The sequence below is a fragment of the Xyrauchen texanus genome, chromosome 30 (genome assembly GCF_025860055.1).
Source record: "Xyrauchen texanus isolate HMW12.3.18 chromosome 30, RBS_HiC_50CHRs, whole genome shotgun sequence".
NCBI lineage: Eukaryota > Metazoa > Chordata > Actinopteri > Cypriniformes > Catostomidae > Xyrauchen > Xyrauchen texanus.
The window spans coordinates 36,162,170-36,306,348 of NC_068305.1; the positions used below are offsets into that span (position 1 = coordinate 36,162,170).

At 38.1% G+C, this 144,179-nt stretch overlaps 4 protein-coding genes and 1 pseudogene across 5 annotated transcripts; 3 read left to right on the plus strand and 2 right to left on the minus strand.

The window, feature by feature from the left end:
* Nucleotides 1-30,223: 30,223 nt before the first annotated feature.
* On the plus strand, nt 30,224-49,341 carry LOC127623950 (fermitin family homolog 1-like; annotated as a pseudogene).
* On the plus strand, nt 45,143-51,497 carry LOC127624216 (tRNA (adenine(58)-N(1))-methyltransferase non-catalytic subunit TRM6-like). The gene is made up of 4 exons (XM_052098933.1): nt 45,143-45,240; nt 49,327-49,427; nt 49,552-49,638; nt 51,384-51,497. The coding sequence occupies exons 2-4, from the start codon at nt 49,365-49,367 to the stop codon at nt 51,495-51,497; spliced, it is 264 nt and encodes an 87-aa protein (XP_051954893.1). The 5' UTR covers nt 45,143-45,240; nt 49,327-49,364.
* Nucleotides 51,498-51,709: 212 nt separating this feature from the next.
* On the minus strand, nt 51,710-58,424 carry chgb (chromogranin B). The gene is given in 6 exon segments (XM_052098932.1): nt 51,710-52,686; nt 54,879-55,130; nt 55,132-56,564; nt 57,056-57,149; nt 57,985-58,031; nt 58,276-58,424. Coding segments are annotated over 6 exon segments (1,929 nt in total). The 5' UTR covers nt 58,322-58,424; the 3' UTR covers nt 51,710-52,629.
* A 22,168-nt stretch (nt 58,425-80,592) lies between these two features.
* LOC127624164 (beta-soluble NSF attachment protein) lies at nt 80,593-88,578 on the plus strand. 2 transcript variants are annotated; one of them, XM_052098854.1, is made up of 11 exons: nt 80,593-80,787; nt 83,039-83,118; nt 83,395-83,511; nt 83,966-84,012; nt 84,776-84,853; nt 85,642-85,697; nt 85,815-85,899; nt 85,989-86,093; nt 86,173-86,241; nt 87,181-87,231; nt 87,371-88,577. In XM_052098854.1, exons 1-11 carry the CDS (start codon nt 80,690-80,692, stop codon nt 87,470-87,472), a joined length of 888 nt encoding a protein of 295 aa, XP_051954814.1. In that variant the 5' UTR covers nt 80,593-80,689; the 3' UTR covers nt 87,473-88,577. The 2 variants fall into 2 exon arrangements, with proteins under 2 accessions (XP_051954814.1, XP_051954815.1); XM_052098855.1 differs by lacking the exons at nt 80,593-80,787; nt 83,039-83,118; nt 83,966-84,012 and having other exon boundaries at nt 83,404-83,511; nt 87,371-88,578.
* A 1,330-nt stretch (nt 88,579-89,908) lies between these two features.
* On the minus strand, nt 89,909-102,773 carry gzf1 (GDNF-inducible zinc finger protein 1). Its single transcript, XM_052098924.1, has 6 exons — nt 102,716-102,773; nt 99,784-101,072; nt 97,982-98,076; nt 97,730-97,897; nt 94,871-95,028; nt 89,909-91,076 (listed from the first exon to the last, which is right to left on the minus strand). Exons 2-6 carry the CDS (start codon nt 101,058-101,060, stop codon nt 90,390-90,392), a joined length of 2,385 nt encoding a protein of 794 aa, XP_051954884.1. The 5' UTR covers nt 101,061-101,072; nt 102,716-102,773; the 3' UTR covers nt 89,909-90,389.
* Nucleotides 102,774-144,179: the final 41,406 nt, after the last annotated feature.

Here is a 144,179-nt window from a genome sequence, read left to right on the forward strand (position 1 = left end):
TCTGCTTTATGTAAGAGTATCTATAATTCCAAATATTATGCACTTGCATGCTTTCTCAGTAAGGAGATCTCATGGGTTTTGAAAATGCTTTTACAGTAATAAAAGACCAAAATCCACATTATTAAAGGGATACTTCACCAAAAAATTAAAATTCTTTCATTATTTGCTCACCCTCTTGTCGCTCCAAAAACCTCACATTCATTATTTGTTTTTGCTGTGATCACAATGAATTATCATTGTATGGAAAAGACATTTCAAAAATGTTCCTTTTGTGTTCCACAGAAAGAATAGCAGCGTATGGGTTTGGAACAACATGAGGGTGAATAAATAATGACAATTTAAATTTCATAGTGCTTTAAAAGCAAAACAGCTGTAAGTGAATTTACACGTGTGTAAATATCTGTCCAAAGTACGTTATTACACAAAAGGCAAGTAAGCAAGTTTCCAGCCTTTTCAGGTCATGTGACTTAATTGCCTGTTTGCTCTTTTTATCTCTGTGAAACACTACTCTGGGTTCACAGAGTGTAGAGAATAATCAGCTGGATCAAACACTGCCTTAAATTACAGCAGAGAATCAAATGATGGCTGATGCAGCCTATTCATCCGCATGGGTAAACATTGGGCCTGTAATTCGCTGTTTCTCTTTCCCTAAATCTATCTCTTTCTCATCACACAATGCATTACCATGATGTGCCACTAAGACTGTCGTTAACAAACCCAAGATGAGAACACACCTGTTTGATGCAGGTTCGAAGGCCTCTCTGGATTTGCTGGTACCACCTGATTTCCAAGAGAGGACAGTGAAAACACAGGCTTTATGTTAGGAATGGAATACGTGTTTACTACGTACTGGATTCTGTGCAGTATACAGGACTCAACATTAAGTATTGTCATATGCTTGTCCTTCACAAAAAGCCAATTGTTCTGGGACAGAAAAAAGGACGAAAGCCTCCATCGCCATCATTTACATCTAGATGGGATCACATTAAGAACACAGTGTTGAAAGACTGTAAATCATTACTCACCCTAAAGCCTGTATGAATTACTCTCTTCTGGGGACAATTCTGGGGATTTTTGATAGAATGTTTGTCTCAGTTACTATTCACTGTCACTACATCTTTTTTACATACAGTAAAAGTGAATGGTGACTGAAAATAACATTCTCCCTAACATCTCCTTATTAGTTCCACAGCTGATAGAAAGTCATGAAGGTGAGTAATGATGACAGAATTTTCGGTAACACTATTCATTAACAGTACATAATGCATATCATGAACTAACAATGAACAATATATTTTTACAGAATGTATTAATCTTTGTTAATGTTAGTTACAAAAGTGTCCATTGTTAGTTTATGTTAGTTCATAGTGCATTAAATAATGTTTAGGGTACAACAGGGCTGAAGGCTCCGCAGGGTAAAAGGCTCTTTTGATTTTATTTATTTTCTCCCAAAACAATAAATAGCAACAAAAACTACCACGGTAATTTCAGAAACAGCTGTTTGTTACTATACACTGGAAAATGTTCCTCTTCTATGAGATCTTTGTGTGTTGTGTCTATAGGTTGATTTTGAGGCAATTTGATCCATTTTATATTGTTTTCTAAAATGTTGCAAATGTATGAAACTAGTGATCACAAGAACTACCCTGAAATTAACATTTCTTTTGAGACAAAATACTTATTTATCGTTTTCAGTTTTCTTTAAGTATTTTTTTCAATGACTGTCCAGTAAAGGCTAGTATTTGGGGTAAAAAGTCCCCTGTTGCAGGGGCTAAATGCCTCTATTAAACACATCCGTTTGTTTATAGAACATTTTAGATGTAATAAAATGCCAAATGTGTTTGATATTAACAGGAAATTGTTGACTTTTTTTTTAAGTAGTTATTTGGAATAATTATCATCTTAATTTGTTACTCAAAAAAGCATCTTGGTGTCTCAAAAGTATTTGCATTAGTTGACACATTGTGCCCTATAACTATTGCCCCGATATCTACATGATATCATTTTGAACCCCAGGTGTGAGGTAAAAGGATCCCTCACCACGTATTTCTTTTCATTTTTTTTAATTATTATAAAAAAAAAATTTTCTCCATCAATATTCAATAAAAATACATACATTCTTTGGACCTTGATATATTTTATGACCAGAAAAAAGCAAAAAAAAAAGTATAAAAAAAAAAAAAGAATATATGTTGGAATTAACAGATTAATAAATGATGTAAAAGTTATGTTTTATTTCTAGTTCATGTTAACTTATTGTGGCAGGGCGGAGGATGGGGCCGGGTCGTGATCATACACATCCGGTCCCGTATTAGGCTAATCAAGCCTCTGAGGTTTAAAGGTTGACTGCTGAGTATCGTGCAGGAGAGAGAGATCGTTTACGGACATGTCCGTCATGTGTGTGTTTGTGTCTTCTTTTAAGTTTATCATTAAACCTATTATTTATATTGAAAAGCCGGTTCTCGCCTCCTCCTTTCCATTGATCCCTTTACACTTATATAGTTAACTAATGTTAATAAATGGCACTTAATCTTAATGTTACCAAATTTAAATTTTTGTGTAAATTAAAAACAATTCTTGTCAGTTGCATTAAAAAAATGACTGTTAATATTGACAAATGTACTGAAAATGTTAATAAATAAAATCCTGAGAGAACCTTGCTGCTATTGCGCTGCCTACTATTTTTTCACAGTCAGTGAAGCCTGTGAAGTCATGTTAAATATCATCCCGTTCTAAAAAAAACTGTATCCCGGAAGTATTTTTCCCATTTTTTCACTTCATATAAAAGTTCTAAGCCATGAACTAAACCAACCATGAAGTGTGAGATGTATCACAACACTACAAACTTTTATTTGGGGCAAAAAAACTATTAAATGTTGTTAAAAATGTGACAAAAAAAGACAAAAAGTACAAGACTGTGTATACTTAAATGGATAGTTCAACCAAAAATTAAACTTGTCTTATTATTTACTCACCCTCATGCCATCCCAGATATGAATGACTTTCTTTCTACTCCAGAACACAAACAAAGAATATTAGAAGAATATCTCAGCTCTGTATGTCCAATGCAAGTGAATGGTGGCCAGAACTTTGAAGCTCTGTAAAGGAGGTAAAGTCAGCATAAAGGTAATCCATAAGACTCCAGTGGTTTAATTAATGTCTTCTGAAGTGATCCAGTTGGTTAAGAGTGAGAACAGACCAAAATATAACTCCTTTTTCACTGTACATCTTGCCATTGCAGTCTCTAGCCATAATCATGATTTCAAGCTCAATTACACTTCCTAGTGCGCAGAGCGCTAGAAAAGTCCAATTTTGGCCATCTCTGTAACGCTCCTGGGAGGCTATTTCCTGTCATGCCAATGCAGCTCCTATGTACTTGAATGGGGAACACCAAATCTAAGAAATGGTTGGTCAAGATTACGATCAAATAACATATTTCAAATCAGCAATAAAATGGGATAGTATTGGCATAAATTGTGCTTCTTTACATCAGATTACATTAAAACAAACAATTTTAATGGGTTGTATAGCTAATGCTCATGCGCATTCTCGAATTGACTGACAAAGGCGATTGGCTCTTTTACCTATAAGGCGGGACTTCCTTTCTACATCCTTTGACCGTTGGGTGCTAGAGCTTCTTGGTTGAGCATTCCAATTTCTCCCATTAATTTAAATAGAAGCCGCCCATCTCTGCACAATAGCCTCTGTCGCTAGATGGCACTACAGGAAGTGTAATCGAGCTTGAAATCATGACCGCCAAGGAGACTACTGTCAAGATGTACAGTGAAAAAGGAGTTACATTTTGGTCTGTTCTCACCCTTAACCAACTTAACCAAAAAAAAAGATTTTTTGTTAATTATTTAGTAAAAAGATAAATTATTTGAGCTGTAAAGATGTCTAAATCATCCTTTTGAGGTGGGACTATTTTTCTAGGTGAAGAAACATTTGGTTATACATTACTGACATAATTCTTGTGGGTAAAGTTTAAACACTGGCTGTGCTCGGAATGAATTTCAAGGGTACTGTCTGCTGCATACCATGCAGTATATACCACAAGTTGTCTACTATTTTTTTAAGTCCTTGCCAAGGCATACTTAGGTTTAGGAATTTGCTGTTGCTCACCTTAAGCACATAATTTGTCCTGCACCACTTATGGACCTACTGACATGAATGATGCAGAATCTCAAATCATATTGCGCAATTACTTTTCTAATTGATAAGACTTATGGCTCTCACCTGGTGGATGATAAATCAGACAAATATATCCCAAAGGTATTAAAGGAGAGATCTGAGCTATATCTAGAGACCAGAATATCATAGAGACATGGGGTCGGGCTCTGTTGACTTGGGCCAATATGCAACCATTCAAACTGTATTATGCAAAATTGAATTTAAATTGAATTCAGCGAATGGCGTTTGGGTATAATTTTGGAAAGACTTCAGTTATTCAAAATTTTGGCAACCTCTAGGGGTATAACGAGGTGTTAAAATGGTCGCAAATGTAAAAAATCACAATTGATATCAATTCCAGTTAATTCGTCACTCTGAGAATGGAAGGTCAAATTGAGTCCATTGCATTTGAGGCATACAAGTATTCATTGGTCATAGTGTGCTCTGTTTTATTCTGCACATTCTGGCATAGGTCATCCACATAGAGAATGCATACATTTGTTTTCTGTGGTATAAACAACAGCATGCCTTAGAAACTAACCTGGCATATTTCTACAAAATCTAAAACCAGCATATTCTACAAAACGAATTCAGTTGTAAACACACATTTATTTTAAAGTTGCAGAGGATAATCTACTCACAAGAATTGGCTCCCAATTGATCTGGATTGTAAGAACACTACTAATCAAATAAAATCCCCAAATGTATTATAGACCAAACTATATCAGGAATTAATTCATGATACTCCTGACTCAAAGTCAATGTACCCTATCTTAATTCAATATTTGAACAGACTAGAGCTGGTTAGATGTGCTGAATGTGAGCTGTACAGTGTTTTGAAGATAGAAATGAAACTTGATGTGAGGAGACATAGGTCCCCTTTAAAAGTACTTTCTGTTTTATTGTTATTTTTAAACAGAGACATAAACAGCACAGGTAATTCATTCATAGATCTCAGATCTCATTTACATTTATGCATTTGGCAGACGCTTTTATCCAAAGCGACTTACAGTGCATTTATTACAGGGACAATACCCCCGGAGCATCCTGGAGTTAAGTACCTTGCTCAAGGACACAATGGTGGTGGCTGTGGGGCTTGAACCAGCGACCTTCTGATTAACAGTTATGTGCTTTAGCCCACTACGCCACCACCACTCCATCTCATGGTCATCTTACATTAGAAAGTAATTCATCTTTGATTAATTGGTCTTTTCCGATCCTGTTGCTGAGAATGAGCAAAGGCCCCCTCACTCGGTTTGTGTGTGGATCATTTAGAAACACTGGGCCCCCTTGCCATTATGTCAAATTCTACGAAATATTCTATTTTCCTAACCTGGTTAAGTAATCATATTACCTCAGGCTCCATAAAGTGAAACAAACAGTAGCATAGAAGTTCAACTTCTTTTTATGTGCCTTGAGTGACAGATTGGCTTTCATCAAAGGAGACTGAATTGAACTTATGGAGTCATTTAGCTTTGCTAAGAATACTAAATTGATCCTCACATGCAGAACATCTGGTGAAAAGCAATTTCCACCCAAGTGTTTTAGTATTTCCTCATAATTAATTTCACATGTACATGACAAGAGCTACTGGCCTCCCAGAACAGGCACACAAAAGCCAGCTTTGTTCCCCTACGTCAAAAAGTATGCTGTGGTTTCTCGTTAAATCATGCTCGTTCTTTGACATTCGAATCGATGATGAAAGGTCTGCTTGGGAGAGGCAAGTCATATCTTCTGTCTCAGACTCTCCAAGAAGCCACAGTTTATGCTTACGTTTGCTTTGTTGGCCACCGATCTGGCAGTTTGATAAGTGAGCGAATGTTACTTTGAAGTCCATTTGAAGTGTTGCTCAAAGATGCAAACGGTGGAAAAACCATGGTATGAAATTTCTAAACACCTTATAGAATGTTCCAGTTTCAAGACAAGTTCAGCTCAATCGGCAGCATTCGTAGCATAATGTTGATTACCACAAAAAAGCAAAAAAAGAAAAAACTTATTCGACTCATCCTTCATTTATAAAACAGAGAAAAAGAAAAATCATGGTTACAGTAAGGCATTCACAATGGAAGTCAAAAATGTCAAAAAACACACTGTTTCAAAAATATAGTCACAAGATGAAACATTAGGCAACATGTGTTAACCTCGATTTTATTGTGACAAAATCACACCTTATCTGTGTAAAGTTATATCCCATATTACAACTTCATTACCAGTTACTGCTACATTACTGCTAAACCCTGTAGGAAATGTTATCATACATAAATCATGTTAACATGTATAATGTGAAACATCTTGAGGTTATACTTTTGAAACACTTTGCATTTGACGTTTATGGACTGGCCCCATTCACAGTCATTGTAAGTGCTTAACTGTACTGCGATAATTTGCATTTTTATTAATAAACGAGGAACGAGACGAAATAAGTTTCTGCGGTGATCAACGTTATGCTACAAATGATTTCGATTGACCTTTGCCTCTATTGAACCCAGAAAATTCCTATTAAGGTGTAATTTCTACACTAGTGTCACCAATTGAATTGCAAAAATTATTACTGTTTCTAAACAGACACATTTTTTTACATTTTAAACAGATAGTCCAACCCCACAAACTCATACCATTGGCTGACCCAATGTTGCTATGTCAAGCTGCTTAAGCAGAGCAAAGTTCTGATGTAACCACATCAACCAACGAATGGCTTACTTATTGTTGTCTGTAGGGATATCCCGATAATGATACTGGTAACGGAATCGGATCCGATACCACGCTCATGTACTTGTACTCATGCTTGTAAAAATCCTCTGATACCAAAAACCGATACCATTTGCCACATATGAATGTCACTGAACACACAAATTAAAATCACAATATGTCCTTATGAATGATTATTAAACTGCAAAGGCTGTGATTTAATGAGATACATATTTAGTTTGCACGTGCTTCACACTTCAAATATGAGCGCTTGTGAATGTGTGGAGACGGTGCTGTGCTGATGCCGGCTGCTCCTTGTAGAGCTCTGTGGCTCATTCACAGAAAACACCATCATGAGCTTTACACGCTCTTTTTGTAGCAGATGACAGTGAGCAGAGCACTAATCCACTTATTAGCGTGAGGCACATACAGACAACATATTTATTTAATTAAATAGCAGCCTTTTGCAGTTTAATAAATGCATTGGGTCACTTAGCGATTCGCTTTTCCGGAAGAAGCTACCATCAAAAACACACAGAAACTGAAAGGGCTTCACTCCAAAATAAAAGCTTCCGCCAAAATAAAAGCTCAATTTCAATGGAAAAAAGTTAGGCAGAAATATATCACTAATGTACTGTTATGCAATATCAACTGTGATACTACTACTATATTAATAATAATACATCTAAATCAATTGTAATTGTACATACAGGTGAAACTCGAAAAATTAGAATATCGTGCAAAAGTTCATTAATTTCAGTAATTCAACTTAAAAGGTGAAACTAATATATTATATAGACTCATTACAAGCAAAGTAAGATATTTCAAGCCTTTATTTGATATAATTTTGATGATTATGGCTTACAGCTTATGAAAACCCCAAATTCAGAATCTCAGAAAATTAGAATATTACATTAAATCAATAAAAAAAGGATTTTAAATACAGAAATGTCAGCCCTCTGAAAAGTATAATCATGCATATGTACTCAGTACTTGGTTTGGGCCCCTTTGCATTAATTACTGCCTCAATGCGGCGTGGCATGGATGCTATCAGCCTGTGGCACTGCTGAGGTGTTATGGAAGACCAAGATGCTTCAATAGCGGCCTTCAGCTCTTCTGCATTGTTTGGTCTCATGTCTCTCATCTTTCTCTTGGCAATGCCCCATAGATTCTCTATGGGGTTCAGGTCAAGCGAGTTTGCTGGCCAATCAAGCACAGTAATACCATGGTCATTGAACCAGGTTTTGGTACTTTTGGCAGTGTGGGCAGGTGCCAAGTCCTGCTGGAAAATGAAGTCAGCATCTCCATAAACTTGTCTGCTGAAGGAAGCATGAAGTGCTCTAAAATGTCCGGTAGGCGGCTGCGTTGACTCTGGACTTAATAAAGCACAGTGGACCAACACCAGCCAATGACATGGCTCCCCAAACCAACACAGACTGTGGAAACTTCACACTGGACTTCAAGCATCTTGGATTGTGTGCCTCTCCATTCTTCCTCCAGACTCTGGGACCTTGGTTTCCAAATGAGATGCAAAATTTGCTCTCATCAGAAAAGAGGACTTTGGACCACTGAGCAACAGACCAGTTCTTTTTTTCTTTAGCCCAGGTAAGACGTTTACATTTGAAGCCCATGTCCAGGACCCGTCTGTGTGTGGTGGCTCTTGATGCAGTAACTCCAGCCTCAGTCCACTCCTTGTGAAGCTCCCCACACATTTGAATGGCCTTTTCCTGACAATCCTCTCCAGGCTACGGTCATCCCTGCTGCTTGTGCACCTTTTTCTTCCACACTTTTCCCTTCCACTTAACTTTCTATTAATGTGCTTTGATACAGCACTTTGAGAACATCCAACTTCTTTTGCAATTACCTTTTGAGGCTTTCCCTCCTTGTGGAGGGTGTCAATGATGGTTTTCTGCACAACTGTCAGGTCAGCAGTCTTCCCCATGATTGTGAATTCAACTGAACCAGACTGAGAGACCATTTAAAGGCTCAGGAACCCTTTGCAGGTGTTTAGCTGATTAGAGTGTGACACTCTGAGCCTACAATACTGAACCTTTTCACAATATTCTAATTTTCTGAGATTCTGAATTTGGGGTTTTCATAAGCTGTAAGCCATAATCATCAAAATTATATCAAATAAAGGCTTGAAATATCTTACTTTGCTTGTTATGAGTCTATATAATATATTAGTTTCACCTTTTAAGTTGAATTACTGAAATTAATGAACTTTTGCACGATATTCTAATTTTTCGAGTTTCACCTGTATTTAAGCAATATCTCATGTGCTCTCTTATGCTGCACTTTGTTTGACAAAATAACTCCAATGTTGTAGTTTGGATTATGCTGTGATGTTCTCTATAGAAGCACTTCATCTGATTAAAATAATGCAATATTATGTATAATTGTTTTTTAATATAGTCACCATTTTGATAATACAATTTAAATAAATGTTTGATATGGAGTATAAAAATAAATAAATCAAGTATCGGTATTGGCAAGTGCCGAAAAGGAAGTAACGGTACTTGTAATCGTTGTGAAAGAAAATGGTATCGGGACATCCTTAGTTGTCTGCATGTTATACTGGGATAGTAGAAAGTATTTTGACATTGACAAACATTTCCAAATCACTGTTAAATAAAGATGAGGTTAAATAAATGTCGAAAAAAGCCTTTGAACTGAAAAGTACACTCAAGCGTGCAAGTGTGGTACTTATAAATTTGTGTTTATGCCATTATTCATTCTTTTCCGTACACAACCTTTTTATTTGTCAAAACATCTTCACTGACCCCTACAATATTCTACAATGCTCTCAAACTGGAGAGAACAGAGGCCTACGACTCGAGACATAACAGCACCTGTTCTTACTTGTCTCTAAGAGTGAGGTGTCTCTAGATAAAAGACAGTCCCCATCAGATTAATCACTAAAACCACCGGGCGAGCTGCTGGCCGATCAAACGCGTGTTTGTATAGCACGTCTGGGACCACCTGGATATACATATGTACTGTAATGCTTTCTTGGCAAAACCTGGTGCCATTTGTAAGCATCTTGTTTTTGAAAGCAGACTTCCCCCTCTTTGAGGTCAGCGTTTTAATACGTAATAGTTTTGCAGACGTTTCATGTTGCCGAGGTGAGACGTGAATGGGTTGATGTTGCCATACACAAGTGAACAAGAATGGAAAATATGTTGCTGTTCTGATACCAAGTCCAGATAAAAGCAGGTGTTTTGGATAACTGTTGTATTGATCTATGAAACACCCTGTTTGGCAAGCAGACTTTTAAAAGTTGTTCCTCTGAAAAATCAATGTGTCTCATTACTTTCTATCTTTATCATATATTCTTCTAACTTGCTTGTGTCGGCTAGCCATTTTTCTGTTTCTTATCCCTTCAACTCTTTAGCAAACACCATGACAGACATATTACTAGGGCTGGACTATGTAGCTAAAAAATTATACCTTGTTAAATATCTTGTATATACTATATGTTTCAGCCTTTTGAATATATTTAATGTCAATATTAATGTATTTATTGCTCTGAAATGTTTATAAGTTCTTTCTGCAGTGTGCGAATTCTCAGAGCCAGCAAAGCCTTCTCTATTTTTTCATCCTTTCATTCTCATTCATCTTTATCACTTTCCACTCCTAATTCATCTACAAATTAATACCAAAAAACAAAAGGTTTATTCAATCAATTTATTACAAGTGAAGCATGATGGCTATTTCACAAATCGAACTCCACCCCCTCAGGCCTTCAGAATTCCCACAGAATCCCTCAACAGTGCAAATAATTAGGCATCTAATGTCAGATTGAGTTATTTGTTCTTGGTGGGTGTGGTCTTTAGGATATGTCCCAGTTGAGGCCTTCTAGCTGGCCTTGAGTGACACAAACACGCTTTAAGTGATGTGTGTAATTTGACCGCAAAAAGTGCAAGATCTATAGCTAATGAGTCAGCTGTCACTGCCGCGATCGCCATTGAGAAAGAGATCCTTATGGATTTAAAAACCTGAGATGTAAACAGGAAAGGAGGGCTGATTTTCACTTCAAGCTAATTGGAAAGTGCTTTTAGCATTGTCATAGCAACATCAGGAGTTTTCTAAGTTTAAATTAGGCTGAGTGGAGCATTCAGTGTCAGTTCAAGTTTTTAAAAGTAACCGTGTACCTTTATGAAACAAAATGTATTGCAAGCAACATTTAAATAGCTAATATTATTAGATAGCTTTTTTCTGGTATTAGACCTGGTTTTGGCTTTTATGCATGGATGTGTTTTTAAAATATAAATTGGTATAATTGGTTGACTGCGATGTCCATAGACACAGGGTGTGTTATTAATTGTGAAACAGTATTTTCTTAATGGCATGGATTGCACTGAAGGCCTAAACTTAAAATTCACGGGCCGCCTCTGAAATTCTGTAAACATGTGTTAACCCTAATTTGTTCACTCTCACAAACAAAAATGGAGATATAGGCACAACAGTCACCATTCACGTTTATTGAGTTTTTTCTCCATACAATAAAATTGAATGGTGACTGGGGCTAATATTTGGCCTAAAATCTTATATTGCATCCCACGGAAGAAAGAAAGTCAAATTAATTTGGAACAATATGAGTACATGAGTGATTCAATTAGTACATTTTTGGATGGACTATTTCTTTAATTCTCTCATAATCATGTCACAAGACAACAAAACGAATGAAGCATTCTTTACGAAGCTTAATGGTCTAATAAAAAGTGCATACAAATAATAAAGATATTCATGATGTTGCTTAACTTTATATTGCAAACAAATTCATTGCGGACAACAAACCATCTTGACTCTTATGAAAAAGCCTAATCTAGTGCTAATAATTAACTTAGTCTGTTTTACTTCCACATTTTTAATCCCCCGAATGGCAAGTCTGCATCCATTGTTAAAGGCAGCAGAAATTGCATTGATCCTTTAACCCCGCTAAACCTGCCGATGACCTCCGGAAGGGTTAGCATGACTCCTAGGTGATGACTGGACAGAAAGAAAAGAAGCCTTACAGTCAGGGGGGAATCTCGTCGCTAAGAGGTCAAAGTCATGAGGGACCACTATTATCCTGATGAACCCTGTTGTTTGCGACTTCAAAAGCATTTAAATACAACAGTAGACTCACAGAGACTCTCCTTTTGTGAGCCGGGCTCTTTGTGCCGAGGTCTGGAGGGTGACTGCTTTCACTCAGAGCCGTGACAGGTCTGGTGCTCCGAGACGTTGAAGCGTCTAATGTTACCTGAGCAGCTCCGGTATTAGAGCCTGATGAAGAGCGTGGAAAACAGTGAGGCCGCTTCATTTACCTCTAACAAAAACACAAATAAGAAAAAGCAGAGTTAAACAGTCCTCAATCTGAACTCCTGTTATTGGAAAAATTATTGCTTTTCTAAAAAGAAAGTAATCTAGAGGACCTTAAATCAAGTTCTTCTAGATGAGCAATTGGGATGAAAGCTTTGGGATGGAGTCCCCAGCTCCAGACATTGTGGGCTTGTTGGCGTATAGGAAAAGATGGGCTTTAATTTGTCTTTTTCAGGGTGTCCAGACATCTTTAAAGGCTTAATTGTTACCATAGAATGCCTTGATGCCATGTGTTTGCGGAAATGGTTTCAAGGCCTACTGTGGTAAAATCACAGTCGGAGTGACCACTGACTTAATGATGAAGTACTGTATAGATTAAAGCCCATTCCAATGGCATTACACAGACATTTCATCAGGTTCCGCTCTCTGTGTAATATTACCCAGGCCTAAACGGCAAAAGAATAAAGAGCTTGTGACACTGTGGATCAATGTGTTTAATCGCTAACTTCAGCTTTGAACATTAGTGGTTCGTGACAACCGAAATGTACGTTTGTCATCATCTTGCTTTCTTTATTGAGTACAAGATACAATAATGCAGCAGCAATCATATCTGATTCATTCTTCCCCAAGGATGATCATCCGAAATCCTCTCTCGTTGCATCCGCAGCTAATGAAAGTCGAATAAGTCACATTGTGCATGATCCCGCAAGGTCCAGGGTCAGATAAACACACATTGTTTGGTGAGACATTTCTTTCTTGTGGTTATGATGTAAACTCCCATTGTGGGATTTGGGCTGAGGGAAACTCGGCCTGGGTTTTGTTCAGTGCAAAGTAGAGCAGTAATCCCTGCACCTGAGGCCATTTTCAGGGAGGTACTTGTAAGCCGAGAGCTATCTGTGATCTCAGAGGAGTTGCTACAATAAAGACCTGCCATCTTAAGATCTGTTACCAGAGCCAGCTTTAAACGGAATGTGAAGAATTCTGAAAAAGCAAAAAGCTGATAATTCCATTGTTACTTAAGTTTTATTTGCAATTCCTGTGGAAGCAACTTCAAATGTCTACAAATGTTTCTGATAAACTCGGCACGCGACAATTCAACCTAATAGAGAAGTAAGGCTTTGTTGTGAATAATGCAACATTTTTAAGTTAAAAGCAAATAATTCAATTGTAACTCTTTTTATTTGAATTTATTTGCAATTCCAGTGGTAGTAACCGCAAACGTCTACAAAGGATTCAGATGATCTGCAGTGTGGATAATTTAACGTAATTGTTGACGAATGCGTTGTGATAAATATTAAATGTATTTCAAGGACAAAGTGGATAATTGCATTGTTACCTTTTATTTGCCATTCCAGTCGCAGTAACTGCAAACATCTACAGTGCAAGTGTTTCAGACGAAACAATCATTAAAACATGATCATTTTATTGTTGCATATGTTTTATTTGTAATTCCAGTGACAGTAACTGCAAGCGCCTACATACAATCACCATAAGAATGATGCGATAATTCAATGTAATTAAAATATAATCTTCATCAAACCAATTTGAGTTAAAATGTCAGTATATTTCAAGAAGAAAGTGGATAATTGCATTGTTACGTTTTATTTGCAATTCCAGTGGCAGCAAACATCGACAAACATTTCTGACGAACACATTATGCGATGCGATAATTCACTGTCATTGAGAAGCAATCATTAGCAAATACTTTTTAGTGAATATTTCAACATAATTCTATTTAAAACATGATAACTCCACATATTCCGCTTATGTTTTATTTGCTATTCCAATGGCAGTAACTGCAAACATCTACAAATGTTTATGACAAACTCTATACTGTGATGCAGTAATTCCGGGTAGTTAAGAGATAATCTACAGCACGTACTGTGTTGTGAATATTTCAACATATTTCAAGTGAAAAGCTGGAAGTTCCATTGTTACATTTTATTTGCGATTCTAGCGCCAATAACGGCAAATGTCTACAAACATTTCTGACAAACTCTATAATGTGATGCGCTCATTTAGCCTAACTGAGAAGGAATGGTTAGCAAATGTTTTGTGGTGAATAATACATACATATTTTAGGTAAAAAATAAATAAATAAATAAATAAATAAATAATTCCAATGTGTCCAATGGTGGCAGTACCTCCAAACGTCTACAGATGTTTCCGAGGAACTCAATAATGCGATGAGATCATTGAACGTAATTGAGATATAATCATTAGTAAAAACTTTGTTGTATTTGAACATATATGGAAAGGGGGAAGATAAAATAATTTCCTTTCCACAAGCCATATATAACATCCCATCAACGGAATATACCGTAGCCGTATTTCTTCTTAAAAGGACATTCGAAAGGTACTTGAATAATGAAGTGAAATTGCGCCAAGTGGTGCTAAATTGTTTTTGATAGGTTCAAATAGAGGACAACTGTGAGTTTGGTTCCTCACAGCTATACTTCAAAGTTCTCTAGGCAGGATTTAGGTAGCCTAACTGTTTCTACCTGATGGACGTGCGTTCAAGGAACAGAGGAAAACAGTAGCTTCTCTGTGTTTTTGAGCAACATGTCATGATGATCCCTAATGCGACAGTAATTGCCCCTTGATGCCTGGCTTGCCAGCACAGAGCAAGACCTTTCTCCCATGAGTCAGGGAGAAAAGACTCTGAAATTGGAATGCCAATGGGATAATCCTCATGTTGCTGCTGATGGAACCTCTTGACCTTTGACTGCAAAAAATAAAAGGCAGAGTTAAGATTTTACAAACAACTTACGTTAACGATGCAAGTCTTAAATAAGAAATGAAACATTTTAAGATGTTTCAAGACCAAGAGGTGTTGCCGGGGGCGTTTTGTCCTTTTGAAGATGACCGCAGATGAGTTTGGCATGCCATCTGCCAGAAAAATATGGGGAGTCTTGCTATAGGGCAGCCTGAAGCATGTGGAGAACACTTGAATATATATATCTGAGTATTTAATCTCAAAACAATGTGGGTCATGGATCTTTCAATGGTCTGAATTCCTTTTCCATGTGTGAGAAAGCTGCCCTCCGAAACCTGCTGTTCTAAATTCTCGACTGTAACAAATTTCTGTGGATTAGTAGCCCGTAACCATGGACAGGAAGGAAAAAACTCAAAAACCAATAGAAATGACCAAACGTATAGGGCAAAGCAGAAATTCAACTGACACTTGATGAAGTGTGCAAAACATTGAAATACTTTGGAAATGATCTTACCACAGATGAGTAAATTACAATCCATAAATCTTATTTACTGTCACATCAATGGCTAAAGCATTTAAACGAATGTAAAACAGTTAAATTTTCTTTTCAACATTCAAAACTATGTTGCACGGTGCATCAAAAATAAATTGAGAGAAGGCAATGCATCTTCAAGAATGCAATTGAAATTGGTGTCTACAATTTAATTGACCAGAATAACTGGTAGTGTTTGCAAAGGCAAGTATTAGTGATCTGTGCTATTACTTGTCTAAGCAATCAGACTTACAATGTTTGCCTGGCGGATGATAACACGGATGAAAAATCCCATAGATTGAAATAACAGAAGTTACAAGAAATTTGCACTAAGTACTAACAATTGCAAAACTCTGACAGTGGTTTCATATCTATGATTGTACTTATCAGAAATACAAAGACTGACTAACTTAATTCTTAACTTAAAATGATAGTTCACCCCAAAATGTTAATTCTCTCATTATTTACTTGAAGCTCCAAAAATCACAGATAGTCAGCATAAACGTCATCCATACGACACCAGCTGTTCAATTAATGTCTTCTAAAGTGACACAATCCCTTTTGGTGAATATTTAAGGACCTTTTTTTACTCTAAATCACATTTCCATTCTGCAGTGTTAAGCATGTGTGTCGTAATCACACTGACATTTGAAACACGTGAGAACTGATGCCCGTGCGTCACAGTTGGAAGAGCAGCGCTGTTTACAAGTGAGAAGGAGGAACACTGTACAGTAGCTTGATTGGTCTTGGTTTAGATTTGTATTTATCTGTTTCTTTACTCTCAAAGGTGCATTTGTGTGCTTATCCTGGATGTATCAACTGAGAGGAGAACGTGAGATTACTTCCGTAACATGGCAACACAAATACGTCACACGAGAGACCGCTTGGACTCCACCCTCTCGTGAAGCCTAACGGAAGCAATGGTTTATAGTTAAACAGTACTAAAATATTGATCTTTTTATCGCACCAAAAGGGATTGTGTCGCTTTAGAAGACATTCATTTAACTGCTGGAGTCGTATTGATGACATTTATGCTGACTGTTGATTTTTGGAGCTTCAAAAGAGAAATCTCCATTAACTAGGATATACTGAGTTATTTTATAGAAAAAGTTATTTTCTATTTTTCTTCAAATGTGTTCTGGTGCAGATAGAAAGTCATACACACCTGGGATATCATGAGGGTAAGAAAATTGAGAGCATTTTCATTTTTGGGTGAACTATCCCTTTAAACTTAATTTAATGAATTCTGAATACATTATTTAAGAATTGTGTAATACAAGCTTTTTGTACTGCAATTATTTATTACCTCAGTTTAATTCATAATTCAGTTTAATAGCCCAGGTTATGGTTATGTACAGGCTATGTAGTTCTACATGGATAAAATGTACTGTATTTTAATACATGTTGGATGATTTAATAGCAAATACCTGTATATAATTTGAATAAACAAAAATATTATGGATGATTTGGGAGCTAGATTCATTTATGGTTATGACCTATCCATTCCAAGTTTAAAGCTTTTCTGTCTTTCCTCTGATGATAAACATTTATTTATAAGAGCATTTTAAAATTTCTCTGTTTAATTTGAAATTTTTTGTGTAATCTATAATATTGTCAGATGTTTATGGCAAATTAGCTCTTTTAAAAATTGTCCGGACAAGAATCCAGACTGCTGCAGATTGGTCAATTCACTTTCATTTGTTTACAGACAACTCTTAAACTTTCCAAGATGGCAGACACTCCATCATATCACAGCCCATAGGAACAGCTGATAATGGGGGACCACCGTATGTATACAGTATCTATGCCCTAGAACACAGTATAGCAACCACATAGCAATAGACTAATTCCAGGACATTAGGGCCAAAACAAGCCCAATTTTATAAAAAAAAACAACAACAAAAAACATGCATTTTTCATATGCATTTTTTTCATAAATAATGTTACTAATAAAATGTATTCTTGCCACAGCACACATAAGCAACTAATTGATACTGAAAAAATGTTTCATTTTGTTTTGTCACTATCCATTTTATCAATTGCATGTTGCAGCCCTGCATGGTATTCTATAAAAAAAGATCCAGTGTATTTCAGTGCTGAGAGGAGATTTATAAGTGATCTACATTTCAGCATGCATGAAGGGTTCTGGAAAGCCGTGCCAAAAAATGTCAGGGGCTTGTCAGCAATTCTTCTGATTTGTCATCAGCCTTATCAGATTTTGCAGTGCATCTCCTTCCTGAGTGTGAATGGAAAAATGGAATTCATTCATTCAGCTTTTGGAAACTGTATGGTCGTGCCACACATGTGTGTTTTTGACTGTGGATAAACAAAAATGGATTTTGAAAAATGCCAGATCTCTTCCAGATGGTTTCAAACAACACCTTACTCTGCTGTTTCAGTCCTGGATCTAAGATTGCGGATCAATGTGGAACTCTGTGCACGGCTTCCCATGAGACGCATACAATAACAAATCATTTTTTACTAAGATCCATTTTTTACAAAGACCTTTTGTTTAGCGCTAGCTTGCCGTTGATATATATGTGAACAGCTATGACAAACAATTAGAAGTCATCTGATCATCAACTCATTTATCAGCAAGTTTAAACAAACCCAGTGGCTTATTTACTAGGCCATTACAAGGGCCTTAAAAATCCCTTGAAATCACTCGATGGGTTCATTTTTCAGAAGTCATTTAGCAAATAGATTTTTTGAATGGTTAAAGAGATAGTTCATCCAAAAATAAAAATTCTCTCATCATTTACTCACCCTTATGCCATCCCAGATGTGTATGACTTTCTTTCTGGCCTTTTGGTCCATACAATGCAAGTAAATGTATGCCACAATTTTGAAGCTCCAAAAGTCACATAACACAGCATAAAAGTAATCCATATGACTTCAATGGTTAAATCCATATCTTCAGAAGCGATATGATAGGTGTGGGTGAGAAACAGATCAATATTTAAGTCCTTTTTTACTATAAATTCTCCTTCCTGCTCAGTCAATCTCAACTTTAACCTTCACATTCACATTCTTCATGCATATCGCCCCCTACTGGGCAGGGTGAAGAATTTCTAGCAAAAATATAATTAGTTGTTCAAAAAACCACATTGTTTTTCAAATTTTCTCATTCTTCATACTCTGGCTGAAACACTCCTGTCTCTTTAAAGCCCTCCTTTCTGAAAAGCCCAGTGTGCTCTGATTAGCCAGCTTGCCTAGTCTGTAGTGATTGGTCAACCGCATAGAGTGAGTGTCGGAAAGGTAATGCCCCTTACCATAACTGAGTTTCAGCTTCATGAGCAGCTGTAAACACTACTGTAACTATGGAAACAGTGGCGTCGAGATATGAATGGAGAACAGAGGCTGACTCCCGGTTAGTGATCAAGTTAGCCGTGGACAACCGTGGATAGCAGCCATAACATTACAGCTTGTAATTATATAAGACTCTTGAGATCGACAATTTTGTTACACAGTTTTAGGTAAAAGCTGGCCCACAGCTGAATAGTAAACCCTTACCCAAACACAAATTTTACAGAGCACTACCGTGGATTGCAGATGTAAAATTACCTTTTGTAAAAAATAAATCCATCTCCACAATTGATCACTATTCAATATAGTAAGAATGACAAGCAATTTGCATAATTCTACACAATTGTAGGTAAAAGTGGGCCCACAGCTGATTAGCAAAACCATTTCAATACAATAACATTAGCTAGCAGGTTAGCTGAGGCCTACAGCTGTGCACTGGGTGTACACCATAGTTACAACACAAAACTCTGTATTTGAAATCTCGGTAGCGGATAAATCTACTGGTATACTTGCATACTTACAAGTTGTGATTCTGAAGTGCCAGATTGTCCCAACAAAGTGGGAACTGCACCATCTTTCAGGAATAACCGACTTGAAAATCTGGCACTGGTTGTGGTTGTACTGCTAAATAATTAAAATATATTTTTACCACTGATACTTCAATTCGTCTTCACTCTAGGTTTTGCTTTTGTATTGAAGAAAACAGCGACATGGCGACAACACTAACCCAACTCATCCTGGCCTCGGCTATAACTACGTTTGTTTGAGGGCAGGCCAAAAGTAGCCCTTAAGCGAGCATTATGCAAATTTATTACATAGTGATGTTGATACTTTACGAAAGAAATGGCTGGACTACAATCCAGCTGTTTCATGTAGTTCATGAGCAGTGTTGTCTTTTGGAGAGAATAACTCCTTTTTGCGTGGACTTTGTAAATTTGCCGACCTTTTACATGTACAAAGAGCTATGTTAAAATCCCAAAAAGCATAATAGGGCCTCTTTAAATATTGATCTGTTTCTCACCCACACCTATCAAATCACTTCTGAAGTAATGGATTACTTTTATGCTGCCTTTATTTGTATTTTTTTGTAAGGACCTAAAGAGCAGAAATATTCTTCTAAAAATCATTATTTGTGTTCTGCTGAATAAATAAAGTCATTCACATCTAGGATGGAATGAGGGTGAGTAAATGATGAGATAATTTTCATTTTTGGGTAAACGATCCCCTTTCAATAAACAGTTAAAAAAAAACATTCATTGATGTATTTGAGTCCTCCACTTTACATTTTATAGCAATATATTTAGTTAAATGCTACTGTTCATCACTGTTTCAACTCAGATTTGTAAATTAAGTTTTTATGTTATTTGTTGTATTTAGTGTACATTTATCTGTTCAAGTGTAATACTGACACCCTAATTGAAATTCTCATTGACTTTATGTCAGATAAATACTGCTCTGAGTGTCAAAATAGTGACTTAATAATCTAATAGTCCTCTGTAAAAAGTAACCATGATTTGCTACTTGTTAATCAGTTGCAGGCTGTATTGGGGAGGCACATTCTCATTCTAGAGAACATTTGATTGGACAAAAACAATATGATTCAAGTCTGAATCAATATGATTCAAGTCATTAAAGTCATTAATATTTTCAGTGTATTTTCCTGGATGAGAAAACCGGCAATTTACAATTTGTATATCTGCTTTTTTTTTTTTTTTTAATTTTAACCAATTTTATAAGTACTCCACCGTATGGTTTATAAGCTAACAGGCATGGACTTAAAGTCACCGAAGTCCACAGACAAATATTGAATCCTTGTGGTTTAATCAACAAACATTTGAGTTTGGCGTACAGAAATAATCTTCACAAGTGGCTGGACACATCATTGGTTTAAAGTAAACTCTCTTACTTTCTGTGTCTGTGTAAAGTCTGAAATGTTTGTAGCAGTCACCACAGAGCTCTGCTAAAGCTGTGGTTTGAGCTCAACTGCTCTGGGACAGGAAATATCTAAGCATCATTGGATGAGGGTTTCAACCTGCTTGTGTAGCAGTCTAGAAGTATGGACTCTCTGAGAGAGAGAGAGAGAGAGAGAGAGAGAGAGAGAGAGAAAGAACAACAGGCTCCAGTTTTATGATTTATCACTCATAAGAATGTGCACATGTGTAAAAACTAGACTATTGTTGTTCAACTGTTGCTGTAAAATGATATGTGACTGGTATAAAAAGGCTTCAGATGTTCACATCTGTAAGTATGCCTCGATTACATAGCTATCGTGGTGTTTTTTCAAATTCCTGGTTACGCCCATGTCTGTAAGGTTAATGCTCTATCGAGTTTTAAATCAACAAAACCTACATCAAACCTTAAAGCTAACTGATAGTGTCATTAAAAATCAAACTTAAGGCTGGCCTGCAAGCCAATTTCTGAAATGCAGGTGATCAAAACGTCTCACTAACCAATTAGTTACTGCTTTCCTTGTGAATAATAATGAGACTTATTTATTAAACACATTTTGCTCATGTCAAAAGCAGAACAATTCAGTGCTACCTGGACCAATTGTCAGCACGACTCAGTGGATAGAATGGCACGAATACAGAGCAGATGCACTTAACTGGTCTTTACTGGACTGGATATTGCAAACCATTATAAACGGTGCTCATGAACCATTGAGAAGATCTCAAGAATATTCGATTCTGAGGTGGACTGGCCATCGGGAGAATCAGGAATTTTCGGGGGCTGCGATATGCCAAAGTGGGCTGCGATAAGCCGAAGAGGGCCACAATAAACTGAAGGGGGCCGCAAAACGGTGCCGCGGCATGCTGAAGGGGGCTGCAGTATGGGACAGTGGCCACATATGGCATACATAAATAAATGTATTTACTGTTTTTCACATACAATGATTGTTTTTTATATATAGAAACTATAGTTACAAACCTTGGCAATGAGGAGCTATGCATGTTACTATGGTCTTATCAAGTACCGTTGTTAGAACCAGGGGCGTTGCTAGGATCTTGATACATTGGGGGCTTAGCCCAGTCCCCCCCACCCACCCCCGCCCGCCCGCCTGCTCGCTTTTGGTAACTACTTCTTCTACTCATAGGCACATAATAATAAGCAATAATAATATAAATGGGGGGTCTGGGGGACCTCCCCCAGGAAATGTTGGCCATTAAACACTTCATTTCCTGCATTCAGGTGCATTTTTTTTTTTTAGCATTTTAAATGATAGGTAAAAAGATAGAATGCTTTATTTGTAGAACTGTAACAGCTATTCAAAGAAACACAAATAAATAATACATGAATACTAAATAATTAATAATGTATCCTGAATTTTACTTGTAACTTTGGATAATGGGAAAAGGTAGAGGTGACTTGTTGAGTCAGTGACATGAATCTAATTATCTATTAATCTAACCAAATTAACCTCAAAAACATGAAGATTAGTACTGTTTTCCGACCTCACTCACTTTGGGATTGTAGCCGAGGCCGTTTGCTGGCCTCAGGAGGTGGAGGACTGCCGTCTTGACGGCGCTTAAAAAATTGCCGGATATCCATTTTTACATTAGACGTTTGGGCTAGTGAGTGACGGATGAATCTTGATGCAGTCTGCTGCTTCCTGCTGATTGGTCAACAAGACAGCACGCTGTATATAGCTGGTAGTAGTCAATATCGATGCACGCAGCATGGAGCGCATTATGAAAGACTTCGTCTTAGGTTTAAACAACCTATGAAACTATTAATGAACAATATGAAACTAAAACGACATAAGCTTAATTTAAAATGGCTTAAGAACTATCTATTTAGAGGTGGATAAACGCAATTTAGAGGTGGATAAACCCACTTTGGAGGTGGGTAAACGCTATTTCGAATTTTGGGAGGTGCGTGAACGGCGTTTATGTGCATTTAGCCTCCACTACATCCCTGAATAACGTTAATTTACACATCGTGTTTCAATCACCAAATCAGATGTATAGGCTACTTCATCTACATTCCTCACGAGAAACGGATTATGGCTCACAAAATGGATTAGCTATAGGCTGAAATAGTAAGGTCCCACGTACTTTATATATACAGTACATGTTCTGCATTAATACCACAGTGAGTAACTTACAGGGCTAGTAAGTTAGACCAGGGTTTGCTTAAGAGCCTTCACCGACCTGAGCTTAATGATGAGGAACGAGCCAGTAGATAACTCTTCTTGCCTCCCTCGTATCGTTCATGACTCCTTATTTTACTTTTTAAAAGTGTCTAATGTCCATAATAGCTACCACCAGAAGCCACAAACAACAATGACAGTCAAGCCCTAAAGCTGTAAGTTAACCGATGACTCTTTCAGGCTCTCTCCTCTGGTGCGCACTCTAAATACAAGCATTCTGTAACCATAGTAACTTTGATCTGCTTGAACACATTTTAATCGTCTTTAATACATGATTCCGAAGGATAGATTAAAAGACCCGGTACATTTTTTTAAATAAATATAAAATTATTAAAAAATAATAATTATTATCAATAAATTCAATTTTTTGAGATCCGGGGATATAATAAAAACATCCTAGGCTGAAGTTTGTGAGCATTTCAGTTGTGTGTGTGAGAGCATTTCAGTTGTGTGTGTGTGAGCATTTCAGTTGTGTGTGTGAGCGTAATATTTTCAGTTGTAGGCTATGTATGAGAGCGTTTCAGTTGTGTTTGTAAAAGCATTTCACTTGTATGTGTGTGAGCATTTCACTATAGTATGTGAATGAATTTGGTTTCATATGTGTATGTGAGAGGAAAAGTACATGTATGTGCATGGTAATTCTGAATAATGTCCCTAGGGGCACCTCATAACCAAATCAGGTGCTGGCACAACACTTTAATTGAGTTTGACACCAGTGCATTACACCCTCAAACATAAAACTCCCATTTGCAAACCTTCAAAGTGAAAGATATATCTGTCATGCAAGCAAATGCTCATGGGACATAGGAACATGCGCCACTAGAGCTGCACTAACTTGCATACACAGCATTACATGAATTCCTTTCTAATTGTACTTTTGACATCTTTTAAAGTCAAAGAAGTGGCAGTCCAGAAACAAGGAATCTGGGTATAAGGCGATACGGACCACATCTGTCCTGTTTCACCCGTGAGCTATTTAAAAGTACAGTAGGCTGTATTTTCCGCTGCAAAGCCAAGCACCCACCCTTCCGTCTTTGCAGCATATTGGAAACAGATGCTGTTGGATGCAAGGCCCAGCTAATTTAAGTGGACAGGCCAGATGGGGGAGAATGTTTGCATACTACCCCCTGTTGGCTTTCATTTCGTAAGGTTTCAGAAACATGGCAGAGGTCTGCAGAGAGGCAGTGAAGAATTGTTTTACTGTTAAACATTTTAGCCTATATAGGATTGGATCCTGCGTAGGTAGACAGTTTCCAAAATAAGACTGTCACACATATGGGCTCCATTCTGAAGAGACTAGCATGCAAATATGGAGGGAAAGATTCCTGTTTTTCTATTCGAAAGACATCCAGCTAAATATAACCAGCACACCTAACAGTTGTGTGTTTCAGCCAGCCCATGAGCTTCATCAAACTTGAGTTTTACTGATATTTTTTAGTTTTTAGGTACTTATTTTTCAAAAAAACAGTGTTTGCCAAAAAAAAAAAGTTGCGACGATAATAATGTAACTACATTTTTAGTAACGTGACAGTAGCTCAAATGTTCTCAAACCAACATTGCTTTTCAAACAAGCTACTTTTATCCAATAATTAGCAGGATAGTGCAATAAAACGGTACTATGCTGTCACATTTTATTGTGCACGCAACTTATAGTCACGCAAGCAAGGGCAATAGTCTGCTTATTAAGCGTAATCGGTAAAAGATTGTGTCACTGAAACACCTTAAAATAGCAAACAAGAAGAGATTCCTCTAGAAACCTAAAAAATAATCTTGTCACTACAGTTTCAATCTTAACCTGAGCTTTATTTTCACTACAGGCCAGTAATATTTACTTAGCCAAGCCTGATCTGCACACACAAGCGATCTCAACTGTTTCCTAAGCCATGTTGACATGTTTGACTTGAATTAAATCTGTGGTTGTAAATAGGACATCTAGAGTGGTTCATCATCGCTAATGGAGAGCAGAGGCACGTAGTAAACCTGAAGTTATACACAAATAATGAGTGCACGAATGTCAGTACAGCATAAATCAGTTTTAACTAGAAAGTCCTGCACTGCTTAGAGTCTGTGAACCATCAGTCTTTGTGTCTACACTCAGACAATACACACACTAAATTGAAATGCAACATCGAATGTTCCTTGAAAAATGCTTGGCTGTGTTTTTTGCTAATAAAAGAACAAGTCAAGTTAGTCAAGTATGTTTTATTTGTACAGTGCTTTTTCCAATACACAAAGTTGTGGAAAATACTTGGACTTGTAGTTGACATGAAATACTTTTGAAAAGTTGTCCTGCGGTGGGCCATGTTATACATCAAAAACTATTTTAAAGAATTATTTTATAATTATTATGCATGAATTTTATGACCTATATAATGGAAATAATCGAGGGACTGTAAGGAATGTTTAAATAGTTAAAAATGTATACTTTTTAATTTTAATCACTTTAGGTAAGATATTTTTTTATTTGAAACAAATTTATTTTAAAATATGATTAATATTGGGGCCTGGGTAGCTCAGAGAGTAAAGACGCTGACTGTCACCCCTGGAGTCGCGAGTTCAAATCCAGGCCGTGTTTAGTGAATCCAGCCAGGTCTCCTAAGCAACCAAATTGGCCCGGTTGCTAGGGAGGTTAGAGTCACATGGGGTAACCTCCTCGTGGTCGCTATAATATGGTACTCGCTCTCGGTGGGGCGTGTGGTGAGTTGTGTGTGGATGTCACGGAGAGTAGCGTGAAGCCTATGTTTCTGTGGTAATGCGTTCCACGAGCCATGTGATAATATGCGCGCATTGATGGTCTCAGACGTGGAGGTAACTGAGATTCATTCATGAGGTGAGTCACTACACCACCACGAGGACTTAGTGCATTGGGAATTGGGCATTGGTGGGGAAAAAAATGTATATTTGAAAAAATTTATATTGAAAAAATGTATATTGATTTGTCCACCAAATCAAAGTCATGTACTGTAGGTAGTCATTTTTTTTTGTCATGTGACAAAAAAACAAACAGAGAGAACCCCTTCAGACCCTCATGACTGTGTGTGAAGTTTTTTATCATTATTTTGTCATATCATTAAATATCAATATTTTGAAATTTTTGTGAAAAGTTATTTGGTGAAGTCCTGAGACAAATTCTTGATCTTCTTGACTCAAAAATGTATATATATTTGTGTATTTTTTCACCTTGAAATCTATGTTTGAAAATATTTTACAAATTAATAATTAAGTTGCATACACTCATGTATTCAAGGTGCAAGAAAAGCATTTTAATACTTTTTACTTTATTGTTACTTCACATGACAGTTTTAAAGCAGGCTGATCTCACGGTGAAATGGGAAACAGTAGGTTGGCTTTACTTTAGCTATAAATCGGTCTGTGCTTACCAAAATTTGAAACACTGCCCCCAGTGGCCAAAAGCGTTGTCTGTAAGCTCCATTTTCCTGGCTGAATTGTCCACAGAGGGGTGACAAAAGCAAGTTGTGAAGTGAGTTGTTTTCAGTTGTTTTCCTAACCATCAGTAAATAAAAATGTTATGTTAGTGGAAAAAATGTCCACCTCTAAATCGCACTCATCACTGATTATTAAAATGTGATTAATTCCTGGTTTCAACGTGGTATCAGAACCTGGGTCTCCATGAATTTTTTTTGTAGGAAACGCTATAAATGTTTTAAAAGAAAATTGTAAAAACCAACATAGGCCTAAAGATAACATTTCTACGAAATTGATGTGTTTTAAACTAGATTTTTAAAAAGATTTCTCATCACTTCAGACAAACTTATCTCTCAGTGACCCTAATTTCGATTTAAATTTTAATCTAAAATCTTGATCTTCTTCATAACAACAAAAAGAGGGTTAATGGTCATGTTAAGCATCAACTAAGAAAAAACAACAAAAGATTCCACCAAGGTAACAAAAGAAAACCACAATAAATGTTTCCTGGAGAAACTCTCATGTTTGTGATTTGTTTAGATTCTATCTAAACTATTCGTTCACCATCCGCTTTGGCAAGAACAGAACAGCCCTATGTCTAAATAAGCATTCCAGTAACGTAACCAACAGGTTGAATGCAGTTCTTGTCCTGTGTATTTACTCGCTCCATTTCCTGTGGCTCTGCGTGTATCCTGCACCAAAAGCGACAGCATTGATTCATGCAGTTAAATGAAAACGTATTTGACCATCAGACCTCAAGTTCATACAAAACCACCCCTAGAGGCCCTCCTAGTGTTTGTAATTATTAAAATAACATTTTCAAAAGGATCATCTGCTGGTTCACAGGAAGAGAAGTGTCTTTAAAGGTGAGAAGAGAAAATTAAAAGGCTGATGTGCAGATGGAGGAGGCATCCATCACCCCCTGAACTTTCAGGTTAAGAAGTTGTTTTGTTATCTCCCGCTCGCCCTTTGGGTGTGATTAAACCTTGTTTTCCCTGTCCACCTCATGTACTTGTGCTTAAATGTCAAAACTAGGGCAGGAATGCTCGAGCGGAGAGGTCAAATGAGGTCACACGAAGGATGTAAACAACAACGTTTTCTTTTCATTTTTCTTAATGGACTGATCCACTTAGGGAAAGATCACACCGCAAGCTTAGCTTGATCCTAGAAGCCTCCGTGTGTGAATTCCGAGCAGGGATTTAGGTTTAAGATCGCAATCAGACCTGACCTGAGTTTTAACACTGGCTAGGGACAGACCAATTGTTCACACAATAGCCTCTCTATTTGACACAAGAAACCGCTCACTGGCTGACCAAACTATAACAAATGCTGTAATTGGTTAAAGGAATATTCCAGGTTCAATACAAGTTAAGCTCAATCCACAGAATTTGTGGCATTATGTTGATTACCACAAAAAATTATTTCGACATATCTTGTCTTCAATAAAATAAAAAAAGGCACTTACAATGGACCCCAACAGGGGTCTTGTATCACGCTGAGGGGGTTTATTTTGCGATAACAACTGGACGATTGTATATTATGCCGCTTATTACATGGCTACTAACCAAATAAGTACATCCACATAAAATATTGATTGTCTTAAAATTATGTCATTATGTGAGAAGAAAGAAATCGCTGAACAGCTGCATTCTATTGGTGTTTATTTTGTGAAAATGACTGTATGACTCCTCATTATCCAGCCTATCATAAGACCACTTCCTAAATAAACAAATAAATGGACATGAAACATTTATTTGTGTTGAAAATTTGTAATTATATGAGAATAAATTGCTGAACAGCTGAAATCCACCTTCAGTTTGCATCTGTGTTCTGTTGTCGTTTATTTAGTGATTAATAAACATCTGACTAAATAAATGCAAATGAGTAAATAAATGCAAATAAAACATTGATTTGAGTTGAAATTATTTGATTAGTTTACCTGTAGAGATCACACAGTGATATGGGAAGCAAGATGGCAGCACCCAGTTGAGGGGTTTGATACGTGGATGTGCGGTTGTTACTGAGAAATATTAGACCATTAGATGGCGCCATTGACCAATCAGAATCGAGTATTCCAGAGAGCCATGTTATAAAATGTCTAAAATTGTAGCCACAAGATGTAAACAAAATGGATGTTAACATGATTTTAGTGTGATGAAGTTCTTATTAACCTTTTCTGTATAAAAGTATATCCAATTTTACAACTTCGTTACCATGATGACGTAATGTCTTAAACCCTAAAACAACAATTTTAACAACTCTACAGCTCAAATAATACACAATTTTTAACAGAATAATTCAAATAAGTGCTTTTATAAAATTATAAGCTTTTCTGCCTTTAAACCCTCCAAAAAATGTCCCCATTCATTTCCATTTTAAGTGCCTCAGTGTAAATTCGATTTTTGCCTTTTCAAAATAAAAGAAAGGATCGAGTCAAAATAAATTTTTGTGGTAATCAACATTATGCCACAAATGATGTCGGTTGAGCTTAACTTGTATTGAACCTGGAATATTCCTGTATAGCTGGAGTATGTAATTTCTGCGACACTTGCACCACCGAACGGAATTGCAAAAATAAACGCTGTTTTTAAAACAGCTTCTGAATATGCCCCTTGCCTGCAGTTGTTCAAACAGTCAAATTGTCCCGACCCTAACTCACGCCATTGAGTTCACGGGCAAAGTGCGCGGAGCAGGGCTGGACTGGTAATCTGACATACCGGGTATTTTCCCGGTGGGCAGACACACTTTTGGGACGATCAGGGGCAGAATGGCCATCGGGAGAACTGAGCGGGCCGGTGGTTCCTCCGTGAAATGTGCCGAATGGGCCGCGATAAGCAAAGAGCTGCCACATTATGCAGACCGGACCACAAAACTGCACCACGATATGCAGAAAAGGACAGCGAACACCCCCCACCCCAACAATTGGGCCAGTTGCCATGTAAAATCCCAGGCCAATTTCTCTTCCCAGTCCAGCCCTGGCATGGAGGTAGGCAGCCACGTAGTTAGACAGGCAGGTAGGCCATTCAATCATTGCATTCTGGCCGAATGACATGATTGGACGGCCCTTTTACAGGCTTGTGACTGCCACAGATAATGTTTTTTAGTATCAGAGCACTTGATTAATTGATGGCTGCCAGGATGCAAAGAGACTTTCAACCAGTATAACAAAAAATGCTTCTGGTATAAACTGCATACTCTAGCTTTAAGTTCAGGAAAAGGGTTACCGATGTAATACTGTCTTTCTCTTTATGATGGCATTTCTCTCTGGTGTTGCTGTAAGAATCCAAACACAGGTGTTAAAGTTGTGCTTGTGCTATGTTTTATGTTTTCAAAGGAAAAACACAATATCATATACTATGGGTATGGTTTGGATTACAATAAATGTAAGATGCATATTTAGGGACTTTAGACTGAGCCTTGATATTTTGTATTTTGGTCAAGTCTTTAGCTGAAATTGTGGCTAAACTCTAACATAACACCAGCTGTACAGCACCACCTACTGTTTTAACTGGAGAAAAACAGCTTCTAAAAAGTCTTTGAAACGTTTCTGTGGGGATTTTTTTTATTGATTAGGGTTAACTTGTCATCGTATATATATATCTATATATCTATATAGATATATATATATATACATATATGTATATATATCTTTATAGCTTGAGCAACAATTACAACCTGGTGAGTTCTAGTTAATCATTTCCGTTACGGGGCCTACCTGACTGTACAGACTGTACGTGATTTTACGACAATTATGGCGAAGGCTCTGTTCTTAATGTTCATAACCCAAGCCCTCCTCATTGGAATGTAACAACGCAAAGTCATTAGCATCTAATTAATATTCACGACTCAAACATTCGCGATTGGAGAGTTAGAGAGAACTGTTATTCACGAGAAAACATTTCGTCATAGTAGGATTCGTAATTGTCGTAAAATGGGCGGGATTTCTTCCAGCTCCACACCTGGACAGAGGATCTGTTTCATTTTCCTAAGGAAAGACTTTGGGAACACTGTAAGGTGAGTTGAATAATTTATTTTAACAGTTATTTATTTGATTAAACGTTAATTGTTTAATGTTCATTTAGTTTCCTAATGGTAAATAATGTATTTACCCTGTTCAGTGCATTTCTTCCTTTAAAAGTAAGTCATCCAAGTGTTGTTTTATTGTATTTTCTACCTGATGTGAATCATACTTTCCTTAGGTTCAATAAAATACAGATAGTACAGCTAAATATTTATAGATATTATTCATTTATTTAGCTTATAATCATATCTGTTTTTGCTTATGCTCTGCATACAATGCAAAACAATGACTGGTGACATTATCTCGTGATTTGCCACTGTCTTGTGTAGATCTGAATTCAGTTAAAGTATCCGTTTCTTACATCAGGGATGTGTAAATAATTTTTTCTATGCCCTGCGGATATGTTAACCTGCTCACCTTGCAGGTTTGACCTGGGAATGTATAAACAGTTTGTCTTGTTAGTTCAGAGTGTCTGTTATCTCTAATCTAAAGCCAAACCTATCTCCCTCCCCCACACTTTTTACAAAAATTTGTGCAACATTATTTTTAAATGCTCATTTAGAGAATTCAGTGGCGAAAGTGTCATGCAAAGATTTGACCAGTTATGCATTGGAAGTAAGAGACTGTACGTACATCCAACAACACCTAAAGGTCCCAGATCAAAGCATGTCACAATAAAGTAACAAAATCTATTAGACCCAGACTTTCTTGTTTGATGATGTTCAAGCCAAACAGACAACAGCATGGTGGGTTTGTGTGAATCATACTGTTGTTTCTTCTGGTTTTTACTGCCTCTGGTCTTGCCTCTGCTTGTCAGGAATTTTAAGCTGATGTGTCTGTTGTTCTTTAATCATGTCCCTCCTCCACCCTGAACCTCTGTTTCTCTGTCTGTCACTCACTCTGGTGAGTGTGCTCTCAGGACATGTCATAATTAAAAACCATATTCACCAAATGGACACAAAGGGAGATTTTTTTCAGAATGTCCGAGCTGCTCTTTTCCATTCAATGAAAGTTAACAGTGATTCCAGTGTTCTGTAACGTTCTGTAACAAATCTAATGTGATGGCACTTAAAATAACTTTAAAAAGTTTAGTAAAATATACTTATTTTGTGTACTAGTGATATTTTCTCAAATTGTTGAATACAAATTTAAAGGTTTTCCACTTTAGAGATTGAGACTTGAGGACACATTAAGACAACAGACAATCATAAATAATATTTACTTACTAGCAAGAGCATTAGGTTCTACTTGTTTGAATTCATAGTAACCACAAAATTAAACATGGTTACTATATTATCACTATAAAACTGTAGTAACACCCTGGTTAATTGCATTAATTAATACATTTTTTTAAATAATTTTATTATCTTCCCCAAGGTCCACTGATAATTGCAGTGAAGTGTTTTGACCAAAACAGTCATTGTTTAATAATATATGTACATTTTCCACCCAGTCTCTGGCCCTCTGTCTGAAACACTCAGTTTTTGCCTCAGTGTCACCTTTAAACTTCAACATAGTTATGCTTAAGTAAGTTATGCTTAATTGACAGCATTTGTGGCATAACATTGATTAACTGAAAATGTATTTTGACTAAATCTTGGTTCCAGTGAGGCACTTACAATGGAAGTGAATGGGACCAATTTTTTAGTGTGATAAAATCACTTACAAACCCTTTCTTTGTAAAGTTATAGCCAATTTTACAACTTCGTTACCATGACGATGTAATGTCAACAAACCCTAAAATGATTTAAACAACTTTACAGCTCAAATAATACACAAGGTTTAGCAGAAGAATTAATTTAAGTGCTTTTATAAAAGTATAAGGTTTACATTTCTGCCTTCAAACCCTCCAAATATTGACCACATTCACCTTCATTGACTCCATTCACTTCCTTTTTAAGTGCCTCACTGTAACCTCGAATTTAGCTTTTTTTAAAGAAATGGACTAATGAGTCAGAATAAATTTTATGCCACAAATGTTTTCGATTGACGATGTATTATTATGGATGCCTTTTTCAGAATGAATCTTTTCCTGCATGCCGAAAATACCAATCACAACTGTATAGACTCGTGAATAAGTATGTTTAATGCAGACACAGTGTTTTGGTCCTCACAAGCTGTTTGTGTTTCTGATTTCAGGCATAATCATGGTCACTGCCAGAGACAACTGACACAAATCCTGGGATCTCTCCATCAGGTGGACCAACAGGAGGGAGATGAGGGTATGAGGTTTAAATTAAGGGGATCTCCACATTGGAGGACTCATGTTCAAACTCGTGGAGAAGATTAGTGAGTAATTTTCAAATCATATCATAAACACAAAGTAACCATTCCAAACAAGGATTGTGTTTTATTAAACATGCCCTCATAAAGGTATATCATTATAGTGACTTTTTGCCTGCACCCTCAACACATTGCTCATGGTCCGTATTTTAATAATCACTCTAATCCAGTGTTCAACTCGTTTTTGGAGAATTTCAATACTTTGCCCAAAGCTACATTTTAAAATGAAATGAATTGAATATTCTGTATTAATTTACTCGTTGCATGATAATTAAAATTTTTAGTTAAATTTTTATTTTGATTGCTGTGGGACACAAAGGAAGTTTTCAGAATGTCCAATCTGCTGCTCAAATAATGAGGAAAGCACCATAAAATGATCATAAAAGTTATCCTTTATTTGTTCGCTGTTTTTCAGATCTTCTGAGGCTGTGTTGTGACTTTGTGTGAGTAACAGATCTAAATTTAGTCTTCATCGGTCCCATCAACCATAACACGGAAATCCCGACCCGCACTCATTTAAGCATTAAAAATTGCCATCTCAAGAAGCGTTATGACAGCTTTGATGTCAGTGATTATGACCAGTGGAGTGGTGGTGGTGTAGTGGTCTAAAGCACATAACTGGTAATCTGGTAATCAGAAGGTTGCTGGTTCGATCCCCACAGCCACCACCATTGTGTCCTTGAGCAAGGCACTTAACTCCAGGTTGCTCCGGGGGGATTGTCCCTGTAATAAGTGCACTGTAAGTCGCTTTGGATAAAAGCATCTGCCAAATTTATAAATGTAAATGTAAATGTGACCAATGCCATTGGCTGAGGCTCTCACATGCAAGTCTTGTGAGCAATTGCAACTTTAAAAAGTTTTCTCTGGTTTTATAAGTTCAGGTGGGCAGAAAAATGTATACAGTTGTCCGAGGTTATGGGGAAACCCCTGTAAAGAACGAATAAAGAACAAAACAAAGCACAAAAAAAAGCTAAAAGTCCCACATTCTGTTCGTCCAGTGTGGTTCTGTGTAATGCAGCTCAGTGTTGACTCCTAAAATACACAGGTACACCCATGCTTGCCCTGCAGTGCAAAGCTTATGTATACCTTCGGGCTCTGTGCTATTGTTTTTTTGACTCAGGTTTTGTTTGCCAAAAGGGTCTGAAGTTCACTGTGTGACTGTGTCAGCCAGAGAGAAGAGAAATAGCAAAACATCCTGGTTTCCTCTATTTGACACATCAGTTAACCCACTTACTAATTATTACCCACTTTCAGAATTCAGTTGAGCACAATGTGTTTAGAAAAAAGTAAATAATAGGTGTGTTACAGTAGGGGCACCCCAGAATTTCTGAAGACAGTGATTACGGGATTAGTCGTATTAAAGTCAGATGTTGAAGGAAATGTGAGTAAAAATGGAATCATCAAGGTTTACATGGAGATGTTATGCTGTCATAAAAAATTCACTTATTTCCTCTGTCTTCTGTTTGTACTAGTCAACAGTGACTGGTTTGAACTGACTAAGCCTGGTGTAATAGTGTGGTTGCAGTTTAACTACACTTAAAAGCTCTCATCATAAACCTAAAAGTGTATTTATTAGATAAAAAGATCTATAAAATGTATGATATTCTACTAGATTTATTTTTATTATTATATTGGACCAGTGATTAAAGGATTAGTTCACCCAAAAATTGAAAGTCATCCTAAATATGTATGACTTTCTTTCTTCTGCTGAACACAAATTAAGATTTTTAGATGAATATTGCAGCTCTGTAGGTCCATACAGTGCAAGTGAATGGTGACCAGAAGTTCGAAGCTCCAAAAAGCACATAATGGCAGCATAACAATTTATCAATACGACTCCAGTAGTTAAAGTAATGTCTTTAGAAGCAATACAATAGGTGTGGGTGAGAAACAGATACATTTTTTAGTCATTTTTTCCTATAACCGCTTCTCCCTGCCCAGTAGGTGGTGATATGCATGAAGAATGCAAATCGACAAAAAAAAAAAAAAAGAAGAAGAAAGTGAAAGTGGAGATTTATTGTAAAAAACACTTTCTCACCCACACATATCATATCGCTTCTGAAGACATGGATTTAACCACTGGAGTGTTATGGATTACTTTTATGCCTTTATGTGCTTTTAGAGCTTCAAAATGTTGGTACCCATTCACTTGAATTATGAGTTATTACGGAGCTGAAATATGCGTTATTTATGTTTTGAAAAATCTTTTGTGTTCAGCAGAAAAAAGAAAGTTGTATACATCTGGGATGGCATGAGGGTGAGTAAATGATGAGAGAATTTTCGGATGAACTAACAAAGCTGTGTAAAAATGTGTAAATGTGATGTTAATGGATGTGTGATGTTATTAGTGAGATTGATGACATCAGAGCTCTGTCTCAGACTAATATATTCACCTTATGAAGTGTTGTGTGTCAGAGGCTCCTCAGGACTGGTCCTATCCCGCCATCTGGTGGGAGCAGAAAAGCTGCTGGCTTCTGAAGACTCACTGGACACTGGATACATATGGAGTTCAGGCAGACGCTAACCTGCGCTACACTCCACAACACAAACCCCTCTGTCTGCAGCTGCCCAACTTTAAGCCAATTGTGACAGGGCGGAGGGCGGGGCTGGGTCGTGATTTTACACATCCGGTCCCTTATCAGGCTAATCAAGCCTCAGAGAGGGATAAAGGCCGACTGCGGATGGTGGTGCGACAGAGAGAGAACATTTAAGGTCAGCTGTCTGTCCTATGTGCGTGTTTGTGTCTTTTGGTTTCCGTTTAACATAAAAATATTATTTATATTGTCAAGCCGGTTCTCGCCTCCTTTCCATTGTTCCCTTTACAACCATCAAACTCTGTTAGCTTCTCGGCTGTGGTCTTTAAAGCTGTGGCTGAGATCTGCAAAGCACTCAGTAAAAAAGCACAACACTGCTGAAAAGAAATCTATAATTTTTCTTATGTATTATATATAATTTTGTGTCTGCTCACTCTGCTGTTTATAACATTAAACACAAACATGCAAAATATATGACGAATATTGGAAACAATGTCTAAAATTATTAAATGCAATTCTGACACAGATTTCTTAGTTTGCTTGTAGATACTTTGATGCAAAATCCTTATTAAGAAATCAGATCCACTACTACAGGCACTCATAAAGAATAAAATCAAACTTTGAAACTTTTGAAAACTAACTAGAACTAGGTTTGTAAACTTTCAAAAAATGTAAATATGTAGCCATGAACCAAAATGTAAAGTGTAAAAAATCTATTACATTATTGCTAATGTTTTAAACAATGTCATTTTTTATTCCCATAATTTCTTTCGGCACATAATTAGATTTAGATTTGGGCAGCACTTAAGTACCTTTTTTACTTATCTATGTATCTTTTCCGATGAACCAAAGAAGAAAAAGAAAAAAGACAAGGGCACAGAATCAGCCATTGATAAGTGAGTAAACATGGACAGTGGCACGGCAGGAGGAATGTATACGTTGTTTGTTTTTTGCAGGTGATAGTGACGATACTGTTTATTTTTTCTAATAAAAATAATAATTACAATTTTTTTGTAGATTCTGTAGATTGCTACAAATTCAGAATTATTAATTGATTGATGTCTGAATAATTAGTTTTGTTTGAATAAACATGGAAGTATTAAATATTTATAAATTTTACAGGAGCCATTAGTCTGTACAGTAAAACCCTGACCCGACCTATGACCCATACGGCTTGTCACCAGCATCTGCCACCAGTCTGTGGTTTGGAGAGAATCCCCTGACGGCCAGCCAGCCAAACCTGCCACCAGAGGAACTGGCCAAACTATACAAACCTCTTACTTTCGAGGACAAAGCAGCCATTAATGCAGGGTGAGAGGAATACACAGCTTTTACCATCAGAGAGTCATTTACTGTAATGCACTGGGCAGTGAAGTCTACGAAGTTCTGAGAAACAGTAGATACATGTGGTAAAATCCACACAGATGTAAGTAAACAAAGCCAATGTATGAAATAAAACCTGCTCTAAAAATATACAGTAGATACATATATGGGTTTGTCATGCCATTATGGTTATGAAACGGTATCTATAGAAAAGTGTGGCTGATGGCCAATCTAATGTTTATATACAGTATAGGTGGTATAAGCTACTACAATTGAATTAAAGCAACTGAGATGTGTACATGTACATTTTAATTAAAGAAACATTTTTTATATTTTCTTGAAATTTGCTCAAATATAAAAAAATTGAAATTGTGCATTATCCATTGACAAGGATGTTGGTGGATTTTGGAACAGACACAATGGAGAGTTTCTATTAAATGGCCAAATTGTCCATTGGCAATAATGTAAAAATGCTGGAATATCAGTCTGTTTACTGGCCTGGCCGATATGTCGGCCTGTTTATTAGTCTGGCCAATGTATCGGTCTATTTATTGACCTGGCTGATATATCGGCCTGTTTATTGGCCATGGCAATATATTGGCCTGTTTATGGGCCATGCTGGTATATCGTTCTTATTACCGGCATGTATTGGTCTGTTTTCTGGCCTGGACGATTTATCGGTCTCTTTATTAGTCTGGCTGATATTTATCTGCCTTGCCAATGTCGGTATCAGTCTGTTTATTGGCGAGAGCATTCATGCTGAGTTTCCCAATTAGTGGGAGAAAGATAAAAGGAGGAGCCGGGGACACCAGAGAGAGAGACGCACACAGCAGTGTTTTGTGTGTGCGCTTTGTTTTGTTTCAGTCCAGGATTTTATGTTGAATTAAAGTCTTTTTGTTTGTTAATCCGGTTCCTGCTTCCTCCTTTCCCGATGAACGAGAGGCTTGTCTGCTACACTGGCACCGAAACCCGGGACTGTAGGAAGACGCACCATCAGAGAGCCCTCGCCGCTGATTGAGGATTGCTATGCCGAGGAGTGGAGTGGTTCGATGTACTGGAGTGGTCCGCCAGGAGACAAAGGAGAAGCTACCATCTGACAGGAAGCGGAGAAGCTGTTGCTGTCCGCCAGGGGATGGAGTTGCCGCTGCCAGGAGGTGGAGGAATGGCTGCCATCTGCCAGGAAGCAGAGGAGCTGTTGCCGTCTGCCAGGGGATGGAAGACCCACTGCTGACCACCGGGAGGCAGAGGAACCGCTGCCATCCGCCAGAGGATGGAGGAGCCATTGCCGGTCGCCAGGAGGCAGAAGCCAGTGCCATCGCCCGGCGTCGTGGAGGATCGCTGGACAGCTGGCTGAGGACCGAATGGCGACGTGGTTGGGAACCAGAGTTTTTGTTTTCTTTTCTGTCTCTCTCTCTCTCTGTCTCTCCCTCTCTCTCTGTCTCTCCCGCTCTCTTTCACTCTCACCTCCACATGTTCTATCCAGGAGGCAGGGAAGAGCAGCTGGCGACGGAATGGTCGAAGGGGCAACTTATCCCCTTCAGGAAGGGAGGGGTGGAGTAAGTCAGGCCAGAGTTTTCCTAGACTGAATTGGGCAGTGGGGGTATGTGTTGAGGAGGAGGGCATGGCCAGGCCGAGAGGATTCATGCCTGGCACTGAGTTTCCCAATCAGTGGGAGAGAGATAAAAGGAGGAGCTGGGGATGCCGGAGAGAGAGAGAGACGTGCATAGCAGTAGCTTTTGTTATGTTTCAGTTTAGTGTTTTATGTTGAATTAAAGTCTTTTTTTGTTGTTAATCCAGCTACTACTTCCTCTTTTCCCAATGAACAAAAGGATTGTCTGCCACAATTGGCCTTTTTATTGCCCTGGCCAATTTATCAGTCTGTTTATTAGCCTGGCTGATATATCGGTCTGTATATTGGCCTGGCCGATATAGCAGTCTGTTTATTGGCCTGGCCCTTGAGCACATGCACACTCTTCAAAAACTTATAAGATTGACATAAGCTGTGTTCCCCAATAAAACGTTTAAACAACCTTTAAACCCATAAACGGTGTAAGGAATGCTACATTTGTGATAAAAGACATTTCAGAACACCATTTTCTGGAAAACCCAGGAATAAGCGGTTTTCTTAAGTGCATGTTAACATGGTCAAAGTTTTGACAGAATGAAAGATATATAGAATGAAAGATATAGAAGCCTCAGTGGTCAAATGAGGTCCACACAGAAAACTAACAAGGGCTTTGTTTCTAACAGCTTGTGGAAAGCTGTAAGATGCTGTTTGCGAATGTTAATTGGAATTGTATTTTTAGAAAACACCAAATCGTTCAACTATAATGTAATGATGGAACTTGGGACCACAGTTGGCTAACGGTACTTTTGGGAAATGCATCCCTGGTCAAAAAATCGGCCTGTTTATTGGCCAGCCCGTTATATTGGTCTATCTTTAGTTATAACTGAAATGTTGTCTTTCAGGTGGCTGGACTTTTCTCAATCGATGATGGAACAAGGTGTACTGGAAAACGACAGACTTCTGCTGCGATTTAAATACCACTGCTTCTTTGACTTAAACCAAAGTTACAAATATTTGGATTTTAATTTGTAACTTATAATTGTTAAAGCTCTGTAAACATTGACTGGTTATGATGATTGATGGGCCTGTGTGTGTGTGTGTGTTGGGGGGGGTCTCTGTCGCACTTTTCTCGTAGTATGATGCAGTAAGAATCACTCAGTTGTATAAACAGGCTCGCTGGGATATTTTGCTGGAGGAAATAGACTACACTGAAGAAGAAATGCTCATGTTTGCTTCCCCGGGACAGAACAAATGCTGTACTCAACTGTAATTATTCCATGTTTTTCTGTTCATTAGTTTATTTCAGAGCTACAAATGTCAATAAAATGTATCCAGACATTCATTGCTTTAATGATTACTGTAGCGTTTAGTGTCATGATGTTTCTCAGATGGTTTTGAATTGCGGTGAATTCTAAGGTGCTGTAATTTTTGCCTGAAGCTATGAGATGTCACAATCCACACCTCACACAGAAGAGAGTTAAAATACACAGTTTAGTGCAGAAAGTTTGGATAAACACAATGCTAATAAAACCAAACTGAACCAAGTAAGAACCTGACACGAGTGTTTATGTACAAATTATACCTTATCAGATAATCATGACATAGACAGTAATTTGTCAGTAATATTTCTCTATAATCGGCATTGTGAGATAGGAAAGCTGATGTACAGTGCTGCTGTTCATTCAGCAGGGAAAACCTGTTTGATGTGCTGGATGAAGGGATACATGTCTGAACAAAAAGAGGGAAAAATCCATGGAGAGGGAGTAGACAAGATTAGGATTTCACAAACTGAGAGGACATAATTATGCATTATTTAGATTATGGGATTGTCCCCACAGTTGTTTTCTCATTAAATGTGCACATTATTTACTGCTACAATTATTAGGTGAAACTCCTGCATCGAGTTGTTTAACTACCAGACACTGAAACCTACAATGTGTTTTTTGAGGGTACTATAAAAGAATGTTTGTAATGTACTTAATTAATTATTCATTGATGACAATTTTCCAATAAAATCAATCTATTTTAAATAGTATTTGATATTTAAAGGAATAGTTCACGCAAAAATGATAATTCTTTTCATCATTTACTCAACCTCATGCTATCCCAGATGTTTATGACTTTCTTTCTTCTGCTGAACAAAAACTACGATTTTTAGAAGAATATCTCAGCTCTGTAGGTTCTCACAATATAAGTGAATGGGTACCAAAAATTTTGAAGCTCTAGAAGCACATATTAAAAGTAATCCGTACGACTCCAGTGGTTAAATTCATGTCTTCAGAAGCTGAATGAAAAGTGTGGGTAAGAAACAGATCAATATTAAAGTCCTTCTTACTATCAATCTCTACTTTCACATTCTTCTTCTTTTGTGTTTGCCAATTTGTATTTTTTGTGCATATCGCCACCTACTGGTCAGGGAGGAGAATTTTCATTTTTGGGTGAACTGTCCCTTAAAGTCAAGTGTTTATTTTTTATGTTAAAATATCATATTCCACTTTAATTTTTACAGACAACTATAACTAACCATTCGTATGCTGACTTTATGAGGAATATAAACTCAAATGTAGACTTCAACTTCTGGGTCATCCAGTGGCATGTGTTTGTGGGAGGGACTACATTTTTGTTTGACCAATGGCAGTGAGGTGCGGTAGGAATTATTGGGAAACCTGTTTAAAGATAACAATTATTTTAGCAGTTTCACTTGGTACTGATAGTGGTGCAGTAAAAACACAATTCTCCTTTAAGTGATACTGGCACTCTTTGAGACCCTTGTTTAAATGATTGAATTAAGACTTAAATTAGGATTCAAGTCTCATTAATCATTCAAATATTAATTAACCAAATGAGTCACTGTTCCTATTTTGTTGGAATGCATCTAAATTGCCGCTTCTAAGGTAAAATACTTTTTTCTCTTTCAGTATCACATCTGTAAATTGACTTTGACAATGGAGCCACTGACTGATTCCAATGAGCCAGAGATTGATGAAGTAGAGGCTGCGCTCTCAAATGTAAAATCCACTCTGGAAGGATGGACTGCCGATAAGATCCTGGTGTCTATGATTTTTATGATATGATGACTTAATTTTCGATTGATATTCATCCTAAAGATGTCGGCTTTACAATGGTACATGAATTCAATTAAAATCCATCCTGTTTGGGCTCAGCTGACATCTGGATATCTTGTAGCTTCCATTTTATTATAACTGGAATCAGTCAGCCTGAGAATTACAGGATGCAAGTTGATATATTTTCAGTGTAGGTCTTTTATATAAACCTGGAAGATACACTTACATTTTTTCGGTGCGTTTAAATGTTGTTTAAAACTCATAAACAGGCTTGTGTATGTCTCTCTACAGATCAAACCAACGACTTTTAAAGGAATAGTTCACCCAAAAATGAAGCACCAAGATTCACTCATCATTTATTCACCCTCATACCATCCCAAATGTGTATGACGTTCTTTCATCTAAAGAACAGAAATTTTAATTATAAATTAAGTATATCTCAGCTCTGATGAGATATACTTGAGATGTTGGACCATACAATGCAAATTAATGGTGACTTAAACTTTTAAGATCAAAAAAGCAAATAAAGGCAGTGTAAAAGTGATCTATACAACTCCAGTGGTTAAATCCATGTCTTCTGAAGCAATATGATAGGTGTGGGTGAGAAACAGATAAAAATGTAAGTCCTTTTTTTACCATAAATTCTCCAAAAATGAAAGAAATCTTTGAAGAGACGAGCGCTTAGGAGGGCTTTTTAAATATGGATGTTTATGGTAAAAAAGGACTTAAATATTGATCTGTTTCTCATCGGTATCTAAATCTGCATTAAGACAAATTATCCAATGCAGTAATTACTGTACATATCATTTCACATATGTGTGTACAACTGACGTTATAGCCATATAAGGCGTTCTGGTTTGTTTTTAGGGATACCACCATTTTATATTACAAAAACAAAGAGTCTGCCAATAAGGAACCAATTGAGCAACTTCATCTAAGAGGTGAGCAGCCAGTCAGAGAGAAGTTCATTAATTTCATTAAAACTAATCATTAATAGTGTTAATGTATATCAGTAATTGTACAGGATGTGAGGTCATCTCAGATTTCAATGTGACCGAGAGGAAGTTTGGCCTGAAACTGTTACTGCCAGTGGGATGATCGAGGTTTATGCTCTGAAAATGTGAGTTTGTTGGTTTGAACCTCTTAAGTTGGAAGCACAAAGAGTTCTGTCTGCTCTGCATATCCAAAATACGTTTTTTGAATTACAGGATCATTTAACTAAGCATTTTTTGTCTTTTTAAACACACAAAGTCTGATTTTTAAAAACCTGATCCAAACCACAGAATTGGATCTTTAGAAACGTGTACAACATTGCTGTAGCAACCACAGTCAATATATTGGACACTGACAACACATCTGAACAAATGGATCAGATTTAATTTACTTCAAAAAAATGACAGATCAGATTTAAAAAAGAAAGTGTGAACAAAGCCTTTCATTTTTCCACTTACACCTAAATGTCACCTCAAACAGGAAACACAGTATGCTAAATGGAAAGCTGCCTGCATTTTGGCATCTAAAGGGAAGACGATTGCCTATAGTTCATACTGCACAGAGGTAAAAAACATCCAGTCAATCCTGTAGATGAAGAGTCTGGCACCCCCTCCTGGCCAGGAAACACCTGACGTGGAGTCCATGGAGATGAACGCTGAGTGCTTTGTTTCTTCATGATCCTCAAAGTAGTACAAGACCAAACAGGTGAAATTACAGATTTGGAGCACCACTCTTGTGTATGCTGCCACACAGAATGGACAAGCTGTGGCTGGAAATATTCATTATCTTTGTGCCATGATGACATCGTTGGTTATATTAGAGCTGTGCTGGCACCATACATCGATTTACACCACTAGTCCAAAATGTGGATGCACTTGGCTGAATTTATGTTTCTCATAATTTTAAAACCTCATATCTAAAGGTTAATGCTCAATTTTTGCTTGAAAAAGTTTTGTAGACAATGTGTGATTATTTTTTATGAATATTTGAAATGGATGAGTCTGACCAGATAGTGACAGAAAAGCAGAAAACAATCGTCCAGCATACATGGGTGTTACAGTTCATGGAATGGAGGATGCTGGGGCCGGCTTGACAAAACATTTATTGCTGCACATTTCAGTCGCACACAATAAGGCCGCTTTTCAGCAGTACACAAACGGTTTGCTCTTCAGCTTCACTACACATAGACTCTGTTGGCTTTTCAGCTCAACTCTACACATAAACTCTGTTGGCTTTTCAGCTCAACTCTACACATAAACTCTGTTGGCTTTTCAGCTCAACACTACACATAAACTCTGTTGGCTTTTCAGCTCAACACTACACATAAACTCTGTTGGATTTCCAGCACAACACAAAGAGCTTAATTGAGTCTCTCTCTCTCTCTCTCTCTCTCTCTCTCTCCCTGTGTATCTCCCCAAATGCAGCTTTTGTCGTGGCTTTATCTCTCACCCGTTAATGCTGTAATCAGCCACAGCTGGGTGAGATAATCCACTGCAGGTGTCCAACCTGGCCTTACTCCACACAATCACCGCTCAGCCCACCCCGCTCTCCACAATGGGATCTCCATCAATTCTGTTTAAATGGCGTAATGAATAGGACTGGGTAAAAATATTGATTTACCAATGCATTGCAATCTTTGTTTGCATGATCTCGATATTGATTCTTAAATTTCAAGATCAATCTTTTGATCTAGGCGCAACCCTCTACTAAAGTGAGCATTAAAATACTCAGTTTCATAAGTATAGCCACAAGACATACTAAACAATATGCATGTAAACACAATTTTAGTGTGATAAAATCGCTTACTAACCTTTTCTGTGTAAAGTTATAGTCAATTTTACAACTTCGTTGCCATGATGATGTAATGTCAACAACCCCTAAATTGACTGTAAAAATGACAATTTAAACATCTTTACAGCTCAAATAATACATTAGTTTTAACAAAGAATGAATTTAAGTTCTTTTATAAATTTATAAGCTTCACATTTCTGCCTTAAAACCCTCCACATTCACTTCCATTGTAAGTGTCTCACTGTATCCTTGATGTTTGATTTTTTTATTTAAAAAAAAAAAAAAAGGAGAGACAAGACAAAATAAAATGTTCTATTAATCAATAATATGTCACAAATTCTGTCGATTGAGCTTAACTTATATTGAACCTGGAATATTCCTTTAACAGCATTACCTGGGAGAGAATTTCTTTAGAACTGAAATGAATCGATATCGAATCGTAATCTAATCAAAAGCTTGTGAATCGAAATCTAATCGGGAAATATGCATCAATACCTAGCCCTACTCATGAAGTTGAGAGAGAATGCCCTGAGTTTGCAGAGCTGGAATCTAGACATAGAGTGTCTACTTTGAAGAAGCTATAATATTAGATTGTTCGGATTTGTTTAACATTTTTTGGTCTCTATGTTGTTCCCACACTTTCATTTGAGTCCTTTCACAGTTTTCATGACTTTTAAAATGTAAAAAAAAATTATAATAAAGAATGAGTGGTTGTGTCCAAACTATTGAACCTTCTCTTCTCATTTCAGCTGACCACACGAATCTGGGAGGCCCATCACAACATTTCCCAGCTTTCTCTCATGGAGGCCAAAATGCTTTTCTTCCAAGCGTGGCAGTCCCTGTCAGAATTCGGCATGAAGTATTACATTGTCAGGTAATTTTGCTGAACGTCACTATGACTTTTGTCAATTTGCATTTCTTTGCAGTTATGAGTCCTGGAATTGACAAATATTAAATCGTAGTTTTGTGTGCCACAGATTCAGAGGAAGCAAGAAAGATGACATCCTTAGAATTTCCTACAACAGGCTGATCCGCACTGTCATGCCAACTGGTCTACCAGTCACCACCTGGTGGTTCTCAAAAACATAAAACAATGGAACGTCAACTGGGAGATTAGACAGGTAATCAGAAACAGAAAGATTATACTCTTTTTTCTAAAACTACATGTTCCACTAATGGTTGATAACCAGAAATTGTCCTAATACATTTTACATTTACATTTATGCATTTGGCAGATGCTTTTATCCAAAGCGACTTACAGTGCACTTATTACAGGGACAATCCCCCCGGAACAACCTGGAGTTAAGTGCCTTGCTCAAGGACACAATGGTGGTGGCTGTGGGGATCGAACCAGTGACCTTCTGATTAACAGTTATGTAGGGTTTCTTGGTTCAGGTTTGGGGAATGTACAATTAATATTAATGATTGTAATCAATGATTAATCATACGGTTTGAACTAGATAACAATACATTCTAAATTGCCCCAAAACAGGGGTTATATAGCCCAAAAGTCTGCTTCAGATATATATAGATAATTAAACACAACGAATTATAATTAATTAGGAATATACATCATATGCAGACAGGCTGTATTAGTTTTCAGAACACCTTAATGGAATTAAACCGTACCGCAACCAACCAGTTCGTCCAGCAAACCACTTTGCTCGATACTCTTGATCAATTCTCCAGAAGGTTTATTCTTAGTATAAGCTAACTTAATCAAAGCACGTTAACTTACTTTGATAATATCAGCTTGTAGCTTTAGATCGCACATTAAAGAGGCTTTGCTCTATGACCAACAAACACAGACAATCAAGCGTATAATTGGGTTTAATACAAGGAACTAGGATATATCACAAACTTAACAAACGTAGAACACATTTAACAACAAACATTTAACATAGAACAAACAAAGTAAAACAGTAAGGAAAATAAAGAGATTACAGGGATAGCAAACTTGTTACAACAGTTAAACCTTAAGAGCCAGCAAGGGAATTACACACTTTAACGCATTTGAATTTAGATGGAATAATACTTGCAAAATGGACCTTTGTGTCGCTGAACAAGACTGCATGTGTGCGTGAATGTCCTCGTTGCGTCCGTGAGCTGGAGGATTTCTGTTGGTGCTTCCGGAGCGTGGATCGCTCGCGGGAAGTTCAAAGCATCTTAGGAGTAACGGTTGAAACTGAGAGAGAGTCCTTTCACCCGGAGGATATCGGACTGCTCCAAAAACGTAGAGTGTTGAGCTTTGCCCGAAGACAAGAAAAAGACTGAGATAAACGCCAAATAAAACAAAAGACATGTCTGACGAGAGTTTGAAGAGAAGTTGAAGAAAACTTGAAGAGGTTCAGAAGAGAAAGCAAGAGAGAAGTGTAAGAGAGAGATGTAAGGACAAGAGACAAGAGAGCAAGAGAACAAGAGAACAAAAAGAGAAATTCCACACCAGATCCTGACTTTTACGGTAGGGAGGTCACGCCTCCTTTGGGAGGAATGACCCAATGAGGCTCCTCAGTTTTGGCGCGAGATGGTTCCCTTTGTCTTGTCAAGGCTCGTCATTTGCCTAATTTACAACAGGGTCCGGATGTGGTTTGAATCACTCAAAAGATGGTAAAACATAGCAGAATACATTTGTAATGTAACCATATACACTCACCTAAAGGATTATTAGGAACACCATACTAATACTGTGTTTGACCCCCTTTCGCCTTCAGAACTACCTTAATTCTACGTGGCATTGATTCAACAAGGTGCTGAAAGCAGTCTTTAGAAATGTTGGCCCATATTGATAGGATAGCATCTTGCAGTTGATGGAGATTTGTGGGATGCACATCCAGGGCACGAAGCTCCCGTTCCACCACATCCCAAAGATGCTCTATTGGGTTGAGATCTGGTGACTGTGGGGGCCATTTTAGTACAGTGAACTCATTGTCATGTTCAAGAAACCAATTTGAAATGATTCGAGCTTTGTGACATGGTGCATTATCCTGCTGGAAGTAGCCATCAGAGGATGGGTACATGGTGGCCATAAAGGGATGGACATGGTCAGAAACAATGCTCAGGTAGGCCGTGGCATTTAAACGATGCCCAATTGGCACTAAGGGGCCTAAAGTGTGCCAAGAAAACATCCCCCACACCATTACACCACCACCACCAGCCTGCACAGTGGTAACAAGGCATGATGGATCCATGTTCTCATTCTGTTTAAGCCAAATTCTGACTCTACCATCTGAATGTGTCAACAGAAATCGAGACTCATCAGACCAGGCAACATTTTTCCAGTCTTCAACTGTCCAATTTTGGTGAGCTCTTGCAAATTGTAGCCTCTTTTTCCTATTTGTAGTGGAGATGAGTGGTACCCGGTGGGGTCTTCTGCTGTTGTAGCCCATCCACCTCAAGGTTGTGCGTGTTGTGGCTTCACAAATGCTTTGCTGCATACCTCGGTTGTAACGAGTGGTTATTTCAGGCAAAGTTGCTCTTCTATCAGCTTGAATCAGTCGGCCCATTCTCCTCTGACCTCTAGCATCAACAAGGCATTTTCAGCCCACAGGACTGCCGCATACTGGATGTTTTTCCTTTTCACACCATTCTTTGCAAACCCTAGAAATGGTTGTGCGTGAAAATCCCAGTAACTGAACAGATTGTGAAATACTCAGACCGGCCTGTCTGGCACCAACAACCATGCCACGCTCAAAATTGCTTAAATCACCTTTCTTTCCCATTCTGACATTCAGTTTGGAGTTCAGGAGATTGTCTTGACCAGGACCACACCCCTAAATGCATTGAAGAAACTGCCATGTGATTGGTTGATTAGATAATTGCATTAATGAGAAATTGAACAGGTGTTCCTAATAATCCTTTAGGTGAGTGTATATATATTCAGCAAGGGCGAGTCGAAAGGTTTAATTTGATACCAAGAAATTTGTATTTGGTACACTTAAAAATGAATATATACTCTTAGACTCTTTATATAAGCCCTCAGAGTTTAACTACACACTAACAATCTTAATTAGTTTGATACCACAGCAGAAATACCCAAGCATACAGGAATAAGTCTTCATTTATTCCTAATATCAACCATTTCTGGGTTTAAATGGTAGGAACGTGTCGGTGTATAGATTTCATCATCTGGCATTCCTTTCTCATCTAAGGGGGGGGGAGAGTAACAGTGTGTGGGGGTTTTAGGACCCTTCGCAAGAATGTGTGCATTGCATTCAGAATTAATGAGTTAATGATTTTCCGTTCATACTCTACAGTTATGTGCTTTAGCCCACAACACCACCACCACTCCTAATACTAAATATATTTATTTTATAATTTGAAGCCAAACAAACTACATTTTGCTTGAAATTTGTGCTTGTGTTATCTTGTGTGTTATGTGTTTTTTAATAAATGCCACTTGGTTTGATATTTAGTAGGGCTGTCAATCGATAATTTTTTTTAATCAAATTAATTATATGGTGTCCCGATTAATTAATCGTGATTAATCGCATATACAAATATTTGCTGAGAAAGCCCCTCATATAACAACTCAATATATAATGATCATACATATTTATATCAATATATAATTATACATAGTTATCTTTAAATATTTTAGAAATTATATATATATAAATATTCAGATAATTAAAATGCATTACATTCTTGTAGCAGAAGAGTTAATCATTGATAAGACAATACAAAAAGTGGCTTTAGAATACAATGTATTGTTTACTACCATATTATTGATCATAAGTCAATCATTGGCGCACAGTTCACAGCAATCCATTTCACAAGTGAATTTGTCAATCAGTTGGAGATTTATTATGAGGGCTTGTTTAAGGACCCATCAATTTACACTTGCGTCAGACATGCTTGTGTAGCGTCTCGTGTGCGTTGCGTCATAAACATAAAATTTGTAGGTCACTGTGTCAAGTTAAATATAGTTTAATCCTTAGAACACATCTTGAGATCCCTTAGTTCGGATTTGCGCTCCATCAAGTGTTTTGAACTCAAGAACGTAACACATCTCTGTGTTGTTCTGTTGCTCAAGGGTGTTTTTCTTCACTGTATAAACTGCGCATTGCCACACAGCTGAAGTTTCACTTACTGCCCTCTGGAGTAAACAGGTGGTACTACAAACTTGCATTTCTCAGGAATCTTCCATATCATTGCGGGCATTGCGATTAATTGGGTTAATTTTTTTAACAGGTTATTTTAGTCAAATTAATCGCACTGAATTAACGCGTTAAATCGACAGCCCTAATATATATATATATAGCTCCCTCTTTGTCAGGAGAACATGTTGCTGAATTTGCCTTATGGTAAATGGTGATATATGCTGAAACTGACAAGGCTTGTCATGTCATATATTTCATATTGATCTTGAAGCTGTTTTGCATGCAGCTCTCCAGAGATTCACCGGAAACCCCTGGTGCTGGTTAATGTTGTGAATGCTGTTTGGTATGTTTGTTTCAGGTTGGTGATTGCTAGTCGATTCCACCCCTGCCCTGTTAATGGGTCTGCTGAAGTTTGTAGCTCCTTCACGACCATTTGTAGTGCACTCGCAGTACAGAGAGGTAAAACTGGTTGCTTTGTCAGGGGTTGCTTAAAAATGTGTTTGTTCCATTTCAATCAATTGAAGCTTGTTCAGTCATTTATAACCTGCTTTCTACAATATTTAGTGTCTTATCTCTTTTGCAGCCTCTGATTGAGAGCTATACCAAGCTTAGGGAACAAGGAGGAGCAATCTGTCTCATATTGATAGACTCCTGGCTCAGGCATTACCAGGTGAATCTTTATTTTCATCCTACACACAACTGGGTCTGCTTCAGGAACCGATTTTACATTATCAAGTGGTGAACCAACACAGATCTAAATTCATCATCGCACAAAAGTTAACACAAATTTGCTTACAAACTATATTGACCTTTAGTACAATATTTTAACGATTTATGATGTGATCCCATTGTTATCTTTTGCAAAAACTCAATTCGGTTTGTAAACGTCTCTTGAATTTCAATGGTTTCAGGTTCTCGGCAGCCAACAATTCACAGAAAACGAATGATGGTCAGCACTTAACTGTATTTAATTTACTCTGAATCATATTTCTTTTTTCATTGTATTTGAGGATAATGTAGGTGCGCAGAAGTAGACCTATATATCCATTTTTCTGATTAATTGGTTGCTTTAGTTGCTTTTTGGAACTTTTGGTTATCAGCCAAAATCTATGCAGATGGTTGCTGATAGATGTTTTTTCTCTTCTGTGTTTGTCTGTGGCTGGCGCTGGAGGATTATACAGACAGTAAAAACAGCAGCCTCTAGAGGTGCGACTATGTGGAAATGTGCTCCGTCAGCACATACATTGTCTCCTACTTTATATCTTGTGAATAATAAACATTATTCCTGTTAAACTATACACATGTAAAGCATATACAAAACCCTTCATCTGGTGAATATGCTATAAAAATCTTGATTTGGTAAATAGTCTACTTAAAGGAATAGCTCACCCAAAAATAAAAATTCCTTACCCTTATGCCATCCCAGGTGTGTATGACTTTCTTTCTTCTGCAGAACACAAATGAAGATTTATGAAGAATATTTCAGCTCTGTAAGTTCATACAAAGCAAATTAATGGATGCCAAAATTTTAAAGCTCCAAAAATCACACAAGTCAGCATAAAAGTAATCCATATGACTCCAGTAGTTCAATTAATGTCTCCAGAAGCTATTTGATAGGTGTGGGTGAGAAACAGATCAATATTTAAGTCCAGTTTTAATATAAATTCTCCTCCCTGATCAATCAGCCTCCACTTTAACTTTCACTTTCGCAATCTTTTTCTTGTGCTTTTGGTGATTTGCGTTCTTCATGCACATTCCGCCTACTGGACAGGAAGAAAAATTTATATAAAAAATTGTCATAAATTTGGATCTTTTTCTCACCTACTCCTTTCATATTGCTTCACAAAATATGGATTTAACCACTGGAGTCATAAAAAATACTTTTATGCTGCCTTTATGTGATTTTTGGAACTTCAACATTTTGGCATCCATTAATTTGCTTTGTATGAACCTACAGAGCTGACATATTCTCTGACATTCTGGGATGGAATAAGGGTGAGTAAATGAGAATTTTTAATTTTGTGTGAACTATTCCTTTAAGTATAGAGGGTTGTAATGGAGCTGTATTTTGCATCTGCTTAGTTTTGGGATTTTGGTTGAACAGCAAACTGCATCTGAGATTTTGTTAATTTTTCACTCTTGTAGGACCTATGTCTGTGCTTGTCACTAAGAAAGTTTACACAAAACATTCTATAGATCGATTAATCGGTTATCTGCCACCGATTGTTATTGGTTATCGGTTGATTTTCTAATATCAACAAAAAAAAATATGGGAAGCTTTTCTCTCTTTTCAAATTGATGAGCCTATTTATTTAGCCTTTAGATTTAAGATTATTAACATGTGTTTGGGTTGTGTATCATCTAACTGATTTTAGAATTGTGGATAACTTGCGCATATTTGTTTGAATGTTGCAGGTGCTGCCCAGTAGGACTCATCCAGTGTTACTCATGAGTGGAGGTGGAGGTTATCTCCTCTCAGGGATGACGGTTGCTGCAGGCACTGCCAAATCTGGAAATAAACAGAAATAAGAGGAGCCACCTGCCAAGAGACTGAAACTGGAGGAGATTAACCCATCATGTGATAGCTCGACCTAGGCAATCAGTTCAGTTGAATTTAAGTCGAAGAAACTATTCAGGCAGTGCTTTATTCTGTGTATGAGTTGCAAGACTTTATTATTCAAAGTCTCTTATCCAGAATGTTTTCTTTTCTTTTTTTGCCAAGATTTGCATTATCACAACATAAAATTTGTATATAAATTGTTCCCATCTTGTATGTGGAAAAGGAAGTATGCTTTTAAGTTTTCAGCATCCTTTTCACTTTTGTCAAATTTTGCTCATAAATGGGGCGGCAGGTGGTAGAGCAGGTTGGCCACTAATCGCAGGGTTGGCGGTTCAATTCCCAGCCCACATGACTCCACATGCTGAAGTGTCCTTGGGCAAGACACTGAACCCCAAGTTGCTCCTAATGGCAGGCTAGCACCTAGCGTGGCAGCTCTGTCGTCATTGTGTGTGTGTGAGTGTGTGAATTGGTAAATGAGATGCAGTGTAAAGCGCTTTGAATACCGCTAAGGTTAAAAAGGCGCTATATAAGTGCAGTCCATTTACCATAAAGTATATCGTTACACCAGTAAACAATATATTTATTTCATGTTTTTGTAGGATTTCAACATCAAAACACAAGTGCATTTATCAGCTTTGGTTTCATAATAGCACGTTTTATTAAATGCAAACGATCAAGAATGCGACGATTCTATTGAACAACATTAAACGATAGCTATTTTTAACATACTTAAACTTTCACAGGTATGAAGTATCATGCTCTTAAATGTGTCATTTCAAATCTGCAGGTTATATTAAACAGCCATTTTTCTTTTTCTAGTTCTTGTAGGTTATTTAATAAAGAAATAAATAACATGAACGCTGTTGTCAAGCATAAAGAATACAGAGTTTTGTCTCTTTGTAGACGTGTTCTTGTTTCTTAGATGCTCTCATTAAACATACGTTGACATCACACCAATGTTTGCATTGTAATTGTAATAGAGTAAGACTTAATAATGCATTAACTAAAGCAGCCCAAATCAGCACACATAAAGCTAATGGAAAGTCTAAACTGGCTGCACAGGAAGATGATGTCTCTGCTGGTTTGTGGCTGGTTCTTCAACTAAGCTGCTTTGTTCATCTGTTGATCCACAGAGGCCAGTTTCTCAAGTTCTTTTACCTGAAAGAAGAAACTAGAGAGATTATTTGCAATCCTTAGAAAAGCTTTGTCCTAAACAATCCTCAGGCCCTGTACTATTTTTGTGCTTGCTATCTATAGTTTATGAATGAATGAAAAAGTTTGTTGCTTTAGTCATTGATATTTCTACATTCCAGGTAGGGAAGATGTAGAGAAGTACTTGAAGTTACATAATATCCCTGTCAAGATGAGGAATGATTCTCTTGGCATTCTGTGGAATCTAGACGTCCCTCTACACTCTTGAGTCAGTGCCATATATCTGCATCGTTTGCGGTGAAGGGGTATCACATAATTTGGGTGTTTTGTAATAGTAGAGTGTATAGATAATTAGTCCCTGTGGAAACGTTGATGCTGGGAGGTAATTGCCAGTTGTTTTTTTTGTGCAGCTGGAGTTGCATGCACTAAAGAACTCAGAGTTCCAGAGTCAACCCACATTCTCTCACTTATTCATGCTGAAATCTAACAAGCAGAGACACGGATGAACTATTTCATGCATCAAATCTGACCTTGTTTCTGAAATGCTTTGAATCAGTAAGATGGTGCTGTGGCTCTTATTTGTGCACTTATGACATTGTTTGCTTGCTTACACCTAGACCTAGTTCCTAACACTTGCATTCATTGGATATGCCAGTAAGAGTTCCTGGAAAGGTGTTTACATGTAATGCGAAATTGGGGTGGTGTGAGAAAAAATTACCTGTGTTCGGGTTTTGCTTAATCGGTGTAAGATCGTGCATATAAATGCACTCATCTTACATGATTATCATATATCTACAGTATCTCACAAATGTGAGTACGCCCCTCACATTTATGTAAATATTTGATCATATCTTTTCATGTGACAACACTGAAGAAATGACACTTTGTTACAATGTAAAGTAGTGAGTGTACAGCTTGTATAACAGTGTAAATTTGCTGTCCCCTCAAAATAACTCAACACACAGCCATTAATGTCTAAACCGCTGGCAACAAAAGTGAGTACACCCCTAAGTGAAATTGTCCAAATTGGGCCCATTAGCCATTTTCCAGATAGGCAGATAGGATGTTCCAAGCTTCTTGGAGAATTTGCCACAGTTCTTCTATCTAGTTAGACTATCTCAGTTGCTTCTGTCTCTTAATGTAATCCCAGACTAACTCAGTATTCAGTGGGGGTCTCTGTGGGTGCCATGACATCTGTTACAGGGCTCCCTGTTCTTCTATTCTAATCTTTTGTATTTGCAAAAGTAATGTATGGGAGTCTAACATTTATATTTCCCATTGACACACTAAAGCTTAAATAAATAACAATTTTAAGACATTTGCACAGTACTATATATATATATATATATGATAAATCAGCGTATTGGCACTGTATATAAACAGTGTGGTTATGTGCTCAATTCTACTCCAATAATGCTTAATAAGGTCATGTAAATGCCTTAAATAGCTTTTCTTTGTCGGGGTATGGGCATAAACGGTTTAAGAGACAGTTTTAAAAAAACAATCGGCAAACATACATTTTTGCCCTTTACCTCAAATTTGTGTTGCCTGCAACACACTTACGCTGTTTTTATCGGCTTATGTTCTTAATGTTGCGCACATGCCTGTTTAAGTTTTAACATCAAAAGCTGAGAATAACCTGATGATTTCTAGTCTTGTGTAAATGGGGTTTCTTGCCTTGTTTATTTTTGGATAAGTTGATTATTCATAGTTATCAGCATATTGGTGTGCATGTAAACACATCCGATGAGCGCATTTACATGCACAATTTACAGCAACTTTGCTTAAGACGACAACATATAATGTCATGTAAAACCCTTAAATGGCTTTCCTTTATTGAGATAAGGACATAAACGGTTTATCGGCACACAAAACATTTTTCTGATTACCATTACCATGTTTCCACTGGCTTATACAATGTGCACTAGTGTTGTGCGCACACCTGTTAACATTTTGAAAAAGCACAGAATAATCAAATAATCCAAGTTTTCCAATCAAAGTTAACATGTTTTTTTTGAATCGGCTGATTTTTGGAAGTTATCCATGTGCTTGTGTCACTCATTATTTTTGCAATTATGTTTGGTGGTGCAGAAATTGAAAAATTCACTTTGAAGATACAGCTACTCATTAGTCAAGTTACCCACGGGCACCTTTTGCTGTTTTTTTGTATAAAAAAAAATATTTGTAAAATACTATACCTCTTCAGGTGTGAGAAGCTTCTGATGTGGCACATCCTTTTCCTCTCCAAGTGGTTCCTCTTGAGAAAACAGACCTCTTTTGTCCCGTAGGGTCTCAGCAATCTCTGCTAGGTTACTATTAGGATGGGGGCTAGTACTTTGACTCACATCTTGGCTTCTCTTGAACCATGCTGGATGGTAGTATCCTTGGTAAATCCAAGGAGAACGTTTCTCATACAAGTCGCCCTTGTTGAGTAGGCGTTCCTCTAACTCGTTCTTTTCTCTTAGTGAGGTACCTCAGTGCAGCCTCCCTGTCCTGCTCTTGTTCTGCAGGGCTCTGGTGTCTTTTTTGCTCATCTTCTTCACCCTGGCTCTTTGAGGGATGGTTCTTTTCATTTAGCTCATGGGCAGTCTTTGGTTCATCTTCATCCCCAAATTCCATGGAGTCGCCACGCTTGTGATTAAACTTGTGGTGATATCTGTATGTTGGCTTCCAGATCCTTTTTTCTATTTCCTCACTCTCCTCCGCATTCTTGTACATCTTTTCCAGGGGCTGTTCCTCATAATCCTCTTTAGATGAGTCCCCACTGCGTTTGTGGTATTTCTTATGATGGTTTCTGCTAGAGGGTCTCCGAGATCGTTTTACGATATCCTCGTCCACCTCTTTAGATTCCTCAGAGTTCATGTCCTCGGCTGAATCTCCATCTCGTTTGTGGAGCTTTTTCTTGTGGTGGTATCTGTGTGAGGGTTTCCAGATACGCTTTTCTGTCTCTTCCTCATCCTCTTCTTTCTCCTCTTCATACCCATGGTTTCGTTTGTGGGTGTAGTTTGGGAAGTCCTCTTGGCTTCTATCATGGTCTGGATCTTCACGCTTGTCTTTATTGCTCAAAAGATGACTCCTTTTGTACTGGTATGGAGGGAATTCCTCTTGGCTGCGCTCTTCATCAGGATTATCACGCTTTTCCTTGTGGAAGATGGAGAAATGACGTTTCTGAGGGAATTCCTCTTGGCTTCTCTCGTCTTCAGGATCTTCTCTTTTATCTTTGCTGCTTCTTTTATAGTAACTCGGGAAGTCTTCCTGGCTGCGTTCATTTTCCTGTTCCTCACGTTTGTCCTTGAGTCTTCTTTTGACAAAACTTGGGAAATCTTCCTGGCTGCGTTCATTGTCCTGCTCCTCATGTTTGTCTTTGAGTCTTCTTTTGACAAAACTTGGAAAGTCTTCTTGGCTTCGTTCATTGTCCTGTTCCTCACGTTTGTCTTTGAGTCTTCTGTTGACAAAACTTGGGAAATCTTCCTGGCTTCGTTCATCATCCGTGTCCTCACGTTTGTCCTTGAGTCTTCTTTTGACAAAACTTGGAAAGTCTTCCTGGCTTCGTTCATCATCCGTGTCCTCACGTTTGTCCTTGAGTCTTCTTTTGACAAAACTTGGAAAGTCTTCCTGGCTTCGTTCATCATCCGTGTCCTCACGTTTGTCCTTGAGTCTTCTTTTGACAAAACTTGGGAAATCCTCTTGGCTGCGTTCATCGTCCACTTCCTCATGCTTTTCTTGGATTCTCCTTTTTACAAAACTCGGAAACTCTTCCTGACTTCGTTCATCATTCAACTCCTCGTGATTTTCTTTGTCAGCTTTGAGAAGATCCTCAATGATTTCCTTCTCCTTGACTTTAGACTCTTTGCTTGATTTTTTCACCTCCTCTTGAGCTGTTTCTGAATTTAAGGAGAAATAAAATGGGAACAAAACAAAGCTCATACCTTATTACTCATTTTCACTTTTGCATGTATACTGTTGCAGGAAGAGTATTTACCATGGATTTATGCATAAATTGGTCATACATTTTGATCACAACGGTAAATCAACACAGTCTTCTTAAACGAATGCAACTGTACAACTGATTGTTAGTCCACAGAGTCTGAAAATGAAACCACTGACCCATAACTGACCCATCCAAGCATAATTTACTGCATTGGACTGGTTAGAAATGATGACAATAACAAAGTCTGACTGTTCTCAAACTATATGTCCAAATGGTATTTAGAATACATTTACATGCCGAATCACTTTGCAAACAATGTTATGCCAACAATAAACAAAATTATTGATTTAATGGAATAAAATAACAATTCATTCTTACATTAAATTAATGTTTTCATGCTTAAACAAAAGATTGAGGCAATAAGCAACAACAACAACAACATACCTGCTTTGAGGATGTTTTTGCATTCTGGATGCAGTGGAGAAGCATCTGTTTTATACAGTGTCTTAGAAAGGATCTGAATTAAACACTGGGTAAGCTGAGAAGAAATAATATGCTGATCAATTATGTGACACATTTTTTGGTTTTTGTCTGGATCAATAAAGTAATTAAAAAAATACATACAAAAATGCTATTCACACAAACCAATGATGAACGGAGTTCAAAGTCGTTTTTATATTTTTTCTGTGATTTAAAGTAGTGTAAACATCTGAAGACAGTATAACAAAATAAATGTCCCATTACACACTGAAATTCTTGACAAATGTTGGCAAATGTAGGTTATGATATTTTAAATTATTATTTTAAAAAACTGTGATTTAAAAAAAATATATTATTAGAATAAATCAATATTTTAAAATCCCCTTTATTTAAAAGACCCTTTCGACTCTGTGTATTTTAAAATATATATTTTTACACTTTTTTTTTTGAAAAGGCACATTTTGTTCAGATCAAATGAAATGACCCTAAGAAAATGTCTTGATATTTGTGACTCAAAAATTCATAATCAATAAAGAAAAGTACTGTATTTATTTATTTATTTTTAAGATTATGTACCCACATGTGAATTGAAGGTGCAAGGAAAGTATGTTAATAATAATAATAACTTATGCTTAATGGTTATGCCACTTGACATTTTTAAAGTCATAAAAACAAATTATTAATTAATTAATTAATTAATTAATTATTATGAATGAAATCTGGGCACAAATATTTAATTTCTACAAACTTCAAAGATGTGTTTTAAACGAATTTAAAAGATTTCTCATTTTTTTCCATCTGAGACAACCTAATTTGTCAATAACCAATTCATAAACTAAGACAAATAGAAAACTACGTGTCTTGATTTGTAAAATATAGACGCTACAGCTTACCAGATCTTCTCTCCTGGTGTCCTGCTCAACTGGTATGGACTCTCCATCTGGGATAGAAAAAGCCTTGTATTAAATGTGTGCTCATCTTAATGCTAGACATTTTTTTTTACTCTTATTTATCTCAAAATCGCCTTAAGAATTAGTCATCTACGTATTACTTGTGCAAAACAGAATGAAACGTTTTCATCATGATCTATTTATTAATGCTCTGCAGCAAAGTACGCTGTCGCTGACCATGGTGCTGAAATGATTTATGAAATTATTATTTATATGCATTGGAATTTCGCTTACCTGCAGTGAGGTAAACAATCAAAGAGACCAAAAGCACAAACTTCATGGTGAATGCAAATGTTTTTCTGGTGTTGTCTTTATCCAGGAGGCGTGTGTCTTCTGTAAAGAGGGAATCTCGGTGGCGGTGCTGCAGTTCGTAGCGCGAGCTGCGTCTGTTTTGCGCGCTCTGTGGGACGCAAGATCGGAGCTCTTGAGCTTGTTGGTTGCTTACGTCACGCCCCATGTGAAAGCTTAACGAGACCTCGCTTTAAATGGGAGATTTAAAAACTAATTGTCTATAATCTTCTATATGCATTGTAACCCACACTGAAGATCCGGATGCACCCGGCATTGCATTGACATTTAGCGGTCTGTATAATATATCATATATGACCTTAACAGTCCGGTGATTTTATGGGCTCAGTTAATGAAAACGGTATGAGGGAGATCAGGGCTAGCTGTCACATGGGAAAGTTGTCACAAGGGTAACTTCTTGGTAACTATAAGATTTTGAGTCTAAAACGCAATTACACAAATGCTTGTTTTCTGTATAATTCTAAACTAAGCCTCTAAACTCTCTGTAAGAGCTCTTGGGTAAACAAGTAATCACAATAAAATATCATATTAATAAGCCTTTTTCAGGGAAGAATATTTTTATTTAATAAATATAATGGAGGAATGTCCGAGCAGATTGTCCCATGTGTTTTAAATGTTGTAATTATTCAATAGTTACAATTTATTGTGACCAAAAACACATCTTGACATTTTTTAATGTTTGCTAAGGTGTGGTGGTGGTGTAGTGGTATAAACCACATAACTGGTAAACTGGTAATCAGAAGGACACTGGTTCGAACCCCACAGCCACCACCATTGTGTCATTGAGCAAGGCACTTAACTGCAGGTTGCTCTGGGGATTGTCCCTGTAATAAGTGCACTGTAAGTCGCTTTGGATAAAAGTGTCTGCCAAATGCATAAATGTAAATGTTTTGGAAGGAGGCCTCTTTGCTACAGTAGCTAATTCTTTTTATTTTATTGTTGTTCTAGTCAAGTCAGTTTCAATAAACTGCAGGTGTCCATTGTGACAATGACTTTAGTGTGATAAAATAGCATGCTTACATTATTTGTGTAAAGTTATATCCAATATTGCAACTTTGTTGTCATGACAACTTGAGGCAGGCACCCCGTAAGCTGGTAAACACTGTAATGCTGTTAAATCCCTGATTTTATCACACTAAAATCAAGTTAACAACACATATAATGTTTATGTCTTATGGCTATACTTGAAAAAAAAAGTGTTTATTTTTAACACTCATACAGTAGACTGGCCCCATTCACTTCCATTGTGTATATATATATATATATAATAAACGAGGGACAAGTCTAAATTAATTTTTGAATTAATTAACATTATGTGACAAATGCTGTCAATTGAGCTTAACTTGTATTGAACCAGAATATTCCATAAAGTATAATTTTTCTCTCCACTTCTGTTGTTGTCCAGTTCTCCACTGCTGTTGCTTTTTGCCAGTTTAATTACCTACATCATGAGATATATCTGTATGACTGATTAATGACCCTGTCAGACTGACTGATGTGAATGAGTTGATAAATGTTTTTTAATTATTGACTGCTTAATGTGTCTCATAAATAATTTAGCCTTAATTGCATAGACCTGTCTTACACATGCATTACTCTCTGCAGTATCCCTGTATTTGTCATGTATATTGTCATTTCTGTCCCTCTCATTGAAAAACATACACTGGAATAGTTCTGGCATGCTTTGAAGCAGATTCTCAAATCACGTCTATCATGCCCCTATATAGCTTTGAAACTTACGATGTATTCCAATACGATGAATTACAAAGATATCTTGCCTCTAAGGCCAAAATCGCTGTTCAGAATTTATTCAGACAAAAAAGAGTGAAGCTTTAGTGCAGCACTCTACATACATAGACACAATAAAGAGTGAAAAGGTGCTGGGTGCAAAAGTGGCCTAGTACATTCAAGCTGTGGATAGATTTGCTAATTGAGATGGCTCAGATGGGTCCCCGGGATATCATCTAGTTTGTTAGGCTTTAATCAAAGTAATTTGCATACTGAAACAAAAGGCAGAGGCCAAAGCGGCATATAGAGGGAGTCTGCACTTTGAATGGTTTAGTAGCTTTGATCTTCTTTTTTGGATCCACGAACTTCATTATAGCATGGCTCCAGTCTCTGTTGGCAAATTCAGGTTCTGTTGTTTTGCATATATGGTCATGCTTTCAATAGGGCGAGTGGTTGAATTGTGAATAAATTGGGTGACAGCTGCTCCATCAAATTCCAGAGCGCTTTGTCAGCATCTACTTTAGACATATCACATATAGAGTAGGCCTACATTATTTACATTATTATGCACGGATTATGTAAATATCACCTGACACAGTGTGGCTATTTGCACTCCTATGGCCTGGTGAAAACACAGAAATTGACAAACTTCACACACTTACAGTATATGGGGGTAGTGAGCCTTGATTATTTCACTGTCAGTCAGGGAAGGTGCATACAAAGTTTCTGTGGAGGCAAATTTCTAATTGTGGTATCAAAAGGAATTGCAAAAACAATGAATCTTTCCTGAACACTTGGCTGGTCAAATGTGTTGTCCCACCCTAAACTCACTGCATTTGTTGAGCCAATGTTGCTATGTTAGGTTAGTTGGGATTCTCAAACAAGCAGAGGAATGTCTTGATAGCATGACCGTGTTTACACATTTGTGGGAAGTCAATCTACGAATTGCTTGCTTACAGTTCTCTGTGCATATTAACATGGGATAAGAAAAAGTACTTCAACAGTGACCAAAAACCAGTTATTTGTCTTGCAAGCTGTTTTGGAGGGTTTTGCATATGATGGTCTTTTCAAAGGGTGTGCACCGCAAAGAGACATGGGTACAGGCTAGTATACACAAGCACTCCTGCAGGTGCGCACTGAATGCTTTCTGTTCTTTTATGCATTCGCCGATGAGAAAAGCTATTGCAAGCTGCTCTTTGTGTTGATGTGGGACTGTATTATCTCTCTTGTCTCAAAAAGCTGCCTGACACACAACTAAAGCATCCTTTTTAACATACGTCAGCACCTAATTATATGCATCCCTTGCAAAACATAATTTGAATCAAACCCTCAAGTTTTTGTTCAATCTAGATAGATAGATACACACAGACCGCAACCAGACACACAATGCAAAGTGAGACAGGCACTGGGAAAGATTGCGCACATCTGCAGAATTCCAGCCTTGAGTCCTGTTCTTATTATGAAAACCCCAGAGAGGTTTATGTGTGAGGATTTAAACATTCAGGCAGACTAGATAATTCAGACTGCAACAGCGCAACTGTGAAAGACAGTGGAGGTGCTCAGTGGAAGAGTTATTCATTCTTCACCCAATGAAACCACTTAAAATTTCATCCAAGACACAGGCAGCAATCTCAGGCCAACACAACAAACGTGTTTTGCTGCTGAATACGAGGATTCCAGAGAGTCTATCTGACTGCAATGACACTTGGATTGCTGAAGTTTGTGACTGTTACATCACTGTGGCACTTGGATGACTGGGTAGTAATGGATTACATGTAATCTGGATTTTGAAATCAAGTACTTGTAATTAGATTCATTTTCATTTAAAATACTTGTTAACAGATTACAGTTACTTTTATGGATTACAAGAATACATATTAATCAAGAAAAGGCAGTAAATTGTTCAAAATGTATTAATCCCCTCTAAGTCTTCGTTTAATTTATTTTTTATTATCATTCTAAATCAGCCTACCGCTGATATACATTCGGAAAGCCTTTGAGTGTTTTATAAAGGGGGAGGGGGTTTGTACTCTGCTTTTAATAATACATTTTCTTTTCAATCAATCAATCAATCAATCAATCAATCAATCAATCAATCAGTTTTATTTCTATAGCACATTTAAAAACAACACATGTTGAACATTCTGTATGTATATTATCTGTTTATGCTATAATTTGAAGCACTTTAAAATACAATAACACATAAAATACAATAACACATAATAAAGCAAGCAACCCACATTAGTGTCTTCAAATAAAATTAAAAAATAAATGTCCTGATGTACATGACCTGTTATGTAGTGGAAGGCTTTTCCAATGTCATGGAGCTGCCACTGACAAGGCCTGATCTCCCTTTGACTTAAAACAGGACTTGGGGATCATTAAAAGTAAACTCTGCGAAGACCTTAATAGTCTAGAAGGTGTGTGATGTGGAGGGAGATCCGTAATATAGGGAGGAGCCATGCCATGTAATCCCTTAAAAGTAAAACATACAATCTTAAACTGAATCCTAAATTTGACCGGAAACCAATGAAGAGATTCTAACACCAGAGATATGTTGTTATCAACAATCTGGACTAACTGCAGACGTGACAGTGAAGTATGAGAAATGCCACAGAGCAATGAATTGCAGTAATCTAATTTTGAGGAAATAAATGCATGTATAACAACTTCCATGTCCTTAAAAGTTAAACAGGGTTTCAATTTTGCAATGTTCCTTAATTGAAAGAAACCACCTCTGACCACAGACATTTTGTTACTGGTTTTTTGTGACATGGATTTACAACTATTCCTAATTTGATCTGTTATCACACATGGGTGGTGTTTGAGAGCAAGAGCATTTTATGTGCTTTTATTAATGTAATTCAGAAACACACACCAACCCACACACACAAACAAAAATCATATCAAATCAAAGATTATGATCCATTAAGTTAGTTTTCTTTAATGCCTTAAAGCAACATTATGTCAAAAATGTAAAAGGTTATCCTACTCAAATGCATGTGACATCAAATAAACACGAATTAGGTCAAAACATTGGTCAATTGTGGGAATATTTGCGCTTCTAGCTATGCAACCAACATTGTTGCCGGAAGTGCGCATTGCATTCTCAATGTTTCCACAAGGGGCGCTAAATACCTTATGTTTCAGCATGACAAGGGCGTCGCCATTATCAAACTTGAATGTGGACCTCTTCCAGTATAAGCCACCTACCGTTTCAGCGATACAAACATATTTATACTGCTTTATATTGCAGGCTAGCAATACATGTTATCATATTATAATCATTCATTATTATTTTCATAAACACATTAGTTTGGAGCGTGTATAGTTTTACCATTTATTGCATTTTGCCATCGTTTTATCACGTGCTGTTGCACAAGCAGAATGAATGAGAGATCAGGCGCTGAAATGCTTAGCTTCATCTGTCACACCAAAACTGCATCTTGTTTCATCTTGGAAAAATAATAAATGCATTATTCTCTCTGTTCTTGTCAGAGAGCATTCTCTCTTTCTTAGTGGTGTATAGTAAACAGACATGCAGATCCACATTCAGCATGGCTTATGAAACATCGCCTCTGGAAATAAATAAAGGGATAATCGGAAGTTATGCAGGTACATATGAATGGAGATTCACAGCGACATAAAAATACTGCATCGTCATGCCTTTGGTAAAGTAATACAACACACAGCAACAAGTGAATGATCAGCTTACTCTTTCACCATAAATGCAGATTTATGGTGAAATCCCTGATTCTTTTGGAAAATGATCTGACATTAGGATATTATTCTGCAGTATATCATGTGGTTGTATGATAGTTTATAATCCCCTAGCACTACATTCTGGTATTATTATCCTTCTAGTTATTTACATTGCTGAATGTAGCCACTTACTTCCGTGTTGCAAAATGAGGTGGATAGCAGACATTAGTGTGAACTGTCTGGCTTCTACGTTGAGTTTTCCCTTTCAAGTCCACAACTGTCATGGCAGAACAACAGTTTGAAGAGAGTATTTGCCAGAGATTCTTTTATACTGCAATGTCAACTTCCACAGATATACCATAGGAGAGAGCATAACGGTCAAACTATTGCGGCACAAAGAACTCTTGATTAGTTCTATAGTAAACCAGAAACCAAAATGCTGATCAAAAGAACCTATAATGCGATCAAGAACTTTTTTAATATCCAAAGAACCATTTGGCAACTCAAGATCCTTTGTTCAGCTCAAAATGTAAGTTCTTCAACCTAAGAACCATCGAAGAACCCTATTTATAAGTGTAAATGCATCAATGCAAAAGACATCATTATGATGTTGGATAAAAACCTTTCAATAACATAATTTTGACTATTTATGCTATAGAGAGACAGACAGTTGTGATAATGCCAGCATCCAGTCTTTTCATAACCTGATAAATGTAATCCTCCAGGGAAATAATTTTGGAGGGAAGCTGATACCTTGCTATGAAGAACAATATTAGCCAATTAAGTGACTTAACTCAGTCTTTCCAAACACTTCCACAACAAAGATGACCTGCTAATTCTCTTCAATTCATGAATTACCCTCTGGGTCGGCTGATCAAAACCAGGTGCCCTATCAGAAATCGATCAAGATGATCAAGATGAGAACTCACAGTGACAGAGATATTTAAAGAGGCCAAACACACAGATGTGACATTTGAACACCTGATCCCTCATGTCTCTGGGCGATGGACGTGATCTTCCATTTGGATAACATGATGTGAGAAGGTTTAAGCATCAGCCTGGCGTTTCAGCATGACCTGCGGCATTCTCTGCTGTGGAAAACCAAATGAATTGAGGGGAAAAGAGAGAGGACTGCATCGTTCAGTTTAGATCTGTAATGGTGAATGTCAATGAAGTTAACCCAATGCTGCCCTACGGCTGTTCAGATTATGTCTTTTACAAGGAAAGTCTTGTAAAAAAGAAAAGGACAGGAGTTCAAGCTGACAGCAGCAATGCGAATGATTCCATTTTAGGACTGTTGCCCTTAGGTAAACATTACACTTTTGCAAGTTACCAACAAAATCCTAAAACATTCTAGTATATTTAAAGGGATAGCTCATTTAAAATGAAAATTATGTCATCATTTACTCATTTTTCTTAAAACGTTTCAATGTTTGAAAAGAAAAAGTCTCTTAGAAAGTCATCTTAGAATGCCAGGAGTGGTGGTGGTGTAGTGGTCTAAGCACATAACTGGTAATCTGGTAATCAGAAGGACGCTGGTTCAAGCCCCACAGCCACCACCATTGTGTCCTTGAGCAAGGCACTTAACTCCAGGTTGCTCCAGGGGGATTGTCCCTGTAATAAGGGCTCTGTAAGTCGCTTTGGATAAAAGCGTCTGCCAAATGCATAAATGTAAATGTAGAAAGTAGTCTGTTCAATTAATCAAAGCACAGCAACATTATGATTGAAGTAAGATCTCATGCTTTGTATAGTTCAATTACATGAATACCAATCATTTTCAATTGATTGAAAATCTGTGTGCATTCTACATCAGTTACTCTTAAAATGCCCACTGGAACATTCAGAGTGAATCAAACCACTTGTTCATGTATGTCAACTGTATTTAATCATCTCTTATTGACAAATTGTGATTGCTTTTTTTGCACACAAGTCTTTGCACTACAGTTATTCTTTGTGCGTGTCACCTAAGACAAAGCGCATGGACGAACAAAGCGATCATGCTTTTGTTTCTGTTGTTCTGTGTATGTCAGCGTCTCCTCTTGCGCCACTCAAAATCATTTAAATGTGAAGGTCACACATGAAGGCTTGTCATCACCATCCAGTGTCTGATGTGCAAATGAAGCTCACCATATGCATTTTCAACTGCAAATGGCCTTTGAGTAATTCAGATTCATTACAGTTGCAGTCTGATCTACATAAAAACATGCTGTTGTTCACTCTGCCAACGCCTCTTGTCTTTGATTGACGACAATTTTACGCATGCCAGTCCATCTGTTGGATCTATAAAAATTTTGATTAAGGGTTCAAAAGTTTTATTTAGATTTCTAAAGTGAAAAATACATTTGTACATTTTTGGAAGAAAATGTAAGCAATATTTGTCAATGCAAAACTCCACAATGCAATGGTGCTGTGGGTGGTTGCAACAGCATTGCTAAGCCGATGCTAAGCCGATACTAAGGCATTTGGAGTGGTTTTTAGCATGTTGCTAGGTGTGGACTTGTTGCTAAGTGGTTGATAGGGTGTTCTGAGTGGTCACTAGGGTTTTTCTAGGTGGTTGTTAGGGTGTTCCGTGTAGTTACTACTGCATTAATAATTGGTTGTTAAAGTGTGTTCATGGTGGTCACTAGGGTGTTGCTAGATGTTGGGGTGTTTTGGGTGGTTACTAGGTGGTTTCAAGTTGGTTGTTAGAGCATTCTGTGGTCACTAGGGCCTTTCAGGGTGTTTTGGGTTGTTAATATGCGGTTACTATTTGGTTGTTAGGGTGTTCTGGGTGGTTAAGGCATTATATATTTGCTGAATGCTGAAAAAATATTTGAGTAAACATTGGTGGTACTTGAAAGTTCTGATTTGATCGAAAGTGGTACATGACCTGAAAAGATTGATAAGCAATGCAATAGGGCATTGCTGGATGGTTGTTAGGGTGTTCTGGGTGGTCAGTTAGCTTTGTTATCCTCGTTATTCACAGTGTACTGCATATATGCCCTCTTGTTTTCCCTGTCTTTGTCTTGCATTGTTCTCAGTAGTTTTTTCTACATTGGTTTGTTTTTGTGTATTTGCTTTTGTTTATTTAAATAAATCTTAAATTGGGTTCTCTAACTTTGAGAGAAAACATAGTTAAGGTGCTAGCACACCGGACGAGAAGCACCATGCTGTGTCGCGTCACGGCTAGGACACGGCACAGGTATCTCCCTTTGCCCAAAAACAGGGCACGTCGATGCGGTTCAATTGGCAGACATTAAAATCAAAAGTTAACAAGGATTTTCCTTTCTTCAAGAATGAAACATGTTAGAGTAAATAATCTATGTATGTCCTTTGATAATGATTTGGGTCGAATTTAATGGACAATATGCGCTCTGTGTCGCAGCAGAAATTTAAGCAGCCCCCCGATTCGTAGCTGGGCGCCGCCGACAGATGGCTAGCGCCAGCATTCGAATTTTAGAATGCGCCATGTCATCTGCCAGACACATCCAGTGTAAGACCCCCTTTATAGTTAGGATGTTCTGTGTGGTATTGTGCATTGCTTGACGGTTTTTAGGGTGTTCAGGCTGGCCAATAGGGTATTGCAAGGTGGGTTTTAGGGTGTTTTGGGTGGTCATTATGTGGTTACTAGTTGGATGTTAGGGTGCACTGGTTGGTCACTAGGTGGTTGTTAAGGTGTAAAACAATGGTTTAAAACAATATCTGGGCAGCTATTTTTCAATATAAAAGTGGCATAAAAGTAGCTCCTATCTACTTGAATGGAGAAAGACCAAAATCTCTTACTCAAGATTATGATCAAAGAACATATTTCAAATCAGCAGTCAAATCTGACAACAACAGTATCATAAATTGTACTTCTTTATCTTAGATCACGCTTAAAAAACATTATTGTTCAAGCTGGACAAACACAGAACCACATGAGACTACACAGACTAAATAAGACCTACACATTCCTATATAAAGTGCACGTACAAACGTGTGCAACAAGTACGGGACAGTACAATAATTACTAAAAAGGAACAGGCCAATAGGCACAGTAAGAGACAGCGAGAGACAGTGCAATACCGACCAGTACACATTTCTAATCGGAGTAGTGCAAAAAGATTTTCTAAGAATGCCTAATGTACATAACTGTAAAGGGATTTAGATGGGCAAGGAGGACGCGAGAACCGGCGTGACAATATAAATAATGAACAGCATTGGAACGTATGATTCCTTTTATCCAGGTGGGTGAGGGCCAGATGGAGGGTGGTGGCGATGGCGTCATCTGTTGAACGGTTGGGAAGATACACAAACTGTAGTGGGTGTCTATATCTAAAGCTGATTTGGCTCTTTTACCTGTAAAGCAGGACTTCCTTTTCTGCATTCGTTGGCCGTTCCTATTCCTCCCATTCATTTTAATAGCAGTGGTCTTTCTTGGCTAAACTGTCTCTGAACAAACCCATTATACTAAGTATGAGCATTAATAACAGTGAGGCTTTCCTTACCAAACACTAACAAGCACCACCAATTAGGCTGTAAAGTTCTGGACCAATAACACATTATGCTGTATTGCACCATATTTAATGCTAAGTTACTTCATTTACACTATATTGCCCCTAAAGGAATCTTTGAAAACAAACATGGACTATAATTTCTCACATGGGTACAAGTATTCTGTCAGCAAAGATTCAGAAAAAAATAAATAATATTTTGGCATTAAATGGAGAGAGCTAGAAAACTCTCTGCCCCCCAAAAATAACATGGTGACATACCATTGTAAACTATAACATTAGCTGCCACTGCAAAGATGAAAAATAATTGGGATATAAGAGTGTTAGTAGTGTGAGCCAAACACAGACAAACTCCTACGTTCTGTTTGACCCAGTGGGGATTGTGTGGTTTGCAGGATATTTAATTTGCTCAATGGGTTCTTTGGAACACAGAGCGGTGTGCTTGGAGAATTGCTTTAATATTGAAACCTTTTATAGGCTCATCTGTGGAGAGATGGGCTGACATAGGCCAGATAACATGCCCTAACTTCAAAGAGACTTTTAGCTGTGTCAACTTGTTCTCCTACATTTGCAGAATTGAGAATCCTTTTAATAAGATGATCCACCAAATAAGGATGTGTAACCCTGTAAATTCATTCACTTTTTATATAAATATCAATCAGGCAAAATGAAAGTGCTAGGAGAAAATATACATATTTTAATTAACATTAAAATAACATATTCTTTATTATTTTCCCATTTTAAGAGTCCAGAAATTCAATAAAAGGATTATTCCAGGTTCAATACAAGTTAAGCTCAATCGACAATATTTGTGGCATTATGTTGATTACCACAAAAATGCATTTAGATTGATACCTCCTTTTATTAAATAAATAAATAAATATAAAATGTATATAAAAAATATAAAAATCGAGATTACAGTGTGGCACTTACGATGGAAGTGAATGCGGGCCAGTTTTTGGAGGGTTTAAAGGCAGAAATTTGAATCATTTAATTTTATAAAAGCATTACATTAATACTTCAGTTAATTATGCTTAACTAATTATTATTTGAGCTGTAAAGTTGTTTAAATGGTAATTTTAGGGTTTGTTGACAACATCATCATGGCAAGAATGTTGTAAAATTGGCTATAACTTAAGCAATCTTATCACACTAAAATCATTTTTACATGCATATTGTTTATTTCTTGTGGCTATTCTTTTGAAAAGTTAGTATTTTAACATTCACTTCCATTGAAAGTCTCACTGTAACCAAGATTTGTAATTTCTTTAAAGGGGTCATGACATGGGTTTTTTTATTGTATTATTATGTTCCCTTAGGTGCAATTATAGTATTAATATATTTTTTTTTAAGAAAAACTTTTAAAATCTAGTGATTTATGACCTTTTCCCACCCTGTTTCTCATCCTCTCATTCAAACAGTCTGTTTTGGGGGCGTTTTCCATTTAAGACTTCAGTGTTAACGCCCACTGTTATGATTGGCTAACGTCAGTGCCTATGTATCAATTATTGACGCCCCCAGCCAGAACAATATGCAAGTAAACTAAGTAAAAACACTGTGATTATTCATAATGAATGAAATTGCGCTTTAAAAAGTAGTTTAAAGTTTAAAATAGATTACTTACAGTTTAGCGTCGTCGTTGTTCCCAGAATAGTCGGCACGGACTTATCTTTGAGCAACAGTTTTCTGGCAAAGCCAGCATCATATTGAGATTTGTTCTCAAAACAGTCATCCTTAAAATGTACAGAACAAACGCTTAAGTTAACACTGCCGTGACTGGGACGTCCGCAAAAAATAAACTGCATCCATTTTTCCCTGACGTCTGGATCTTTCAGCAGCTTATTCAGAGGTTTTGTTTGACCACAGCCAGGAACAGCACATCTGTGTGGCATCATAATTTTCCTGTGCACAAGTAGTCTCTGTCAGAGCTCGCTGTCCATCGACTGAACACTTGTGAGGCGCACGGCGATACTGAAATGAGCGTGAGTTGTCTTGCGCTTAAAGCGTAGTTATCTTGTGCTGGAGGCGGTCATATGCAAACGCTGGTACGTCACTTCTAACCGTCACGTCACTTCTAACCATGAATCCAGAACGAGCTGTATTTTGAGCTTGATTAAATAAATGATTTGTTTAGAATGGGGAGGACGTCTTAAAATATTAAACTTGCAGGACGTTTTAATGATACAAAGACCTCTTATATACCAAAAGATCAAGGCAAATTTGGTTTCTCATGTCATGACTCCTTTAAAGAAAAGAAGAGGCAAGTCAAAATACAATTTTGTGGGAATCATTAAATTGCTGCCTAATAATGCTTAACAAATTATTATAAAATGTGTTAATACTGGAAATTTATTTGAAGTTATTTAACCTTTATATATCTTCTCCACGGGCCCCTGGTGGAAAACACTGACTGTTTGTGGATAGCAGGTCAGGAAATTATAGAAATATATTTTTAAACAGTCATAAAACCAATGTCGAAACACTAAAAAGCCACTCTACTTTGTGGGACTACACAAATTACCTCTGCATTGAATTGTCACTGTATCTGCTCACACAGGCTGGACAATTCTGAACATTGAACACTCAATAAATAAGAGATACTTACAGTGGGTACGGAAAGTATTCAGACCCCCTTAAATTTTTCACTCTTTGTTATATTGCAGCTGTAACGCGCACAAGAAGAGACAGTCACAATGTCGAATAAAAACAGCTTTATCCGAAAAAACAGGCAACAGTACAAAAAGGGCAAATCCAGTGAAGAGTCGTCAAGGGGGAGCGTGAGGTCGAAGCCGGGGAATCAGAATATAACAAAGGGCAAATCCAGTGAAGAGTAGTCGGGGGAAGCGTTAGGTCGAAGCCGGGAAATAGGTAAACAACTAGACGGGACTAGCGAGAGGAAAAGACAAGGGAAACTAGGGGAACACTAGCACTGGCAAAGCGAAGGGGTACACTAAACAATAACCAACAAGAGTGAGACGAAAGGGTTGTGATATATATAGGGGAAAAAACGAGCGGTGCAGGTGAAACGAATAACCTAGTGATAGAGACGAGTACAGGTGAAACTAATAACTGGTGATTGGGAGCGAGCGTGCAAGCTCGGGGAGCGAGCCTGTGAGCTCGACGAAGTGAGCGTGTGATCTCGGGGGGGCGAGCGTGTGAGCTCAGGAAGCGAGCGTGTGAGCTCGACAAAGCGAGCATGTGAGCTCGGGGAGCGAGCGTGTGAGCTCGACGAAGCGAGCGTGAGAGCTCGGGGAGCGAGGTTCGTGACAGTACTCCCCTCTCTGCTACGGACGGCTCCAGACGGCCGCGACTCGGTTGCGAGGTGCGCGACCTCTAGGAAGCGGTGCAGGACGATCGGGATGCTGGCGATCCCAACAAACAAAAAACCCCGGAACAGAAAACCCACAAAACACAACGACAAAATTGAGGGCAGTCCAAGGGGCACAGAGGGCAGGCAGGAAGGCAAGGTCAGGGGGTCATAGCGGACAGGCGGGTGGTCGGGAGATCTAGGGGGCAGCCATAGGGCTGAGACTGGGTCAGGGGGTCTGGAAGGCGACTGGAGGACAGGGATTGGGTCAGGAGGCCAGGGATGAGGCAACAGGGACGGGACAGGGTCAGGAGGCCAGGGAATAGGCCACAGGACAGGAAGAGGGTCAGGAGGCCCGGGAGGAGGAACAGTTACTGGGGAAGCTGGCAGAACCCAGTGGTGAAGGGTTCCCGGGGGCGGAGCCGTGAAAGGCGGGGCCGTGGAGGACTTGGGAGATGGAGCCTTGGAAGGCAGAGCCGTGAGAGACTCGGCAGGCGGGGGACTGAGATTGAGGAGGCGGCACCATAGGGAGCCCAAGAGACAGGGCCGGAGGCTCTAGAGGCGGAGATCTGGAAGGCTCTGGCGGCGGAGCCGACGGAGGCGGCACCGTAGGTGACTCTAGAGGCGGGGTTCTGGAAGGCTCAGGAGGTGGAGCCAATGACGGTGGCGCCGTGGGAGGCTCTAGAGGCGATGGAGGTGGCACCGTAGGAGGTTTCTGAGGCGAAGACCCGGCGGGCTCTGTCATCTCTGGGGGTAGAGCCGTAGGAGGCTTGGGAGGCGGAGCCATAGGAGGCTCGAGAGGCCGAGCCCTAGAAAGCTCTGGAGGTGGAGCCAATGACGGTGGCACCGTGGGAGGTGCTAGAGGCGGAGGCCTGGAAAGCTCTGGAGGTGGAGCCGAAGGAGGCTTTAGGGGCGAAGACCTGGAAGGCTCTGGAGGCGGAGCCAAGGGAGGTGGCGCCGTGGGAGGTTTCTGAGGCGAAGACCTAGAAAGCTCTGGAGTCTCAGGAAACAGAGCCGTGGGAGGCTCGGGAGGTTGAGCCGTAGGAGGCTTGGGGAGAAAGGCAGTGGAAGACTGGAGAGGCTTGAGAGGGGGAGCCCTGGGAGGCTCGAGAGACTGGAGAGGCGAAGCCCTGGGAGGCGGAGCCCTGAGAGGCTCGAGAGGAGGGGGAGCCCTGGAAGACTCGAGAGATGAAGCCCTGAGAGGCTCGAGAGGAGGAGGAGCCCTGGAAGACTCGGGAGACGAAGCCCTCAGAGGCTTGAGTGGGGGAGGAGCCCTGGAAGACTCGAGAGATGAGACTGAGAGGCCCTGGAGGAGGCTCTGAGAGGTGAGGAGGAGGAGCCCTGGAAGACTCGAGAGACGAAGCCCTGAGAGGCTTGAGAGGAGGAGTCCTGGGAGGCTCGAGAGGAGGAGCCCTGGGAGGCTCGAGAGGCGGGGCCCTGGAGGATTCTGAGGGGCGAGCAGAGGCTGGCCGAGCCGTGGAAGACTCTGAGGGCCGAGCAGAGCCCAACCGAGCCGTGGAAGACTCTGAGGGCGAAACAGGGACCGGCAGAGTCGTGGTAGACTCTGAGGGCGGAACAGGGGCCGGCAGAGCTGTGGAAGACTCTGAGGGCGGAGCAGAGGCCGGCAGAGCCGTGGAAGACTCTGAGGGCAGAGCAGAGGCCGGTAGAGCCGTGAAAGACTCAGAGGAAACCTCTGCAGTCTTGAGCACAAGACGAGACTGGGGAGAAGGGGCCCTCTTCCTTCTCTTACTCCTTCGGCCAACAGGAAACGTGGCCATGGGGACGGTTGAGGCTACAGGCGCTGGCTCTGGGACGGTTGAGGCCACAGGCGCTGGCTCGCCGACCGTGGCAGGCATAGGCGTGGGCTCGCTGGTCGTGGCAGGCATGGGTGCTGGCTCGCTGGCCGTGGCAGGCTTCGAGGCTGGGGCCGTGGCGTGGAACTGTGGTTCAGAGTCTGCCTCCCAGCGAACCAGCGAACAGTAGGGCGAGGTCAATAAACTGAGCCAGGTCGAGGGAGCAGCGACCACCAGGCATAAATGATGAGGTTGGCTCATTCAGTCCACACTGAAAAATGTCCTTTAGAGCCACCTCATCGAAGCTCACCTGGTTAGCCAGGGCACAAAAATCAACCACGTAGGCCTCCAAGGGTTGACTCCCCTGATGCAAAACCAAGAGTCGGGCCGCTGGCTCCATAATGTTAAGGGCAAGGTTATGGGTTCTACAACCGCTGCCCTGCATAAACAACCCTTGGCAAGCGCCTGAAGAGCCATCAAACCTCTCAGGGGGTTGAAGGCTTACGGCGCTCGGGGATGTGTTGGGAGCATAAATGGGCTCAGGGACAGACACAGGTGGAACAGGGTGAAATAAATCAAAAATCGCACGTACCTGCTGTCCCTGGGCCGTGAGCGCTCGGTCATGTCTCCCAACGGTAGATCCTTTTGCAGAGTGTGCTGTGAAAATCCGCTCTAGTGAGCTGCGAAAATCCTCCGCGGGATGCATTGTGACTGTCTTCGGTGGGGTTGGTTATTCTGTAACGCGCACAAGAAGAGACAGTCACAATGTCGAATAAAAACAGCTTTATTCGAAAAAACAGGCAACGGTACAAAAAGGGCAAATCCAGTGAAGAGTCGTCAAGGGGGAGCGTGAGGTCGCAGCCGGGGAATCAGAATATAAGCCTGTGAGCTCGACGAAGCGAGCGCGTGATCTCGGGGGGGCGAGCCTGTGAGCTCGGGGGGGCGAGCGTGTGAGCTCGGGGGGCGAGCTTGTGAGCTCGGGGAGCGAGCGTGTGAGCGCGGGGAGCGAGGTTCGTGACAGCAGCCATTTGCTAAAATCATTTAAGTTTATTTTTTTTCCTCATTATTGTACACACAGCACCCCATATTGACAGAAAAACACAGAATTGTTGATATTTTTGCACATTTATTAAAAAAGAAAAACTGAAATATCACATGGTCCTAAGTATTCATACCCTTTGCTGTGACACTCATATATTTAACTCAGGTGCTGTCCATTTCTTCTGATCATCCTTGAGACGGTTCTACACCTTCAATTGAGTCCAGCTGTGTTTGATTATACTGATTGGACTTGATTAGGAAAGCCACACACCAGTCTATATAAGACCTTACAGCTCACAGTGCATGTCAGAGCAAATGAGAATCATGAGGTCAAAGGAACTGCCTGAAGAGCTCAGAGACAGAATTGTGGCAAGGCACAGATCTTGCAAGGCAAATGTTTCAATGGATGTAAACTACAGTAGGCCTATATATATTATTTCTTTAAATATGTTTTATTTATTTCACTTTTTTATATAGTTCCAATTGTTTTTTCTTTCTTTCTGCAACATATACAATAGTAAAAGGAAGTACATAGCTGGAAATATGTAGGAAAGAACATTACAGGAGAGATACAATGCAGAGTGAGAGACATATATAAGAGTAATAGACAGTTACAGTATACAAGGTGAGAAGTTTGTACACAAACAAGCTTGTGTTACTGAAATATACAGCTCATGCCACTAGGTGGAGCTACACCTAAAATGCAAGAAAAAGGATCATATGTCAAATTGGTAATATTCATTTTTTCACACTTCCAGAGTCTTAGAAATACTTATAAATGTATTTTGAATAATAAAACGATAGGAATACAACAATGCATATGTAGTTGCAGGGTTATAGGCATTTAAGTTTTACCTACATTTCAAATTATTTTTACAGGATGAACATTCTTCCAAACTATCTCTAAATAAATTAGAGAATGGGAGCAAACTCCAATCATAATGATTTAAAAGTTGTTTTTTGCACAATAAAGATATTTTTATGTATAAGAAATAAAACTGTACATCTATAAAATAAAGTGCAATCAACTGAATGCACAAAAAATATAAACAAGTCCAGAAAATTTATAAAATAAATATCATAATATGTATAAAAAATAAAAAATAAATGTACTTTATATTCACATCATAGATCAAATTTAAAGACAGTGGGGAAAATAATAAAATGTGTTATTTATTGACAGGTGCATTAAACACATACATAACACAGAAAGAGTGAAAATGTATAGTAATATTGTGCTTATTGCTTTAAGATGAATAAAGTTCAGTAAAAGTTCAGTTTTGCATGAAAATGCTTATGCAGACAGAAAACTGTTAATCACAGTTCCTCAGAATGTTATTGGCTTCCCGAAATAGTGTTGAAACATTAAAGAACAGAACATGAAAAAAAAAAAAATAACATTTTGCACTGTACATAACATACTGTATTTTTGTACTTTATATTACAGATTTGTATTAGATTTGCACTATTTATGTGTATATGTATGAAGGTGTGTGTCTGTGTGTATGTGCGTATATGTATAATAATTTTTTTTTATGATCTATGTCTTGCTGCTGTTTTTGTATTGTTGTACACTGGAAGCTCCTGTCACCAAGACAAATTCCTTGTATGTGTAAGCATACTTGGCAATAAAGCTCATTCTGATGGCACAAACTCAGCATTCTTTATCATGCAAGGTTACTTTTGCACGAACAAATCAGCCAATGAGATGCTGTCCAGTGTTTTTATTTCATACACTGTTTTGACACAAATAAGTAAGCAAAAATAATAATAATAATAATAATAATAATAATAATAATAATAATAATAAATAAATATTCACTTGGACTAATTGGCCCTAAAAACTGTAATTATATGGTTTCTTTTATATGGGTTGAGGGGCACTGTACCAATTCACTGTCCAAAGGCTCGTTCTAGACACATTGCTATATTCATTTGCTCTCTATTATCTTATACACTGACAAGGACAAATGAGTGGCAGGGTGAAAACAGGCTAAAGAGAGAGAGACAGACAGTGACTCATTAAATATTTATAATTCTGCATTCAGTCTAAGCATGGTAAAATACCTTGCATTCACCATTCAGAGCAATAGCCCTTAGTTCAAAAGACCCATTGTATTTTCCCTCACAATGGCTCACACAGCCAACAAGAAAGCCTAGCAGGGAACAAACGTCCATCATGATATCAAGGACAAAGCAAAACAAACACTAATTTATGATTGAAGATATGGTTTATGTCAGCAATGGCAGAAGCTGGTGCCATGCTGTTCTAAACTTGACTGTTAATGTGATTGTATTTGTCCTAAACATAAATGTAGATCTGTGTTATTTAAGACATTCCAGATTGTGTTCTTTCCTGTCCTGCTTTTGTCATTCAGATTCTTTTTCTTTTCTTTTCTTTCTTTTTTTTTTTTTTGTCCCCAGTCCATAAAAATATATTATCTTCATTTTAAGGTAAACCTTTGTGTAAAGAAGACCTCTGACATCAGACACACTATCAAATTGTGCAATAATACATTTGTACTAGGCAACGTACACAATTTATTGAAAGTATACAACATATGCATGTATTAATACAGAATGAGTCAAATATGTTCACCTTTTAACATTTAAAAGAAGTTAAAATAAGATTATAATTTTGATTTAACCTTTATTTAAACACTACACAATATCTATACTTTCATCTTTAAGGATGAAAAGGAAAAGCCTGTTGATTTATTTATAATTGTAGGATATTTTATTACACACACACACACACACACACACACACACACACACACACACACACACACACACACACACACACACACACGTTGGTGCAGCTATCGTTATGAGGACTCTCACAGACATAATGATTTTTATACTGTATGAACTATAGATTCTATCCCCTAATACACTAGAAATGAAAATGGGACACTAGAAATGTCCTCATAATCCATACTTATAGCATAATAACCTTGTAATTACCAGTTTGTAACCTAAAAAAGGCCTTACAAACCATTTAAACCTTATATACAGTATGTGGCTTATAGCCAATATCCCCTATATCAATACCAATACTGATACCTCTACTAAACTTAATTTTTATGAATTATTTGGATAAAATTAGTAACTTTATTATTATTACTTAAATTGTTTTGTTGCCCTGCGATGGACTGGCGACCTGTCCAGGGTGTCCCCCGCCTTTCGCCCAATGTTAGCTGGGATAGGCTCCAGCCCCCCGCGACCCTGTACACAGGATAAGCGGTTGACGATGGATGGATGGATGGATGAAATTGTTTTGATTTTTTACATTTATGGGCCTAAACAGAACATTATCAGGCTGCTTTGTTTACCCTTTAAAAATGTGTTAGTATAAGCCACATACTGTATAAAACCTCTAAATTAACCATAGATATTATTATTATATGGCTACTATTACTAAAACCAAGTTACCATAAGGATACTACAGTAATGCTGTAGTAAAACCATGGTTAATTGTATCAAAACCTTGGTTACTGCCAAAAAGAAGAAAAAAAGTTCTGACAACGCAACAGTAGTGCCGTGTATAATGGCACTTTTCCACTGCATGTTACGGTTCGACTCGCCTCAACTCTACAAGCTTTACTTTTCTGAGCTTGCATTTCCACTGTAGTTTAGTGCCGCCTCAACGTGGGAGGGATTATAGGCTGATCGTCATAGTTGCGCCACATCTACTGCCGTGACATCATCTTAAACATGACACAAACTGACCAAAACAATAACATGACATGACTGCTAGCTGTTAGCTACTTGGTCTGGTTGTTTTAGAAGCAAGCTTCCAACAGCTGGTCAACAAAATAAAGTGAAGCTTTCAAGCAGAGATATAGAATAGAATCCTTTATTTTGGACACACATTATACACACAGTTTTTTGCATATATACAGTGAAATATATTAGTTTTCACATATCCCAGCTATGCTGGGGTCAGAGTGCAGGGTCAGCCATGATACAGCGCCCCTGGAGCAGATAGGGTTAAGGGCCTTGCTCAAGGGCCCAACAGTGGCATCTTGGTGGTGCTGGGGCTTGAACCTCCGACCTTCTGGTCAGTAACCCTGAGCCTCAACCACTGAGCCACCACTGCCACCACCAGTTTAGGCGCCAAATTTGAAAAGGATCTACCTCCTTTTTTGGATTTTGATACTCTTGGAATAATTAACAAGCCAGAATTTTGCGATCGTAATGAACGTGATGGAATATAGCATGTCAGAAGTTCACTTAAGGACTGCAGAGCTAGACAATTCAAAACTTTGTAGGTAGTTATCAGAATTTTTAAATAATATGAAATTTAACAGGTAGCCAGTGTAACAATGATAAAATGGGGCTAATATGATCATATCTCTTGGTTGTAGTCAGCACTCTGGCAGCTGCATTTTGAACCAATTGAAGTTTATTTATTTAATTTGCAGGACATCCTCCCAGTAATGTATTACAATAATCTAGTCTTGAGGTCATGAACGCATAAATTATTGTTTCGGCATCAGCAACAGAGAGCATTTGTCGTAACTTAGCAATATTTCTGAGGTGCAAGAATGCTGTTCTACAAACATTTGATTTTCAAAGGACAGATTGGTATCAAATATAACACTTTTCATAATTTGTGCTAAAATTTGAAAAGTAGAAAAGCCAGATATGAATAGTGGGAGAAAGAGACGGAATTGCTCACTATCCTAACATAGTGAATGACACACGGATCGAAAATGAGGACTGTACATTGGTGTTACACTATGCATAAATCAAATTGCTTAGTGATTAGTAGTGCACAATGTATGTGTAGTGCACTATATAAGCAAAATTGAGATTTTTGTAGTAAGTGTGTGCTGAGGTTTAAATTAGCATTGTAAATACAATATTTTTAGCAAGAATATAAATCTTCATTACTGGGCTATTATATGTTTTTATCGTTAAGAAATATAGAGTCTCGACTTGCATTCAAAGGCAACAGATTACTGACATTTAAGCCTGTAATGTTGCAATACTCTTTTATCTTACACAGGTGAAGTGGCCTTAGATGCATAATGTCACTGAGCAGCTATAACAGACAGTCATTAATATTTCATACTCTGCACTGGCTGCAGGTGAGCACCTCTTTTTTGTTCTCCCATCAAGAAGCACATGAAAATAACCAGCAAAACTAATCCATTCTACTCCAAAGGCTGGGTCTCAAAACCTAGTTAGCTGCCTACCTAAGGTATGACCTGGCTATAATGCCCAAAAATTAAGTCAGCTCGCTGGTTTTGGAAAAACAGTCTGTGAAATGTACATATTTTTTTCCATGCTATGCTGCAAACAATAGTAGCCTACAGAGGAAGGGAAAATAAACATCCCTTTCCTGACTTTAATCCTTTTATATAAACAGTGGAAAGGTATAATTCTTTTATTGTACTTTGCACCAGACTTGGGCTTTACTTGGAACAAACACAACTTTAAAGTTTTGCTTCAGCCTGCCCGTTAACTTGTTTCAAATCTGGCAACCCATGTGTGTGTGTGTGTGTGTGTGTGTGTGTGTGTGTGTGTGTGTGTGTGTGTGTGTGTGTATATATATAAGAAATAATCATAAAAAAAAATAAAATAAGAGGGCCTAATTTATACATCAGTTAAGGTAAAGAGTTTAAGGTCAGTGCACATTGTAATTGTTCTAAGTGCTTCTTTGTTAACAGAGACTTATACAGAATACAAATAATGTTTTATCTCTTTTAAGAATACAGAGAAAATAGGTTTACTGCTTATAACTGTAAAATATGCATTAAACAAATACATTAAGTTTACACAAAAGCAAGCACTTTATTTTGAGGAATCTCTGACTTAAAACACCCAAAGATTATATTCTTAAAATTCATTGAAAATTATTTCAAGATATAATTTGTAAAGATCATTCTAATGTCTCTCCATAGGTGTAACCAAAATAAAATGAAAAACAGTCTCTATATAAATCTGGCAAAAGGAGCTGATCCATAAGTTTTATCCTGTCAAACAATTAAAAAAATTCAGAACTGACGCTGACAAGAAATGCTGCTTCTACACGTTTGCAGTATTACGTAACGAACGTTCATGTACGTCAGTGGGAGTTGTAGTGTATTTGTTCCTGCACTGCTTGAACCAATGGGGCCTTGGAACTCCAAATCCCATAACGCCGCTCCAGATCGTTCTTAACTCCTACACTCAATAAAACGAATGACAGTAATCCCTGCTGCCATAGTGACATACAGCGAGAGAAGAAAGCGGATAAAGGACAAAAACATTTGACTGCGTTTTTCTCTTCATTTATCTCAAGAACAATGGACAATTCCGGAAAGGAGAAGGAGGCCATTCAGCTTATTGCTGAAGCCGATAAGAAAGTAAAATGTTCCGGTTCGTTTTTAGCAGGAATGTTTGGGTAAGATTAAAAACGTGTCTATGTTTATTTAAAAAATAATAATGTTATTTATATATCCACATTATTAAATTTGTGTATACGTTTATCAGATAATACTGAGTTTTTAGTTATTTAAAAATAATGTAGAGCATTTATTTACTTGATCTCGCGACCCTAGCTGTGACAGGCCGCTTTGCGCATTAGAGGATGGAGAAAGGTTTCTATTTCCTTTTTTTTTTTAACTGTAATGCATTTGTTTTTGTTGTGTTTTTAAGATATATGTTTTTTCTTATTATCATAATTGATAAATAATAATATAAAGTCATCTGATGTCAGTGTTTGAGCAGTAAATTTGTGTTTGGCGCATTGTTGGCGCAGGAGCACTGCAGTAGTTGGCCTATTTCATGTCATTATACTAAATACATGTGTTATGTGTGCAATCTGGATCATTTATTATAACATTCGCTCAATTTCTTAAAAGAACTTGAGTAAATTCCCAATTGTATGAGTGCAGATACATGGTAACCAACTGCCAAGCACAGATATCAGAATATAAAATCTGTCTACTTTCAGACTTGATTTTTTTTAATCCCCTTTTCTCCCCAATTTGAAATGCCCACTTCCCACTATTTAGTAGGTCCTCGTTGTGGTGTTGTTACTCACATCAATCCGGGTGGCGGTTACAAGTCTCTGTTGCCTCCGCTTCTGAGACCGTCAACCCGCACATTTTATCACGTGGCTCGCTGTGCATGACACTGTGGAGGCTCATGCTACTTTCCTCGATCCACGCATAACTTACCACGCACCCCATCAAGATCGAGAACCACTAATCACGACCACAGTGAGGTTACCAAATGTGACTCTACCTTCCCTAGCAACCGGTCCAATTTGGTTGCTTAGGAGACCTGGCTGGAGTCACTCAGCACACCCTAAATTCGAACTTCGCAACTCCAGGGGTGGTAGTCGGTGTCAATACTCGCTGAGCTACCCAGGCCCCCTCAGACCTGATATTTAATTACATTTTGCATTAAGTAGTCATTACATCAACTACCAGATCATTAGTTTATGTTCATACAACTAGTCATGAAATAATCAATAGGAAATTTAAAGAAACATTTGTTTTTTAAAGCATTGGCCTATATGCTGTTTGTTAATGACTTATTAACGAAAGCTGTTATAAAGTTAACATATTTAAACTTCAATAGAAGACTATTTAAAGTAGTCTCACACATAGGCTTATAAATGACATTTTAGGTGCATTACAGTACCTTGGACAGCAACTGATTGTTTTTTGTTGAGAAATCTTAAGGTCTGACAGCAAATGCACAGATTTTCAGCATTTTTAAATACAATTATCTATCTATCTGTCTGTCTGTCTGTCTGTCTGTCTATCCATCTATCCATCCATCCATCCATCCATCTATCTATCTATCTGCCACAACAGTTACCTTAGACTTTGTCAGTTCGAACCAGTTTGGTCATTCTCTGTTGACCCCTCTCATAAACAAGGGTTGATGGATGTTTTTTTGTTATTGGCACCATTCGGAGTAAATTCTAGAGACTGTTGTGTGTAAAAATCCCAGGAGATCAGCAGTTACAGAAATACTCAAACCAGCCCATCTGGCACCGACAATCATGCCAAATCAATGAGATCAATTGTTTTTCCCTATTCTGATGGTTGATGTGAACATAAACTGAAGCTTCTGACCCACATCTGTATGATTTTATGCACTGCTGCCACACGATTGGCTGATTAGATAATCACATGGATGATTGTTGGTGTCAGACGGGCTATATTAATTAGATAAAGTATATAATGGAAACTATCCCTGACCTTGTATGTTGCAAAATTAAATACATTTTATTAGGTTTGATTATTATGACATGAGATGCTCACAAACTGACCAACATAAATAAACCCACAGGATGTCAAACTGAATCAGGACCCAAGGTTATCTAGACCTTTCTGCTAATTAGCCTACCAACAGTAATTTAAGAAGTGTTTATGACCTAACACAGAATATACAATCAATTGTTCCTTGCCGACCAATTTTTACAACTATAACAAGCTTTTATCTTTCCAGTGAAAAGAAGTTCATCACTTAGGCAAACTTGTCTGTTTGAAGACAGGTTTAGTATAAGAAAATTATATTCTGCAGCATTATTAAAATGCTTGTGCTTATGTTTTGGAAATTTAGTACTATGAAAACAAGGCTACACAATATTTTGGAAAAGTGAATGAACTGAAACTAAATCCCTCTAATTTTTTTAGGGGAAATCACAAAGTGGAAGAGGCCTGTGAGATGTACGCCAGAGCAGCCAACATGTTCAAAATGGCCAAAAACTGGAGTGGTGGGTGCTTCTTAGAAAGTAAACGTAATAAGTAATAAAAAAAGCGTAAAATATATATATATATATATATATATATATATATATATATATATATATATATTATATATTCAATTGCTACTACATTTTGATATAAATATAAGCCTACATGTTTCTTTATTTATCTATCATACATGAGCTGTGTGAATGATAAATATTTGCGAGTGATTTGTTACCGAAAGCATTACAAAGTGTCACCTTTGTACATATTGTACTAAAGAAGTTTGTGTTTGTATCTAGCTGCAGGGAATGCATTCTGTCAGGCAGCCAGACTTCACATGCAGCTACAGAATAAACACGATTCGGCCACAAGCTACATCGATGCTGGAAACGCTTTCAAGAAGGCCGATCCACAGGGTGAGGCCACAGATTATAACTCCTAACTTCAAACCAATCGCACAGATGGATTTTCTTTGATTGAACGTAGATTCATCCCAAGACTGTCATGTACTATGTTTGGTCACATATTTGAGCATTAAACAGAATGGATCTCATTTTATAGATTGTTTACCTGTTATTCTATGTCAGTTACAGCTAAGGCATTATTGTGTAGCAAAACTAAAAATAATCTTCTGGCTCTTGGTCATGTGACACGAGGGCTTAGTCTATGCTGCATTGCACCTAAAATTAAGCTGGTTTAGCTGAGGTCAATTAGCTAGAGACTACACTAAAAAGTTACTAATAATCCCTTTGACCACTCAAAAAAATGCGTGTTTGTTATGTATATGTACATTATAACCCTTAAACTCTTTTTCTTACCATCACATCTATCTAACTTTTCCCTCCTGCTTCTCTTTAATGCTGCGAATAGAGGCTATCAAGTGCTTAAATGCAGCCATTGATATTTACACAGACATGGTAAGTAGCAGTCGACTGATATGGGTTTTTCAACGGCCAATAACGATATCTGGGCGAGCAGGATGGCCGTTATAAATGCAGATAAACATAATAAAATGTACCAACAACAAATCAGATGTACACAACATTTCTTAAGCGAAACAAACACTTATTTTATGCAACATTTAGTCAAATTTGCTTAAACCTGAAAAGAAAAAAATCTTGAAAAAAGAAAGTGTTCACTATTCATTGACAAATATATTGGTAGATTTTGGAACTGACACATTGAAAATTTAACGTTTCTCCTAATCTGCCAAGTAAACACTGTTATCGCAAAATGCCCAAATATCGTCCAAATCGGCCTGGTCGATATATCGGTCTATCACTAATAGTTAAGTGGACATGTATGAGAATTTACTTTAAGTACTATTTTTGTAGCAGTCATATCCAACATTGCACATAATGTTCAGCCATTTTTATACTGTTTTAGACAGTCGAGTTTTATGTTTTTGAGCGCTCTGGGAATCCAACCCGCCATTATAGCAGAAACTCAGTTAGCCATTAACTGAAAGTCAGTTTAACAGAACTCGCTTAAAACCTTAATTGCACTATAATGAGACACCACAACTAGGGAAACATTTTGTAAACTTCACCTGATACTACAAAATCTGCATTCAAAGTTCGAATGGTAGACATTCGTATAGACTCACTGCTTTATGTGTGATAGGTACTGAATTAAATATTAATTGGACTGTTTTATAATGTTCCTCTTTTTTGTCCTCAGGGGAGATTCACTATCGCAGCCAAACATCATATCACAATTGCAGAGGTGTATGAGTCAGAGCTTGTGGACATTGAGAAGGTACTGCGCATGTTGGCTGCTCTTCCAGCATTGCAGAGAAATTCCACAATGGCGGCTGTTTTAGCATCTTGGCACATGCTGTTTTCTATATTGATTTTAGAACCCAGAGTAGCAAAAAGTTGTTACATCTGTGACTACAAATTATGCCAATTATTCTGTTATTCTGTGATATCATTCTCTGTTATATTTTGTATTGGAAAGGTAAAATTATAACTTTGTTTGGAGTGATATTCGCTCTTCAGTACTTAGTTTAACATTTTAATTCTAACAAAGCCAACTTATTATTTATTATTATTACAAATATTGTTTTATTCCTAAACCAAGACCAGAATTGTCAATTGTAACTCTTCCGAATGCTTTCAAGCTATGCTCACCAAATTTGGCACAGACCTCCAGACTGTTCTGGAATAATGTGCTATGACTTTTCTAACTGATCCGACAAATGGATTTCGCACAGCAGATAATCAGATCTCATAGACTTATGGTGCGTTCACTCCATGTCAGAATTAACGTAATTACTAGATTTTGACTTGTAAAAACAGTTCACGTCTTGGTAGAACTCGTAATTACAAGTTGTAAAATTTCAGACAAGTCTTTGTAAAGCAGCGAACATCAAAGTTTATCTTGACAAACTTGACCCATCTAAGTTTTAATTGTTGAATTTACATTGATTTTGAATAATTCAGCAGATTTTAGAGGCTGTTTAGCCAGATTGTGGTCCTCTTAGAGGTTCAACAGAGCAGTATTCTGCCACTGATTAAGATTATTCTGTGTTTGGTTGTCCAAAGGCAATTGCACATTATGAACAAGCTGCCGACTATTATAGAGGAGAGGAATCTAACAGGTAAGCCTGCTCAGCAGAAGCCATATTACTCATTTAGAAACAAAAAAAAACATTTGAAACATTGTTTAACCTTCTGCTAACAGGCTTTTTGACATGATATGTTTGCTTATTTTACAGCTCTGCAAACAAATGTCTGTTAAAGGTGGCTTCATACAGCGCTCAGTTAGAACAGTACCAGAAGGCAATAGAGATTTACGAGCAGGTATGCCATCTGTTGGTCTCCTGCAGATTTTAAAAATTTGCTCACCAACGCTAGGTTATTCAGGAATGTGTGTTTGTGATTGCAAACAGGTTGGAAGCAACACCATGGACAATCCACTACTGAAATACAGTGCCAAAGAGTACTTCTTCAAAGCTTCCTTGTGTCACTTTATCGTGGATGAGCTAAATGCGAAGGTTGGTATGCGATTGGGGAAGTGGTTGATACGGAGATTGCTGCAGATGGCATTTGTAACTTGTTTTCTTTCTGTTGTAGCTTGCTATTGGAAAGTATGAGGAGATGTTTCCAGCCTTCTCAGACTCAAGAGAGTGCAAACTCTTGAAGGTTTGTAATTCTCAAGCCTTGTGACTTACACAACCACATTTAATAGCTAAGCAATAAGGATCCTTAAATTCTTTAACAGTAGCTAAGGAAACATGTGTTTCACATATTAGCTTTTATATGTATTTTAACATGAATGGAATGCTTGTTAGCATCTAGAACTGGCACTATCCATCTTTGGCTACATATACACTATAACATTTTAGTTTGAAAATGCATTGATTTAACAAGGTTTATGCCTCGCATCCACACAGGAATTATTTAAATTATACTTTATTTATGGAAAGGAGGCTGTGGAACTTCTAAACTGGAATGAAAAAATAAAGTTTTTGTTCAGAATGAACCGAAATGAAAAACATTTCGTTTTTAGTCCCTGATTAGAACGGGCTCTTCTGGAAGTAGAAGACCTTGTAATATAGTTTCCAAAATAGCCACCTTCTTATTGTGATGCACATTTTCTTCTGAATTTTGTCTGTGAAATCTTTGCTGATTTTCCTAAAGTAAAAGTAATAATAATGTTTATATTGTTGCTGATATTTCAAAATGAGTTTTTCTGAATTGAGCATCTTGTGCTTTTGCACATTATTTTATAGAAAAATCACATTTAAATGCATGTTTCAAATATGATGCAACTGGCTTTTGAGGTATATGTCTCAATCATTATTACATTCAATTCATTGCCCACCACAATAAAAAAGAGCTTTGGAAATACAGAAATATAGTTTTTATAAGATATATTTAAAGTGGCAACTGATATTTATATGCATTTTTTATCATAAAGATCTCATTGTTTTACATTTCAAGCTATTATTATGTCATCCTACTATTACCTATTGAAGCCAGGCCAAATAAAATTTCTATAGACCAAAGGAGAGGAAGTTGTCATGGTGAATCACCCAAACATGTATTGCTCTATACTTAAAAGAGGGTTTGTCCTCACAGAAACTTCTAGAGGCCCATGAAGAACAGAACTTAGAGGCTTTCACAGAAGCAGTAAGTACATGTTTTGTGTTAGTAATGTAAAAAACATTAAATACAAAAAAAAAACATGTTGTTTGTTATTTATTTTGCATTAACCATTCCACATCTACTGAATGCTCAATATAATGTAGTTATTCTGTCCATCTGTTAGGTAAAGGAGTTTGATTCCATCTCGCGCTTGGACCAGTGGCTGACCACCATGCTTCTGCGGATCAAGAAGACCATTCAGGGGGAGGAGGGTGACCTGAAATGATTTGTACAGTGGGGAGACCACCCGCTGCATGGCACCCTCTTCCACACACTTTCATTTCACAGCAGTTTTGTGCAATGGCCAAGTCTCCAAAGACAGTTTGTCAAAATATATTGCAGCAACATTTCCAGACAATATATAAGCCTGTACTCTGTTGATATCCAGTTACTATATAATATAGCACATATCAGAATTTAGCACACCAGTTCTAAGACCTGTTCTCATTCAGAACCTAGAAATCTTATTTCCCTGTCGCTTTAGGAGGGTGTTTCTGGAAACACAGAGTGAATGAGTTCAGGAGAGTGAATTACAAGGATAGTCATTGGTTTCTTTTGCAACAGCTACTGAATTGCAATGTGCTAGAGGTGCATGAGATGTACAGATGTAATTATTGAGTCAGTGCAGCAGAATTAAATATATTATTTAGACATAGAAGTTTATTTTTATCTGTGCAATTTTATAATTTGATTTGTTATTTGGTTTACAGTTGTTGGCCTCAAAATGCAGTCGTCTACAATGGGAATTGAACACGTCTCATTTTTATCATCGTTTAATAATGCCAGTTGACAGTTGTGCAGGGGCCGCAAGCACAATTGATGTGTGCTGGAGAACTGAAATTTCCCAGGTCCAAAATTTAGAAATGGAATTTAAAGAAATCTGAAATGGAATTAAATGTGTCATACTTAAAACAAATATGTATCCTAATTTTATTTATTTTGGGGTTGTTGGTTTCTTAAAATTGTAATTATTTAATAATTCTATTTATATATTTATTGTTTGAATTGTTATTATAAAAATGTATTTAAGTATTTTTACACTATTGAATGTAAATCACTTTTCCATCTGCACAAAAATTTAGGAGTTTGTAAAAATCCATGTTTAACCTTTATTACCTAACATGCTTATGTGTGTGTGGTTTTGTGAATGCATGGCTCATATTCACTCCCCACTCCTGTGGACTTTAGCAGTGCATACCATTCTCTGTGTTTAAGTGTTGTGTGAGAAGCCATGAAGACTTAGCAAAAATTTTACTTTATCACCAAGCAACTGAAGTCTTTGTTGATTGTTAGAATGCAGACAAATAAAAAATCAGTATTGAAATGACTTAACTATTTATGTTCTAGAGAGGCCGTTCTCTTGGTTTACACCTAGTTTGGGGTATCCTAATAAAAGTATTACCATATTGGTAATAGTTGGGGTTAGGGATTTGAACAAACTGTCAGGATCAAATTTAGGCCTGCATCTCATTGCATTCATGTAAATGATGCGTCACATGTTGTCTTTTTGCATGCTGTTAAGTTCCCAAATGACTAGACTTACAAGGCAACTGATAAAACAAGCCTACATCGGTTATTAACCGTCATTTTATCGTTTGTTATCATTTTTAAAGTATCGTCTCAAGCTGAAAATGGCGCCATCTTCCTGCATTGTGTGTAAAACGAGTGCATCAAACGCTAATACACTGTTGTGCGTTCAACAAGAAGCAGCAGTATTCACAGACAAAGAAACATTTGTTTGGCTAGTTAATGTTAATTTGGTCAACGTGTGCAGTTAATTAAATTAACCTGTGCAAATCTCCCGACATTACATGAACGTGTTACATTAGCTTCGTGCATTGGCATTATCATCCACGTATTCCCAACTAGAAAACAAGTGTACGATCTCCGTGATATTTCGAAGCGTTTTGACTAAGCCCACAATACAGGAAAATGACTGGACAAAAAATATAATTGGCACAACAAATATGTCTAAAAATGCTTTTGTGTTATGTAAGAACTTGGAAGTATATCGCGGATGTCTGTGAAGGCATTTTGCTGCGGCATCGCACAGTAAAAACGGGGTTAAAAGTAGCGGCGTGTAAACGATTTAGTTGTTAGAGGAGAAAAATATAAATATGTTGAGTTATGAGTCGATAACATGGCATAACGACTGGACTCCGTGATTGTGGCAATGTATTTAGTTTTCACTTTTCTTAGCACTGATTATTAGTAGTGTTATTGGTCCTGCCCGCTCTGAACGGGATTCGAACCGGTATCTCCAGCATGGGAGGCAGCGCTAACCAGGATGCTAAAGACAACAGCCTTGAGCGTCACTCGCTAGTGCGCCTCTTGACACCAGGGGTGTGAGGTTTTCATACTGCACAGCTACCCACCAGCTGGGTACCATTACACTCACCTCCCTAAACCTCACTCCCATCTGGGTCACGGCACCACAGTAACCGGTCCTACTCGACCCACTCCGAAAGGGATTTGAACCGGTGTCTCCGGCATGGCAGGCAGGCGTGCTAACGAGGAGGCTAAAGGCTACAGTCTACTGCATACTGCACAACTACCTACCAGCTGGCTACATTTCCAGTAGCGCCACATTTTCTTCAGGGAATATTGGCAGTGTAGTTAAATGCTGGCATAAAAAAGGTTTTAAATGAAAATTATCTGATTTCAAAAGACACATTTATTAATCAATGATTTTAAAGGGAGCTGTTACTGCAAATCATTATACATAGAATACTGAAAAATGCTTAGTGTTGATCTGAAGCATAATAAATGTGAAATAAAATAGAAACAACAAAAAGCAAAGTATTTTCTGGTATATGCGGGACCTTGTCTATCCTTCAAACAAAACTTGAGCACTTCCTCAAAATTGTATAGTATATTGTACAACAAAAATGTTTTTTTTTTTTTTTTTTATGTGATCAAAGAATACTATTCGAGTTACATATGATCTACATCTCTTTCTCCAGTTGTAACAAATCAAGACTGGCAGCAATCAGACATTTTAGCATGATTTTACATAGAATAATTAATTCTTTCTTTTTAAAAAAGCTAAACTTATTTACATATGATAAAGCAATGCAAACATGATAAATGAATATTTGCAACTGGAAAGTGTAGAACAAAAGTCCATTGGTACGTGAATCAAACTACTCTGTATTCTCTCCTGTTGAGATTTCTATGCTGTTTGAATCATCTACAGTCTGTGCAACCTCTGTGACTTCCTGTTGGGAGTCTGAAACCTCTGTCACCTCTACCATTACACATTCATCAGATGTTGGTAGAGAAACTGGAGCTGGAACCAGAATAGCCTCAGTGGTTTCGGCTTCTGATGTAGCTGCTGTAGCCACTGGAGCTAGGATGGCTTCTGAAACATGACTGGAAACGGTAATAGGCACAGAACCAGATATCGACGGAGAAACAGTGATTGAATGTGCGACAGAGATGGGGATGGAAAATGGGACCGTCACAGGCATGCCAACTGCGGATGCGTCCAGAGAGATGACACTGGTTCCGTCCGCGGTGACTATGGGCTGAAGTTGCGTCCCCGCGGGGACTTCAGTCTGGATGACTGTGAGGCCGCCCAAGGAGGTGTGGCTGACCAGTGCAATGGTTCCAGTCCCCGTCCAGTCTCCAGAAATGGTCACAGGCTCTCCGGACATGGTCACCACTTCTTGGGTTTTCATTGTGTCGCTGTGCCGAGTCTGGGGTTCGGGTACAACACTGACAGTCTTGTCCTTCTTCTGAGAAGTGCCTTTAGGCTTCTTCACTCGGTCTTCAACATTTCCCTTCAGAACAACTAGGTAGTTCTTCCATGGAGTTTGTTTATCATGGGTCTGCAGAATAACATGGTTTGATTACATAAAACAACAGACAGTAATATCGAAAAGCCTAATCCCTACTAAAAAGTTTTAGGGGCTGTGTAGATGAATCAATTTCTTGCATTAAATAAAAGCTTGACACAGTGCAATGAATGGAACAGAAAGTTTGAGACGTGTTTTTAGGCCACATCCACAATAATGCATTTTAGTTTCACTACATTATGTCTCTCAACCAGACTAGAACAGAATTTTCCTCCACCAAAAATGGAGACTTTCGAAAATGCTCTCTATATCTTTGGAAAAGTATTACATTAGGAAACTGAAAACAAAGTTTTCAAACTGAAACGGATAAGTGTGGACGTGGCCTAAAGGGGCGTTCACATAAGATGTTGGGCATGCAAAATTAATTCGGCACAAGGCTTCTGGCTTTAATAAATAATCACACACAGCAAATAATAGTATTTTTAAAATGTTAAAATATACATTCTACTCACTTTCCTACAACAATAAAAACACAGTTTTGAAATATGGATTCTTTGTATTTATCCAAGAGGTTAAAGTGTGATGTTTTGATCTTCTATTGGTCACACAGCTTAGATTTGCGATTCAGAGTTTACCAAACGTGAACTTTTGTCTGTAACGGATTAGGAAATTCCTTTGTATGTGCTTATCTTTCCCCTGTCCCACATTCAAATATAAGTGAATGGGGCGCGAAATGTAGTGTGACCGTAATTTTAGATGCATGTCAAGTAAAAAAATTGTAAAAGTGTCTGAAAACATGCTGCATCTGTTTTTTTTATATCACTTGTAATGCTTTTTTTTTGTTTTACATGTTTTGTCTAAACAGTCCCTTAAAAATGCAGTGCTTGTGTGCAAGACGGTAAAAAAACAGTCAAATGCATCATTCTAGTGCTGCATGTTTACATAGAAAATTAGGAATGTCCCGATACGGATCCTGGTATCAGTATCGGTTCCGATTCTGCACTCGTGCACTTGAACTCGTGTTCGTAAAAATGCTCTGATATCAAAAACTGATACCATCGGATGTACAAATGTTATAAATATTCAGTGCATAAATTAAAATAACGTTATGACCTTATGTGATTATTAAACCACAAAGGCTGTGATTTAATGAGATAAATATATAACTTTTATCTGCTGCACACATAAAATGTGAGCGCTTGTGAATGTGTTGAGCCGGTGTTGTGCTGCTGACACCAGCTGCTCAAATGAGCTCCATGGCTCATAATTCGAAAACACCATCATGTACATCGCACACTGATGACAGCAAACAGAGCATTAATTCACTTAGTAGGGTGAGGCACATACAGACTACATATTTAAATGAAAAGTGCCTTTTGTGGTTTAATAATCACTGTGAGTCACATAGCGACATGCTTTTCCTGAAATGAGAAACTTCCATTAAGAAAACACAGAAACGGAAAGGGCTTCAAAATAAAAGCTTTGCCAAAATAAAAGCTCAATTTAAATGGAAACAAAGTACAACAGAAATAGATCACTATTGTAATTGTATTACTATTTAACAACATCTCACATCTGTGATGCTCTGTTATGCAACACTTTATTTGACAAAAATAACTCCAAAGTTGTATTTTGGATTCTGCTGTAAGGTTCACATTTGTTTGATTAAAGTTTTAATTAATTAATTAATTTATTTATATAGACACCATTTTGAGGATAAAATTACAACTAACTGTTAATATGGAATTTAGAAAGAAAAAAACAGGTATCGGTACTCAATAGTCCCGCCTTTAAACCAGTTAATTTACATGCTGGCTCAGGGCTGCATTTCCTAAAAGCATCGCAAGCTTAAGTTGATCACAGAGAGTTGAACAAGGAAGTCTTGCTGGTTAAGCTAGTTAAGATGCCTGGTGAGGATATCAGCACACTAACATCCAAAACATATGCTGGTGACCAGCAATGTTGGGTGTTTTCTGCTAGGAAAGTTTATTGCAATGATAGTTATTGATATTTTATGGCTTACTGCATTATTGACATTATCTTTTGCAATATTAATTCTATAAACGTTTCTTAGCAAGAAATAGCTAATAGAAATATCTATTATATGCAAACCGTATAGGTTACTACACAACACATTTTCCTATATGATATTTTTGTGTGGAATTAAAGCATACATTTGTTCATTGGCCTTTCATTAACAATGGATTACACATCATTTATTGGAAACTTCTAAACACATCCTTCAAATAGTAACCAGAAATGCTATTTGAATTCACCTTGCCACTACAGTTGACTACATACACTACAGTATCATATCTGATATATATATATATATATATATATATATATATATATATATATATATATATATATATATATATATATATATATATATATATATATATATATATATATATATATATATACACACACTCACCTAAAGGATTATTAGGAACACCTGTTCAATTTCTCATTAATGCAATTATCTAATCAAACAATCACATGGCAGTTGCTTCAATGCATTTAGGGGTGTGGTCCTGGTCAAGACAATCTCCTGAACTCCAAACTGAATGTCAGAATGGGAAAGAAAGGTGATTTAAGCAATTTTGAGCATGGCATGGTTGTTGGTGCCAGACGGGCCGGTCTGAGTATTTCACAATCTGCTCAGTTACTGGGATTTTCAGGCACAATCATTTCTAGGGTTTACAAAGAATGGTGTGAAAAGGGAAAAACATCCAGTATCACGGCAGTCCTGTGGGCGAAAATGCCTTGTTGATGCTAGAGGTCAGAGGAGAATGGGCCGACTGATTCAAGCTGATAGAAGAGCAACTTTGCCTGAAATAACCACTTGTTACAACCGAGGCATTCAGCAAAGCATTTGTGAAGCCACAACACGCACAACCTTGAGGCGGATGGGCTACAACAGCAGAAGACCCCACCGGGTACCACTCATCTCCACTACAAATAGGAAAAAGAGGCTACAATTTGCAAGAGCTCACCAAAATTGGACAGTTGAAGACTGGAAAAATGTTGCCTGGTCTGATGAGTCTCGATTTCTGTTGAGATATTCAGATGGTAGAGTCAGAATTTGGCGTAAACAGAATGAGAACATGGATCCATCATGCCTTGCTACCACTGTGCAGGCTGGTGGTGTAATGGTGTGGGGGATGTATTCTTGGCACACTTTAGGCCCCTTAGTGCCAATTGGGCATCGTTTAAATGCCACAGCCTACCTGAGCATTGTTTCTGACCATGTCCATCCCTTTATGGCCACCATGTACCCATCCTCTGATGGCTACTTCCAGCAGGATAATGCACCATGTCACAAAGCTCGAATCATTTCATATTGGTTTCTTGAACATGACAATGAGTTCACTGTACTAAAATGGCCCCCACAGTCACCAGATCTCAACCCAATAGAGCATCTTTGGGATGTGGTGGAACGGGAGCTTCGTGCCCTGGATGTGCATCCCACAAATCTCCATCAACTGCAAGATGCTATCCTATCAATATGGGCCAACATTTCTAAAGAATGCTTTCAGCACCTTGTTGAATCAATGCCACGTAGAATTAAGGCAGTTCTGAAGGTGAAAGGGGGTCAAACACAGTATTAGTATGGTGTTCCTAATAATCCTTTAGGTGAGTGTATATATATATATATAGAGAGAGAGAGAGAGAGAGAGAGAGAGAGAGAGAGAGAGAGAGAGTATATAGAGAATAATTACTGCTTTGGAAAAAGAATTTCATTTGGATTTGTGTACTTACAAAATGTAATATATAACCCCCCTATTAAAACTGTGTGTTGTGTTAGGTGGCCGGTTCTTTACCAAGGTGTGCCGGCGTACTGTGGATTTGTCTGTAAATGTTCGTCCACACATGCTGCACATATACGGCTTCTCTCCGGTGTGGATTCTCTGATGTCTCTGAAGGGCGTTAAGCTGAGTGAACAGCTTATTACAGTCCTTACAGTGATAGGGCCTTTCCCCTGTGAAGAGAGAGCATTGCCAAAACAATGTATAAGTATAATATAAATTGTTCCAGCTCTAAAATTCAATTGGATAAGCCATGTTTGAAGTAGAGGTCAACCGACAGTGGATTTTGGCAGATACATTTGCTGATCAGCTGATGGATTTTAAAATCAATTTATAGAATGTCTCAAATCAGATCTTTTCAGGCAGACTGTGCGTCTGCATGGGTTGCTTTGGCAACGTCAAAACTACCGTGGCATACCCACGTGACGATGCTTTCAAAACAGATGCATCATATCGCTCTGCAAATAAGCACCCTGTCCAGTTGCGGTGCAGAACTCCACTGTCGCACAAGAATAACTCAGCGACGGAGGAGACTGGTAAATATTGTGACGTTCCGTGCTGCAGTCACCGATTTTTGACATCATCGTTGTGTGTCGCATTAAGAGTGATGCAAAAGACCATTTGAAATTCGAATTGAGCAGCCAAAGCGTCCGGACTGAGACGCATCTGATTTCAATCGCATTTGAAACCACCTCCCGATGTGGTTTGAATTAGATTTGAAAAAATCTGATTTCATGTGGGGTTTTTTTTTGCTGTCCAGACTATCACAAACTCATCTGGAGACAATCTGGATATGCAAAAAAATCAAATTTTTAGTGGCCAATTTGCCCATAAATATGATGTTCAAATGCAAGGAATGTTAATTCCCAAGTTGAAGTACCTCAGTAGATGGGTGCAGAGTATATAATATGTATAATTATATTAATATATATTTCAAATAAAGTATTAGACTAAAAGTACACCTGCAAAATAATTTTCTTTTCTCTTTACATCATTATAACTCTCCTAAAATGTGCCCCATACATTCACTTCTAAAGGGACATTGTGCCCTCTATTCACTCAAAGTGCTCGCGCTTGTTAAAGAGTGGCATGCTGTCATAGCAACCATGTTCCGTTCCATTTCCATTTGTCCCACGAAGACTGTCTTGTTTAAATGAGAATTGTTTAAAGGAGGACACTCGGTATACTGCAGCCTTCAATGGACGCATCCAATCTAGCATGCAGCCTTCCAAATGAGACACATTTTTCCCACATCTGTTTTGAAAGCAAGGTTACATGTGTACTCCTACATCGTTACCAAAGCAACCCATGCAGATAGCTTGGTTATGTCTGAACGCGCAAATCTGATTTGATCACTTGCAATTAATAGTGCAGACAGTCTGCCTGAAAAGATCTGATTTGAGAAAAAATCTGATTTGCCTGCAGTCTGAACATAGCCTTAGTCTTTTTTTACTATGACAGGCACAGACATAAAGGCTACAAGAGTCCAAAATAAATCAAACGCCCAAGATGCAGTCAATTGTCAATTGCAGTCAAAAAAATGAAGATGAGCATGATATTTTTTTAAATATAAACAAGCACAAAACACACAAGGGACTCTTATTTTAAAATGATGGAGACTTGGCTCTGATTTGAAATGAGGATAAATAAATATGGATGAATATTGTCAATAATGAAAAAATGATGAAGTTTAGAAATTGTATCTAACAATCCCAAGTGATTGTTTTTATTTAACTTTTAAAGGCTCCTGTTATACTGTAGAATCCTCCAGTGCCGGCTACAGAGAAACACGGGAGTAATAACAAAAAACGATAACCAATAGTTCCAAAAAGTAACTATCGGTTACCGATATAACCGATATAATAGACCGATATAATAGTCTACCTCTAGTTTGAAGCCACTGTAAAATAGCTGGTATAAGTGCACCTGTGACTACACAGCAGTTGAATTCTATTTTACCAGCTTACAATTAGGCTTATGAACTACTTGTGATAATTGTTATTACTAAATGTACATTTATTGAACATTGTTGTCTTTCATGATATAGCTGCTGTCTGCATTTTATTAAAGCAATACGCCATGAGAAGTTACACGCTACAGTGCATTTACCATGGGTTAATGGGGGTCCTGTCAACAGAATGTCCTGGTCCTATTTAACTCCAAAGAAATGATATTGTGCATATAGAAAAATATTAATGACCATTAAGATTTTGTACATTATTTTCATGATAGTTACGCACATAAACCCCCCACCCCAATTCCGGTTACATCACAAAAAGAGATGTTCATTATGATATTCTCATTGCCGCATATAGCACACAATAAATAAAAATAGGGCATATAATTGAAATGGAAAGTATTTGCATATCATAGTAGTATTCCCTTGGCATTGACTTTCATTATTGCTGATAATAATAAAAAAATGTGCAATAGCTTTTTTTACTGTAATGCAGGACTGTTAAAGAAATGAGAATCATCATTAAAACTATAGTAGGGAATAATAAAAGGAAAATGGATAAAAGCAAAATGTCCAGATGCATTGAGAACTGTGTGGTAAATAAAATAATGTCTGAAAATAATGTCACAATGCAAAAAATGCTGAAGGTCCTAAATATAAGCTTAATTAGATTTTTTCTTTATTTATTTAATTATTATTCATTTGAGCTTAAAAGACATTTAGTTGACAGGTTTCATGGCAATCACCTATTTCCCTTTGGGCCTTCCAACACCATGTTGAAATCATTGTAATGCATCACATCTCTTTTGGGTTTTGCTTTAGAAAATACTGTTACCATGACATAAAAGCATTTGTTTTTACACTTAACGCTGCATTCACCAATATTCATTTATTTACATTTTGCTAGTAAAAGATACCTGTGTGAATTTTCATATGCTGGTGGAGTGAGTTCCTCTGAGCAAATGCTCTTCCGCAGGTTTCACACTTGTAAGGTCTCAATCCGGAATGGATCCTGTTATGATGTTTCAGGTATTCTTTGGATGCAAAGCTCTTTCCACAGTTCTCACACATGAAAGGTTTTTCACCTGGACATACATTTAAGGCAGTGACTATTTATTATATACAGTGTCTGTATACTTGAGGTAGACAGCAAAGGTTGGTCAATTCACCTGTGTGACATCTCCTGTGATAAGACAGCATGTGGTTCTGAGTAAATCTGGCATCACAAAGGTCACAGGCGAACGGTTTCTCTCCAGTATGGATCCTGAAATTAAATACAAGCAAACCAAATGAAAAGAAGTGTAAATACTGTATTAACAGAGGTCTTATCTAGGCATGCACGATATTAGACCATACTGCCCGTGCAAAACTCACCAACACAAGTAGTACTAAGTGGTTGCTAATAGGGAAAATAGCCAATCCCTAAGTCTATGAAATTCCCACCCCTTTTATAATTAGCCAGGCAAAAATGGTAAGTCTGATTTCTTAGATACGTATCAGCACACTTATCCACTAGGGATGCACCAATATGACATTTTTTGGCGAATACCGATATTAACAAAAAAGTAAATGCTGATATCAATACAGATATTCATATCATAATGACAGGTGTTAAAAAAGGTTATTTTGTACTTTAATGTTTTTTTACACATTTGTTTGTGCAGTTTAAAACAACAGAACTCACATTTTTCATGCATGTACAGCAGCGTTTCCCACAGGATTTTGTGAGACTATGGGTGGTGGACCACGACCCTCTAGGGGGGTCCAGGGGCATACTCCTCCGTAAGAACATTTTGTAAATTAAAAGTAAAATACTTCCAAACAGTTTTGTGCTCTTAAATCAAAAATCTAAATTGTGCTCTTTGAAATAAATGTAATTGTGAGAAACAGCGCCCCCAATTGTTCCCTATTTACATGACGCTCATCACCCCCAGCCAGGGTTTAATTGACAGCTGTTCACAAACACAGCCAAGGCTTGCCTCGTCAAAAGCGATTGACTAAAATCTCATCTGGGGTTTAACGTCTCTTAAAATATTTTTGTATGCTTCTATCATTATCATTCTGAAAAGCAGGGTAAAAACTAGGGATGTCAGATTCAGCTTTTTATCTTTTAACGTTACCTCAGACTGCTAACAATAGCTAGCTAGTGAAGCCGTAAGCAGTGTAACGTTATGCCAATTAACCTAGTAACACTAACGTTAATTTACATTAATCATCATGATTCTAACTTCAGCAGTAATACTATCTGAATGCTCTTATACACTGATGATGATAAATTGTGTGTGTAGTGTATAAAAATGCAGTGGATATATTTAATGTTAGTTAACGTTGCTTACCTCAAATATTTGTCGTCCTCCTCAACCAAATAATTTAGACGGATCCAGGAATACTCCAGTGCATATATCTGCGAGTGTGTGTGAGCGCGTGAGTTTACAGCAGCGGGTGAGAAGCTGACTGAACTGACCGGCGCACGAGAGAGCGCAAAACACAACCTTTTAATTTATGTTATTATGAGACTGAGAAGTGCAAAAATATTTTAGATGAGAAGTGTAAAAATGTTTTCGGTTCATTATGAGAATGTGGCAGGGGGGAAATTAGACTGTGGCTGGCGCGCCAGAGTCTAGTCAATTAATGGGAAACACTGTGTACAGTTAAAAATTTATATTATGCATATGTTGGGCAATTACAAAGATATGTCAACCACATCATGGAAAAATGTAAAGTTTCAAACAATGGAATAAAGCACACATTTAATTTGGTCAATAATTGGGCGATAAATTTTGGCGGGCCGATATATCGAAGCATCCGTATTCCATAACAAACCATGTGATTTGAGGTATGATTCATGTTCATAGAACAAATTAGTGTGGAACAAGTTTAAAATGTGAAAACATACTGAAATTTAATTCTTATGTTTAGGAGCTTGTTCAAATCCCTAAACGTCTGTATGAGCAGCGATGTTGACTCCTACCTTTGATGTGTCTTGAGTGCTGAACTCTGGGAGAAACTGGATCCACATTCATTGCATTTGAAGGGTTTGTGTCCAGAGTGGGTTCTCTCGTGCAGAGTGAGGGCCGTTTTAGAACTCAGAGCTTTGCCACAGATATGGCAGAAGTGCCTGTCGGTGCCGCCCTCGTGCACTTGCCGTTTATGCCGCGTCACATCCTTCTTGCGTTTGAAGGTTTTGTCACAGACGTCACAGGGGAAAAGCCTCTCGTCGTTGTGCACGTGACGCTGGTGGATCTTTAGGTTGCAGCGGTTGGCGAAGGTCTGCTGACAGACATCGCAGCGGAATGTGGTGCTCGTCTTGACTCCATGGCTGACACTTAGGTGTTTCAGGTAGCTTTTTTCATAGTAGAAAGACCGGCTGCATTGCTCACATCTGTACTTTGCACTTCCTCTTCTGCTTTCCTTCTCGGATTCATCCGCCTCATCCATTACCTCATTAGGCAGGAAGTCTGATTCTTGAGGGTCTTCCTCTTGGATGGAGTGAGGTGTCTCGGAGCCACTGTCATAATAAGCCTCTTTTTCAGCCACCGTTTCTCCATCTTTTGATTCCACCTTGAGATCCACTGAAGCTTGTTCTTCTCCTGCAGTCTCTGATTTGTCAGGGTTCTCCATTTGGATCTTCAACTTTTTCATTGGGAAGTCTACGGACACTCTGCGTCCAGCCAACCTACTACTTCTACGGCCTTGAATGTCTTGTTCTGTCTCCTTCATATTCTCCAACTTTTTAGGTGATTTTAAAAGCTTTTTTCTCTTTATTGCTCCTTTCACTCGTTCTTGTTTTGTCTTTACCTCAACTCTTGAACTATTTACATCCACTCCATCATTCTGCAAACACACGTTGGCTGTTTCTTCATCATAGTCCAAGTCTTCAGAGAGACAAACATCTACTAATTCCTGGCAGTCTAGGAATTTAGCCATTTGCAATATAGTGTTGATATAATGTCTCTCAACCTCTATTGCCCCAGAATACGCATATTCCAAGAATTTAGTGAAAGCGTTTGTCGAAATGTCACATAAGAATATTTTCTTCACTTGGCCATCAGCTAAGAGGAGGGATTTGAAGTAACCACTGGATGTGGCCAAGACGACCTGGTGGGCTTCAAACTCCTCCAGCTCTCCTTGATAATCCACCTGCACTGTGACGTCACACAGAGTTCCAGTGTTCCTCAGCTGCCACATGGCATTGAGCAGATTCTTCTGGTAACAGCTAGATTGGAGTTGAACCAATTCATCATTCATTTTCTCTGGTTTCTGCAAACATAAACAGAACATGAGTAAGGAAGTAAGTCCATTAGAATTAGTAAGAATTAACTAATTACAGGTTCAGTTCCAGATTCAGTGGGTACTGAGAAACGGTTCTTGTTCAGATGTATAATCTTCATGACTTTTGGTTCCGTTAACGATTCCCTACATGCAATTTTTTGCCGATGTGGATGGAACCCCATACTAAAAATGACACGGTTTCCAGCAGTGCATTTCAGCAGCAGCGCTGCTCTCTACTGGGTGTACAGTGTAAATCCCACTACGCTACTTGTGTATTTTGATTCCTGAAAGACTGACTCTAATGAGTCAACTATTTTGAACGTACAGCGCAAAACATACAGCACTTCCCCAGTTCTTTAACCCCATTCACCGCACAAAAAAAGTACATTGAGCAATGAATCTAAAACCACATAGAAATGAACATATACTCTGGTGGCCAAAAGTTTAGAATAATGTGCAGATTTTGCTGTTTCAGAAGTAAATTGGTACTTTAATTCACCAAAGTGGCATTCAACTGATCACAGAGTATAGTCAGGACATTACTGATGTAAAAAAAAAAAAAAAAGAGCACCATCACTGTTTGAAAAAAGCTATTTTTGATCAAATCTAGATTATGCACCATTTCCAGCAGCCATCACTCCAACACCTTATACCTGAGTATTCATGCTAAATTGCTAATCTGTGGGATCAGCTAGACTGTAAGGTGCGCGAGAAGTGCCCGACAAGATGGCCACATCTGTGGCAAGTGCTACAGGAAGTGTGGGGTGAAATGTCATTTGAGTATCTGGACAAACTGACAGCTAGAATGCCAAGGATCTGCAAAGCTGTCATTAGTTTAAGAAGTTAATTTTTCACATTATTAATGTCCTGACTATACATTGTGATCAATTTAATGCAACTTTGGTAAATAAAAGTACCCATTTCTTTCCATAGGAGCAGAATCTGTACATTATTCCAAACTTTTGGCCACCAGTGTACACTGAAATCCTTAAGAAATAAGCATTTGACCTTAATAAGATAATGTTCAGTCAGGTATTTAATATCTCAAGAATTTTAATATTATAATTGTATTACTTCTTCACAAATAGATGCTGCTCCAACACTGGTATTTTGTGTATTGATGCAGTATTAATATATTGTAAAAATTCTTCATTAGACACTAATGATATAATTAACTACGGCCTTTCAAAACACCTTATACACTTCTGCGAGTAGATTTTGTCATTAATATACGCATTTAATTTCTGTCAAAACGCATCTCATCAAGATATCAAGGAAGCAAATTATTTCAAATGCTAAACTTTAGCTTCGCAGGCCATGCTGAAATCCTAAATATAAATAAATCAAAATGTTATAGTTTCCTCCAAACATCTTGTGTATAATAATACTTAAAAATATAAATTGTAACTGTCTTGATAAAGAATCCTGTGCAAACTGTCATGAGTAAAAATACTGGCAGAAAATTAAGGAATGCTAAAACAGTTAGCATCATTAGCCTTGTCTTCAGATATCAGATTTCTGCGATAATATAACGTATGATTTATTTGTATGTATTTCTCTAAATGTGTTAACTGTCCATCTGTGTGATGCAGTGAAAGGAGATTTTGTATACCCAGCTGGAGTTTTCTTACCGTAAGGACAGTAAAACTGCAGCGCTGTAGAAATCGCTGTAGAACACGCACCCTGAGCGACTGTAGCGAGAGGCATCATGGGAAATTGAGTTTTTTAAGATTAACTGGATTCCTGATAGGATTTATGGTGTACTTATAAATCATAAGGATGCAACATACAGCTTGACATGTCTGATAAAATAACTATAATAAATTATATCTCATTTTACAATACATAAATGTGATGTATTTTAAAATTGTTATGATGTAAGATACGTCTTGACGGGTTATGCTTAAAACAAATAAATATAATAACCATTGAATTACATTTTATTTTACAATACATAAATGTAGTGTATTTTTTTTTTTCAATTCTAAGGATTCCATGTTGATGTGTCATTTTATTTATTTATTTATTAATAAAAATTTAAAAAAGCATAATTTTTACTATTCAGTCTTCAGGCTTAGTCTGTATTTCATATACATATACATATACATATATTTTATTTTTATTTTATTGTATTTTATCTTTTAAATTATTTGTCTCAGTGCCATATTGCTGTGTGTACTGGTAGCTTTTTCTGCCACTGAATGTAAATCCCTTGCATGCATGTACTGTGTGTGTGAGCATACTTGGCAAAAAAGGTTATTTTTCATTATGATTTGCTTATTCTTTTTTCTTTTGAGAGGAAAATACTGTAGGAAATTGGCATGTTAAATTTGTGGTATGATTTTTTTTTACATAATATATGGATTTAATATAGATGTGCAAGGTGTTAGGTACTGAACATGTAAATTATTAAACTACAAGGACATATAAAGTAACTGATTCATTTAAAATCAAAATTATATTTTATGTCTGTTGTGTTGTGGTGGTTTGGACAGTCTTGTGTTTTATTATGAAAAATGTTGTCTCTTCAACAGAATTAACCTAGGAGGATCATTATAAATTAAGTTATTTAAGATGGCTGGATGCCAGGACTGATTATTTTTATTCTAACTATACTGTATATGGTAGAGATACTTGACATGTAAGGTGGTAAATGTAAAATCAATACATACAAATGTTATTTTTCTATATGATGCATTTATAAATTATATGTTCTGCATGAAAGCTGTATATATATATATATATATATATCACACACTCACCTAAAGGATTATTAGGAACACCATACTAATACTGTGTTTGACCCCCTTTTGCCTTCAGAACTGCCTTAATTCTACATGGCATTGATTCAACAAGGTGCTGAAAGCATTCTTTAGAAATGTTGGCCCATATTGATATGATAGCCTCTTGCAGTTGATGGAGATTTGTGGGATGCACATCCAGGGCACGAAGCTCCCGTTCCACCACATCCCAAAGATGCTCTATTGGGTTGAGATCTGGTGACTGTGGGGGCCATTTTAGTACAGTGAACTCATTGTCATGTTCAAGAAACCAATTTGAAATGATTCGAGCTTTGCGACATGGTGCATTATCCTGCTGGAAGTAGCCATCAGAGGATGGGTACATGGTGGCCATAAAGGGATGGACATGGTCAGAAACAATGCTCAGGTAGGCCGTGGCATTTAAACGATGCCCAATTGGCACTAAGGGGCCTAAAGTGTGCCAAGAAAACATCCCCCACACCATTACACCACCACCACCAGCCTGCACAGTGGTAACAAGGCATGATGGATCCATGTTCTCATTCTGTTTACGCCAAATTCTGACTCTACCATCTGAATGTCTCAACAGAAATCGAGACTCATCAGACCAGGCAACATTTTTCCAGTCTTCAACTGTCCAATTTTGGTGAGCTCTTGCAAATTGTAGCCTCTTTTTCCTATTTGTAGTGGAGATGAGTGGTACCAGGTGGGGTCTTCTGCTGTTGTAGCCCATCCGCCTCAAGGTTGTGCGTGTTGTGGCTTCACAAATGCTTTGCTGCATACCTCGGTTGTAACGAGTGGTTATTTCAGGCAAAGTTGCTCTTCTATCAGCTTGAATCAGTGGGCCCATTCTCCTCTGACCTCTAGCATCAACAAGGCATTTTCAGCCCACAGGACTGCCGCATACTGGATGTTTTTCCCTTTTCACACCATTCTTTGTAAACCCTAGAAATGGTTGTGCATGAAAATCCCAGTAACTGAGCAGATTGTGAAATACTCAGACCGGCCCGTCTGGCACCAACAACCATGCCACGCTCAAAATTGCTTAAATCACCTTTCTTTCCCATTCTGACATTCAGTTTGGAGTTCAGGAGATTGTTTTGACCAGGACCACACCCCTAAATGCATTGAAGCAACAGCCATGTGATTGGTTGATTAGATAATTGCATTAATGAGAAATTGAACAGGTGTTCCTAATAATCCTTTAGGTGAGTGTATATATATATATATATTGCTGTGGCCTTTGACCTTTTGTTCAGCTCTTAAAATACTAAAGTGCAGCTGAGTAGGTTAACTGCCACCTCATTATTATTTTTGCCTGTGAATGTACACATGTATGTCTGCAGCGACAGCTTTTCGGAGGAATACATTATTCAAGACAGGACAAATTTTCAGTCAGCAGTTCTTTTCCCCTAAGTTTCTCAGACATTAGGCCTACTTTGTAGAAACTGCAGGTGTACAAATATTCCTGCAGGCATCAAATAATTTCTGAAGTACCAGCCTGGAAACTCATGCTCACATATGAGCGCAGATATAGATAAACCCTGAAAAGCTTAGTTTTGAGGTTTATTACAGAGCTCCTGGCAATACAACTTATCTTTCATGGGTTGTAACATAAATTTGCTCAGAATTGTGTTAGAAAGAATCATGCAAAATTGCGTAATCACACAGCAGCACATTTAAATAGATTTAAAGCCTAACAATTTTCTTGTGTTATTTATTGCCCATAGCTACAAAATGTTATGCAATACATATAGTTAAATGCATGATAAAATATGACGTGCATGCACAGTCACATGCATCACATACTTTTTAAGAGTGTGTTGTAAAAATAAATGCATATTTGGAATTGCATACTACCATACTACTAGTACAGTTTGCAATGCACTGAATTTAACATGCAGCGTTATGATAAACATACTGTTTACAAAGCTATCATTGCATATTGTATATTGTTTCATATCCTATTTTTTAAATAGTAGGCATTATTCAGTATATACTGCACGGTGCATTATGTTTGTATTCCCCATTGTATCGGGTTTGAGTCATACTCTTTCTTGTCCACTGGATGTCGCTGTTTCACATAGATCAGAGAACAGAAAACTGTCCAAGATCTTAGTACGCATGCGTGAGAGCTTTGCGCAGTTGCGTTTGATGATCATCTGCATCACTACTAGCTAATCAGAGATCTGGACAAAAATAAATAAATAATTAATTAGTCGTTTTAAACTAAACTCAGTCGTGGAAATACAATACCATAATGTGGAGTCCCTCCTTAGTGATTGTAAAAGCAAATTATATCAAGTTTAAACTGATTTAAAGAGACAGAGGCATCTGTCCGTCAAGATCTGTTCCTTCATTTCATACAGACACGACGAGGGATCCTAAAAATGTTCCACCTTTGTAATTAATGATTCCTTCGGACTCTTAAATTATTCTTTGAGGTCATGTTCAATCATACTAATCAGATGCAAGTTTAGACTTCAGAGCTGTGTGTTGCTCCAGGATTCACCGGGGTTTTATTTGCGTGGCCTGCCAAGCACTCTTTATTGACATAGGAAATCCATATGCCTTGCATTTCCCTTAACGAGTTCTGCAAGTGCGTGGCTCCTTCCGGTGACTCATGCTGCACTTGTGTGAACCGGAGACTGTGGTTTTCCATTAACCTCTGGAGCTCAGCCATGGTGTCTGTACTATTGTAACCCGGCACGCTTTCAAACCCAGCTAAAGAAAAACCGTCCTTCTCCTGAAAAGCAATGGAAATCTTTTTTCAGAGTCAAAGAACAGTAGAAACTGTGACTGTAAAGTCACTTTGTCACGCTTTGAATTGAGTTCAATGTTATGAATCATTGAATTTGTTTTCATAAGAGGAAGTGGTATTCAGAATGCATCTCACAGAATGATTACTTTACTAGCAAACACAATAATGACAGAGGTTAAACTGCAGCAAGCTATTTAAAGGGATAGTTCACCCAAAAATGAAAATTCTCATCATTTGCTCACCCTCATGCCATGTCAAATGTGTATGACTTTCTTCCTTTTGACAAATGCACATTTTAGAAGAATATCTTAGCTCTTTAGGTCCATACAGTGCAAGTGTATGGTGACCAAAACTTTGAAGCTCCAAAAAGGACATAAAGTCAACATACAAGTAATCCATATGGCTCCAGTGTTTAAATCCAAATCTTTTAAAGCGATATACTGTATGAATGTATCCATCCATCCATCCATCCATCCATCCGTCTCTTTTTAATTTCCTAATAAACTTCTATCAGTTTGAAGTGTGCAATATTTAAAATGATAAAAACTTAATAAAACTTCAAATATTTAGTTTTATTTATTTCATTTGATCAAATATTACTCAATTCAATTTGATATAATTTTGATATGAAAGTAAAATGTTTGAATCTTAAAATTATATATATATATATATATTTTAGTAAAAAAAGCATAAATCCAAAAACATTTAGTGAGGTTTATGCTTAAAACAAGAAAATATCATAAATATGCCAATGGGTAAGATTTATATACTCTATATAGGTCAGTTTAATGTTGCTTATTTCTGTAAACATTTTACAGCAAGTGTGTAATTTATACATTAAAACGTTTGCCATTTAAAACTGTTTCTACCTAACTGAAAGAAAATGCTATGGTCTTTGAACTGATTTTCTGATGTTAAATTCAAGTTAAGGCTCTTAAAATGGAAGAAAGAAACACATAAGCATGTGGCCAGGTTGAACCCATGGCATATTGGTTAGTTGTTAAGCTGTGATGAGGTTAAAATCTGGCCTGCTTCATATATTTTTTGCCATGTTTGCCCATTCTAAAATAGCTGAAACAATGCTAGAGGGTTGTTGGTCATTGCCAGGGCATTGCTTTGCAGTTGCTGGGGTGTTCCGTGTGGTTGCTCGGAGTATAATTACTGACCCCAACCCCAACACACTATGATATTTTGAGCCCTAGATATGGTTTGGGTCTCTCCTGCAAAATGTTAAAAAATTAACAGCTGCCCAAAGATTTCAAACTTTCCTAAACCTCCAAGCTCCATTACAATCATGTAAATGCAAATGGACAGGAATATGCTCAGGAAGTTGAAACTCTTTAGAGCATTGAGTTACACCTCTCATCATCATTACACGCTCGCATGACATCCGCAGAACAATAGCTGGTCTTCATGTGCGGAGCATATTGAGTTTCAAGCAAAGTTTTGTCCATGATAACATTTATTTTGAAACGAGATGGAAGAAATATCAACCACAGAGGAACTCTGGCTTGGACAAAGGTTTGATTTGACGACTTCTATTAATGATGTGGTTGAATCTGAAACCAGGCAGAGATTTGGGTGTTTATTTTGTACTGAAAATCATCATGATTCAACATGCTTTCTGGTATAAGAGGATAGAATTCAAAGTAAAGCCTGGTCATTTAAGGACAACGTTCCCCAACCCAGCATATATTGGAGCAAAGCTATGACTTCAGCTCATAACCAGAGCATTTAAAAACAACAACTCTTTTTTTGTCCCATTTGTGGCATCTTCTAAATCCCACTCACAAATACGTGGGGTATTTTCAGAGCCTTGGGTTTGTCTGGTTTTGTTCTGTCTAGCATAAAATTTGAAAATGTCTGTTAGCATATTTGCATTTCACTATTATATCACCTCTAATGTTTTGTATAATTCCCCTTAATCAACGAATTAAAAACACTTTGGAAATTAATTCACGAACCCCAACCATAATTGCTAAATATTCACTAATGTAATGTTGCTGTGTGCACTCTTTATGCTATGAAAATGATATAACTCTCGTAATTCACACACAACAGGAAAGTTCTCTCATCATTTACTCACCCTCATGCCATCCCAGATGTGTATGACTTTGTTTCTGAACACAAACAAAGTTTTTTTAGAAGAATACCTCAGTTCTGTAGGTCCATACAATGCAAGTGAATGGTGACCAAAACAGAATAAAAGTCATTCATACGACTCCAGTGGTTATATTCATATCTTCAAAAGCGTTGTGATAGGTGTGGGTGAGAAACAGATCAATATTTAAGTCCTTTTTTACTATAAAATATCCTCCCTGCCCATTAGGTGCCGATATGCACAAATAATGTCAATTGCCAAAAAAATAAATACAAAAATGTAAAAGTGAAAGTGAAAGCGGAGATTTATATAAAGAAGGACTTAAATATTAATCTGTTTCTCACCCACACCTATCACAACGCTTTTGTGTTAGTTTTTTTTATTTTGTATTTTATTTTCAGTGTAAATTCTGTGAAAATAATTTTTGGTAGCCGTCATTTTCAGTAAACGGATCGATGGCTTTAGTTTTTGACTCACAAAGCAAAATAATTTTCATACTGTGTATTTTTGTCTTGTTGTCCTGTAAACATATCTTAGCATTCATAAAGCAAGATAAATTTACTTGCCATAAGATATTTTGCCTTCTTTTTAGTGAAATAGAACAAACTTTGTTAACATTTATGTTTATAACATGAAAAAAACTTTGCTAATGGATTAAGAAGAAAAAAAGCAAACTCAAAAGGAAAACAAGATTATTTTTCTTAACCCATTCGCAAGGAGTTTTTGTGTTTGTTTGTTTTCAGCATATTTCTTTCTAAATGTAAGATTTCTCCAAAACAAGACCTATAAGACTTAATACCTCTTGTCATTTTGCTTCTCAAATAATTGTTTTAAGTAGGTTTAGATCATTTTACTGAAAAATAAAACAAAAACATACAATAAAACAAATACAATACATAGTTTGAATTTTTAGAAGATGCTCTTCTAGTGATGAACAAGAAAGTAAATTATCTTAACATCATTCTTTCACCTTACATAATATACTGTCCCAACTCTTATTGAAATGAGATATTTCAGATAAATGTTTACCAATGTGCATTTGTTCATTGACAAAAGAAATCTGTATTTGAGAGATAGTAAAGTGATTTATGGCTTTGAACGGGGCTCATGACACCGTTCCTTCAGTTTCTCCTTCAACCGTCCTTGTGTTTCATTCAGTGTGTTACAGTATACGGCTCTTAACATGCTCTCAAACTGAAGAGACGACTCAAAGGACAACCGCAGGCTAAGAATAGAGCATATGTGTGACGTTTGTTTGTCGATTTCTCTCTACTAGGGGCAAAATACGAAGGGGACGAATTCTGGTTCAAATATTCAGATTGTCGACAAAAGTCATGATACATGCAACATATTAGCAATTTATATTCTAAATGCTAGTGCAATGCTTAGACCTATTATATTATTTATTATGACATTATAAGGGCATTATCAATATTTGAACGTAATTATTTATTTAATCGTGTTAAATGTGTTTCTTTAGTCAAAGCGAATTTATGTGGGCATTAGCTCTTGCAGTATTGTGTAGTTTTGTTGCAAATAGCTGTTTCGTGTGATGTCACAATTATGTTTTTCTGTGTAGAATTAGGTTATAGAGTTGGTATTATTGAAGTCTAATTTTCTTTATTTCAGCAATGTTATTGTGAGCCAATTAAGTTCAAATTAAGTAGAAACAACAATTAAAAAAAAGCAAATCTAAATTAAGTCTACTTGCATCTAGTTAACCTGACTTAAATAGTTAAGTTCATTCTATATAAACATCAAGTTAAGTGAACTTAATTACACACGTTTTGGAGACACCATTACTTAATTCAATTGATTGAACGAGTTTACACAATCAATTGAGTAAAGTCAACTTATTAGGTTTTCAGCGTTCTATGCATACATAAAATGTGCTTATTGTACATGCTATACATTCCTTAACATGACTCATTCTGCATTTGTGAATGGCGCAAGTGTTATATTAATAAACTTCTGGCTCTGGATATGATGTAATTATGTAGAAATAGATATTGTCATCTTGTTAACCAGACAAGTCTAATATTGTCTGACTGCCCGAGTGCACAAGTTTTCCTATGCGGCCCTTGAATAACTTTTAATGTCTTTTGGTTATCGTTGACTTTCTTCATCCTCAGCAAGTCGGGAAGTCTGATGCATTGATGCATTAAAAAAGGTCTGCCAGATACCCTTCACTCAAAAGATGCAATTTGCGTAAAATCAGTGCGGGAAAGAAAGCAAAATCTTTTGCATGCCTTGCAGTTGAAATAATGAATGATACTTTCGTTTTTGAAAGAATAAGTAGTGTGCAATATGTACGGTGTATTGTGCATAGTATGTGAAGTTTCTGTATGCATGGAATACTACATTAGCCAAAACGTGCAGAGTACAACACATGCACTATGTTGAATGCTAGCTTACTTACTGAATACTGCATAGTATATACTGTACATTGCCTACTTTATTTAAAAAATAGTATCTGAAACAGTACGCATTGCACAACAATAAACATTTCAAACAATAGGGTGCTACATTGCCACATTGCCTCGTTTTTTGCATGTTCAATTCAGCAAATGGAGTTTAGTTATCATTTAGAATATCAGAAATGGTTATTATGCATTTTATCCAATTTTGTGCAAAATGTTTGAAATTTTCTGCCATCTGTATACTGCAGAAATATTAATATTCCTATAGTAGTGTGCTATTTTGAACATATAACTCATAATGAAGTGCACTTGACTTTATTTTCTTTTTGTAATGTGATGAATGAACTGGAATGAACTACTAAAAGTATGAAAAAAAAATGAAATTCTGCATTTATGTGATAATATCCGGACACCACTTGCTGCTTTAAACATGCGATGTAATGAAGTCATGTTACAAAAATATAGCAAACTACTGTTTTTAATGTTTATTGTTGTATACGGCATACTTTTTTCAAAAGCAGACAGCATAATATGCAGTAAGTAGTATGCTAATATTCCATGTCGAACATAACTATGCTTGTTGACTCGTGTTTTCTTGTCCAAGGAAATTTGCCTTGCTGTAAAACAGTTAAAGGATGGGCAAGGAGGAGGCGAGAACCGGCTTGTCAATATAAATCATAATTTAATGAAAACTCATAAACAAAAACCAAACCATAACAAACACACATGCGGACATGCCCGTAATTCTCTCTCTCTCGAACCATCGTCACCGGCCGCCTTTATCCCTCGCGCGCCTCATCAGGCCGATTGGGGACCGGGCGCGCGATATTCAGACCGGCCCGGCCCCTCCGCTCCACACTCCTCCCGGCGTTATCTCAGGCCGGGGTGCCACCGGCATGACGTACACCCCCCCCCATCCCTGGGGCGGGGTGTATCTTGGGTCCCCCAACCACAAAACAAAATAGGCGAGGGAAAAGGCCAACACGGTGCGACAGGGAGAGAGAGAGGAGAGAGAGAAAAAGCTCACTCACCGGTTCTCTGATGTACCGTCGCGTGGTCCTCGAACACTCCTCCACATTCAGGTGGACGACAGCCGCTCCACCCCCGGATGAACTGGAGTGAAACCGTCGACCCCCAGCGGGCAGAACGCGCCTCCGCTTTTCTGGCGGCAAATGGGGACACTCCTCCGCCCCTGGCAGCGGCTCTACCGCTCCGGGCGGTCGGAGAGTTTCTTCCCTCCTCCCCTCGCGGACGGTGGTCTTCCCTCGACCCCTCTGCGTCTCTGGGGACGGCAGGGCACTCCTCTGCCCCCGGCAGCGGCTCCCTCGCTCCAGGCGGTCGGGGTATCAGTTCCCACTTGCCCCGCGGACGACGGCCGTACCCTGCATCCGGGCGGTCGGGCTACTCCGTCACCCGGCAGATGGCAGCGGCGCTCCCCTGGGTGGACGGCAGTGTCGAGGACCCTGCGACGGGCATCCCTCCTCCCTCCCGGGTTCCGGCACCAATGTAAAACAGTTAAAGGATGGGCAAGGAGAAGGCGAGAACCGGCTTGTCAATATAAATCATAATTTACTGAAAACTCAAACCAAAACCATAAACAAACACACATGCGGACATGCCTGTAATTCTCTCTCTCTCGAACCATCATCACCGGCCGCCTTTATCCCTCGCGCGCCTCATCAGGCCGATTGGGGACCGGGCGCGCGATATTCAGACCGGCCCCGCCCCCCTCCGCTCCACACTTGCGTTTGTGCATGTTCCTTGTTTTGTCTCTTGTGTTTTAATTTGAAGAGACATGCTCGTCAGCACATTCCAGATGAATGGAAAAGCCATTAAGTTTAATCCTGTCCTCCTCTTTACCTCTGTCTCCCTCTCTCTTTCTCTCCTCCTGCATTCCTGTGTTTATGGTCATTATATTGCATCACCATGTGTCCTTTAGGTTTGGTCATTATGATTACACGTTGCCCTCCTCTGTGTTCATTGTGTATGGGATGTCCTCTCTCTTGCTCTGTACTTGCCAGGAACTCTTACATACTCAAACATATGCACTCTTTCATTTTGCTCTCTGCTGCAGGAATTCATGCCTGATTAGCAAAGTGAGGAGCTGGAGGCTGTCCAGATGTGTTCCCACTGTAGCTTCTAGAAACCAGTATGTTTGTAATAGCATACTACCACTACTTTACTTTTCAGCAGTTTTAGTATGTATGCTGTGCATAAGTATGCAATCTGTTTGTGCGCCTAGAATGCCTGGATAACCTTCTAAATTTGCCCTAACCCTTACTGCCAAGAGTAAATTAATTTACTTTATTAACTTTCTTTTCCTTTCCTTTTTATTTTCCTTCATTATTTACTCACCCTCATGTCATTCCAAACACATACTGCAAGCTACAGTATGCTGGTATTTTTGCTGTGGAAACAAAGCTATTGGATGACTTTGGAGGACTTGTAATTTAGTGCATAAATCATATGGATCCCACAGACTCTTTAAAAAGGTGATATTTGTCTCCCACACTTTTCCAAGCTAAACCCATAACAAGTCCAAATGGTGGATTTGTATACAGCATTCTTCACGTTTTGTTACTTTGGGCTGATTGGGCCACTATCCAGCCAATCACAGGTGAGTTTCATGAGCCGAAACAACCATATGTAATATGCAGTTACGGATTTAGGCATGGGCAGTTGCCCAGGGTGGCATCTTGCGTAGGGGCGGCACAAGGTTAATACTGCACTGTAAGTGTTGGGTCTGTGTGAGCCACCAACTAACAGCTTTGTCCCCCCTTTTAAAATGACTGCTACACCCCTGAACAGTACACATTCACACACTGTCTTTATACACCACACCATTGCAGCGACCCCTACTGTCCAGTTTGTACCAGACTACTGGGGTGCAAATATCTGCACTGTGTGGCAGATGTTATTTACACCGGGGTGCAAATAGACACTCTGCTTTTTTCTTTTAACAGCATAAAAGTTTGGAATGACACGAGGGTGTGTATATAATGACATTATTTTCCCCTTTGGGTGAACTAATCCTTTAAAGGAATGTTCCAGGTTCAATACATGTTAAGCTCAATTAACAGCATTTGTGGCATGATGTTGATTTCTGCAAATAATTATATTGTTTTGTTATTTTTTTAAATCGCTTTTACATTAAGGCACTTATAATGGAAGTGAATGGGATTAGTCCAGAAATTCCAGAAATTCTAATCTTATCTGGCTAAAGTTCTATGACATGTACAGGATAATGTTTATGTCTTGTGGCTATACTTTTAAAACATGTTAATTTTGGGGGGCCTGAGTAGATCAGTGAGTATTGACGCTGACTACCACCCCTGGAGTCAAGAGTTCGAATCCAGGGTGTGCTGAGTGACTCCAGCCAGGTCTCCTGACTTAAGCAACCAAATTGGCCCGGTTGCTAAGGAGCATAGAGTCACATGGGGTAACCTCCTCGCGGTCGCAATTAGTGGTTCTTGCTCTCAATGTGGCATGTTATGTAAATTGTGCGTGGATCGCAGAGTGTAGCATGAGCCTCCGCATGCGTAGTCTTCGTGGTGTTATGCGCAACAAGCCATGTGATAAGATGCTCGGATTAACTGTCTCAGAAGCGGAGGCAATTGAGACTTGACCTTCGCCACCCGGATTGAGGTGAGTAACCGCACCACCATGAGGACCTACTAAGTAGTGAGAATTGGGCATTCCAAACTGGGGAAAAAAGGGGAGAACAAAAAGTGTATTTTAGCGGTTTTGGACTGGCCCCATTCACTTCCATTGCAAGTGCCTTACTATTACTGCTTTTTTTAATATATATATATATATAATTCTTTAAGAAGTTTTTAAACAAATTGGATTAAAAATGCTAATTAATCAGACAGTTTTTTGAGATGATTACTTGACATCACTCTTGGAATTAAACATGCATGTAATGGCATCATGTGACAAACATAATAAGGTTATTTACAATGTAACATGGTAATAAGTGAGAACAATGTAGCTCACTAGTTTATATACAGTACTGCACAGTAAGAAGTATACAGTCTATACTTATTACTAGTACACTATACATTCTGAACATCTCTCTCTCTCTCTCTCTCCTCCCATCCTTCTCGCTCTCTTCCTCCTCCTCCTGCCCTCAAGCTAAAAAAAAATATCCCGTGGTTGAGGTCTGATCTCTCCGGATATGCCTTCATATAAAACACATGCTGTGCTCAGCGTTCTTCAGAGATTGCTCTCAACCACACAATTCGCTTATACTCTCTCCCTCCTCTCTCTTTTTAAAGGGTTCAGAGACCTAGAGAAACAGCCACCACATGGGGAACCACCTTGTTCCCATGAGAGGTTTACATGTCTAAAATAAGGTGCCGTGGCATTGACAGGTTAGCCCTTTCCGTAAGCATGACATTGTCGAATTCCACCCACTTGTTGCTTTTATTTTTAAATGCATTAAAAAAATTTTTTTTTTGAAAGCTTGGCCCACAACAACAATACAACAAAAGAAATAGAAAATAATACAGAAAAGTACAAAATACAGTAAAAACAAAAGACAAACATGTCACTGGCTCACTGGAGGGATGCCCATCAGTTCAGACAAATCTTTCATTTTACAAATAAAATCATGAATTTTACACTGTTGTTTGTTAATTGGCATACAATTCATTTTTAATTTGAAATGGATGATTGTTAAATGAATAAATATAAATATATGCATTTTAGCATGCATAATGCAGGGGTTAGCTAGTAGTTAAACAGATTTTGTCCCCGCAATGGGAGCATCTGCTGTGGTGATGTAATCTTCCCTCATGCAGAAGAAACTGGCAACATCTCTGAGGACATCAGAAGGTCAAGAGTTGAGGTTTGCTGTCTAACTTATTCATCAAGTGTCACATTTTCACAATCCACAGTCACACCTTAAACACCCTGGTGTTTCACACCCTGGTCTTGTCCTATATGAGGCCCCTTTTTGAAAACTTTGTCCCTTTGAAAAAATGATATTTTTCACTTTTACATGTTTATACTGCACAATGTACTGTAAGTTTCAGAATTTAGCTTTGAAGTAATGAAGTCGCTTTGTATGTGTATACACTAAAATATACATTTGTTTTTAAATAAAAAACGTTATAATACAAATGTAATCATTTTGTGAATAGCTAAGCCAAATATATATTTGCAGTGCATCTAAATCATTTTCATGTCTCGCTCTCGTATTTGTGGATTTATGTTTTAAGTGCATTTGTCTCATATTTGAAATCATTCTGCTCTCTCTCATTCTCTCTCTCTCTCTCTCTCATTTTCTCTCTCTCTCTCTCTCTCTCTCTCTCTCTCTCTCTCTCTCTCTCTCTCTCTCCTGTTGAAGCCAAACATGTTTGCTGCTTGTTATCCTTTCCATTTTTGACTGCCAAGCCATAACCGCCCAGGGTGGTTTTAGTGGAAAGGTTTAGATATCACAGATTATCCTGATTTTGAAGGATTTCCTTGACATTCCATTAACTTTGACATTGTATTTGGCTGGCAAAGTCAAGGCATTGACACCATTTGCAAAGATTCAGACGTTCCATTAATCATGATTTCTAAAAGTCTATAGCAATGATTACAATGTGAGTAACTGTAGTAGAAGAATAACCAAATAATCACAATCCTCTCCTTCTGCCAAAGATGACATAATCCATATATGCGGGGGAAACAGGCACGATTGCACTCCGACAGTCATCCGCAGATATGTATAACAAAAGACTGTGATTGTGTTTATTAAAAGAGAAATGTATACCATTGTTGGATTGTCACACCATTATTTTCTGCATTGTTTAAGGTATCAAATGATTGGCAATTGCGTATTTATTCCTGGAGAGAAATATGCAGAAAATGGGTCCCACACGACTCTTTATGTTGCTTGTCTTAAAATAACATGCCGTTTTTGATGTTTTGAAACAGCAGGCATAAATGGTTCACTAATGAGGCTTGACTTCAAGGCACATCCTGTGCCAGGCAGAGAAAACAACTCAAATTGCTTGCGATATTAATCTGTCTTTGCACCAGGTCACTTTCTCTCATTTAAGCTGGAAGGTTTGCATCTGCATCATCCCTACAAAACAACTGAGCTTTCACAAGAATTTATTCAAAGATGCTAATCCATATGCGAAGGGAAGAAAAAAGACAAATGCAGAGAGAATATAGATTAAGCATACACTGTATACTTGCTCTTGAGTAGCTTAAATAATAATGCTCCCCATTCAAATTAGCCCAAATACAATGTGAATAGATGCATAGATTTTAAAATAATCTGGTAGATAATGCAACGGTACCTTAGATATAATCCTGGGAGAGGGTCACTGGTTAAAAGAGGACCAATCACAGCTATTGTGGTCTTCAGAGATGAGACGTTCAGTTAAAGGAATAGTTCACCGAAAAATGAAAATATGCTGATAATTTACTCACCCTCAGGCCATCCAAGATGTATCTGAGTATCTTTCTTCTTCAAAACAAAATTTAAGATTTTTAGGATTTTTGTTAGGCCTCCTCCTTTAAACAATGCAAGTGAATGTACTCCATTTTTTTGATGGTCCAAAATGCATATTTAGGGTGCATTAAAATAATCAACACACCTCTTGTTGACAAATAAAGTTCCTCAGAACACAAACCAGTAATTATAAAAAAAAAAATAAAAAAAAACAATACTTATATACTTTTTATCTACAAATGTTCACTTCCGTACATCTCTGTGATGCGTGCTCATGAAAGGGATGATGAAATCTTGTTGGTAAGGTCACGCGTCGCATGGATGAGGAGGCAGAAAGCGCATACATCATCCCTTGTTTGGGCCCATAAGAACTTTCTTTGTCGACTGGAGTCATGTGGATTATTTTGATGCACCCTAAATATGCAATTTGGACCGTCAAATAAGAGTACATTTGTTTAAAGGGGTCATGACATGAGAAACCAAATTTGCCTTGATCTTTTGGTATATAAGAGGTCTTTGTATCATTAAAACGTCCTGCAAGTTTAATATTTTAAGACGTCCTCCCCATTCTAAACGAATCATTTATTTAATCAAGCTCAAAATACAGCTGGTTCTGGATTCATGGTTAGAAGTGACGTGTCGGTTAGAAGTGACGTACCAGCGTTTGCATATGACCGCCTCAGCACAAGATAACTACGCTTTAAGCGCCAAGACAACTACGCTCATTTACGTATCGCCGTGCGCCTCACAAGTGTTCAGTCGATGGATAGCGAGCTCTGACAGAGACTATTTGTGCACAGGAAAATTACGATGCCACACAGATGTGCTGTTCCTGGCTGTGGTCAAACAAAACCTCTGAATAAGCTGCCGAAAGATCCAGACGTCAGGGAAAAATGGATGCAGTTTATTTTTTGCGGACGTTCCAGTCACGGCAGTGTTAACTTAAGCGTTTGTTCTGTACATTTTAAGGATGACTGTTTTGAGAACAAATCTCAATATGATGCTGGCTTTGCCAGAAAACTGTTGCTCAAAGATAAGTCCGTGCCGACTATTCTGGGAACAACGACGACACAAACTGTAAGTAATCTATTTTAAACTTTAAACTACTTTTTAAAGCGCAATTTCATTCATTATGAATAATCACAGTGTTTTTACTTAGTTTACTTGCATATTGTTCTGGCTGGAGGCGTCAATAATTGATACATAGGCACTGACGTTAGCCAATCATAACAGTGGGCGTTAACACTGAAGTCTTAAATGGAAAACGCCCCAAAACAGACTGTTTGAATCAGAGGATGAGAAACAGGGTGGGAAAAGGTCATAAATCACTAGATTTTAAAATTTTTTCTTAAAAAAAAAATATATTAATACTATAATTGCACCTAAGGGAACATAATAATACAATAAAAAAACCATGTCATGACCCCTTTAAAGGAGGAGGCCTGAAATGAAATCTTTAAATCTGTTTTGATGAATAAAGAAACTTATTATTGAAGAAATTATCAGCAAATTTCCATTTTTGGGTGAACTATTCCTATAAAGTTTTGCAGAGATGCCTGTCAGGCTAAGGCGTAGGTTTGACGCAGCAGGGAACATACTCTGTGTAAGTACATGAATGCAGATGCTTCTAGCTATGCAAGCTCGATTTTTTGCATAGTTGCATTTAATAATGTGTCAGACCACAATTCCAAACACCATGCAAGTACACGTTGCATTCTCAACTTTGCAACAATAGCGGACATGAGTGTGAATTGTCTCTTTCTATGGTGAGTTTTCTCAAAACAGATATACTACTGTATTTACAATCATTCTAGTTTACAGTGAAATGAGAGGTGACATAGTATCGTATCTGACAGTATTCATCAACAGGTGCAATGCTGGACTGATTCGTGCCATGTGCTGCTTCCACGAGTGAAGAGGGAACACTCTGTATCCCTCATTAGAAGAGCTCGCTCTCTGCTGCTGAACAATTCAGGTTGCCGTGGTGATGAGCACACGTTGTCATGGTTGTTTTTTTTATGATGAAGTCTATATCCACAATGATGTGAGAGAACAGATCATTTTGTTAGACAGCAGAGCTGCATGAATTAACTTGACACACAGCACAATTGCTGAAATTTCAACAACTAAAATGTTGCCATTTTTTTTACACTATTCAGAAGAGAAAGGTTGAGGAATACTAGAGGTGTAGGCATAACTCCAAAAAATGGATGAGGCACAGGGGGTGGAATTAGATCCCGGGTCACTAAAGACCCAAGGTATGCTTTAAAGGGTTAATTACATATAAAACATTTAAGATTGATCATAATTTACTCACACTCGTGTTTTCAAGACCCGTATGACTTTCTTTCATTCTCAGGACACAAAAGGCAGAATATTCTGCAGAATGTTAGCCTCAGTCATATTCACAGTCTTAATGAATAAACTTTCATTTTGAGTGTTGCCAAGTGAAGGAAGAAATGTAATGAATTTTAAATCTAGTCAGAAATTGGACGTGGCCCCTTTAAGAACTGGAGTTATGCGACACCTGTTTTCCAGCACTCTCTAATGTTGCACATGTGTGCTGGTTAGAAACGTGAGAACAAACACTGCGCAAGAGAGCTCCCAGATTTATTCATTGGTTGAGAATTCTTGGGAAAGAGTCTGTGATGAGGAGGAAGGCATGGCTGGGCACTAAATCAGCTCATCACTGGGAGAGCGAGATAAGGGGCAGCCGGAGACGCTGGTTAGAGAGAGAGAGAGAGAGAGAGACGGCCATGTTGCATGTGTGTCTGTGTTTGTTTATGTTTATTTTATGTTAATTTACATCATTCAAATTTATGTTGACTGTTCAGCCAGTTCCCGCCTCCTCCTTGCCCATACTTTATCTATTACAGTGGTGCCAAAATCCGTGAGGGAGGAGGGATGTTCTGTCACGGAGTCCTTGCCGCTGCCATCCGTCAGCCTCGGCAGTCTGCCTGGGGACAGAGGGGTCACTGCCATCCGCCGACAGCTGGAGGAACCATGGCCGTCTGCCGAGAAGGGGAGGAGTGGTTCCATCCGCCAAGGGCTGGAGGACTTGCTGCCATCAGGCAGGGGAGGAGTGAGCTGGTTTCCACCAGAGGGCGGAGGAGCGGTTGAGGACCAGGCGACAGCACATCCGGGAGCCGGCGAGCAAGTTCTTCTCTATCTGTCGTCTCTCTCTCTCTCTCTCTCTGTGTGTGTCTCCGCTCACCCTTTCGCTCTTCCCACACCTCCCTCAGGTTTGCAATAGTCGGGGTGGATCACCAGCTGACAGAACAGCAGTAAGGGCGGGGGGGGGGGTTGTCAGACCGGTGGCGTCCCAGCCTGAATCGGGCAGGGGAGGAGTGTGACGAGGTGGAGGGCGTGGCCGGGCCGTGTCACAATCACAATCAGTCACAATCACAATCGGCAGCATTGCATGTGTGTCTGTGATTGTTTATGTTTGTTTTAAGTTAATTTATATCATTAAAGTTTATGTTGACTGTTCAGCCGGTTCCCACCTCCTCCTTGCCCATCCTTTATCTGTATCATATGGCAATTGAGTGAGAGTGTTTGTTATGGATCATTTTTTAAGGATGCATATTGATTTCATGTGTGGAGTTTGTCCACGTTTTGGTGCACATGCAACGACTGGGTATTTAAATTTAGAATTCATCATATCTTATTTAATGATTTAATTAAATTTAGATTTAATGAGTGTTTTCCAATTAAGAAAACCTGTGTGATGAGAATTGTGTTGTTTTAAACTGTTATACATGTCCTTAAAGCCTGGTTAAAAATGCACAAAATGCTTTGAGGGATTTAAGCATGTGTTAAATGCTTAAAATGCTGTAAAATATATAAGCACGTATTAAGGAGATGTATACTGAAGCAAATGGATAGGCTAATGCCCTGTTTGTATTTTCTTTTGACATTAGCCAAAACACTACCGTATTTCATTGAACCATATTTCATTTTTGTATTTAATTTCCATATTTAATTTTTGCATATCATTTTTGTGCTTCTTTTTTGTATTTCATATCCTTTTTTTTTTTTTATAAATGGCCCCATCAATTGCTGTTTATATATATATATATATATACAGCCATCAGAATAAAACCCCAAAAGATATTTTTGTATTCTGTGTGGTTTATTCACAACCCACTGGCTACATAAGGGAAAAAAAATGATGGCATCAAAATAAATGTTGGGGCTAACATTGAACAAATGCTGGCTGTAACTTCCTGTCATTTGGTGGCATATTGGGATTTTGTAATGTCATGGCAAATATGAAGGTGTCTTCTCATTGCAAACCTTACAGACGAGCTGTAATTTCAGGCTTGGAAAACATTCATGTGGATGAGCTCAGTGTCAGTGATGCAAAACCATAATGATAAGCAGCTCTATGAAACCAGCCACAGAGTCATTTGACAGTTTCTCTTCATCTAAAAACCTCTAAGGCTTGTATCGACTGCCAAGATAATGTATACATTGGTAATGTATGAAAAATGACAGCTAATATTGCAGATGGGATTACATTGTGGCAAGGACGCAGTGCGTATCTTGAGCTATGAATACAAATTTGCAGAATTGCATTAACTTTGCACTGAATATTTGTAAAGGGATAGTTCACCCAAATTAACTCACCCTCATGTTGTTACAAACCTGTATGACTTTCTTTCTTCTGCAGAATACAAAAGGAGAAATTTCATTGTACTGTTTTCCATGCTTTTTTCAAGCAATTGCCATGAATGGGGGCTGAAGCCTCAAAGCTTTTAAGGTTAAAAAAGGATGCAAAGAACAATCAAAGTATTTTAAAAGTAGTCCATGTGTTTCTAGCCAACATGATTTCATGACATGTTGTAATGATAGTACGAGATGAAGGAACTGTAAGAAATTGTATGAGTTGGCTTGTACAAAAGATGAACGAAACAAACATCAGAAGAATCAGAAACATTTGAACAAGACGAGGGAGCACATTCCAGGTTATTGTCATACATCAGTCATTTGTACTGCATGAATAAATATGGAATAAGTAAGAACATTTGTTCACAGACATTCCCTTTCTTAAAATAAAGTCTTGAATAGGAGGCTAGTTAAAATGTGAAATTCAGTTTGTTGTTTGGTTTAATGGTTTACTATAAAAGTTGTACTTTCTTTTATCAGCCAAGTTGCTATCTTTCGATTCTGCCATCTTGTAGGAATTATTCAGCCTGGTCCCAAGAAATGTATGTGAGCACTGCAACATTTCAGCAAAATTGAAATTTTGTGCTTTATTACACCTTTGGCTGCAGTTTCCAAGTGAAATGTGCAGTGGGGGGCACCAGAACTGAGCCTGCCCTCCGCCCTGCCACAGAGCGCAAGAATCACTAATAAGTGGGAGGTTACCCCACGTGACTCTAACTTCCCTAGCAACTGGGCCAATTTGGTTGCTTAGGAGACCTGACTGGAGTCACTCAGCACACCCTGGATTCGAACTCAGGACTCCAGGGGTGGTAGTCAGTGGCAATAATCGCTGAGCTAATCCGGCCCCCCACCGATAGTGTTTTAAAATGCAAATTTGAAATGTAACCCCCCACCACATTTACTGCAGCAACCACATCATTTTGTGTTGCTTCTATTCCACTTTAATTTTAGTGCATCTTTGGCTGTAATCGAACTGTGATCATCAAGTCCGAAGTCCAATACTCTATCAGGTGAGCTACCAAGCAAGCTTATGACATAGGAATATGTTAAAATGCATCGTGTTTCAAATCATGCGTTAAAGTAGAACTTTTTTGATATCATAACAGTGTGGGGGGAGGGGGTTAATTAATTAATAGAGTTAATTCTTTTTTTTAAATCAAATTATAATCAGCAGTTTTACTTGTGTTTTGTGTGAAAGTGAATAAAATGTACATTTGTTGTAGTGCTTCTAGTGTTAATTTCACCAAGAAACTGCAGTGAAACTTAGAAAGCAGCACGTTAAAGTCAGTTTTTAATAATGGATATAGAGAAATATTCACTGGATGAGACCAGGTTGGAATTATTGATTACAGATGATTACAGAACTGTTCCTTTTATATTGCACAGCTATCGTCGTACCATCTTTGCTGTGCAATAACAGTTGGGCATCTTTATGATGCACATCTGACCAGCCCATATGGCAGATGACTCATCGTGCAGATAAACTACCTGAAACGTCAATGGATATGGACGCCATCCATTGCACTGCTTGACTGGTGGGATTTTGTTGCATACAGAGAGGGGAATCCCACCTTGGAGTGTGTGTGTGTGTGTGTGTGTGTGTGTGTGTGTGTGTGTGTGTGTGTGTGTGTGTGTGTGTGTGTGTGTGTGTGTGTGTGTGTGTGTGTGTGTGTGTGTGTGTGTGTGTGTGTGTGTGTGTGTGTGTGTGTGTGTGTGTGTGTGTGTGTGTGTGTGTGTGTTTCTGCGACTGCGCAGTTGTTCCCGGATAACCTGACATTAATGAGCATGACTCATACCTAGAAGCCTCACTGGATGGGTGCGGAGGTGACTCACCCAGCAGTGTGTGTGTGCGCTATCCAAAGATGCCCCCCAGTCTAAACCAAAGCAAAGTGTCATTCTGCTCATAGTTGGTGTTTCCATGGATATTGTGTATTGGCAGTGGAGATTTGAGGTCACATACTGCTTGGGGTCTTTTTGTCTTCATGTTTCATTAATTAGCAAGAGCCTTCGATTACAGCCTTGGCTTTCATTTTATGGCTATTTTAAAGATGACATACAATTTTTGCACAACCCACTTTTTGCCTCTAACTCTGTATAATTTGTAGCTTGGTTTTGGTGTTTGTGCTCAAGAAAAACATGTATTCTTAGTTAAAAGTGTTAAGTGGTGACTAAACACAGTTGAAAAGTGCACTGCAAAAAAATGCTCGTTGTTTTAATGGAGAGAAAAAAAAAAGGGAAAAATGTAACAATATTTTTTTTAATTGTTTAACTGGTAGTTACCATATACAGTTGAAGTCAGATGTTTACATACACCTTCTACAATCTTCTCACAATAAATTGCTGGAATTTTGGTCCATTCCTCCAGACAGAACTGGTGTAACAGAGTCAGGTTTGTAGGACACTTTTTCAGTTCTGCCCACACATTTTCTATCAGATTAAGGTCAGGGCTTTGTGATGGCCACTCCAATACATTGACTTTGTTGTCCTTAAGCCATTTTGCCACAATTTTGGAGGTATGATTGGGGTCAGTGTCCATTTGGAAGACCCATCTGTGACCAAGCTGATGTCTTGAGATGTTGCTTCAATATATCCACATAATTTTCCTTGCTCATGATACCATCTATTTTGTGAAATGCACCAGTCCCTCCTACAGCAAAGCACCCCCACAACATGATGCTGCCACCCCCATGCTTCACTGCACTTTTCACACCAAACTATGTTCATCTCTAGGAATGCTCCTCCTTCCTGAGAGATATGATGGCAGCATGGTCCCATGGTGCTTATCCCATTATTATTGTTTGTATAGATGAACGTGGTACCTTCAGGTATTTGGAAATTGCTCCCAAGGGTGATCCAGACTTGTGGCAGTCCACAATTTTTTTTTTACTGATGTCTTGGCTGATTTCTATTGATTATCCCATGATGTCAAGCAAAGAGGCCTTAAAATACATCCACAGATACACCTCCAATTGACTCTAATTAACCTATCAGAAACTAATTGGCTCATAGCCTAAAGGCTTGACATTATTTTCTGGAGTTTTCCAAGCTACTTAAAGGCACAGATAATTTAGTGTATGTAAAGCTCTGAACCACTAGAATTATCATATAGTCAAGTAAAAGTTAAACAATCTGTCTGTAAACAATTGTTGGAAAAATTACCTGTGTCATGCACAAAGTAGATGTCATAAATTACTTGCCAAAACTATAGTTTGCTAATATGAAATCTGTGGAGTGGTTCAAAAATGAGTTTAAATGACTTCAACCTAAATGTTCTGACTTCAACTGTATTTTACTTAAGAAGACAATTTATTTAATTCTACAATACAATTATTGTAAAAAATAAAATGCTTTTAGAAGTAAAAAGCACGATTTACCTTATAGTTAATGGTGAAAATCAGTGTCAGAAATGAACTTTTCCATTTGGGGGCAAGATTTGCATTTGAATTGCAAATTAAATTACCTTTATGAGGGCATAACCTGTATGTTTTCTAATCATTTAAAACAATAATGTCCAATTTTTCAATTTAATCAGTTCATTAACCATTATAATGATCTTATGTCTCATGCAATAATATGTATATTTATGCCTAGAATAGAATATGAAGAAATTATAGATGTGTTACAAATAAAACACAGAATAACTCATTATGGGTTCATTATTAAACCATTTGTATTATTAACCTCGTTAATAACCCCCCTCCCCTTTTTGTTTTTTTGGTCCCAACTTCTGGTGGCATTTTTGCCGTGAACCTCTGTTAATTTCTGCAGTGGGCCTACCATCTGTGTACATCAGCAGCACCAACAATCATGCCAGGGTCCAAATCACTGAGATCAAACATTTTCCCCATTCTGATGGTTAATGTGATTATTAACTGAAGCTCCTGATCCGTATCAGCATGACTTTATGCACTGCACTGCTGCTACATGATTGGCTGATTAGATAATTGCATGGATGATTGTTGGTGCCAGACAGGCTGGTTTGAGTATTTCTGTAACTGGGATTTTCTGGTAATTTTCTGGTAATCTCCTGGGATTTTCACACACAACAGTCTCTAGAATTTACTCTGAATGGTGCCAAAAACAAAAAACATCCAGAGAGGGGCAGTTCTGTGGACAGCAATGCCTTGTTGATGAGAGAGGTCAACAGAGAATGGCCAGACTGGTTTGAACAGACAAAGTCTACGGTAACTCGGATAACCCCTCTGTACAGCTGTGATGAGAAGAATGCTATTCTGAGATGCGGGTTGGGGCTGTTTTGGCGGCACGAGGGGGACTATAGTACACATATATGTATATATACATGGGCGGCTGTGGCTCAGGTTGTAGAGCGGGTTGGCCACTAATCTCCACATGCCGAAGTGTCCTTGGGCAAGACACTGAACCCAAAGTTGCTCCCAATGGCAGGCTAGCACCTTGCATGGCAACTTTGTCATCATTGGTGTGTGTGAATGGGTGAATGAGATGCAGTGTAAAGTTATTTGAATACTGCTACGGTTAAAAAGGTGCTATAAAAGTGCAGACCATTTACCATATATATATATATGACATCAGTTATGTACATTGTTTTTTATCTTACATTTTATGTTGTTTAGTTATTGTTAATTGCATTATTTTAGTGTCACTTGTGTTACCCTGATGGTGTTTTGTGACACTGTGCATTGTAAATATACAGTATACAGTATCTCACAAAAGTGAGTATACCCCTCACATTTTTGTAAATATTTGATTATATCTTTTCATGTGACAACACTGAAGAAATGACACTTTGCTACAATGTAAAGTAGTGAGTGTAAAGCTTGTATAACAGTGTAAATTTGCTGTCCCCTCAAAATAACTCAAAACACAGCCATTAATGTCTAAACCGCTGGCAACAAAAGTGAGTACACTATCTATCTTAAACAGATAGAACCCACTTTAGACCCCCTTGAATGTATAAGTTGTGATATTTAAACATTCTTATGAAAAGGCACATTTTGTTTGGGTTATGTGGTGTAACCTTGAGAAAACTGACATTCTCGATTAGAAAAAAAAAAAAAAGTTGTGTACACTCGTGTATTCAAGGTGCAAGAAAATTATTTTAAAACCTATTAAATGCAATTTTGCAGTAATTTTAACATAATTTTTTTTGTAGAAGATGATATAAAATGCTTTTCAAAATTAAAAAAAATTAGTATGGACACAAAGATTACATATCTGCTAACTTTACATGCATTTTAAACAAGATTTAAAAAAAAAAAAAAAATCATTTTTTTTTTCATTTCTTATCACTTCAGACAACCTTATTTGCAAAGATTGGCTCCTATACCAGGACTGAGGCTCAAACCTACAAAGACATTTTTGGATTTTAAGGCCAATGCCTTGTACACTTGGCCATCCTGGTCTAGTAGTGGCTATTTGTAACAGAGTAATATAAACTGTATATACTGTATATATCCACCTACACATCCATAGAGTTAATTGTATTAATAAACATTGATGTGATTCATGTGAAAGAGCCTTAAAGGTGGAAAAAAATGGAAAATGGTCATTCAAGACAATATTACAACTGATTTTGTTGCAAGAAAAATTATGAGTGGAAAATATAAAAACTGTAGAATATGATCTTTTTCAAGGAATTATGAAGGCTCTTCCACTGACTTTCATAAGCAAAGCAAAGACATTGAAAGAGGGGCCTGATGCAGAAGATCACAGAACAAAGATATACCACATTCTTCACTCTCTTTTTTCTGCTGTTGGTTGCAGTTTGCGGGCCAAAGCTCTGCACGTTCTGCTTAGTAAGACTTCACCAGCCTCTTTCTAATGAGTTACAGTGGAACCAGTCCCAGCAAACTCAATGGTCCGCCCTATCAGAAAGTAATCACCGCTCTAATCAGCCTCTAAAGATGATGTCTCAGCATAGACAACAGGTGCAATGTAGCTGATCAGTATTCCGGTAGGACCGGACTTCCTTCCCAGAGAAAATGCGAGGTAAGCAATTCACCTGATCTGAGCAAAGGAGTGATTGCATGCAAATGTAATTTGTTGTGTGCTTTTCAGTTAAGTTGAGACATTGAAAGAATAGTTCACAAAAAATGAACATTCTGTCTTCGTTTACTCACCCTAATGTTTATCCGAACACAAATGACATCTTCTTTGGTACATAAGAGGAGATGTTAGGCTGAATGACAGCCTCAGTCACCATTCACTCCCATTGCATTTTTTTGTTTTTTAGCAGGGGCTATTTTCACTAAGTGCAAACAGCAATAGATGCTGTAAATAGCAACAAAAAGCATATTCCTTGCACTAAATGCAAACTGTGTTAGATAGTATTTGCAACCCTAATTAAATACTAAAATACAGTATAGGGGCATCACTGCAGCATTTTACTGTGTTTATTTAAAGTCCCACAGACACCCTACACTAACCCCTAAGCCTAACCCTAACTTTCCCTTACAAAAATAATCATGGTTTTACTTAAGTAACCATAATCACCATGGTATTTTGCAGTAAAATCATTGTTACCACAAAATTAAGCATAGTTAATATATTAACACAATATTACTGTAGTAACAACATGGTTAATTTTATGTGGATCAAACCTTTCTCTCAACTCCCGACCTTCATTATGATCCAATCACTGCGAGGAAATCAACCTTTATATTTATTTTTATTTATAAGTATTATTGAAGGAAATATTAAGAGACAGGAAACAGTATGGGAAAAGTGTGACAAAAGGTGGAATTGAACCAGAGTTGTCCACATGAAAGAAACACATTCACACCGTCGTAACAACCCACTCCACCTGTAGCGATACTGGGGGTGCAGTTTCCACCAGACCATTGTAGTGTAGCTCCCGGGAAGCTATTTCCAGTCATGACAGTGCAGCTCTTATCTACTTGATAGGGGAATCTCCAAAATGTTTGGTCAAGGTTACACTCAAAGAACATATCTGCTGTAAAATTTGACATAACTGGTATCATAAATAGTGCTTCTTTACCTCAGAGAAATGAAAAAACGAAAAAAACTGTATCTAAAAGGTGATTGGGTACCTTTACCTCTAAGGCGGGACTTCATTTCTACCTCCGTTGACTGTTGGGGGTTCCAATTTCTCCCATTTATTTTAATAAAGTGTCTGCTGAATAGTCTCTGACCACGCTGCTGCATGGCAGGTACTATTTACACAAAGTGCAAAAAGTCGATATTTTTTTTTACCCCCAATACAATGACAGTGAATGGTGACAGAGTTGTTTTCCAAACTGGTTTGGAGTTTTTCTTGTTCGAACAGAATGCTTCTAAATAGAGGGAACTTATGATTACCCATTTATCTCTGACTACTGATTCATTTATCCATTTCTTCATATTTGTGTTGCAGTCATTTCAAATCCAACCGTGTCCTTGCCATGATGATAACAATGGCATATATGATCATAATGTATTATCATGTTAGTTATAACGATATTTAAAGATGGCATCTACCAGGAATGGGTTTTGAACCCACCTGGGCATACGTCCATTGGATCTTAAGTCCAACTCTTTAATCTCTCGGCCATCCTGGTCATACCTTAGCTTAAAATAGTGACTGCAAATCTTAATATCTCATAACTCCAAAATATGTCATTTAGAAATATATGTACAAATGAGAATACAGAAATGCACAGTCAAAACAGTCTCAAAATGAACCCAATAGGAGTGGGGTTGAACCCACATGGTAAGAGCAGGGCACACCAAACACGTAGGTGCACTAAAAAAGCTAGACGCAGAATCACGAACAGAGCATTAAACTATGTTGGAGATCTCTGACTTTTGATGGCAGACTTTGGGATCTTGGCAAATCTGAGCACAATTTGAGACATTGTTGAGATCGCTTCTTAAACTCTATTGGAGAATCATGTGAGATTATTGGGGTCTGTTTCTAGGGGCCTTTTGTCCCAACTGATTTACTCCATTCAAATCAGTGGAAAAGCCTTGATTTATATGTATGACTGCACAGTTAGTTCTCTGCACTGGTAGATCCTTTCTGTTGGTTTGTTTTTGGTTCAAACACTGATTGAACTATGCAACTGTGGTTTTCACTCTGCTATTTGCATGAATGGATTCCCCTGGTGTGATTTCAAGAATTAGCTCCCATGCAGATTTATTGATTGCTTCATTTATATCTCTATTTCTCTGTCAATCTCTGCTCACTCACATCCCTGCCTGGCAGTATAAATGAATTCCACTGCCTGCGTCTCTCCCCTCTGTGTTACCATAGCAACGGCAGCAATCGGGGAACACTGTGATCCTCTGATCTGCAAGTGGGTCATGGACAAAATGACACGTACCAAACCATATTGGATGGCTGGTGCTCCACACGGCATTACTGGTGACCTATATCACACGTCCAAACAGGAATCCCCAACGGCTGTGTGGCGGCTGTGATGCCCAATGATGGAGCCAAAGAGAGTTTAGCACTTAGATGCAAGCACACAGCAATGCACAGGTTGTGTTAGCAAAAAAGTCTTGGAGGGTTATTCACAGCAATGCAACAAATATTAAGTTGACATCTTGTAAAAAGTAAACTATTTGTGGCATGTGAAGCAGGATAGAACATGTGGAGATTATATGAGAGAAAAACCTGAACTGCCTTCAGGATACAGCAGGGATAATTCAAATAAATTAATGAAATTAAATGTAAATAAATTAAAAAAATAATAATATGCACCAGCTTGAATTGTTAGGAAATAGTTAGACACTCTGACTCAAACTGTGATATTCAGTGGATTTAGGTTTCGTTATGAAAACGGAAGTTCTCATCAACTAAAATACAGAGGACAGTATTCGACTGACGCAAGAATGACTCACACTGAGAAAAGCTACTACTTTTATTATGATAACATTGAGGTCAGAATTAGACTGGTGCAAACTAAGCAACTGCACAACACTTGAGGAGTGGATGTTGTCTTTATATATATATAAATAATCAAATTCCGAAAAAGTTGGGACAGTATGAAAAATGCTAATAAAAACTAATAGGAGTGATTTGTAAATGATATGCACCCTTTGCTATATTGAAAGCACCACAACTACACATTATATGAAGATTTACTTTCATAGTTTAAAAAAAATAGAGGAAAAGGGCCATCCAAGCTGTTATCAGCATCAGGTCCAAAAGCCAGTGTCTGTATGGGTTAAGGGATATGTCAGTGCCCATGGCATGGGTAACTTGCACATCTGTGAGGACACCATGAATGCAGACAGATATGTACAATTTTTGGAGAAACAAATACTGCCATCCAGCACAGTCTTTTCCAGGTACATCCCTGCATTTTAGAGCAGGACAACTTCAAACCACATACTGCCCGGTGTATAAATGCATGGCTGTGAAGCAAAGTGTGGGTGCTAGATTGACCTGCAGTTCTGACCATCTCCAATTGAGAATGTATGGCGCATTATAAAGCGCACCATATGACATCGACGAAACTGTCAAATTATGCAGCTAAAGACTTACATAATGGATGAATGGGGGGAAAATTCCACTTTCTAAACTTAACAAACATGTGTCTTCAGTGCCTAAATGCTTCTTCTAAATTAGAAGAAATGGTGATGTTACAGAGTGGTAAACACTCGACTGACCCAACTTTTTTGGAGCATGTTGCAGTCATCTGATTTGAACTTACAGTACATTTACAACAATGGAAATTTTTTTCACAAGGAAAAAAATAATATAATGTGTAGTTGTAGTGCTTTCAATATAATACAGGGTGAATATAATTTACAAATCATCTCTTTTTGTTTTTATTAGCATTTTTCATACTGTCCCAACTCGGAATTGGGGTTGTATAAAAATCCAACAAATTGATATTAGTCAGATCCAGAATAATGGAAAATAGCTGGTAATAAAAGAACCAGTCCAGTGTAACCAGACTCCTTAACATAAGGAGTGGTCTTCATGGCAACTTATAGAGTGCAACAGTGCCTACTCACTTTTGCAGTCATCTCCTTCATACAAGAGTCATAATCCATTAACCAAACCAACCAGCTCTGAGGTGATTCACAACATTACAAACTTTCATTTGAAACAAAAAATTATTTGAAAATCAGTCCAAAAAAAAAGCAAAGCTACAAGGCTGTGTATTAAATGTCTTTAATAAGGGAATTAACTACAATCCTGTGAAGCATTGCAAATGATGTAATTGAATTAAAAACAATATATAAAAAAATAGAACTATTGATTTAAAAGTTGTTGATTAGAAAAATAGCATCAATATTACTTCGTTTTATGGCAAAATATACATTTCAATAATCCTCCTGAGACCCGAGCGTAAATGATGTGTTCATTTAACTTTTTTGTAACTAGTAGCCCCTAATAAACATGCAAAAAAAATAAATAAAAAATCCTAAAATTGGTGTCCTCATATGGGGACATCAGAACAAATAATAATATCAAGCAACAGAAAGTTCAATTTGTTTTTATTTGATTTTTTTGTTATCAAATTGTTTATTATGTTTCCAGCAGTGTTGGTTATTAATGTTTTTGAGATGTTACAGCTGATTTTCTGTACAGCTGCTTTGGAAGAATGTGTATTGGGAAGAGCACAAATAAAAAACTATTCAAATAAAAATTATTAGACTTGATTTGACTTTTAAAATTAAGATTCTTAAAAAAATTTTTTGTATTTTAAAAAAACCTCCATGTTCTTTCTTTGCACTGTCAAACAAACAAGTGATAGCCAGTGCTGAAGCATTTTACCTATCAGAAGTTAGCATAATTAATCCTGATACAAGTATGTCCAGCATCGTCCAATCACTGCCTAGCATGTTAAAATAAAATGAAACATTATAAATCCTGAATCTATGAACTGATTATCATTGTCCCATGTCTGCCAACCATGTTGAGTGGTGCAGCCTGGAACTGAACTTTTGGTCGGATGTTAGGAGTTATTGAACTTAGCTGCTCCCTATTTAGTGAAGGACTTATATTCCAGTATTATGTCAGTCTGCACTAGTCTCAGAACAGAAATGCGCCTTATTTTCATCATAACTTCATATAAAGCCTCTGAAAGAAATTTGTTTTCTCAATGTGAAAACGTACAGTAAATATGGGATTTCTAAGGGAAAAAAGTCCTATAGTCCACAAGCATCATTCGATTGCATCATGGGAATGGGTGGTCGCTGCAGAGCTCTTTTGAAGCAGTTTTTTTGCCACAGTTCTCTGATTGGTGGATATTTTCTCTTCAGGACTCATGGGCAGTGTAGTTCTTAACCTGTAATTTAAAATTTTCTTCAACAAAAGCATATACTTGTGCTGATGTGGGTGTGCCCGAGCGACGTCTGTTGAGAGCGAGGAACAACGGTAAGGATTGACACCTGTGAAATGATCTCTAACAGCTGTTTGTGTTTGCAATTAGAGCTGGGAGAGATAAAAGAGCAGTCCAGACCACCAGAGGGGGAAGAGAGAGACACATGCAGCAGTTTTTTATTTTGCTGAAAAGCCAACATTTGTGTAGAGGCTGAAAAGGTTGTGAATAAATGATTTGCATTGACTGTTTACTTGGTCCCCTCTTCCTCTTTCACGACATACAAGAGACCTGTTACAGTGGTGCCAAAACCTGGGAATTAGGAGGAAGAAAACGTCATCATAAAGTCCTCGCCGCTGGCTAAAGTAATCAAGACCTTCGCCAGCATACACCAAACCGAACATCAGGCTTTGCCTGACCTGAATGTGGAACAGGAGCAGCTGTTCCAGGTGCTTCTCCAGGCTCAAGTGGAGTATTGGCAGGTGCTACGGAGCTTGGTATACCAGGAGGAGTCTTTAGCTACAACCCCGGACCCACCTATGGCCATACCTGATGTCACGCTGGTCAAGATGCTCGCCTCAGGATGACCCAGAGGCTTTTATCAAGCACTTTGAGCAGATGGAATTAGCACCCAGTGGGCAGAAATGGGGAATTCCTAGCCCAAAACTGGTTCCTCAATCCCATGGGCCGTTCATCCCACCAGTTTTCCCTAACCCTCTCCACTCTCCATCACAGGCTGGTGAATCAAAGACTTGGCAGGTATGTTGGAGCTGCGGGGAACCTGGGCATTTCCAGGACTGAGGCCCCAAAATTTAAGTGGAGACACTGGTCCATGGCCCCGATGCGCCTCAGGCCACCCCTGATCGAGCAGGTTCGAACCGGATACCTGTGAGTATTAAGGGGGATCCATATCACCTCCATTTACCAAAGCTTGATTCAGTCCGAGGCTTTGGATACAGGCTGGTGAGAGAAGGTAAGGTATGTGCAAGGAGATATTCAAAATTACCCTGTAGTGACGGTCATTATTCAATTTCAGGGAAATTTTTTGGTCAAGCTGCTGTTTATTCCCGCCTCACCCATCCACTAATCTTGGAAACGAATTGGCTGGTATTTACTACCTTATTAAGGGGAATATTTGTGGTTGGGCCCTGCAATAAAGTGTATCGGTGTGTGGTGTGTCACTCACTGGTTGGGGAGGCAGAGCCAGGGCCATCTACGTCAGGAGGACATAAGGGAGGGGGAAGTCTACCCAGCCCCAAGGATTCCCTGCAGGGGATATCCCCTTTGGAGCAAACGCGAGACGAGAGCCTTATGCATGCCTTTGATCAAGAAATGTAATCTGGGACTCTTACCATTCCTAATGAAGGACTTCGCTATGCTATCAAATTGCTTGAAATAAGAGAGGGGGACATCTATAGGGAGAGAATGTAACAGATTGTTGAATTTTGGAATACAATTCATATTAATAACATTAACCTTCCCAATCACAGATAAATGTTATATAGCCCACCTGACCACATCACTCAAAAATCTTTTTATTAAGGGGTCAATATTAACTAAATCACTAACTAAATCACACAAATTTGCTGGGAATAAAATGGCCAACTACTTAATGCCCTGTTTGGGCCACTAGAAGGCGTCTGGCTGAAAAGCCGTTACTGGGCCAATTGGACCAATTGACTCTGTAGAGAACTTAGAAAAGGGCATATCCGTATTTTTAAATGATCAAGGATCGGTTGTATCGGGTGATGAAGGACACTTCGACAAAGGAGGATACAACCCAACAGTTAATACCATCTAATGGCCCGTTTCTATTGGCCGGGCATTCGTGGGGATGTTCAAGGCATGCCGGTGGTGTGAGGCATGCCGTGAATGTCAGCTGGTGAATCCGGCAGCCACCACAAGAGTGCCATTGTGCCCTCTTTCATTGATCGAGGTCCCCTTCTAAATAATTTGTATGGACCTCGTCGGGCCATTAGAGCGGACGGCACACAATTTAATAAAACACTAAAGAATATGATTTGTAAATTTGTGCACAAAAATGCTTGAAATTGGGACAAGAGGCTCGAGCCACTATTATTTGCTGTACGAGAGGTCCCACTAGCTTCCACGGAGTTCTCTCCATTTGAATTATTGAATGGCCTTCGACTGAGCGGCGTGCTCAATGTCCTATGGGAAAATTGGGAGGAGGGACCTTCAAAGCGCAAAAATTATATTCAATACATTCTTGACCTGAGAGCAAAACTCCACACTCTGGGGCAGTTAACACAGGAGAATTTTCTCCAACCTCAACCTTTGTTAAATTGTGATTTCATTTCCAAGTAGACTGATAAAAACCTGTGTACCCTGACTTCTAGAAATTATGTAAGGCCAATTAAATTAGACTGGAATAGGCAATTTTAGCCAGCTCTTGCCATTTTTTGTGTGCAAAATGTGTAATCACCACACATGCACATACAGTATATACACACAAACAGATGCATATGCCCGTGGATCATTGAAATGGTTAATCTAAATGTCTGCAACCATCACCGCCATTTCCAAATAGAACAAGTTGTGTTTACTGCCCTGCTAGAAGCGTTTCATGCTGTGGCCTGGCACTTGTTTCCCTGTAATCGTAATCCTCCCTGTAGTCAAGGGTAAAATGAGACACACAGTGCCATGTAGGAAACACATCAGCAGTGCCACAGTGGGTTCCTGGCATTCTGATAACTGTCATTCACAGCACTGTTTTAATGAGGCTGCAAGAGTGTGACAAAAGATCTGAGCTTCATTTAAAGCATTAAATGGGTAATTAAAAGAAAACAAAAACATCGGAAACTGCTGAGAAAAGTAAAAGTTCTTGCTAGTCTCTTTGGTGCCTTTGTGTTGACATTCCAGTCCTCATTAAACAACTTAATGATCCCACAAATGTATTCAACACTATTTACTTTGCTTAAATAAATGTCGCTAAGCTAACTCAGAGAGTTCCTGCCAAATTATGCATACTCACCGACAAGCACCATCTCTTATCATATATTTTTGCATCAGCTCCATTATTTACCTTCCCATGTGGTATGAACTGAAGTGCATTACATCAGCAGTTTGGAAGACCCGGGTTTAGATCCCACATTGAAACCAGGAAGTAATCACCTTCACATAATCAGTGACAAGCACTAGGAGGTAGCATTTTTTTCTCTAGCATTACATATTTACTCCAATAATGGTTAGGTTTAGGGTTTGGGTTGGAGGTATGGTTTATAAAATCGGCATTCCGCTTCACTGTATTACAGCTTGTAGAGCCGAAAATAAACTCACTTTTGGTGCACCTCCATGGAAAATATGCAAAATGGAGCTCACGAGACCTGTATGCCCAACAACACTTACCGCTTTGGCCACCGAGAGTAGTTTTTCTGTAAGCACAAACCGATTTTAGCGAAAGTAAAGTCAACCTACTGTTTCCCATTTCACTGTGAGATCATTCTGGGAAATGTGTTGTCCTCAACCTTTTTAGTGTTGTTATTAAAACTTCTCTACTTTATGTACTGCAAAACATTAGCAGGGAGATGATGAAATCACTGTTTGCCAAAATGGGTACCTTTTATTAACTTCCTTAAAGTTTTTACAGGCATTTTGATGCGCAGCCTATATGCAGTTATTTTTTTTAATGATGTTGTCCTTATAACAAACAGGTAGGGGTGCCATCAGTATAACAGGCAGCCTAGATATTTATGGGAGCTTTGTTTTTTGGCTTCTGGAAATATCTTGATGACATTGTAGCGCTTGTCCTCCAAACAGTATGATGCAATGAAAGACAATCTCCTACACAGCAGTAAGCAGTACCTGTTCTGAGAGATACCTCGATGCATTATTCTTATGCGTCCTTAATGAAATAGTCCCAGTGTTTTGCATTTGTTCTAAATGTGTAGCAACAGAAGAATGAAATAAAACTACAAGCATATTTACCTGGCAGAATATGTACGCTCTGCATGATGCATACTGGATTCTGATGTGGCCATGGTTGGCAACAGTAAAGGCTGGCATCTAGTTGCATCATGCTTGAATGAACACAAACTCATATTACAGGAAATGCAAACACTGACTTGTACAAAAATGTATGACTTTTAAGCCCAAAGAGAAAAATAAAGGAACCAACGAACAATACGTTTAGCATTTAATCCAAACCTAAACCACAGAAAAAAGAAAACACCAGCTTTCGAACAAGCATCCTTATGATTTTCCCTATCATGAAACTTAGAAGTAGATGTGATTCTTGCTTTAGTGATTCCAAAAATATTACAAAAGCTCACCGTTCCTGACTGGTGAGAGGTCGGTAAATAGGTAATGGAAAACCGAGATCTTGAACCATTAAACACCCCCTCAAATCTGAAAAATCTTGCCAAGACTCACTCCAAGATGTTTGTGTTAGTAGGTAAACAAATCAAAGCCACTTGCAAACAAGGATTAGTATAATCTTGACAGAAAAACACATCTCATTTCAGATTCAATTCTTTCTTACTAATGCAACATATGCACCACTTATGCAGTTATAGCCATTGCATAAAGAACAGTGAATATGCCTCACCGTAGGTCAACCATTTTGTCTCTAATGCCTTCAAGCCACTTATGAAATGGAATTGCAGATGCACTGAAGTCAATCAAGCATCCAGCTGAGACTGTCTACCTTATCTCTGTCATTTTGGAAAGTTCATTTTCAGATCTATTTGAAGTCTGCACTCTACCACATTTGCAGCATACTGGCTGAGTCATACTGATACCTGTAGGTGTGTCAACAGATTCCACAATTTCCTTTACAGTTCTGAGTAAGTTAACTCAGATGTGCAGATGGGAAACCATTCAAAGCATTGCTTAAAGGTGTGTGTTTGTAGGTGAGTATGTGTGCATGAGTTTGCGTGTGTGCAGTGTGTTGTATCTTAAAAGAAATATAAATAGATAGATGCAAATTAAACAATTTTTTTCATAGAGTAAGGATCTATAGGGGGGTACAAATTTGGATAGCATTAGCATAGCTCAGTTGATTTGGTCCTGGAAGAATTTGGTAATATTATCAATATTGCAAGACAAATGCATTAGGTTTTCATCACCTTTGTTGCTTGGACCCCTTATGATGCATCTACAAAGAGTTTTGCAGATGTACATTTCTGAAATCCAAAAACTAGATATTGGTATTGCAGAAGCCATGAAGAGCCATGTGTGTTGCTTACTCTCAATAAGGGTATTTTTTGACTCTTGAAAATCCAGTTACTCTATTGTTTTGTTTTGTGTGTGAATAAATAAAGGTACATTTCTAACCCTTGTTTAGTTGGACAAGAAAACTAGCTTCATAGCATTTGACATTTATTTTTTGACTATTATAAAGTGTTTAAAATTGTACAATTTACTCACTGAACCACATTGAAAGCCTCCTATCAAGTGGATTTAACCATATAGGCCTTAAAAATAAAAGAATAGATATAATCTATAAGGATATTAAGATATCTTTAATACTTCTGGAGTTATAGGCATTCCAACTTTGGAAAAACAACACAAAAACAGTTTTATTCCCATTTTTGGATGCTATTTGCATATATTTCAACAAGGGGTGATGAAGGCAACTGATTTTAGTAATAGACCTAACTATCAATAAAATAATGATGCTTCCACCTTTCTAAGGCTGTTTTTTGACCTGTAGTTTTGCTCCAAGTCATTGGTGAAAATGGCCATTTTGACCCCCTCTACAAAATAATTAATTTCTCCATGAATATTGATCTATGGCATTTAATATTTTGGCTTTGATAAACATTTTTGTGAATTTTTCTTCAGAAAAAGCATTAACAAAAATTTGAACGAATTTATCCTGGAGTAGTTTCTGAAATTTGGTTAATTTGACATGGAATAACTCAACAGATTTTCCAAAAAATGTTGGTGAACTACTTTAAATGCGTAGCCTTCAATTTGAAAAGTATGAAACCCCATTTGTCTCCATTATCTTTAGTTGAAGCTCCTTGCTTTCCAAGAGAAACAAGTGGTATTAAAGAGATCTCATTTATAATCCCTACGGACATGTCTATGATATTAAACTGAGTTAAATGCTACCTGGACGTGCTATTCAGAAACAACAAGTGTACATTAATGAGAATAGCTGGGTTGTTAGCTGAGAGGCTCTTCCTGGTTTGCACTGTTACCTCTTACTGTCTGTTTTTGACTGCAAGACTGAAAATTATCTAAGAGGCAGCGATGCTTCCATGGCAGCAATCTGTCATAGCATACGTGTGTGTCCTTCCACTGTGATGTCCATTTGCCGCCTCATGGGACAGCTCTTGCGCACACACACACACACACACACACACACACACACACACACACACACACACACACACACACACACACACACACACACATCTCTAAACTAGGCCTGTGTTTCCCTGGAGACTATGAGGTGTCCAAGCGGGTCTCCTTTCCTGCCCAGCGCAGGTGACATTACTCCTACTAAATGCTGATGTCTGTACATGTAGATAAAGAGAGATGATAAGCACAAACTCTTGCTCGATGTACAGGTCACCATGGCACACGATTCCGCTCAACTACCCCACAGTCAATCAAGGCAATACCATTCAGTAAGGTGACAGTAATGCAACCCTTATGCAAAAGCTGCCACTGGTATGCTAAACAGATTTATAACCACAGTATTGATGCAGACGAATTTCTGAACTGAAGCACTCAAAGAGCACAGTATCGTATTGTTGGTGTCAGTGGAAATTAACTAGAAGTAGCAACACTACTAACTTCCTTTTTTGGATGTATCACAGTCCAAAATAAAACAAAATTCACATATCAAGCTACTTTTCCCATCGCATAGTAGTGTAGCATCACAACAATACAGCAAATGATGGCGTTACATTTTTTGTGTGTAAATAAATCTGTTTAAATTATGTAATTAACTGAGTTATGCCATATAAGTAACACATAAATTGCAAATTAATGATAATACATGCAATTTTACACTTTGACCAACAAAACAATTATACCAGCGCAACAGTCCCTGTCAACTTTTTTTAGCCGTCTTGGTTCCAGAAGCATTTTCCCTTTAATGTTTTCAATTGTGTTACCTTAAAATACTTCATTTAAGAATTCAGTTCAAGTCATAAATAAAAACCAACTAGGAGGTTACCCCATGTGACTTTACCCTCCCTAGCACCTGGGCCAATTTGGTTTGTTAGGAGACCTGGCTGGAGTCACTCAGCACGCCCTGGATTTGAAATCACCACTAAAAAAAAATAGTTTTCAAATAGTTTTCCTAAAAATATATATCCAAATATTTGGACAGCGGGACTGCATTGTGAGATGGGTTGGTTATTCATGTTTTTGAGACGTTACAGACATTACAGCTGATTTTCTGTAAATCTGCTTTGGAACAATGTGTACTGGGAAAAACTATAGCCTTGGACAGCGGAAAGGGAGTGCTGTCTCCAATTAGAGGATCGCTCACTGGGTCACTGATGCCATAGCTATAGCATATCATGCTCAGGATGTGCCGCCCCCTGTGGGGAGACATGCCCACTCTACCAGGTGTGTGGTGGCCTCCTGGGCTCTGACCAATTGCACCTCTTTAGCTGTAAAGGAGGGGGCTGTAGAGGAGCGGGCTGGGCAACACCCTACACTTTTGCGAGATTTTATAATCTCCGGGTTAAGCCGGTCTCATCCCGTGTTGTCAGGTATGAACAGGTAAGTTCCTGGACAGCTTCCCGGGTGTACCGCTTGCGCATAGCGTCTTTCCTCTCCCCTGAGGTGAAGATGTGTGCTCTTATTCCCAGTCGTGTTCACAAAGTCATGGACCCTGGATGCTCTTCCTCCTTAGCCCTACCGCGAAGAGGCCGCGACTGGGTCAGCCGGTCTTTATTTTTTGGCAGTCGACTTGTCCCCGAGGTGCAGGGGACGTTTGACGCCTGTGAGAGCTTTGGGGGAGGTTACGTGACAGCCTGGAGCGCTTTCCACGAGGCACTGAGAGGGCTGCCCGTCTCGCACTGCCAGTCCACGTAACACGTGGTGTTTTGTATAGGGACCCCTAGCGTAACTACATTGACAAAACATCGAGTGAGTGACAGAAGGGAAATGTCTTGGTTACTGTCGTAACCTCTGTTCCCTGATGGGAGGGAACGAGTCGTTGTGTCCCTCCTGCCACAACATTGAACTACCCGCTGAAATGGCCGGGACCTTGTCTCAGCTCCTCAGTACAAAACCTGAATGAGTGCTTGTATTCCAGCTCCTTTTATACCAGTATGTCCACGGAAGTGGCATTCAAATTCCACTCCCCAATTCTCATTGGCCTTTTCTCAAAGATCAGAGGTGTGTGGAACTCCCAAGGGCGATGCCTAGTGTCACTACATAGACACAACATCTCATTCCCTCCATCAGGGAACGGAGGTTACGAAAGTAACCGAGACCAAATGCCATTTTGTAATAAATTCCTTCAAATGAAAAAAAAAAAATGGCATATTGGATGAAACTAGAGACTCTAAGACTCAATAGGTCTCAATGTAAAATGCCATGTTATTTTGTCACATGACTCCATATGTTGAAAGTTTAACCCTTTACTGTCAGGCCAGAGTCTGCTGAACTGAGATATGTCAGTTCATTTAAATTATGCGTTGCATATACTGCCCTACAAAACAAAAAGGCAGTAACTGCATTTTTGGTCAAAAATGAGTTATTATCATTTTCATGACATTCAAGGCATCCTTTGTTATGTGACAAAACATCTTATCTCAAATGTGTGTCGTTTTGGAGAATGGTAGTCGTTTGTACAGTAACTGCAAAAAGCCCTAGTGAAACAAAGCAAGAGTACAGTAACATCCATTACTGTATTCTTGTTATGTTTTACCTAACAAAAAAATAACCGTGTTGCTGCGCAGTGAAGTTACTGTTTCCATGGTGAACACACACAGCTGACTTCGCGGCATCCTCACGGGACGGTTTTAACATTTGCGATTTCACACTTCTAACTTCACACAAATTTTGTTTGAGATGGCACAAAGCCGGGGAAAGAAGATGGTCGAAATGGCATTGAAAAGAAAATACCCGGAGAATGGTAAGTAACAGTGACAGATCATTTAGAGGCTAGGCTATCACAATATAAACACCTGTCAGCCACCAGGGCGGGACTTCCTCTCAGAGGTCCATTCAGATAGCATTATACTAATTGACAGGCGATGTTTTAAATAGCTTTGCTTACCTGCCCCTGATCCTCCCTGCTCCTAGCTGTAACTTTATCCTCTGTAACTTCACATCATCGCCGATGCCATGTCATCATTTTGTTGTTCATGTCACAAAGTTATAATCCAACCAGCGGTGGAAAAATATTCAATAACTAGAAAAGCATGTGGTCCTATTCAAAATAAATTTTCCCAATTTGGGCCTTGACACAGCTTAGCAATGTGAGACTTTAAGCAGCCGTTTCAGCATCAGAACAGCTTCTGGGTGGAAAATATTGACCTAAAATGGTCAAATTAGTTTGGGTTTGGTATATAGGAAAACAAATGGTTCCAATTATTTCAAATACAGTGTATAACACACCCAGAGCCCAAGTTGTGGCAAAATAGTTTTTGGAGAATCTGTAGTTACCGCCTTTTTCCTTGGTATGGTGCCACGTTTTTGGTAAGTAATACAAAGCAAGAATACAGTAACTGCAAAATAGGGGTAAAATATCAAATTAAATATGAGGATTGATATGTACAAAGAATAAGCTAATATAAAGTAACAAAAAAGCCACATGTCCAATAATCTACCTAGGCTGGATGACAGGATAACTTTCAAGTCATTTTTCTCAGTTCTGCACTCTGCGTAGTTACTGCCTTTTTGCTTTGTAGGGCAGTATAGCGAAGACAAAACACAATGTCCACATAGATTTCGCAGTGTTACCCAGAGCATATTCAACAACTCCCTGAAAAGTACATCATCATGCCATTCTTTTGTAGTTGCCACAATTTGGCTTGCTTCTCCGCTACTGTTACAGCAATTTTTCTCTGAACAACGCGGGCCACGGTGCAAGTATCTGATAGCGACGTCTCATTGAAAATGGGGCTGTTTTGAATTAAAATATGATTGATTGTTTTCTCGTGCTGCAATCCACAGTCGATGCAGTGGAGGCATCAAGCTCTGAGTCATGAGAACGCTGGTTGTGTTCCCAGTTCCACGAACACGGTAAAAAATTATCCATGAGACAAAAAAGCAAATACATGCCCAGACTAAGAGTTCAATACCACTAAAAGATGAGAAGGAGAGAGAGCTTTTACAGCGAAATATCCTCTTCTTAACAAATTTTTGTCCAGGTTTCCAAAAAAAAAAATCAATTGAAAAGGATTTGCCTCCGAAGCGACACTGCTAAGGAAATGTAGACTTGTTTTCAGACATTTTATTAGACAAAATATAAACTTTAAAAACAAGTGAAATCTTAATTTAGACCAAATATTCTTAGAGTAAAAATACATTCTTTGAAAACAAATCTTAACGTCTTAAGCAGTGTTGCTTCTCAGGTAAATGTATCTTGTTGTATGGATTTTTTTTAATATATTTTACAAGTCAAAATTCTATTAAAAACTCTTTGAGGACTCATTTTAATAGAATAATAGGCTGTTATGAGTCTGCTTACATGGCCAGGAAAATTTTATTGCTCAGTGGTTACCATTTTATAGCTCTGGA

Excerpts from the sequence above, each read along its gene's own strand:
- LOC127624164 (XM_052098854.1), top strand. The coding sequence starts at position 80,690 with ATGGACAATTCCGGAAAGGAGAAGGAGGCCATTCAGCTTATTGCTGAA. Across the intron at positions 85,900-85,988 it reads CAATAGAGATTTACGAGCAG|GTTGGAAGCAACACCATGGA; the intron begins GTATGCCATCTG and ends GATTGCAAACAG. Across the intron at positions 86,094-86,172 it reads TGGATGAGCTAAATGCGAAG|CTTGCTATTGGAAAGTATGA; the intron begins GTTGGTATGCGA and ends TTTCTGTTGTAG.
- LOC127624216 (XM_052098933.1), top strand. The coding sequence starts at position 49,365 with ATGGGTCTGCTGAAGTTTGTAGCTCCTTCACGACCATTTGTAGTGCAC. Across the intron at positions 49,428-49,551 it reads TGCACTCGCAGTACAGAGAG|CCTCTGATTGAGAGCTATAC; the intron begins GTAAAACTGGTT and ends TCTCTTTTGCAG. Across the intron at positions 49,639-51,383 it reads CCTGGCTCAGGCATTACCAG|GTGCTGCCCAGTAGGACTCA; the intron begins GTGAATCTTTAT and ends TGAATGTTGCAG.
- gzf1 (XM_052098924.1), bottom strand. The coding sequence starts at position 101,060 with ATGAATGATGAATTGGTTCAACTCCAATCTAGCTGTTACCAGAAGAAT. Across the intron at positions 98,077-99,783 it reads GCACTCAAGACACATCAAAG|GATCCATACTGGAGAGAAAC; the intron begins GTAGGAGTCAAC and ends ATTTAATTTCAG. Across the intron at positions 95,029-97,729 it reads GCATATGAAAATTCACACAG|GGGAAAGGCCCTATCACTGT; the intron begins GTATCTTTTACT and ends CTCTCTTCACAG.